General features: G+C 44.5%; 7 protein-coding genes across 12 annotated transcripts; 4 read left to right on the forward strand and 3 right to left on the reverse strand.

Annotated features, from left to right (window-relative positions):
• Positions 1–14,784: 14,784 nt before the first annotated feature.
• LOC108920704 (coiled-coil domain-containing protein 173-like) lies at positions 14,785–20,505 on the reverse strand. Of its 2 annotated transcripts, none has more exons than XM_018729660.1 (8): positions 20,293–20,505; positions 19,988–20,184; positions 18,252–18,457; positions 17,720–17,876; positions 17,468–17,607; positions 16,968–17,172; positions 15,973–16,137; positions 14,785–15,738 (listed from the first exon to the last, which is right to left on the reverse strand). In XM_018729660.1, the coding sequence occupies exons 1-8, from the start codon at positions 20,369–20,371 to the stop codon at positions 15,496–15,498; spliced, it is 1,392 nt and encodes a 463-aa protein (XP_018585176.1). In that variant the 5' UTR covers positions 20,372–20,505; the 3' UTR covers positions 14,785–15,495. The 2 variants fall into 2 exon arrangements, with proteins under 2 accessions (XP_018585176.1, XP_018585175.1); XM_018729659.1 differs by having other exon boundaries at positions 19,988–20,187.
• A 3,191-nt stretch (positions 20,506–23,696) lies between these two features.
• Positions 23,697–27,265, reverse strand: LOC108920644 (coiled-coil domain-containing protein 173-like). Its single transcript, XM_018729547.1, has 9 exons — positions 27,168–27,265; positions 26,873–27,072; positions 26,405–26,578; positions 26,053–26,258; positions 25,534–25,690; positions 25,273–25,412; positions 24,808–25,012; positions 24,143–24,307; positions 23,697–23,939 (listed from the first exon to the last, which is right to left on the reverse strand). Exons 1-9 carry the CDS (start codon positions 27,250–27,252, stop codon positions 23,697–23,699), a joined length of 1,575 nt encoding a protein of 524 aa, XP_018585063.1. The 5' UTR covers positions 27,253–27,265.
• A 3,798-nt stretch (positions 27,266–31,063) lies between these two features.
• Positions 31,064–37,663, reverse strand: LOC108920703 (coiled-coil domain-containing protein 173-like). Its single transcript, XM_018729658.2, has 9 exons — positions 37,418–37,663; positions 35,768–35,967; positions 35,217–35,390; positions 34,047–34,252; positions 33,292–33,448; positions 33,051–33,190; positions 32,539–32,731; positions 31,836–32,000; positions 31,064–31,620 (listed from the first exon to the last, which is right to left on the reverse strand). Exons 1-9 carry the CDS (start codon positions 37,488–37,490, stop codon positions 31,249–31,251), a joined length of 1,680 nt encoding a protein of 559 aa, XP_018585174.2. The 5' UTR covers positions 37,491–37,663; the 3' UTR covers positions 31,064–31,248.
• A 73-nt stretch (positions 37,664–37,736) lies between these two features.
• phospho2 (phosphatase, orphan 2) lies at positions 37,737–39,744 on the forward strand. Its single transcript, XM_018729661.2, has 2 exons — positions 37,737–37,807; positions 37,954–39,744. The coding sequence occupies exon 2, from the start codon at positions 38,005–38,007 to the stop codon at positions 38,728–38,730; it is 726 nt and encodes a 241-aa protein (XP_018585177.1). The 5' UTR covers positions 37,737–37,807; positions 37,954–38,004; the 3' UTR covers positions 38,731–39,744.
• Positions 39,745–39,892: 148 nt separating this feature from the next.
• On the forward strand, positions 39,893–46,830 carry phgdh (phosphoglycerate dehydrogenase). Its single transcript, XM_018729657.2, has 12 exons — positions 39,893–40,438; positions 41,111–41,262; positions 41,476–41,541; positions 41,677–41,731; positions 41,922–42,020; positions 42,149–42,281; positions 42,428–42,576; positions 42,791–42,943; positions 43,463–43,601; positions 44,990–45,117; positions 45,302–45,527; positions 46,093–46,830. Exons 1-12 carry the CDS (start codon positions 40,043–40,045, stop codon positions 46,245–46,247), a joined length of 1,851 nt encoding a protein of 616 aa, XP_018585173.1. The 5' UTR covers positions 39,893–40,042; the 3' UTR covers positions 46,248–46,830.
• Positions 46,831–48,299: 1,469 nt separating this feature from the next.
• On the forward strand, positions 48,300–52,621 carry klhl23 (kelch-like family member 23). The gene is made up of 4 exons (XM_018729633.2): positions 48,300–48,536; positions 49,071–50,491; positions 51,013–51,165; positions 51,838–52,621. The coding sequence occupies exons 2-4, from the start codon at positions 49,267–49,269 to the stop codon at positions 52,146–52,148; spliced, it is 1,689 nt and encodes a 562-aa protein (XP_018585149.1). The 5' UTR covers positions 48,300–48,536; positions 49,071–49,266; the 3' UTR covers positions 52,149–52,621.
• A 2,365-nt stretch (positions 52,622–54,986) lies between these two features.
• On the forward strand, positions 54,987–103,585 carry ubr3 (ubiquitin protein ligase E3 component n-recognin 3). 5 transcript variants are annotated; one of them, XM_018729626.2, is made up of 40 exons: positions 54,987–55,578; positions 57,772–57,911; positions 58,213–58,365; positions 58,969–59,124; positions 59,492–59,529; positions 59,794–59,860; positions 59,958–60,088; positions 60,618–60,846; positions 61,756–61,935; positions 62,474–62,607; positions 62,785–62,871; positions 62,958–63,023; positions 63,355–63,444; positions 64,514–64,642; positions 64,737–64,789; positions 65,064–65,197; positions 66,096–66,181; positions 67,463–67,604; positions 68,290–68,386; positions 69,798–69,939; positions 70,337–70,441; positions 71,450–71,620; positions 72,394–72,423; positions 73,378–73,814; positions 76,004–76,092; positions 80,496–80,645; positions 81,514–81,647; positions 82,939–83,049; positions 84,246–84,458; positions 84,738–84,874; positions 86,775–86,860; positions 91,032–91,137; positions 93,025–93,128; positions 95,921–96,045; positions 97,645–97,752; positions 97,968–98,093; positions 98,350–98,529; positions 100,030–100,239; positions 101,221–101,360; positions 102,653–103,585. In XM_018729626.2, the coding sequence occupies exons 1-40, from the start codon at positions 55,145–55,147 to the stop codon at positions 102,768–102,770; spliced, it is 5,568 nt and encodes a 1,855-aa protein (XP_018585142.1). In that variant the 5' UTR covers positions 54,987–55,144; the 3' UTR covers positions 102,771–103,585. The 5 variants fall into 5 exon arrangements, with proteins under 5 accessions (XP_018585142.1, XP_018585145.1, XP_018585146.1 ...); XM_018729629.2 differs by having other exon boundaries at positions 93,028–93,128; XM_018729630.2 differs by having other exon boundaries at positions 84,246–84,446; positions 93,028–93,128.
• The last annotated feature ends 232 nt before the right edge of the window (positions 103,586–103,817 follow it).

A 103,817-nucleotide genomic window follows, 5' to 3' on the forward strand; every position in this document is an offset into this window, starting at 1 on the left:
GGTTCAGCTTTTTGCGGGGCCGGCGCTGTGGTGTGCACAGCAGCCAGAGTTCAGCTGGGAGCTAGGGTTAGGGCTGGAGATAGGGTCAAGGCTGGAGCCTGGGCTATGGCCTGAGACAGCATTAAGGCTGGAGCTAGGGTTAGGGTTCGGGCAAGGGCAAGTGCTGGAGCCCGGCTAATGGTTTCAGCTTTTTGCGGGGCCGGCGCTGTGGTGTGCACAGCAGCCAGAGTTCAGCTGGGAGCTAGGGTTAGGGCTGGAGATAGGGTCAAGGCTGGAGCCTGGGCTATGGCCTGAGACAGCATTAAGGCTGGAGCTAGGGTTAGGGTTCGGGCAAGGGCAAGTGCTGGAGCCCGGCTAATGGTTTCAGCTTTTTGCGGGGCCGGCGCTGTGGTGTGCACAGCAGCCAGAGTTCAGCTGGGAGCTAGGGTTAGGGCTGGAGATAGGGTCAAGGCTGGAGCCTGGGCTATGGCCTGAGACAGCATTAAGGCTGGAGCTAGGGTTAGGGTTCGGGCAAGGGCAAGTGCTGGAGCCCGGCTAATGGTTTCAGCTTTTTGCGGGGCCGGCGCTGTGGTGTGCACAGCAGCCAGAGTTCAGCTGGGAGCTAGGGTTAGGGCTGGAGATAGGGTCAAGGCTGGAGCCTGGGCTATGGCCTGAGACAGCGTTAAGGCTGGAGCTAGGGTTAGGGTTCGGGCAAGGGCAAGTGCTGGAGCCCGGCTAATGGTTTCAGCTTTTTGCGGGGCCGGCGCTGTGGTGTGCACAGCAGCCAGAGTTCAGCTGGGAGCTAGGGTTAGGGCTGGAGATAGGGTCAAGGCTGGAGCCTGGGCTATGGCCTGAGACAGCATTAAGGCTGGAGCTAGGGTTAGGGTTCGGGCAAGGGCAAGTGCTGGAGCCCGGCTAATGGTTTCAGCTTTTTGCGGGGCCGGCGCTGTGGTGTGCACAGCAGCCAGAGTTCAGCTGGGAGCTAGGGTTAGGGCTGGAGATAGGGTCAAGGCTGGAGCCTGGGCTATGGCCTGAGACAGCAGTTAAGGCTGGAGCTAGGGTTAGGGTTCGGGCAAGGGCAAGTGCTGGAGCCCGGCTAATGGTTTCAGCTTTTTGCGGGGCCGGCGCTGTGGTGTGCACAGCAGCCAGAGTTCAGCTGGGAGCTAGGGTTAGGGCTGGAGATAGGGTCAAGGCTGGAGCCTGGGCTATGGCCTGAGACAGCATTAAGGCTGGAGCTAGGGTTAGGGTTCGGGCAAGGGCAAGTGCTGGAGCCCGGCTAATGGTTTCAGCTTTTTGCGGGGCCGGCGCTGTGGTGTGCACAGCAGCCAGAGTTCAGCTGGGAGCTAGGGTTAGGGCTGGAGATAGGGTCAAGGCTGGAGCCTGGGCTATGGCCTGAGACAGCATTAAGGCTGGAGCTAGGGTTAGGGTTCGGGCAAGGGCAAGTGCTGGAGCCCGGCTAATGGTTTCAGCTTTTTGCGGGGCCGGCGCTGTGGTGTGCACAGCAGCCAGAGTTCAGCTGGGAGCTAGGGTTAGGGCTGGAGATAGGGTCAAGGCTGGAGCCTGGGCTATGGCCTGAGACAGCATTAAGGCTGGAGCTAGGGTTAGGGTTCGGGCAAGGGCAAGTGCTGGAGCCCGGCTAATGGTTTCAGCTTTTTGCGGGGCCGGCGCTGTGGTGTGCACAGCAGCCAGAGTTCAGCTGGGAGCTAGGGTTAGGGCTGGAGATAGGGTCAAGGCTGGAGCCTGGGCTATGGCCTGAGACAGCAGTTAAGGCTGGAGCTAGGGTTAGGGTTCGGGCAAGGGCAAGTGCTGGAGCCCGGCTAATGGTTTCAGCTTTTTGCGGGGCCGGCGCTGTGGTGTGCACAGCAGCCAGAGTTCAGCTGGGAGCTAGGGTTAGGGCTGGAGATAGGGTCAAGGCTGGAGCCTGGGCTATGGCCTGAGACAGCATTAAGGCTGGAGCTAGGGTTAGGGTTCGGGCAAGGGCAAGTGCTGGAGCCCGGCTAATGGTTTCAGCTTTTTGCGGGGCCGGCGCTGTGGTGTGCACAGCAGCCAGAGTTCAGCTGGGAGCTAGGGTTAGGGCTGGAGATAGGGTCAAGGCTGGAGCCTGGGCTATGGCCTGAGACAGCATTAAGGCTGGAGCTAGGGTTAGGGTTCGGGCAAGGGCAAGTGCTGGAGCCCGGCTAATGGTTTCAGCTTTTTGCGGGGCCGGCGCTGTGGTGTGCACAGCAGCCAGAGTTCAGCTGGGAGCTAGGGTTAGGGCTGGAGATAGGGTCAAGGCTGGAGCCTGGGCTATGGCCTGAGACAGCAGTTAAGGCTGGAGCTAGGGTTAGGGTTCGGGCAAGGGCAAGTGCTGGAGCCCGGCTAATGGTTTCAGCTTTTTGCGGGGCCGGCGCTGTGGTGTGCACAGCAGCCAGAGTTCAGCTGGGAGCTAGGGTTAGGGCTGGAGATAGGGTCAAGGCTGGAGCCTGGGCTATGGCCTGAGACAGCATTAAGGCTGGAGCTAGGGTTAGGGTTCGGGCAAGGGCAAGTGCTGGAGCCCGGCTAATGGTTTCAGCTTTTTGCGGGGCCGGCGCTGTGGTGTGCACAGCAGCCAGAGTTCAGCTGGGAGCTAGGGTTAGGGCTGGAGATAGGGTCAAGGCTGGAGCCTGGGCTATGGCCTGAGACAGCATTAAGGCTGGAGCTAGGGTTAGGGTTCGGGCAAGGGCAAGTGCTGGAGCCCGGCTAATGGTTTCAGCTTTTTGCGGGGCCGGCGCTGTGGTGTGCACAGCAGCCAGAGTTCAGCTGGGAGCTAGGGTTAGGGCTGGAGATAGGGTCAAGGCTGGAGCCTGGGCTATGGCCTGAGACAGCATTAAGGCTGGAGCTAGGGTTAGGGTTCGGGCAAGGGCAAGTGCTGGAGCCCGGCTAATGGTTTCAGCTTTTTGCGGGGCCGGCGCTGTGGTGTGCACAGCAGCCAGAGTTCAGCTGGGAGCTAGGGTTAGGGCTGGAGATAGGGTCAAGGCTGGAGCCTGGGCTATGGCCTGAGACAGCATTAAGGCTGGAGCTAGGGTTAGGGTTCGGGCAAGGGCAAGTGCTGGAGCCCGGCTAATGGTTTCAGCTTTTTGCGGGGCCGGCGCTGTGGTGTGCACAGCAGCCAGAGTTCAGCTGGGAGCTAGGGTTAGGGCTGGAGATAGGGTCAAGGCTGGAGCCTGGGCTATGGCCTGAGACAGCATTAAGGCTGGAGCTAGGGTTAGGGTTCGGGCAAGGGCAAGTGCTGGAGCCCGGCTAATGGTTTCAGCTTTTTGCGGGGCCGGCGCTGTGGTGTGCACAGCAGCCAGAGTTCAGCTGGGAGCTAGGGTTAGGGCTGGAGATAGGGTCAAGGCTGGAGCCTGGGCTATGGCCTGAGACAGCATTAAGGCTGGAGCTAGGGTTAGGGTTCGGGCAAGGGCAAGTGCTGGAGCCCGGCTAATGGTTTCAGCTTTTTGCGGGGCCGGCGCTGTGGTGTGCACAGCAGCCAGAGTTCAGCTGGGAGCTAGGGTTAGGGCTGGAGATAGGGTCAAGGCTGGAGCCTGGGCTATGGCCTGAGACAGCATTAAGGCTGGAGCTAGGGTTAGGGTTCGGGCAAGGGCAAGTGCTGGAGCCCGGCTAATGGTTTCAGCTTTTTGCGGGGCCGGCGCTGTGGTGTGCACAGCAGCCAGAGTTCAGCTGGGAGCTAGGGTTAGGGCTGGAGATAGGGTCAAGGCTGGAGCCTGGGCTATGGCCTGAGACAGCATTAAGGCTGGAGCTAGGGTTAGGGTTCGGGCAAGGGCAAGTGCTGGAGCCCGGCTAATGGTTTCAGCTTTTTGCGGGGCCGGCGCTGTGGTGTGCGCAGCAGCCAGAGTTCAGCTGGGAGCTAGGGTTAGGGCTGGAGATAGGGTCAAGGCTGGAGCCTGGGCTATGGCCTGAGACAGCGTTAAGGCTGGAGCTAGGGTTAGGGTTCGGGCAAGGGCAAGTGCTGGAGCCCGGCTAATGGTTTCAGCTTTTTGCGGGGCCGGCGCTGTGGTGTGCACAGCAGCCAGAGTTCAGCTGGGAGCTAGGGTTAGGGCTGGAGATAGGGTCAAGGCTGGAGCCTGGGCTATGGCCTGAGACAGCATTAAGGCTGGAGCTAGGGTTAGGGTTCGGGCAAGGGCAAGTGCTGGAGCCCGGCTAATGGTTTCAGCTTTTTGCGGGGCCGGCGCTGTGGTGTGCACAGCAGCCAGAGTTCAGCTGGGAGCTAGGGTTAGGGCTGGAGATAGGGTCAAGGCTGGAGCCTGGGCTATGGCCTGAGACAGCAGTTAAGGCTGGAGCTAGGGTTAGGGTTCGGGCAAGGGCAAGTGCTGGAGCCCGGCTAATGGTTTCAGCTTTTTGCGGGGCCGGCGCTGTGGTGTGCACAGCAGCCAGAGTTCAGCTGGGAGCTAGGGTTAGGGCTGGAGATAGGGTCAAGGCTGGAGCCTGGGCTATGGCCTGAGACAGCATTAAGGCTGGAGCTAGGGTTAGGGTTCGGGCAAGGGCAAGTGCTGGAGCCCGGCTAATGGTTTCAGCTTTTTGCGGGGCCGGCGCTGTGGTGTGCACAGCAGCCAGAGTTCAGCTGGGAGCTAGGGTTAGGGCTGGAGATAGGGTCAAGGCTGGAGCCTGGGCTATGGCCTGAGACAGCATTAAGGCTGGAGCTAGGGTTAGGGTTCGGGCAAGGGCAAGTGCTGGAGCCCGGCTAATGGTTTCAGCTTTTTGCGGGGCCGGCGCTGTGGTGTGCACAGCAGCCAGAGTTCAGCTGGGAGCTAGGGTTAGGGCTGGAGATAGGGTCAAGGCTGGAGCCTGGGCTATGGCCTGAGACAGCAGTTAAGGCTGGAGCTAGGGTTAGGGTTCGGGCAAGGGCAAGTGCTGGAGCCCGGCTAATGGTTTCAGCTTTTTGCGGGGCCGGCGCTGTGGTGTGCACAGCAGCCAGAGTTCAGCTGGGAGCTAGGGTTAGGGCTGGAGATAGGGTCAAGGCTGGAGCCTGGGCTATGGCCTGAGACAGCATTAAGGCTGGAGCTAGGGTTAGGGTTCGGGCAAGGGCAAGTGCTGGAGCCCGGCTAATGGTTTCAGCTTTTTGCGGGGCCGGCGCTGTGGTGTGCACAGCAGCCAGAGTTCAGCTGGGAGCTAGGGTTAGGGCTGGAGATAGGGTCAAGGCTGGAGCCTGGGCTATGGCCTGAGACAGCATTAAGGCTGGAGCTAGGGTTAGGGTTCGGGCAAGGGCAAGTGCTGGAGCCCGGCTAATGGTTTCAGCTTTTTGCGGGGCCGGCGCTGTGGTGTGCACAGCAGCCAGAGTTCAGCTGGGAGCTAGGGTTAGGGCTGGAGATAGGGTCAAGGCTGGAGCCTGGGCTATGGCCTGAGACAGCATTAAGGCTGGAGCTAGGGTTAGGGTTCGGGCAAGGGCAAGTGCTGGAGCCCGGCTAATGGTTTCAGCTTTTTGCGGGGCCGGCGCTGTGGTGTGCACAGCAGCCAGAGTTCAGCTGGGTGTTATTGTTAGGGCTGGAGATAGGGTCAAGGCTGGAGCCTGGGCTATGGCCTGAGACAGCAGTTAAGGCTGGAGCTAGGGTTAGGGTTCGGGCAAGGGCAAGTGCTGGAGCCCGGCTAATGGTTTCAGCTTTTTGCGGGGCCGGCGCTGTGGTGTGCACAGCAGCCAGAGTTCAGCTGGGAGCTAGGGTTAGGGCTGGAGATAGGGTCAAGGCTGGAGCCTGGGCTATGGCCTGAGACAGCATTAAGGCTGGAGCTAGGGTTAGGGTTCGGGCAAGGGCAAGTGCTGGAGCCCGGCTAATGGTTTCAGCTTTTTGCGGGGCCGGCGCTGTGGTGTGCACAGCAGCCAGAGTTCAGCTGGGAGCTAGGGTTAGGGCTGGAGATAGGGTCAAGGCTGGAGCCTGGGCTATGGCCTGAGACAGCATTAAGGCTGGAGCTAGGGTTAGGGTTCGGGCAAGGGCAAGTGCTGGAGCCCGGCTAATGGTTTCAGCTTTTTGCGGGGCCGGCGCTGTGGTGTGCACAGCAGCCAGAGTTCAGCTGGGAGCTAGGGTTAGGGCTGGAGATAGGGTCAAGGCTGGAGCCTGGGCTATGGCCTGAGACAGCATTAAGGCTGGAGCTAGGGTTAGGGTTCGGGCAAGGGCAAGTGCTGGAGCCCGGCTAATGGTTTCAGCTTTTTGCGGGGCCGGCGCTGTGGTGTGCACAGCAGCCAGAGTTCAGCTGGGAGCTAGGGTTAGGGCTGGAGATAGGGTCAAGGCTGGAGCCTGGGCTATGGCCTGAGACAGCATTAAGGCTGGAGCTAGGGTTAGGGTTCGGGCAAGGGCAAGTGCTGGAGCCCGGCTAATGGTTTCAGCTTTTTGCGGGGCCGGCGCTGTGGTGTGCACAGCAGCCAGAGTTCAGCTGGGAGCTAGGGTTAGGGCTGGAGATAGGGTCAAGGCTGGAGCCTGGGCTATGGCCTGAGACAGCATTAAGGCTGGAGCTAGGGTTAGGGTTCGGGCAAGGGCAAGTGCTGGAGCCCGGCTAATGGTTTCAGCTTTTTGCGGGGCCGGCGCTGTGGTGTGCGCAGCAGCCAGAGTTCAGCTGGGAGCTAGGGTTAGGGCTGGAGATAGGGTCAAGGCTGGAGCCTGGGCTATGGCCTGAGACAGCATTAAGGCTGGAGCTAGGGTTAGGGTTCGGGCAAGGGCAAGTGCTGGAGCCCGGCTAATGGTTTCAGCTTTTTGCGGGGCCGGCGCTGTGGTGTGCACAGCAGCCAGAGTTCAGCTGGGAGCTAGGGTTAGGGCTGGAGATAGGGTCAAGGCTGGAGCCTGGGCTATGGCCTGAGACAGCATTAAGGCTGGAGCTAGGGTTAGGGTTCGGGCAAGGGCAAGTGCTGGAGCCCGGCTAATGGTTTCAGCTTTTTGCGGGGCCGGCGCTGTGGTGTGCACAGCAGCCAGAGTTCAGCTGGGAGCTAGGGTTAGGGCTGGAGATAGGGTCAAGGCTGGAGCCTGGGCTATGGCCTGAGACAGCATTAAGGCTGGAGCTAGGGTTAGGGTTCGGGCAAGGGCAAGTGCTGGAGCCCGGCTAATGGTTTCAGCTTTTTGCGGGGCCGGCGCTGTGGTGTGCACAGCAGCCAGAGTTCAGCTGGGAGCTAGGGTTAGGGCTGGAGATAGGGTCAAGGCTGGAGCCTGGGCTATGGCCTGAGACAGCAGTTAAGGCTGGAGCTAGGGTTAGGGTTCGGGCAAGGGCAAGTGCTGGAGCCCGGCTAATGGTTTCAGCTTTTTGCGGGGCCGGCGCTGTGGTGTGCACAGCAGCCAGAGTTCAGCTGGGTGTTATTGTTAGGGCTGGAGATAGGGTCAAGGCTGGAGCCTGGGCTATGGCCTGAGACAGCATTAAGGCTGGAGCTAGGGTTAGGGTTCGGGCAAGGGCAAGTGCTGGAGCCCGGCTAATGGTTTCAGCTTTTTGCGGGGCCGGCGCTGTGGTGTGCACAGCAGCCAGAGTTCAGCTGGGAGCTAGGGTTAGGGCTGGAGATAGGGTCAAGGCTGGAGCCTGGGCTATGGCCTGAGACAGCATTAAGGCTGGAGCTAGGGTTAGGGTTCGGGCAAGGGCAAGTGCTGGAGCCCGGCTAATGGTTTCAGCTTTTTGCGGGGCCGGCGCTGTGGTGTGCGCAGCAGCCAGAGTTCAGCTGGGAGCTAGGGTTAGGGCTGGAGATAGGGTCAAGGCTGGAGCCTGGGCTATGGCCTGAGACAGCGTTAAGGCTGGAGCTAGGGTTAGGGTTCGGGCAAGGGCAAGTGCTGGAGCCCGGCTAATGGTTTCAGCTTTTTGCGGGGCCGGCGCTGTGGTGTGCACAGCAGCCAGAGTTCAGCTGGGAGCTAGGGTTAGGGCTGGAGATAGGGTCAAGGCTGGAGCCTGGGCTATGGCCTGAGACAGCATTAAGGCTGGAGCTAGGGTTAGGGTTCGGGCAAGGGCAAGTGCTGGAGCCCGGCTAATGGTTTCAGCTTTTTGCGGGGCCGGCGCTGTGGTGTGCACAGCAGCCAGAGTTCAGCTGGGAGCTAGGGTTAGGGCTGGAGATAGGGTCAAGGCTGGAGCCTGGGCTATGGCCTGAGACAGCAGTTAAGGCTGGAGCTAGGGTTAGGGTTCGGGCAAGGGCAAGTGCTGGAGCCCGGCTAATGGTTTCAGCTTTTTGCGGGGCCGGCGCTGTGGTGTGCACAGCAGCCAGAGTTCAGCTGGGAGCTAGGGTTAGGGCTGGAGATAGGGTCAAGGCTGGAGCCTGGGCTATGGCCTGAGACAGCATTAAGGCTGGAGCTAGGGTTAGGGTTCGGGCAAGGGCAAGTGCTGGAGCCCGGCTAATGGTTTCAGCTTTTTGCGGGGCCGGCGCTGTGGTGTGCGCAGCAGCCAGAGTTCAGCTGGGAGCTAGGGTTAGGGCTGGAGATAGGGTCAAGGCTGGAGCCTGGGCTATGGCCTGAGACAGCATTAAGGCTGGAGCTAGGGTTAGGGTTCGGGCAAGGGCAAGTGCTGGAGCCCGGCTAATGGTTTCAGCTTTTTGCGGGGCCGGCGCTGTGGTGTGCACAGCAGCCAGAGTTCAGCTGGGAGCTAGTGTTAGGGCTGGAGATAGGGTCAAGGCTGGAGCCTGGGCTATGGCCTGAGACAGCATTAAGGCTGGAGCTAGGGTTAGGGTTCGGGCAAGGGCAAGTGCTGGAGCCCGGCTAATGGTTTCAGCTTTTTGCGGGGCCGGCGCTGTGGTGTGCACAGCAGCCAGAGTTCAGCTGGGAGCTAGGGTTAGGGCTGGAGATAGGGTCAAGGCTGGAGCCTGGGCTATGGCCTGAGACAGCATTAAGGCTGGAGCTAGGGTTAGGGTTCGGGCAAGGGCAAGTGCTGGAGCCCGGCTAATGGTTTCAGCTTTTTGCGGGGCCGGCGCTGTGGTGTGCACAGCAGCCAGAGTTCAGCTGGGAGCTAGGGTTAGGGCTGGAGATAGGGTCAAGGCTGGAGCCTGGGCTATGGCCTGAGACAGCAGTTAAGGCTGGAGCTAGGGTTAGGGTTCGGGCAAGGGCAAGTGCTGGAGCCCGGCTAATGGTTTCAGCTTTTTGCGGGGCCGGCGCTGTGGTGTGCACAGCAGCCAGAGTTCAGCTGGGAGCTAGGGTTAGGGCTGGAGATAGGGTCAAGGCTGGAGCCTGGGCTATGGCCTGAGACAGCATTAAGGCTGGAGCTAGGGTTAGGGTTCGGGCAAGGGCAAGTGCTGGAGCCCGGCTAATGGTTTCAGCTTTTTGCGGGGCCGGCGCTGTGGTGTGCACAGCAGCCAGAGTTCAGCTGGGAGCTAGGGTTAGGGCTGGAGATAGGGTCAAGGCTGGAGCCTGGGCTATGGCCTGAGACAGCAGTTAAGGCTGGAGCTAGGGTTAGGGTTCGGGCAAGGGCAAGTGCTGGAGCCCGGCTAATGGTTTCAGCTTTTTGCGGGGCCGGCGCTGTGGTGTGCACAGCAGCCAGAGTTCAGCTGGGAGCTAGGGTTAGGGCTGGAGATAGGGTCAAGGCTGGAGCCTGGGCTATGGCCTGAGACAGCATTAAGGCTGGAGCTAGGGTTAGGGTTCGGGCAAGGGCAAGTGCTGGAGCCCGGCTAATGGTTTCAGCTTTTTGCGGGGCCGGCGCTGTGGTGTGCACAGCAGCCAGAGTTCAGCTGGGAGCTAGGGTTAGGGCTGGAGATAGGGTCAAGGCTGGAGCCTGGGCTATGGCCTGAGACAGCGTTAAGGCTGGAGCTAGGGTTAGGGTTCGGGCAAGGGCAAGTGCTGGAGCCCGGCTAATGGTTTCAGCTTTTTGCGGGGCCGGCGCTGTGGTGTGCACAGCAGCCAGAGTTCAGCTGGGAGCTAGGGTTAGGGCTGGAGATAGGGTCAAGGCTGGAGCCTGGGCTATGGCCTGAGACAGCAGTTAAGGCTGGAGCTAGGGTTAGGGTTCGGGCAAGGGCAAGTGCTGGAGCCCGGCTAATGGTTTCAGCTTTTTGCGGGGCCGGCGCTGTGGTGTGCACAGCAGCCAGAGTTCAGCTGGGAGCTAGGGTTAGGGCTGGAGATAGGGTCAAGGCTGGAGCCTGGGCTATGGCCTGAGACAGCGTTAAGGCTGGAGCTAGGGTTAGGGTTCGGGCAAGGGCAAGTGCTGGAGCCCGGCTAATGGTTTCAGCTTTTTGCGGGGCCGGCGCTGTGGTGTGCACAGCAGCCAGAGTTCAGCTGGGAGCTAGGGTTAGGGCTGGAGATAGGGTCAAGGCTGGAGCCTGGGCTATGGCCTGAGACAGCGTTAAGGCTGGAGCTAGGGTTAGGGTTCGGGCAAGGGCAAGTGCTGGAGCCCGGCTAATGGTTTCAGCTTTTTGCGGGGCCGGCGCTGTGGTGTGCACAGCAGCCAGAGTTCAGCTGGGAGCTAGGGTTAGGGCTGGAGATAGGGTCAAGGCTGGAGCCTGGGCTATGGCCTGAGACAGCATTAAGGCTGGAGCTAGGGTTAGGGTTCGGGCAAGGGCAAGTGCTGGAGCCCGGCTAATGGTTTCAGCTTTTTGCGGGGCCGGCGCTGTGGTGTGCACAGCAGCCAGAGTTCAGCTGGGAGCTAGGGTTAGGGCTGGAGATAGGGTCAAGGCTGGAGCCTGGGCTATGGCCTGAGACAGCATTAAGGCTGGAGCTAGGGTTAGGGTTCGGGCAAGGGCAAGTGCTGGAGCCCGGCTAATGGTTTCAGCTTTTTGCGGGGCCGGCGCTGTGGTGTGCACAGCAGCCAGAGTTCAGCTGGGAGCTAGGGTTAGGGCTGGAGATAGGGTCAAGGCTGGAGCCTGGGCTATGGCCTGAGACAGCATTAAGGCTGGAGCTAGGGTTAGGGTTCGGGCAAGGGCAAGTGCTGGAGCCCGGCTAATGGTTTCAGCTTTTTGCGGGGCCGGCGCTGTGGTGTGCGCAGCAGCCAGAGTTCAGCTGGGAGCTAGGGTTAGGGCTGGAGATAGGGTCAAGGCTGGAGCCTGGGCTATGGCCTGAGACAGCATTAAGGCTGGAGCTAGGGTTAGGGTTCGGGCAAGGGCAAGTGCTGGAGCCCGGCTAATGGTTTCAGCTTTTTGCGGGGCCGGCGCTGTGGTGTGCACAGCAGCCAGAGTTCAGCTGGGAGCTAGGGTTAGGGCTGGAGATAGGGTCAAGGCTGGAGCCTGGGCTATGGCCTGAGACAGCAGTTAAGGCTGGAGCTAGGGTTAGGGTTCGGGCAAGGGCAAGTGCTGGAGCCCGGCTAATGGTTTCAGCTTTTTGCGGGGCCGGCGCTGTGGTGTGCACAGCAGCCAGAGTTCAGCTGGGAGCTAGGGTTAGGGCTGGAGATAGGGTCAAGGCTGGAGCCTGGGCTATGGCCTGAGACAGCATTAAGGCTGGAGCTAGGGTTAGGGTTCGGGCAAGGGCAAGTGCTGGAGCCCGGCTAATGGTTTCAGCTTTTTGCGGGGCCGGCGCTGTGGTGTGCACAGCAGCCAGAGTTCAGCTGGGAGCTAGGGTTAGGGCTGGAGATAGGGTCAAGGCTGGAGCCTGGGCTATGGCCTGAGACAGCATTAAGGCTGGAGCTAGGGTTAGGGTTCGGGCAAGGGCAAGTGCTGGAGCCCGGCTAATGGTTTCAGCTTTTTGCGGGGCCGGCGCTGTGGTGTGCACAGCAGCCAGAGTTCAGCTGGGAGCTAGGGTTAGGGCTGGAGATAGGGTCAAGGCTGGAGCCTGGGCTATGGCCTGAGACAGCATTAAGGCTGGAGCTAGGGTTAGGGTTCGGGCAAGGGCAAGTGCTGGAGCCCGGCTAATGGTTTCAGCTTTTTGCGGGGCCGGCGCTGTGGTGTGCACAGCAGCCAGAGTTCAGCTGGGAGCTAGGGTTAGGGCTGGAGATAGGGTCAAGGCTGGAGCCTGGGCTATGGCCTGAGACAGCGTTAAGGCTGGAGCTAGGGTTAGGGTTCGGGCAAGGGCAAGTGCTGGAGCCCGGCTAATGGTTTCAGCTTTTTGCGGGGCCGGCGCTGTGGTGTGCACAGCAGCCAGAGTTCAGCTGGGAGCTAGGGTTAGGGCTGGAGATAGGGTCAAGGCTGGAGCCTGGGCTATGGCCTGAGACAGCATTAAGGCTGGAGCTAGGGTTAGGGTTCGGGCAAGGGCAAGTGCTGGAGCCCGGCTAATGGTTTCAGCTTTTTGCGGGGCCGGCGCTGTGGTGTGCACAGCAGCCAGAGTTCAGCTGGGAGCTAGGGTTAGGGCTGGAGATAGGGTCAAGGCTGGAGCCTGGGCTATGGCCTGAGACAGCGTTAAGGCTGGAGCTAGGGTTAGGGTTCGGGCAAGGGCAAGTGCTGGAGCCCGGCTAATGGTTTCAGCTTTTTGCGGGGCCGGCGCTGTGGTGTGCACAGCAGCCAGAGTTCAGCTGGGAGCTAGGGTTAGGGCTGGAGATAGGGTCAAGGCTGGAGCCTGGGCTATGGCCTGAGACAGCATTAAGGCTGGAGCTAGGGTTAGGGTTCGGGCAAGGGCAAGTGCTGGAGCCCGGCTAATGGTTTCAGCTTTTTGCGGGGCCGGCGCTGTGGTGTGCACAGCAGCCAGAGTTCAGCTGGGAGCTAGGGTTAGGGCTGGAGATAGGGTCAAGGCTGGAGCCTGGGCTATGGCCTGAGACAGCATTAAGGCTGGAGCTAGGGTTAGGGTTCGGGCAAGGGCAAGTGCTGGAGCCCGGCTAATGGTTTCAGCTTTTTGCGGGGCCGGCGCTGTGGTGTGCACAGCAGCCAGAGTTCAGCTGGGAGCTAGGGTTAGGGCTGGAGATAGGGTCAAGGCTGGAGCCTGGGCTATGGCTGGAGGTAGGGTTAAGGCTGGAGCTAGGGTTAGGGTTCGGGCAAGGGCAAGTGCTGGAGCCCGGCTAATGGTTTCAGCTTTTTGCGGGGCCGGCGCTGTGGTGTGCGCAGCAGCCAGAGTTCAGCTGGGTGTTATTGTTAGGGCTGGAGATAGGGTCAAGGCTGGGGCCTGGGCTATGGCTGGAGGTAGGGTTAAGGCTGGAGCTAGGGTTAGGGTTCGGGCAAGGGCAAGTGTTGGAGCCCGGCTAAGGGTTTCGGCTTTTTCGGGGCCGGCGCTGTGGCTTGAAATTTCCTTTTTTATTAATTTGGGGTGAGTTGGCACACACGGGAACGCGTTCACTCTCAGTTACAATGGACGCACCCGTTCAAGCCCAGGTTAAGGACAAAATATTCTGAGGCGCTTAGCTTTGACATCTGCTCAGCAGCACGTAACAACAATGCAGACGTTTTAAACGATTCTTACTCTTTTCACGAAAGTTCCATAAACATAGTCAAGGGTTTGTTGATGTGTCAGACCTCTTTTTTTACCAGCTTGGCAAGACTGAAGTGAACAAACATAACTCTTCGTGACTTGAATAAGCTTGTTGTACAGCACATGCCAATTATACAATTCATACATTGGGGTCATTGCATGTGCTTAAGTTCCATCTACCTCAGCGAACTTATCTAAACCTTTCCACTTCCCTCTCCTTGGACCTTAGTGTCACCCATTGTATGCTCAGTATGCAGACTGCCTTTCTTCGGAGTATGGGTTTTGGTGGCTTGTCTGATTTATCTTCCCAAGCCACAAGTGTGTGCTCTAGAGAGCAATCTGTTACAAGAGTAGCCATGTCATAGCTAGCAGGGTGGAAGAGCTCACACAGCCACTCAGCTTTCTACTGTGTGAGAAACTGTTGTCCTCTGTAACGAAGTTCTCAGCTATGCAATAGCAGTCCTTTGTAATCAAAGTTAAGGGCTCTAAGGAAAAAAACCTCTGAAGTCTTCTGATATTGTCTGGTTCAAGGTTCTAGTGATGGTGCTGGTTTTCTTAGCTTTTTCTTGTAGACTATTTTTGTTTTTCTAAAAAAAAAAAAAAACAAGTGCTGGGTACTACTATTTTCGGTGTTACAATATGTACATGGATTTTTTTTTTTCTTTGCCCAAGTGCAGTGGGCAGCCACTGGAACTTGGACTCCTTGAGTTTTTTTCTCCCTTACCTTCGGCTGGAAGTTTTTGTTCCTTTCCTCTGTGGCCAGTAGGCATATTTACAGCTTTAATAACTGCATGAATATCATTGTAATTTAATATATTGCCAAGTATGTTTGTCTTGTGGGGGTGCAGTGGCGCAGTGGGTTGGGCCACAGTCCTGCTTTCCGGTGGGTCTGGGGTTCGAGTCCCGCTTGGGGTGCCTTGCGATGGACTGGTGTCCCGTCCTGGGTATGTCCCCTCCCCCTCCGGCCTTACGCCCTGTGTCACCGGGTAGGCTCCGTTTCCCCGTGACCCCGTATGGGACAAGCGGTTCTGAAAGTGTGTGTGTGTGTGTGTGTGTGTGTGTGTGTGTGTTTGTCTTGTGCCTTTGTTCAGCGCTCTGTCATTATGTGAGACGAGTGCTGTGTAAAAATGACTGAATCATTACAATATTATCCAGCAGAGAAACATTCCAAGATATTAATGGCTTATTTTTCAAAATACATATTGTGACAACAAATGTCTTGGAAGTACTTTATTTGTTTTATTAACGTTTTATTTGCAGATAACATGTACTTGCACTCATCTCTGTCTTTACAGAGCAGGTAGTCACTTGTAGCACCAAATAGCTACTGGAGAACCAATGGGAAACATGGATTCCAAAGGCAGGCACTCATCACTTTGCACAACAGCAGCATTTGTATTTATTTATTTAGCAGACACTTTTCTCCAAAGCGACTTACAATGGATACTATGTAGTGTTACCAGCCCGTACACCTTATTCGCCAAGGTGACTTACACTGCTAGATACATTACTTACACTGGGTCACTCATCCATACATCAGTGGAACACACTCTCTGTCACTCACACACTATGGGTGAACCTGAGCCGCATGTCTTTGGACTATGCCTCATTAGTTTCCTCTGATTAAAGAATCAACTGTAGTCTTTCATGACTTTATTGAGGTGTATTTTAGTAGCTACTGGAAACTCTCATAGCAGTAATAATCAAAACCAAATTTCATGTAGGTGCTAAATAGACCTGTGAAACATTTAGGAGATATTTGACCCATTCCTCCTTACAGAAGTTTCAATTCATTGATATTTGTAGTATATTTTCAGTGAACAGCTCACTTCTGGCCATGCCACAGCGTTTCATTACGGTTAAGGTCTCAAGACAATTTATTATTCTAAAATATGAAACATCCTCAATTTAAGCCATTCTGCTGTAAATTTACTTCTTTATTTGGGTCTATTGTAGTGTTGTATGACCCAACTTCTGTTACTGCTGTCTTCAGATTGGAGACCGAACCAGATACATACTCTACTGTAGAATTTCCTGATACAGTGATTACCAGTTGTTCTGACTGGAGGTGTCTTGTCATGAGTTGTATAATTCAGTTGCTGGTGGTTATGTAATACAGTGTAATGGTGGGGTGGGTTGGGAGTATTCCCATGTCCCCTTGCCACTTGGTGTTGTTTTTTATGGATGTTTAATAGCTTTGTTTTTTAGATTATTGTTTACAGTATTGAAGATCCCATGTTAGACTGGTTAAGGAAGGGATTGTCTTGTGCTGTATATAAGACATGCTGTTCAGCTTTTTCTATTACGGCTCAACCAAGTAGCTTGGTCTCACACCTCCAATAACAGGTCCCAAACCACCACCACTGCCCTTTCTGGCAGCCTTGTTGAGTGGGTAGGTGTTTCGCTCAGTCTCTTCAGCTCTGTCAATCACTCCTTTGGCATAGATTCGGAACCATTTCTCCTCATCGGCTATACGGTCTTCATTTGTTGTATTAAAATCCATTTCTTGATTCATCTCAAGCTGCATCTTGGCATGCCTTTCAGCCTGAATGAAATTTGTAACATAAGGAATCCTTTGTTCTCAAAATGTAAAAATGTTAACACATTTTTTCAAAAAACAGATAAAACAGTAAAGCCATAGGCTTTACTGTAATTCAGAATAGTTCAGAATAGGACACAAATCAGTTCAATTGTCAGCTGAGATAATGTCTAACTTTCAATAGTTTGATATTCAAATGTAAAAAAACACATCACAACACAGCTCAGCAAAAAAGCCTACCATTTGACGGATATGGGCATCTTGTAGGGTTTTCCGGTCTTCTTTTATCTTTTGAACCTTTAGCAGTTCATCTTCAAAGAAGAATCTGTCAGCTTTTTTCGATCCATGAAGTATATCCAGATCCTTATGTTTTTCTTCCCTCTCATTTTCCTCTTCTTCTTGGCGCTAAAACAAGGCATGACATTCATTTCAGAATGCAAAGCACCTTGAAACAAAAATTTATTTCTGACTGGTCTGAATTACCCAGTGGTTTACTTCTTATTTGGTCTACCATTTACTTTGATTTATCAGATGCTTTTCTCCAAACTGATGTACTGTAGCTACAATGTTGTATTTAGCTGACAGCTTTATCCAAGGCAACTTAAAATGGTGCCAGCTGGCGGTGTAGCTGTTAGAACTGCTACCTTTCAGTCTAAAGGTTGCAGGTTTGATTCCCCCCTCTGGCTCTAAGGTACTTATCCCTTAAAAAAAATTGTTCCAATAAAAATTACCTGGCTGTATAAAGGGGTAAGTAATTGTAAGTATGTTCAGGTTGCTTTGAAAAAAGCATCAGCTGAATTGATGAATGCACTTGCTGTACACTGAAGTACATAGTAGTTCATCCCTGTATACACCAGTTCAATGTAACACAATCAAACACACTTGCAATACACAACTAAGAATCACCAATCTCTTGACATGTCATGCATGTCCCTGGACTGCAGGAAGAAACTTGAACACACTACAGAAAACCACAATAACACAGCCCATCCAAACTCCACAGAGACTGAGCAAGGACAAAACCCATGTTCAACCACATCACTCAAAGTTCCACCCACTGTGCCACCCCACACTACCATCTTATCGCAGTTGACATTCCTGCAGAAATGAACATTGTATTCTGGCAGCAACAGTACCTGTGGCCTATCTTCAAAAATCTGATTTGCATCCTTCTACAAATGCACTGGTTCATGGAGGAAAAATGTCAACATGTACTCTACTGAAGTTAGCTGTACCTTGGTGTCTCGGTGCAAAGCAATGGCACTAAGCATGGCCATCTTCTTTTCATCCCTCTCCTTCTGCTCCTGTGCCAACCTGGCCTCCCTCTCGGCAACAGCATTAGCAAACATCGTCTCTTCGTTGGTGGCCTCTTCCTGCTGTCTCTGCCTCTCCAGCTCTGCGACACTCTCTAGCAGGGCCTCGTTGCGCCTCTGCACATCTCTAAATGAGAGGGAGTTCCTTCACAAACAATCTTTGCTCTTAAAATGCTTATACCAGTCTGTATCACTTAAGTTTCAAATAATTATTACTTCTCAAAATTTTTCCAGCATTCTTTGTTTATAGAAAGGGAGGTCAGACCAATTTTTCGGAAACCTACCTGAATCAAGGGAAAAGTGTGTGAAACATGACATTAACAAGCTTGTTATATTATATACAGCAGTCGTTTAGTCAGATAATTTCATCTAACCCAAAAGTTGCATCTACATTACAGTTGCATCACCATTATAGAATTTACCGCAGCATCTCTGTTTCTTTCTCCCTCCTCAACTGCAGCATTTTCTCTCTTCCAGCAACAATGAGTTTCCTGCGTTCCTCTTCCAACTCCTCCTTCTTTGCATCTAATGCCCTCAGAAGATCCCTTGTGGCCATATGCTCCTTAAATCCATAAATGCAAAGGCAATTACACACCACAAAGTAAAGCTCTAAGGCCAACAAAAACAAGACTGTGACATGGGACAGTAAGCTCGGCAGCGCTGCAGTGCCTCACCTTGTATGCATTCATGTTGCGCCTTTTCTGCTCTTTTTGCATCTGCTCAAATCTGTGCCTCTCCCTGTTGTACAGCTCTTGAAGCTGCAGGAGCTCCTCTGCCTCCTTCTGGATGCGCAGCTTCTCCAAGTTTTCATTATGCTCATGCTCCTTCATCCTACAGATCCAACGACCTTTTCATTGAGTCAATCCTTACATAGAGTATTTGCACATTTTCATTAAACAGTGGATTTTGTAATGTGCCGTTTCGTTTAATTAATGTTAACTTGTATGGTTTAATTATTACAGCAGTTTAATTATTCTAAATACAAAGACAATGGAAAAATGAACTTTATGCATAGGGACGAGATCCCAGGAGGGGCTTTGCTGCAGGGCCCTTTAGGATAACTCAACCTGAATTGCTGTACTTTAAATGTTTTACAAAACTGCAAGCTGCTTTGGATAATGGTGTAGGCTTAGTGAAACCTTGTCCCCCCTTTACTATAATCAGACTGTTTTTGCTCTTTGGCTGTTTGATAATGTTCCCTCTTACTGTTGCTTCAGATCTTCAGCCGTGGCCTTATTTTTCAGCCTCCTTTGCTTTGCACTTTCCTCCTCTTGCTGCATGGCTTCCTCATCCTTTCTTTCGAGTGCAGCTATAATATCTCTGTCCAGGTTCCTACAGGCATTTTGTGTCTTCTGTTTCAGCTGTAGCTGGGCCTCCCGTTCCTTCAACACTTCTGTCAGCAGCAGCCCACTCTATTCACAAAAGTTCACCACTGACTTTCAAGTTGTAGATGTTCTAGATCACAATACATGTTTCCTCCACTTAACGGGCCTGAATTCTGCACTGTAGTACTGACTGACATTTACACAAGTACTGAGGGGACACATTAGGCTTCCTTAATCACTGGGGTGGATTTTTGTGATAATTATTGCACTTATTTCCTTCTTTACATCCATTCATCCATAGATTCATCCATCAATTAATCTGTCTATCCATCTACCCATTTACTTACAGTAGCCTTGAGTGTATCCAGCAAGCCTAGGATATGAGACAGGGTGCACACTTGACAGGATGCCAGCCCATTGCAGTACCCATTCATTTGTAATCAAAATTGTGCAACTAATGTACAGTACATAAAGGCTTGAGCCTAATTGATAGAATAGATTCAGTCCAATCTAATTGTCTCTGACACATCAGTATATTTGTCAAAATTACCCATATAAGTAAAAAAAAAATCCCACTGTATAGAGCCTAAAGGTGCCTATTTCCATATACTGCTAAACTGAATTGTCACTCTGCAGGGACACATTCTGTGGGGGGATGAACGTATACCAAGATTTACTTTTTCACAAGAGCCCTTTAAGTCCCTTGGTCTTAACCCTGGCCCTCACATACCCTTGTGTAGGACATTTTTTATTGAGCCCTTCAACTATAGCAATTAATAACAATGTTTAGCCCTTCTGTCACTCACTACCAATCAACTCAAGTCTGTCCATGGATTTCAAGAAAAATCAAGAAAATGAAACATTTTTTGGTGCACCATAGTATTACATAACTTCAACTTACATAGCCCTTAGTTAATGTATAGAAAAAATGCTTTTTAAATAACCAATTTCAGTCTACAGCTCTACCAAGCATGCCAAGATGCTCCGCTGTGTTTAATACCAAAACACAAAGGGGTGCACAAGGACCAGGGTTGCGAATCATGGGCATTGCTGCTGAACCTGCAAAAGAAGTGATAAAGCATTTATAGAAAAGAGAGTAACACAAACATGAAACCCTCTAACGCGATCTGTGTGGTACAACAGTTGAGTTTTGGCTTTGTCAATAGCCTCTTTCCTCTTTCGTTGCTGATATTTGGCCTCCTCTATATCAATCAGTATCCTTTCCTTCTCTTTATTCTCCTCTCTGATTTGTTTTGCTTCCAACTTCTTTTGCCTTTGTCCCTATAAAAATATACACGATAACGGTAAAGATGATTTATGTCACTTGATCACACTAGACAGGTGCTATGTGGATTTATTTAATTTAAAACTGTGAGGTTTAGACCTCATTATTTGTTCGTTTGCTAATCATATAACTATTTATAAAATATATGATCAGATGTAAAATACAGTTTCATTTTCTTGAAACTTACATATTGTACATCTTTCATATTTTAACATACTAAAATTTTGGTGATTTGCTTCCCTTTATCACTTGTACCACAGACCTCTATCATCACAAAATGGTAACATTCATGGTACTAACACTTGTTGGCTTGTTCATCAAAAAACACGTACAGTAATAGTGTTGGACCATAATTTAACCACTTCTTTGGAACGCAGGTGCAGAGCTTCTCGTTCCTTTGATATTTCCTGAAGGACATTGTTGTGTTTGTTGACATGGTTCAAATTGTCTTGAATTCGGAGCCACTCGGCCTTTGGCAACACTGCAACTTGGCAGAGATCTGGGGCCTGGATCGGAGTAATTGTCTCTTCTACTATTTAGATTCAACAGAAAAAGGCCAATACAGACGCAAAGTTATAAAGAGAAACGTTGAATAAAAATACTAGTTTAAATGCATAGAAATATGCTTAAAACTTACCAACACCATTGCTAGGGGCTACCCTTAGTCTGTTCTGTGCATCCCTATTCCTACACCGTGCAAAAAGTGCTGATGCCATTTGCCATCAGTTTTCAAGTTATATTAACTTTAAAAAAATGAAAATGGCTTAAAATGCACACTTTAATACCTTTAGGCTAAGAATTAAACTGGCAAACTACTTTACATATAACATACCTCAGTAACTGAGGTGCCTCATGGTTTCTTAGCAATGACAAACATCTGTTTACCAGCGTATCCATGGGCAACTTATCAAAGAACCAATGAAAACTAACATAACTGAAAACATAATCTCACCAGAAAGATAAGCAGCTGTGACTGTGAAAAAGTTTATTGTGGTCATTATCATGGTAATTTGCTACCTCGGAGAGCAATCAAACTCGGTTTTTCTGTCATACAGATTTCCTTAATAAAGAAAAAATAGAGCGCAGAACTTGGGATATACAAGAATTTAACATATGAAATAACATTCCTTGCATACTCAGTGGAGACAACATAGGCTATTGTAACGACCCGCGTTATTGGGAGTTTGACCAGGAAAATGGGTTTATTGTAAAAAGTTGAATTGTGGATAAAATGGAATTGTGTTCAACTGCCATGGGAGCTCACGGGGAAAATAAAGGGGTGACTGTTGGCCAGTGTGAAAAGTAAAGTCTGTGGGGTGCTAAACAGGGGCTTGAGGTATAACTCCTTAGATTTTAGATTTTATTATTGGCATGACAGTTTTTAGGATTGATTTATTTATTTATTAGATAAAGATTTTAATCATCGGAAATGATGAATGGGGAAATCCCCCATTTTAACATGGGTTTGAGTCTTAAAAACCTCAGAAACAGCCAGAGTGAATGACAAAAAATTGCTATTTGACTTTTATCTACTTATTCAACTTACACAATACAATGAGTGGGTGAGTTGTGTAATAGGATCATTTGAAAAGGACATTAAGAAGTGTTTTACCTTAAATACTGATTGCATATCACTTAGTAAGGCAACAAAACTGGCCAGGAGAAAGACACTGTTGCATCACACAAATGTTAAAGTAATTTGTTCGAGTAAAAAAAAATTGTAACAGTAGAGAAATTTTAAACAACAGAATGGTGAAGAACATGCAGTTAAAAATAAGTACCATAAATTGGGGAGATTGTGTCCTCTAAATTGCATACCTCAGATGTTCCTAATGCGAGATATATATATGTTGATTGAAGCACCAACAGGAACTTGTTCCTATCACGACTTACAGTGCATTGTGCATTAAGTTGCTCTGTCCATCCAATTTCAATAACCGCTTGTTTTGAGCAGGGTCGTGGTGATCCAGAGCCTATCTCGGGAGCATTGCTCGCAAGGCAGCTTGGGGGCGGAACATCACAACCATTATTGTTTTTAAATGTTAGCAGAGTATGTTATTTTGTGTTCTACATTGAATGTCTTGGTGTGAAAACTATTCATGAGATTTTCACTCCTGCTGATTATCTTTGCTGGTTCATAAAACAGAAAATCAGGCAGAATTTGAGGCATGAAAGGCCTGCTTGGTGAGATACTTTGCTCTGTATATAAATACAAACCAAAAAGAATTAAGACTGGAGGAAAGTAAAGTAAATGAGTCAGTATATGGTATAATGAGATTTAAAAGTTGTAAATGACACAAATCTGAAATTTCTAAAAGTGCACAAATGGTATTATATATACGCACACACACACACATTTTCAGAACCGCTTGTCCCATACGGGGTCACAGGGAACCGGAGCCTACCCAGTAACACAGGGCGTAAGGCCGGAGGGGGAAGGGGACACACCCAGGACGGGACGCCAGTCCGCCGCAAGGCACCCCAAGCAGGACTCGAACCCCAGACCCACCGGAGAGCAGGACTGTGGCCCAACCCACTGCACCACCGCACCCCCTATGTGGTATTATATATTTAATAACAATTTTGTTTCCAACACAGGGAGCTACCGAGTTGTACATAAAAACCACTGAAATACCAGAATAAAGACAAAACAGACAGCAAATTGATCACACCAGCACATTTTATCATATTTGTGACAATAATTATGGCAACATACCCACTTACAGTGCAGACTGCTTTATAGACGGTGGTCAGGAGACGAGCAATGTGGACTGCATTTTAAATAGGCTGCATTCAAAGCAGATCATGCTGAAATGGTGTTAAACGGAATCCATACAACACACAGCATGGAACACCCCAACACCCTGATTTCATCTTTTTTAACCAAATAAAACATGTTTTCTTTATGTCTGATTATACAAGACATACAAAATTTCCACCCAATCTCTCTGTCCTGGGTATTTCGTGGTCAGACCTGTCACAGGCAACAAAAGCATTTCCAGAGATTTAGGCTTCTATCCTTTCAGTTTGAATCTGCACAAATGAAAGAAATCCTGTGCTATTGCTACTCGAAGCAGGACAGCTGGTAGTGTAGTAGTTAGAGCTACAGCCGTAGATCACAGGTTTGATTCCCACCTCCATCTGTAGTACCCTTGAGCAATGTACTTACCCTCAAATTGCTCCAGTAAAACTACCCAGCTGTATAAACGGATAAATTATTGTAAATACCTTCAAACTGTAAGTCGTTTTGGAGAAAAGCATCAGCTAAAATTAGTAAATGTAAAAGTAGACCTCTTGCAAAGACTACTGCAAGAGTATGGCATACAAAGAGGAAACAGCCAAGGAGCTGCATCACTTGCTAAAGTCTGTATTCATGAGTAAATATTAAGAAAGGGTTCATGGCAGGATATGTGAACACTCTTGCTGTCAAAAAATTGCTGCCTGTCTCACGACTGCAAAACTATCTGAATATTCCATTATATTATTGGAGCAATTCTTTTGACAGATGAAACAAAAGAAGATTTTTTTTGCATACCAGTGCCAAAACCTCATCCCAACTGCAAAGCACGTTGGAGGGAGCACCACGGTTCAGGGTTGCTTTACTGCCACATGGCCTGGAAAGCCTGTAATCAATGAGGGAACCATGAATTCCAGATTCTGTTAGGAAATTCTGCAGGAGGATTTTGGGGTATTGGTCCATGATCTGAAGTTAATAGCTTTGTCGTACAAAATGACAGTAATCCTAAACACAAAAGTAAATGTACAATGGAATTAAAAAGGAAAATTTTTGCATTTTGGAATAACTAGAGTTGGAGTCCTGACCTTAGCCCGACTGAAATGCTGCTGCATGATCTGAAGTTTATGCAAGACATACCAAAAATGTCAATGAAGTGAAAATGGAATGGATCAAAGTACCTCCTAAATGTTGTGTACATCTGATCTGCAGCTACAGGAAACATTTGGTTGACATTATTACTTCTAAAGGAGGTTCCACCACTGTTATTTTCTTAATCGGAAGAAAGGGGCAGTCAGCTTCTTCTGTCAAAGCTGAACCAAGTAGCTTGGTCTCATGCCTCCAATGATAGGCCCTAAACCTCCTCCAATGCCCATTCTGGCAGCCTTGCGGAGTGGGTAGATGTTTCGTCCCGCCTGTGCAGCTCTGTTGATTACTCCTTGGGCATAGATTTGGAACCATTTCTCCTCATCAGCAAAAAGGTCTGCATTTTTTGTGTTAAAGCCCATTTCTCGATTCTTCTCAAAACTCTTCTTGGTGCGTTTTTCAGCCTAAAAGAAAGTTGAAACATATGAGGAAACTTATGGGCAAAGCTGGGAAAATAGGGAACATGTTTGAACAAAGTGACAGATTTACTACAATCAGATGTGTTTAAAACTGTGATGAGACACAGAATAGTTAATTCTTTATCAGCATAGGTTAAAAAAAATGTTTAACTTGTGTAATATTCAAATGTAAAAAAGAAAAATCCTACCATTTGATGGATATGGGCATCTTGTAGGGTTTTACGGTCATGTTTCATTTTTTGTGCCTTTAGCAGTTGCTCTTCAAAGAAGAGTCTATCAGCTTCTTTTGCTGCATAAAGTATATCCAGATCCTTCTGCTTTTCGTCCCTATCCCTCTCCTCCTCTTCTTGCTGCTAAATTTGTAAATGACATTCATGACAGGATGCACACTTTTTTTTTTAATTAATTTTTTTAAAAAACTGGTTTCAGTTTCTTGGCAGTTGGTTTACTACTGTTTTAGTGAATCACGGTTCAACATATCAGAGTGTGCAATGGACAGAATGTCTCATGTTACAATTTAATCATATTTTTGGACTTTTAAAACACCTTAATGTTAAATTAGGAAATCCTTACAGATACACATAAAATATAATCAAAATCAGAAAAGCAGCATTTAAACAAATTATTAATTTTCATTAGCTTTCCCTCTGTGAAGGGTCACATCAGAATTTAGTTTCTGAAACAGATTATACTCTGGCATTGATAATTCCTGTGAGTTATTTTCCTAAATCTGATCTGTGTTTTATTTTCCCAAATCTGACTTGTGTTTCTCATGGCTAGTGTATTGTTTCTTCGACCCTGGTTGAAGAAACAATAAAGTACCCATGAAAAATTTTGTTGAAGTTGAAGATACCTTGGTTTCTCGATGTAAAGCAATTGCTCCAAGCATGGCCATTTTCTTCTCGTCTTTCTCATTTTGCTCCTGTGCCAACCTGGCCTCTCTCTGGGCAACAGCCTTGGAAAAGAGTTCCTGCTCATTGTTGAACACCTCCTGCTGTCTCAGCCTCTCTAGCTCTGTGACGCTCTCCAGCAGTGCCTCATTGCGCCTCTGCACTCCTCTAAATGAGAGGAGAGATCCTTTGTAGAAAACACTTGCTCTTGAAACGCTTATATGATATGTTTAAACTTTGGATGCTTTATTTCACAGCACATAAAAAGGTCAGAAGTCAACTTGCCAAAATCCAAACTGAATAAAGTGGACAAAGATGAATGAAATATGACATCAATAAGTCTATGATACAACACAGACTAATCATACTACAGATGAAAATACTATCATTATTAAATCCTAAAGTCACATCAGCATCATAGAACTTACCTAAACCTCTCTGCTTCCTTCTCCTTCCTCAGCTTCATCATTTTCTCTTTTGCAGTGATAATCATCCTCCTGCGCTCCTCTTCCATGTCCTCCCTCTGTGCATCCAGTGCTTTCAGAAGATCCCTTGTGGCCATATGCTCCTTTAACACATAAATGCGAAGGCAATCACACTCAACAAAGTGAAGCTATGTTAAGGCCAGCGAAAAACAAGTGCATGTAACATCGGGGCAGTTTTGCTTGACAGCACTTCAGGGACATAACCTTGTAAGCATTCATGATGCGCTGTTTCTGCTCTTTCTCCTCCTGCTCAAGTCTGTTGTTCTCCCTGTTATACAGCTCTTGAAGTTGTAGGAGCTCCTCCGCCTCCTTCTTGATGCGGAGCCTCTCCTGGTTTCTCTTGTACTTGTGCTCTTTCATCCTGCAAAGCCAATGACCTTAAATGACCAGGATCTTGCATGGAACATTTTTGCTGATGTTTCAACAAAAGGATAATAAGGACATTAACCAGTGTGACTGTGCTATTACAGCAATAATTAATATTTGTAAATAAAAGGGGTTTTACATAAGGAAACAAATACTGCAAGGGGTTTATTATAGGACCTATGTGCGAAACATTTAATTTGCTGTAGTTCAATGCTGTGTTAGTAAACCTTTAAGCTGCTTTGAATAAAGATGTAAAATAAGTAAAACATGAAGACCATATCCTGCTTTCTTGATTATTATTCAGACTGTCTTTGCCCTCTTAGGGCCTTTTTTTGTATCTGAAATTTCTTTTCTTACTGTTGCTTCAGGTCTTCAGCTGTGGCTTTATTTTTCAGCCTTCTTTGCTTTGCTCTGTGCTCTTCCCGTTGCATGGCCTCCTCCTCCTTCTTCCTGAGTGCAGCTATGACATCTCTTTCCACATTTCTGGAGGCATTCAGCATCTTCTGTTTCAACTCCAGCTGGGCCTCCCATTCATTCAACACTTCAGACAGCAGCAGTGCACTCTGTAGTTAATCACCAAGTCCAAAACAGCACACATAGGGTTACACCAAGTCCAGCTTTCAGAACTATTCTGCTTTATACTACCGAGGCAGTGAGAACAATGCCTATTAAAAATTATAAAGTAAATGATAAAGAAAGGAATACAAACATGAAACCCTCTAACACGATCCGTCTGGTACAAGAGTTTGGTTTTGGCCTTTTCAATAGCCTCTTTCCTCTTTTGTTGCTGGTATCTAATGTGCTCTACATCAGCCTGTTTCCTTTCCTTCTCCCTGTTCTCTTCTCTGATCTGTTTTGCTTCCAGCTTCTTTTGTCTTTGCCCCTATTAAAAAACACACATAAATACAACGATCATACACAGTTGCTATGCAAATGTATTTAATCTAAAACCAGAAGCTTTGGGAAAGTTTGTTCAGTTACTCATATATAATATAAAATAAATGCCATTTTCTGCAAACATATAGGCATATTGCAAATCTTTCACATTTTAATATATTGAAAATTGTTGTGAATTGTTTGTCTGCATCACTTTATATCAAACTTCTAATGAGTCATTACAAAACGGTAAAATATAAGGCACTAGCACTTGTTGGGCTGTACACCGCAACACACGTACAGCAATTGTGTTGGACCATGATTTCGCCACTTCTTTGGAATGGTGCTGCAGAATTTCCTGTTCCTTTGATAAGTCCATGATGCTCTCACTGTGTTTGTTTACATGGTTCAAGCTGTCTTGAAGCTGGAGCCATTCGGCTTTTGGCAGCTCTGTGAGTTGGTGGAGATTTGGGGCCTGGATCTGAGTGATTGTCTCTTGTACTGTTTAGGTTCAACAGAAAAAAAAACAAAAGCATAGTTACAGGGAGAAACTTTGAATGAAAACACTGAAATATTAATATTTTTTTAAAACTTACCAACACCATTCTTGGTGGGTGTTATGCGTCTGCCATTCTGAGCAGCTCTTCTGTACTGTGAAAAGGATGCTGACGCCACTGCCATTTTCACCAGTTTTATTAAAAATGTTTAAAAAAGAGCTTTGAATACTCCCCTGCATACACAACTAGCTAATAAAAATGTCGAGTTACTTCACATGGAACGTGACATCTCAATAATTGAGGTTCACCAAATGAGTGGTTTCTTAGCAAGGACAAACACCTGTTTACCACTGTATCCTAGGCAACTGATTGACGAGCCAATCAGAATGAAGTAACCGAAGACGTCATTTCAGCAGAAAGTTCAACAACTAGAGTTTTAATGACCTGAAATATCTTATATTTCGTTGGGTATGATCGTTCTTTTTTCAGGTATTGGAGTGAAAGTAAATTAGTTGCTCTTTTTACAGAGAACAAAAATATTAAAAATTAAATATTATTTCTTAAACAGAACCACAAGTGAGGATATAATATATAGCCCACATAAAATGTCATTATCCCTCACTATCGGGGACCGCTTTTGCAAGGAATTTCAGTTTATTTTTAAACTCTTTGGACGATCGGTCAGCGCAACGCGGCGTGGCCATCGGCAGAGGCAGGTGAGGTTTTGAATGAGGCGAGCTGAGCGACGGACTTGACGGTTTTCGGTGAGGGAGATGAGATCTGATGTGGGTCAGAACCTGTCAGTGTCACAAGAAGTCCTCTTTCTCCTCGAAACTTTGAATCTTTTGTTAAACTTCTCGTTAAACATTCTAAGACGTTCTTTGGAATGTAACGCGCAGCTAAAAATGGGTAAGCATATACATTTATTTATTTAGCTGACGCTTTTCTTCAAAGCGACTTTTGATGTTAACCTACTTGTAATTATTTACACAGGTAATTTTTACTAGACCGATTTTGGGTTAGCGTATTACAGCCAAGTGGGGGTGCGGTGGTGCAGTGGGTTGGACCGGGTCCTGCTCTCCAGTGGGTTTGGGGTTCGAGTCCCGCTTGGGGTGCCTTGCGACGGCCTGGCGTCCCGTCCTAGGTGTGTCCCCTCCCCCTCCGGCCTTACGCCCGTGTTGCCGGGTAGGCTCCGGTTCCCCGTGACCCCGTCTGGGACAAGCGGTTCTGAAAGTGTGTGTGTATTACAGCCAGAGGTGAAATTCGAACCTGCACCCTTTGCGTCTAAATGGAGCAGCGCCAATCCCTACGCTATCAGCTCCCCCTATTTAGAGCTTTTAAAAGATTGAGGGTAACAGCAGCGGCATGAAGAGAACAGAAAGGTAGCGCGGACAAGGCAGCATCCATCATGGTCTGCCACAGCTTGTCCCGAGAGGGGTCGCGGCGAGCCGGATCCTAACCTGGCAACACAGGGTGCAGGGGGGAGGGGACACACCCAAGACGGGACGCCAGTCCATCACAAGGCACCCCAAGCAGGAATCGAACCCCAGCTCCACTACACAGCAGCATTAAAAAGAAAAAAACAAACGCTGGATGAAGATGCGCCAGCGCGCTCCGAAATAACTGATGTTTTCCAGGTTGAATCGATGGAGCAGGTGCGCACTTGCGCTCTAGGATATAGCCCGTCGAAAACAAATTTGCTAGTGGTGTATGACAGTGGACATTTGTTCAGTACGCCGGTTTCTTATTTATTTACAAAAATATACTGGTCCCTTTCTTTCTGCTCCTGGTTAATGGTGGCACAGCGACTAACGTCCGGGGCTCGTTCCTCCTTAGGTGCTCTAGTGGGTGTAGGTTCGAATCCTTCTCGCAGTGCCTGAGGTTTCGGTTCTTTCCCCACGTGTGCGATCAAAAGCGCAAGACGCAGGGATAAATCACGTCCATACTCTCTTCCCCATTTTCTGTTTTTGAAACATCCATGTTTCTAAGTAGTTTTTACATTTTCTGTATATGGTTACAAAACGGTAATTTTAAGTGACTGTCGTCACTGAGAAGGGCCAGTGCAATTTGAGACCCGACTTCACTTCATTTCTGTGACGCTCCCTTCCTCTGGTTTGCTTGTTTTCTTTTTCCTTTATTTTTTCTAAAACTCAGAACAACACCGTCAGCGACTTGCCAGCCCTGCTAAAAGTTTCTACACTCTTTCTTAATTTAGGAAAAGCCAGATAAACTGGTACTTCGAGTAGTATTTGTTTTTCACATGTTGACTTTTAACGTATTTCTTTTCAGTTGAGTTTGTCCATCTCTGCCTTTCCAAACGTTCTTGTACATATTATCCCGCGGATATTTGTGATAATATTGTGCTACTGCACGGCCCAAAGCTGCGTTTATATGAGATGGTCTTCATTTGATCGGGAGATTAATGTCATACGATAGTGTGGGTAATATTTACACAAGGTAGTTATTTCTTAGTTATAAACCTACGTATTCCTTTAGCTGATCAAGTGACTCACAGTAAGTTGTTTTTTCGCTGAAGCGAATCACGGTTTATACTTCCCACCAGTACTACAGCCGGTGGTGAGATTCGAACCTACGACTTTCGCTGCGAAAGATACCCGTTTTAACTAGGCTTTCAGGTGCCTGTGCTCGTTTGTGCTCGTTTTCGTAAATCGATTATCAAAGCGACGTACATTCATTTAATATAAATCATAAGGCTATATAACAAATCAAAATGCATGAATGCTACTTTGCATAATATCTGGTATATTTTCTTGAAGAATTCCACACATTACCCATGTTAAAATAACACTAACATAGAGTAAGACTACAGAATAATTGATCATTTCATTCTGCACTAGAAAATAATACAAGATTAATAGAAGGGCTTTTGTAAGTCTGGGTGATTGCAAGTCGCGTGTGTCGTAACTCGAGAAGTGCCTGTAATTGTTTTCAAATGCTGAATAAAATATGTTTCATTTAAGAGAAAGCTACAAAAGCTCTGTCAAGATCACCTTCTAAACAAATAAAACATTTATTGTTAATATACAATTGGATAGATCAAAAATTATGAAATATAATAGCCTCAGTTCAGCCCATATATTTTAAATATAATTTCCTTGTTTTTTATAGTGAGGTACATGAAGTTGTCTTCAAGAGAAGCCTGAACAGTGTACATTAATCAAGATGTAAGCCCCAAAACGCAGCTACTTATGTGATGTACATTGGTTCATATGGTGAAAAGAAACAAATGAACTGCACTTATGAATGACGTGTCTACATCTAAGTCTTTCTGCTAATGTAATGCACACATTGTATTTTCTGAGATGTACATCAAGCGTCTGCTAAATGAATAAATGTAAATGTAAAATCAAAAACTTTAACGTGAGCTATGTACAGTAGCATGGTTCAGTTACATATTTGTTAAAAATGCAATTGATGGAATTAGGTAGCACAGTAAGTAGTGCTGCTGTTTCATTGTGGCTAGGTGGTGTGAGGCTAGGGATTCAGTCCCTGCTGTCTGTGTGGAATTTACATGTTCTCTGGGTGCTCTGATTTTCCCCCCAGTTTAAAGATATGCTGTTCAGGTGGCATAAGGGGGTGCAGTGGTGCAGTGGTGCAGTGGGTTGGACCGCAGTCCTGCTCTGCGGTGGGTCTGGGGTTTGAGTCCTGCTTGGGGTGCCTTGCGACAGACTGGTGTCCCGTCCTGGGTGTGTCCCCTCCCCCTCCGGCCTTACACCATGTGTTACCGGGTTGGCTCCGGTTCCCTGTGACCCCGTATGGGACGGGCGGTTCTGAAAATGTGTGTGTGTGTGTTCAGGTGGAATGGTGATTCTTTTAAAAAGATCCATAGCGCATGTGTGCGACAGATAGAAAGTGTTTCACTAGTAGATGGATGAGAGACTCATTGTAAGTATCTAGCAGTGTAAGTCACCTTGCATGAATAAGGTGTGGGCTGATAACACTACATGGTATTCACTGGAAGCCACTTTGGAGAAAAGCACATGCTAAATAAAGTAAAATAATTGTGAATTTCCATGCAGGGATTTCTAAAATATTATTCTACCCTAAAACAGTTATACAGTTCTGCCACCATCAATTTTCTAACATTTTATTACCGTTCGGACTGTATTTTCTTGTACTGAATTGTCAACATCTGCATATTATTTATACCCATTGCAAATTACCGTGATGGACAGCTGTTTGTTGTAAAGCCTAATCTTTTCTTTGCTTTCTGTATATCGGTTGTTGCGTGACGCTCTTTGATGTTCTGGGTTCTCTTAGAAATATAAGTGGGCAACTCAACCCCAGTGTTATCATGGACCAAATAGCTTGGTCTCACACTTCCAATGATAGGCCCCAAACCTCCCCCAGTGCCCTTTCTGGCAACCTTCTGCAGTGGGTACGTATTTCTTCCTGCTTCCGCAGCTCTGTCAATCACTCCTTGGGTATAGATTTGAAACCATTTCTCCTCATCGGCAAAATGTGCTGCATTTTTTCTGTTAAATTCCATTTCTGCGGTCTTCTCAAGATGCTTCTTGGCTTGCCTTTCAGCCTGAGAGAAAGTTGTAACATGAGGAAACACTTTTATTCTGGAAATGGGTAACTGTTAACACTGTACAAAACCGTAGAATTACTGTACATCCCTAAAGTTTCAGACTATGGTGGGATGCAAATCTGTTCAATCTTCATCAAACCACATTCAAAATTGACTATTTTAATATTGAAATGAAGAAGAATCCCAAATATAGCATAACAAAAAAATCCTACCATTTGGTGGACATGGGTGTCTTGTAGAGTTTTACAGTCATCCTTCTTTTTTTGTGCCTTCAGCTGTTGTTTTTCAGCAAAGATTCTGTCAACTTTTTTCTGTACATGAAGCATATCTAGATTCTTCTGTTTTTCTTCCCTCTCCTTCTCCTCCTGTTCTTTGTACTAAAATGGAAAATTACATTCTTGATGAGCTATACAGCACTTTGAAACACATGTATTTCTGAATGATGTGGAGCTGGGCTTGGACTGCATGGGGTCGGTTTCCTACTACTCCTACTGTCACCATATTACAATGTATAACTGAAAATAAATCATGTTACACTGTAACCATATTTTTGGAGTTTTAAGAAAGTTGTAACTTACGTTTTTAAATAATGTGGTGTAATCCCTACAGATGCAGACATAAAAAGGATTAATTCCATAATAAAGCCCTTTAAAGTATATGTATTAATTTTTATTATTTTTATATTTTTGATTTGTACAAGAGGTCATAGAGCTCAAGTCCCCCCCCATTTCTTTACAGGTTCTATATAACTAACGGAAATTATATTGCTGAGCTTACAATGAAAACACTAACTGAACAAAGATGTGATTGTTTCATTGGTGATAATATATTTGAAAATGTTTACAGAGTTTGAATATTGGCCCTGTCAATTATGTGGTTCAAGAAACTAAAATGTAATTCCGAACTTGGTACCACCTTGGCTTCTCGGTGCAAAGTGATGGCACTGAGCATGGCCATCTTCTTTTCATCCCTCTCCTTCTGCTCCTGTGCCAGCCTGGCCTCCCTCTGGGCAATGGCATTCGCAATAAGCTCCTCTTCATTGCTGACCTCTTCCTTCTGCCTTACAGTGAGGCTCTCCAGCATTGCCTCCTTGTGCTGCTGCACTTCTCTAAACAAGAGAAGAGTTGCTTGCTAGCCCACCTTTGCTCTTGAAATGCTTACTCTGCATGCTCCAACTTTTTAAACATTATCATGGACACATGTCTTAAAGGAGTGTCATAATATTCAAAAATATTCCATAACTGTAACCAGCAGTCTTTGTTTACATGTAAAAAGGTCAGAGACTAACTTGCTAAAAACTAGAAAATCAAGGGGACAAAGGACTGAAATCTGACACAAGCTTGTTATACCACAGAGAGCACTTATACCATGGCACAACTTAGAATCATCTCTTAATTCTACAGTTGCATCTACATTATAGAACTTACCTAAACATCTCTGCTTCCTTCTCCTTCCTCAGCGTCATCATTTTTTCTTTTGCAGCAGCAAAGATTCTCCTGCGCTCCTCTTCCATCTCCTCCCTCTGTGCATCTAATGCTCTTTGAAGGTCTCTTGTGGACATATGCTCCTTAAACGCATAAATATAAAGACAATCTCACTCGCGATAGCGGAGAAGAAAGAAAACAGCTGACCCAAGGCAATTTTCCTGGCAACATTTCGGTGCCTTACTTTGTACGCGTTCATGTTGCGCCTTTTCTGCTCCTTCTGTTCCTGCTCATGGCTACTCCTCTCTTGGTCGTACAGCTCTTTAAGATGTTGGAGCTGCTCTGCCTCTTTCTTGTTTTCAAGCTTTTCTTGGTTTCTCTTGAATTCGCTCTCCTTTATTCTAAAATGTCGATTACCTTTGATTTAACAGACTCTTCTTCAGATCAAGACTCAGTTCTTCACAACTGTTAAATTCTCCTTACCCAGTTTTTACAAAAATTAAGTTCACCCACAATATGGTTTGGGCTGTTTTTACTGCTATTTGTTTCATTCAATTACCAGTGTCACCCATTGTGGTTTCGGATGTTTTTGAATAAAAAGACAACAAAAAAAGACTTTAGACAAATTGCAGAAATTATTAATCACTGTGGAATTTGTGCTGCCTTGGGAGTCGCCTGAAGGACAACGGCATTCCTGTAGTTACATTTAATTATACATCTATATTTATTCATTTAGTAGACACTAAATAGGTGAAGTTGTTGACTGCTTTGGGTTAAGATAATAACTAAGCAAAACACACACACACATTTTCAGAACCGCTTGTCCCATACGGGGTCGCGGGGAACCGGAGGCTACCCGGCAACACAGGGCGTAAGGCTGGAGGGGGAGGGGACACACCCAGGACGGGCTAAGCAAAACATTAAGAGCATATTCCCTATTCTTTATAATAATTGTTTTTATTCTTAGTGCCTGTTGATGTAAATGATGTTTCCTCTTACTGTTGTCTCAGATCTTCGGCCAGCACTTTGTTTTTTAGCCTCCTTTGCTTTGCACTGTGCTGCTCCTGTTGCCTATCCTCCTCATCCTTCCTCCTGAGTGCAACCATGACATCCCTGTCCAGGTCTCTGGATGCATTCAGCTTCTTTTGTTTCAGCTCCAGTTGGGCCTCTCGTTCCTTCAACACCTCCGTCAGCAGCAGCCCACTCTGGAATTTATTCACACAATTTCACCGCTGGTTTTGAAGGAGATAGTTAAACTTACAAATGGAATTATATCATTTGTGAATATTTTTATTACTGACCTGAAAAGTATTCTTTCTCATTAATATGCTTTAAATTTTCAAAACATGCGCGTGTATTTTATTGTATATTTCAAGTATTGAGATCAACCCAGCCCTCATGCAATGGGGTCCCAAGAAAAAAATAACTGCAACAGCTTATCAAAATATATAACCTTTTTTCATACACCAGGTTTATTATTCAGTACAATGATATGCCTCCGTCACTCTGGTGACAAGAGAGCTCTAAAAAATGAACTGAATTAAATTTTCAGTTTGCTTATGTTCTGTACCATGACTTGTATCAGATGCTTAAATCAGTCATGTTGTGGCAGGGATAAAAACTTGGGTGTCCTAAACCCATAAGATTTTTTATTTTTGGTGCTACTCTGGCCATTTTCCTTCAGTTTCAGTCACACTTTTTATACAACAAAACCAAATATTCTCCTGATCAAATGAAGATCTAGTGTCATACGCCAGTGTCTCCATGCTTTGCAGACAGTGTCTTTTGACACAGGCAGTGGTCTTTTTAACATTATGCCATAAACATCTCTCAGCCAAATTATGAAATTATCACAATTTCCCTGTCCAAGAGTGTCATGCACTCTTTTTTATGGTTTTTTTTACTGCAGCCCATTTGTTAACTTTCGTATTCTGATCATATAACTCGCAGCTAATGCTTACATAACAATGTTTCTGATTAATGTATTTCATACTCTTTATAGCTCTATCAAGCAACATGATATGGTGAGCTCCACAAACATCAGCACACACAGGGTTATATGAGGAGCAGGGTTGACAACCAAAGCATTACATTATCAAAGAAAATAGGGGCATTGCTGCGAAAATTATAAAGTTACAAGAAAGTAATAAGAAAGAAAGGAACACAAACATGAAACCGTCTGACACGATCCATCTGGTAGTACTGCTGGGTTTTGGCTTTGTCGATAGCCTCTTTCCTCTTTTGTTCCTTGTATTTTGCCTCTTCTAAATCAATCTGTTTCATTTCCTCCTCTTCAATCTCTTCTTGAATTTTTTTTGCTTCCATCTTCTTTTGCCTTTGTCCCTAAAAAATGTACAAATACATTTTATTCAGAACCTCAGTATGACAACAGACATGACACCTGAAGTGCAGCTTTGTTTGTCAAATATGAAATATAGGCAGTTTTATTGGAATTTGTATGAGTACTGCAGGTCTTTTAAATTTTATACTGAAATAAACATAAGATGTACTCTATAAAAGAGCAAATGAAGAGTTTGGATGCTCAGATCCTCCTGGGGTACACATGCAAATGTAGGTATTACACCAAAATGCGAAAATTAAAAACCCAATTTCTGTAAGCTCTCCCATTTTATTCCTAATTTTAGGCCTTTAAAAATCAAATTTAATTGAATTCAAATTGACATTAGCACTTGTTGGCTTGTACATCATAGTACACATACAGTAACTGTGTTGGACCACAGCTTAACCACTTCTTTGGAACGCAGGTGCAGAACTTCTCGTTCCTTCAACAGTTCCTTGAGGCTGTCTTTTTGTTTGTTGACATGGTTCAAGTTGTCTTGAATCCGGAGCCATTCAGCTTTTGGTAATACTATGACTTGGCGGAGATCTGGGGCTTTGATTGGAGTAATTGTTTCATGTACTGTTTAATGGAAAAGGGTAAACAAATACAAATATGGAGGAAAAAACAGAATAAGCAGTTTATTTAGAAATCTGTTGAAGACAAGACATTTATATGTTATTATCTGAAGCCAAGCATGCCACCACTTTTTGCTGTAAATATATCATTTTAATTCTCTGCTGACATAAATTAGTTAGCTTTTCATTATCACAGTCAGCGCATAGCTGCAACTTCACAGTGTGAAGACTTGGACAGTTTGATTCTTACCTATCAGGTGGTTCTTACCATGTAGTTTGGCACAGCTCCCTTTCTGTCCCTCAGCTTCTCTAAAAACGGTGTCCCACAGGGCTCAGTGCTGAACCCCTTGCTCTTCTCCATCTACACTGCTTTTCTTTTGCTCTGTTATTGCCTTTCAAAGTTTATATCACTTCTCTGTTGAGAATATAGAGGTCTTCATCTCTTTTCATTCAGCTAGCATAGGTGTATCTTCTTGCATTGTAGAGTCCCTCCCTAACGTACCCCGACTCAGTCTAACACTCAGATCCAGCTGGTCCATCCACATGTTGTGGACAATCAGTGAAACTGGATCACTAGCTCATCTCCTTCAACCCCTTCAGTCATGAGGTTGGGAGAAAAACACTGATTTGAATCTCCACTTCGCCAACTACTGAAGTCATAACCCAGTTTTGACACCTTCTTTATAACATTCGGCATGAGTTGTCTTGCCAACGCCTTTCCTTGTATCTCCCCTCCTTGTCACTCTCTACTGGCTTCCTCTGTCTGCCCACATCAAGTTCAAGACAGCCTACAAGACAGTCAAAGGATCAGCACCCCAATACTTACAAGATCTGAGCAGTCTTTTCACCCCAGGAAGAGCACTATTATCTTCCCCCTGTCAGAGGTTCTTAATTTTGGCCTCGATGTGATGGAATGGAATGGAATGGGCTCTCTCAATAACTCATTAACAAAAAACTGCTGACTCTCAGCACTGTCAAGGGTCTCAAAACCTGTTGCTTTCAGACTCATTTCTCTCTTCATTTCCTGATAGCTGCATAAATTTGTATTACACCAAGCAATTCCCTTTGTAATTTATATCTGATTGTCAGTTCTATAAACTGTAGGTATCAGAAAAACAAGCTGTGCTTTCATAATCATGTACATTTCTCAAAGCACTTTTGCATACCCTCCAAATTGAATAAATGTAAAAATGATTTAATTATAATAATTTCAAAAATAATTCAACGTTATTAAAAGTACATACCCACATCCTGTACAGCTTGTTTGTGTACAACTGATATGTTTCTTACTTCTTAATAAATTAGTTAAATAGGAAAATAATCTCTTGAATAATATCCATCTATTTTTTTCACTTTTGACCACTGGTTCACTGAATCTTTTTTCCTACCGCTTTTAAAAAGTTCTTCACAATCATACTTAAGTTTAAAGTTGTTTTTTTTATTTTTTTACTTACCAACATAATTCTTGTCGGATCCTTTCCTTCTCTCATAATGTATAATATTAACAGGAGATGATACAGTTGCCATTTTCACGTAAGCTTAGTTAGCTAACAAGTTCAAAAGCATACCTGGCTAGAAAACTAAGAAAGCTGACAAAGTTCTTTTAGCTACAAAATCTCGCTGAATGAAATATATTCAACCGAAGTTCGGCCCATATTGAGTCTCTTAGCAACCACAAACATTAGTGTACCGATACATCGCGAGACAAACGACACTTCACAGAACCAATGTAAATTAAGGTTGATGGTGACGTAAGCATAGTTCAACATCCGGGGCTTCACTGACAGTGAAACGAGCCGTTCATCTCACCGGCTTTTGGTTTCTTATGTTTCGCGGCAGTGCCGGTAAGATCGGTCTACATGTTTCTTTTACTTGTAATGTATGTAATTGTGAGTGAGACTGTTAAGCCCTCACGACAACATTAGTACGTTTAGTCTCTTGCAGTGACAGTTAGATAAATAAATGCGAAACAAGTGTTTTTTGTTTTCAGTTTCACTAGTCAGTGCACGACCGGCGGCGGCACGTGACCCCGCGGAGCGACATGATGAAGACTCTTGTGGTGTTTGACTTCGACCACACGCTGGTGGATGACAACAGCGACACTTGGGTGGTCAAGTGTGCCCCTGACCAGCGCCTACCGGACTGGCTCAAGAACTCGTACGAGAAAGGACGCTGGACAGAGTACATGGGCCGCGTCATGTCCTACATAGGCGATAGCGCGGTCAGTGGGGACACCGTGCGGACCGTCATGGAAAGCGTGCCCTTTACGGACGGAATGGTGGAGCTGCTCAAGTTCATCGCTACCCACAAAAAGAGCATTGACTGCATAATCATTTCAGATTCGAACACTCTCTTCATCGACTGGATCCTGCAGGCGGCCGACGTCACCAATGCTGTGGACAGGGTGTTCACGAACCCGGCGCGCTTCGACCACCGCGGCTACATCACGGTGGAGCGGCACCATTCCCACGAATGCGCCCAGTGTCCGGTCAATCTATGCAAGAGGAAAGCGCTGCGCGACTTCGTAGAGAGTCAGGTCGAGGCAGGCGTTCGGTACCACAAGACGTGCTATGTCGGTGATGGAGGGAACGACCTGTGTCCCGTCACAAGTCTGGGACAGGGGGACTTGGTGATGCCCCGTAAGGGATACGCTTTAGAAAGGCTGCTCTCCAAGGCTAGAAGAGAGGAGCGTGCGCTAAAACCCCAAGTCGTGGCGTGGTGCAGCGGGCTGGAGATCCTCCATCAGTTGGCTGCGCTCATTGAGTAACTGAGTCTTTGACCGGATGAACTCATGCTCAACTCAGTTGTGTGTCGCGTCAGGAAGGAGAAGCTGCTCGGAACTGGAACGATGTAGAGCCAGTGTCAGCATGTGTGACCTCTTCATTTTTTGATCCTTGATATTTAGCCAAAACAGGATGAAAGATGTCGGCAATTTGCTTCTGATCAAATTTTCTATAGTTTCAAAATGAGGGTGCATATTTGTATGCACCGTGTCTAATTATCTCCTCATGATATGAAAAATCTCATCTGTGAATTGTCTTTTTGTGCTTTATAGTAAGAAGATGCTGTTAAGTTACTCCAGCGTACTATATCATTTAATGTGAAAATGATGGTATTAAAATACAAAGTTTACTGGAGCTATGTTGGCAGGGGGGTGACAGTAGCAGGGGAATGCTGCTGTCAGTAATAAGTCTTTTGTGGTGAGGCAATTTTAAGAGAGATTTAAAACTAGTTTGTGTTGCTACACCCATCATGTTTAGCTAAGCACTTGCTCTTCAGAGGGAGTGTTAAGGAAACATACTTACACATGGTGACACAAAGTATACTCCCTGCTGACTCACCTGTCTAGTAGTAATAATCATCTGGTAACATCATGGCAATGGCTGTCAGTGTATCAGGTCCACCTCAGCTTTTTCAAAAGCCATATACAAAATATTCTGTGATGTCACATACTCCTCAAGCACTGCTCAGAAACTGAAAATTAGAACACTGCTAGCAGATTTTTTACAACGCTAGTCGTTTTGTCCAAGAAATTGTCCAGTCTCGGTGTAAGTAAACACAAAATGATTCTGTCAAATGCAACTACTTGAATTGTTTATACTGATCCTTTTGTTTAGCAGACATCATAACACTGATAAAAGATCTTGCACATTTAATGCTGCAAAAAAGGGAATTAAGTTGTTGGATTGTGCAAATTTTATAATCTTTATGGCAATCACTGTTCTTGAAAGAGTTAATGTGTTTTTTTTTTTAAAGCTGCAAAGGCTCTGTTAAGATCATTTAAACAAACCATTATTGTGTGCATAAAGAGTCACCTATTTATTGCAGACTCAGTCATACTTTGGTTGATCGAAATAGTTTGACGGAGCTGATGAACTAACCTTCCCAACACTGACCTGAACAGCTGGAGTTTCACACACATTCAAAGCAGTTAAACTGCAGACCTGTGGCTTCTGTTAGGACGAGGATCCAGTCACCTAACTCTTACTATTTTAAAGAGAGTAAATAACGAAGGAGGAAGTTTGCCTTCAGTCCTCCATGGACAGGTTCGGAACGGAATTCCACACGTCAGCACAGAGATGGCCCGACACTGGCGTGTCTCCACGAGCACTTTCTCAAGCGCTGCCTCTTCCGAGTGCAGTACTGAATTTGTGGTTCGACAAGTTCGACGACAGGCCTCCACCCCTTCCGCACGAACGAGCGCGCCGGAGAAAAGGTCCTGGAGGCGAAGCGCTGTGGGGGTTGGGGGAGGAGTCAGTGTGCGGCCGGTGCGCTCTTTCTGCGCTCAGACGCTCGCTCCTCGAGCCCATTCATCGGAGCGCCGCGAGAGCCCCAACATGGCCCCTGTGTGCGTGCGGCGCATTTTGATCAGCGAAAGTGTCGATCCTTGCTGTAAAAAGATTCTGCAGGAGAATGGAATCGAGGTAACGGAGAAACAGAACCTGACCAAGGATGAGCTGGTGGCTGAAATAAAGGTAAAAAAAAAAAAATGCTGTTTGAGAATGTCTGCCAACTTGGCACGATCGGGTAGCATCAGCGTCACAGCATCATCGTGTGTTATTTTGCTCCGGCGGTGCTCTTCGCCGTGCTTTTAAAACGATTGCTGCGGTTATTTTACCGAACCTGACGATCAGACGCGCTTGATTCAGAGGCGCTGCGCGAGCGATTTGCGAGCCGCGCGCCCGCGCCGCCTTCACCTCCCGAAGTTCGGTATGATGCAACACCTCAGTGTTGAGCGGTCGAACTGCTCCTAAAGTAGCGTTTCCAAAGTACTAGTGGGCGACAGGGTGAAACGCACGTCGTGCCAAGATTGTAAGGACAGGTCAATATTTTGCTCAGACTTTAAAAAAAAGAAAAGGGAAAAAAAGGGGGGAAAAAAAGCATTCATATGACGGTCCTAATTGCACCAGTTGAGCGCCCAATTATACCAATTAATGCAAAGACAAGGCATTACATTTGCGTGGTGAACGCTGACTGTATGTCCTGTGTGTTCAGGGCTAAATTTTCCTGCTTAAAACACCCAACCACTTATGAGTTTCTGTAGGTTTGCGACAAAGATACACAAATTATTAAAGGAAATTCTCTCAATTCTGCACAAAGCATTACAATTTTTTTTGTTTTGATCATTGCTATACTTCCTGCCCCAGGACTATGAAGGACTGGTGGTACGATCTGCAACGAAGATAACTGCTGAGATCATCAATGCTGCCGATAACCTCAAGATCATCGGCCGTGCTGGTACCGGTGTTGATAATGTGGATGTGGATGCTGCTACCAAGAAGGGCATTATTGTAATGAAGTAAGTTGGTGCAATTCCACAACTTATCTACTGAAGCATAACAAAGCAAAGCTGTCACTTTTGTGTGAGTGCCTGTCATCCACTGGACATTTTTCTTAATCAACCTTTGCCTTCTGTGTGCGTTTTAATGCATCGGTTAACATTGTCTGGTGTGGCGACACTGTAATCCAGTGGTGTGCTATTTTTGTGCTCTTAAGTGTGTTTGTTTTGTAGCACTCCAGGTGGCAATACTGTCAGTGCCGCGGAGCTTACCTGTGCGATGATAATAAGTCTCTCCAGGTAAAACGGGTCTCTTGCCGTTGCTACCATCATCCCAGAATTTCCACTGCTCTTGCATATGTAAAAGTGCAAAAAACCAAATGTACTTGCATAACACCAATAGCATGTGTGAAAGTGAAACTGTTCTGTTCTCAGACATGTGCCACAAGCTGTCATGTCCATGAAGGCAGGAAAGTGGGAGCGCAAGAAGGTAAACATGGGATTTGCAGCTTGCATCAAGTAGGACTGATTGCCTTTTACCACTGGCAAACAAATCACTGCCGCTTGGCCACCCCTGGGGTGTCCATTCATCCATAGCTAATGGGGTCTTGGTGTTGTGATTGCAGCAGTCTGACATGCTGCTCAGCCTCTTTGTCTGTGTTTATTTTAACACCCCACAGTTCATGGGTTCAGAGCTGTATGGCAAAGTTCTTGGGATAATCGGACTGGGAAGAATTGGGAAGGAGGTGGCCACCAGAATGCAGTCCTTTGGAATGAAGGTCAGTGTGCTCGATGTTTGTACTACTTTAAGCCTGGAACTGTGCACCTGTTTTTACCAGATGCTGCTGACATGCCGGTATCCTGTTGAATTGCCTGATTAATAATTCTGGTCGTTTGTTTTTGACAGACTATCGGCTATGACCCCATTACTCCCCCAGAAGTGTCAGCTACATGGGGCGTAGAGCAGATGTCCCTGGAGCAGCTTTGGCCTCAGTGTGATTACATCACTGTACACACCCCACTCATGCCCTCCACCACAGGTGACTTGTGCCTCTCACACTTTGGCAAATAGCAAGGAAGTGGGCTAAAATCACATTAAAAGGCACATTACATAGAAAATGATGTCCTCACATAGTTTCATTCTGGTTGTCTTAGTTAAAACTGTACCTGTTAAATTTTTTTGAAGGGTTATTGAATGATGCTACCTTTGCCGAGTGTAAGAAGGGTGTAAAAGTCGTGAACTGTGCTCGTGGGGGCATCATTGACGAGGACGCCCTTCTCCGGGCCCTGGAGTCTGGTCAGTGTGGGGGCGCTGGCCTCGACGTCTTTGTAGAGGTGAGAATATTTCGCAGTATGTCCTTTGAAATTAAACTACTGCCTGCAATCCGTGAAGTTTGGAATTTTTATCGTGGCCGTTCTGACTGAAATAATTCAGCGGTGTTCTTCTTAGCCTGAAGGCAAGAAAACTGAGTTCTGATTCACCAAAGTGCATTTGCAGTAATTTAGTGGCAAACACAGCATGTCTTCTTTCTTTACTGCACGTGTACAGGAGCCACCAAAGAACCGGGCTCTGGTGGACCACTTCAACGTGATCAGCTGCCCTCATCTGGGCGCCAGCACCAGAGAGGCACAGGCTCGCTGTGGGCAGGAAATAGCCTTGCAGATTGTGGACATGCTGAAGGGCAGGGAACTAGTGGGTGCGGTGAGTCCTCCGCCTCTGCTCTGTGCCGTTTCCAGGAGAGTCTGAATATACCTATATTTGTCACATGCACCTTTTTTTTTTTTTTTTTTTTTTACTGCAGCCTTCTTGCAGTGACTTATAGTCTAAATAGTGCAGCTGCAGGCAGGGAGAAAATTCAGCTGTTTTCTCATAGCTGAGTGTATTTTCCTAGGCCTTTGACAAGGGAGTCTCCTGCTGCAAGCCCAACTTGAGAAATGTAATAGTTTTGAATAGAAACACTTTATTTCCTTTAGCAATATGGAATTCAGAACAAAGAATATGCATTCATATTAATTAAGCAGACACTTTTCTCCAAAGTAATTTGGTAGGCAAAAGCGTATTCTGCAATAGACAAGGCGCTTTAGATACAGACACTTGATTATAAAGTACAGTCCGTTTTTTTTGATACTGCCACTTTGCTGGTACATCGCTTTGGTAGCTGCCTGAAGGAGTGTTTCTGAACATAGTGTGAAAAGGAAAATAAGATATTTGTGTTTACAGGTGAATGCCCAGGTGTTGGCACACTCATTCTCCCCAGAATCTCACCTTTGGATCAGACTGGGCGAAGCCCTAGGGGCAGTGCTGAGGTCCTGCACCACTTCAAAGCAACCTTATGACCAAGTGGATATTACAACCCTAGGTAAAAGTTGACTGGATAGGAAACTGAGGTTTTGGTCATCTTTTTTTTTTTTTTTTTTATTGTTGAGTGTTACTATGCCAACTGTAATCAGATATGATATATTTTGCCAGGAGTTTCCTTTAGGAACCAAAGCCAGTGACATTTCCCTAGTGTACAGTTAAAATTAACAAATTATAAAGGAATTGATGGCACTTGTTTACTTTCTCATTGTGTGAAATGCTTCTCCTGTGGTTTGAATTTCACTACAGAAGGTCCCCGTTATTCAACGTCTCACGATATGTCTCACAGATATATGGAGATATTTACATTTATTCATTTAGCTGATGTTTTTTTTCCAAAGCAACTTAGTGTGTGGGTTACAATTATTTACCCATTTATACAGCTGGGTAATTTTACTAGCTCAATTTAGGGTAAGTACCTTGCTCAAGGGTACTGCAGCCAGATGTGAGGCTCAACCCTGTGACCTTTGGGTCCAAAGGCAGTAGCTCTATCCACTGTGCTACCATTTGTCCAACATGAAATGGTCTCAAATAACAAGCAGCAAAAGACACTTTCGCTGCACGTACCTCAGTAGAACACACCTAAAATGCTAAACGTCACCAGTATCAACTGATAGATAAAAATGGCAGTGACAAAAAATGAAAGGTGCTTTTTAAATATATAAGGTGTTTTTGTGGAGAATGTTATACCAGTATATGTATTTTACTGTACAGTGTTTACAGCATTGAGAAGACACATCTGTTGTTTACTACTCCTAATACTGCATTGTACTTCACTGTGCTATGATACATCCTCAAAGAATTTTCCTGTATGCAGTAACTGTTATTAAATAGCAAAATGGGCAAGAATAAAGATGGAAAGTTATCAAATAATGATTAAGTAATAAATATTGGCAAATAATGAACTCCAAAAATAAAATAAGTGAATTGAAAGACACACCGGGTGCGGTGGCGCAGTGGGTTGGACCGCAGTCCTGCTCTCCGGTGGGTCTGGGGTTCAAGTCCCGCTTGGGGTGCCTTGCGGCGGACTGGCGTCCCGTCCTGGGTGTGTCCCCTTCCCCCTCCGGCCTTACGCCCTGTGTTGCCGGGTAGGCTCCGGTTCCCCGTGACCCCGTATGGGACAAGCGGTTCTGAAAATGTGTGTGTGTGTGTGTGAAAGACACACCCCGCCGTACTACCTACATAAAGAGCAGGGTGCAGACAATGGGCAAATAGCGTTGACTTTAAGGACACATTTAAATAAAAATTGACATGCAGATAACAGCATGATAACTAACAGTGGCTTATGTCTGTAACATTATTTTTGGTAGGATTTGCATGATATTCTTTACTGTTTTTGCTAATAATTTAGCTGTTGAATAATGTTATTTATTGCTGTCTCTAAATCAGGAAGCTCCCTGAAAAGTTCCTGTGAGCTCCTGAGTTCAGCTGCATTGGTGGGATTACTCAAGGATGGGTCAAGAAATGGCCCCAACCTTATCAATGCGCTAACAGCAGCAAAGGAGGCTGGTATCATGGTATGATGATCTCTCTGTTTGGGACAGCAGCTGATGGTAGTAGTTAAGGAACTTGGGAGGGAATAGTTGTGCTATGAGGAACATTCCTCTTTTGAATTGCTTGACTTAATCTTCAGCGTTTGCCAGCTGCTTTAACTAAAGGCGTGTGTGATAAATAATTGCAGTTATTGTGTTCAACATCTAGGTCAACAAGAAACACAACAATGAAGGCTATAGCTTGATCCAGAAAGCATGTGTGATGGAGCTATCTGTCAACGGGATTAAGTACACGGCGACTGGCTCAATTCAAGGGGACGTCCCAGTTCTGTTGGACCTGAATGGGAGTGAATTTCGGCAGCCTGTTCCCCTCACTGGGAACTTGCTCTTCTTCAAGGCGGCGGTGACCCCTCAGCTTCTACCCACTGTCACTGGTGAGACCAGTCTTTCGTCACTTTGGTATGAACTCTGTTTTGGCTCTAGCCGAGCAAGAGACAAACAACCCATTATTGTCCTTAGCTCTTTTGTTCTGGTGGGACAGGGAGGCATGAAAGAGTTGGACCAAACAGACCACTGAGGACCAGGTCTCCAGTATGGCATTTGGCTAGCTCTTAATTTAATCAGAACAACTAGCCATTGTAACAAGTGCTGCCCCCTCCAGCTACAGTTGGCATGCTTTGCTGCTCCAGCCTTTGCATTTTCAAGGCTCGCTTTTTATTTTCCAGGCTTCATTCAAATCAAAATAAACAGCAAAAGGTAGTTTACTGGTTAGAGCATCCACCTTACAATGAGAAGATTTATGTTTGAAACCTACCTCCTGCTGTATTACTCCTAAGCAAGGTATTTTCCCTGAACTGTTCCAGTAAAAATGACGCAGCTATATAAGTAAATATCAAGCAGTTTAGTAAAGCATACTTTCCATTCTAAGTGTAACCCACTCGGATCCTTGACTATCATGCAGGTATAGAACACCTCTGCCTGACCTTCTTTGCCTTCTAGGTGTGCTGGCTACTGCGGGGGCGGAGGTGCAGTCGTTCAGTACATCTGCTACCCGTGGAGGGGACCAGTGGTCCTGCATTGGCCTCTCCACTGCTCTTAGTGACCTTGCTGCCTTGAAGTCCCTGGTGAAGGAAGTGGCTGCCGTCTCAATCTAAAACGACACCAAGGGCTTTACACTATGATGATTTCTAGACAGGTGTTACCACCTAATGATTGGTAGTTACCATTGAAAGACTGCGAGCTAGTATTGTAGAGTACAGTTAACATGTGTCAAATTATTATACAGATATCCAATAGGAGTTACTAAGTTGCATAAACGGTTTGTCTTGTCAAGAATTAAATAAAAACAAATTATTACTCTATAATCAAAATTATCTAAATTTTTGTGTGTCACATTAAGCATCATACACGTAGACCTGGTTGATTGCACTTACATGCATTTTAATGATGTGGTCTAGCAGAGGATCTCTCTAAACATGTGGATGACTGAATTGTTTAAATTTTTAACACCTGAAAAATTTGCTTTATTTGCATGCCAGTTTTAATGAATTCTGTTTTATGAGCACCTTTCTGGCAGTTAAGTGCTACATAATCATACCTGTGATATATTTTAACTTTTTGACCTTAAGCTCTTGCTTTATGTGCATGGTGATATCTGCATTTTCTTGGTGTGCTGTCTCTGTGTGGTGCTGTAACCGTATGCTCTTCATTAAACTAATTTTAAAAAATAAATTACCTAGACTTGGGAATAAAACAATATAAATAACCATGCATCAGACAGCTATACAGTTACTGTATGTAATTTTCACCTTTACATACCAGAGTTACTTTTTCAAAATAAGTTTTTGTGAAGAAATGATTTGTTTTATGGGTGCTGTATAACACAAATCAGTGTTTTCCACATTTGCAGTCCTGCGTGTATTGAAAAGAATTGCATTTTATTTTGTGTTTGTACTTTAAAATGGTTTCATTTTACAAATGCAGTTGTTTTTAAAGCTTGCATATAATATGCATAACTGCCTGGTTAGGTCTTTTATTCTGGCTTAATGAACGTTTGTGGCGCTTTACGGACCGTCAGGTTTGATGTTACTATAAATACACGAAAAGTGTTCAGAGGAGGGGGTGCAGTGGGTTGGACCGGGTCCTGCTCTCGGGTGGGTCTGGGGTTCGAGTCCCACTTGGGGTGCCTTGTGACGGACTGGTGTCCCGTCCTGGGTGTGTCCCCTCCCCCTCTGGCCTTATGCCCTGAGTTGCTGGGTTAGGCTCCGGTTCCCCGTGACCGAATGGGACAAACGGTTTAGAAAGTGTGTGTGTGTGTGTGTGTGTGTGTGTGTGTGTGTGTGTGTGTGTGTGTGTGTGTGTGTGTGTGTGTGTGTGTGTGTGTGTGTGTGTGTGTGTGTGTGTTCAGAGGAGATGTTGTGATGCAATACTGATGGTTTAAAATGTTGTCCAGTCCTACATTAGTTAGCATGAAGTTAGAAAGAGCGTGAAGACCTCTCATCTGGCCATAGAAACAGTAAAGCAGCGCTGAGGAATAGGCTCCCTTCTCGGGTCCCATTATGACCAATAATAATTCAGTTATTAAGCGACGCCATAATTGTAATAATTTTGGCAATAAACAAGCCTACTAAATAACCTGCAGCTGAAAACGTCATGAAAATGTTTTTATTTCTGTTTCTGATACGCGCGTGGTCGGCCTGAACTGAGAGATTGTTGTTGAAATCATGTGGATTATACGACGATTAAAATCCCGATTAGGATTACCGGGGAAATACCATGGCAACGAAAGCGAAAGAGCGGGATACAGCAGAGGGGACGGGGAGGGAGAGTCGTCCCAAAATCTGGCGTTTAACGTAACGGTTTTTTTTTTTTTCTTTCTAAATGTGAATTAATAGATTGTTTCCAGGGAATTGGGTCGTCCAAGTGAGCCCGCACACGTCTCCATTTGCACTATAAACAGTAACACCGGGACAGCGGCGTACATCCAATCCGGGGTAGGTGAGTCTCGGAGCCCGTCAGTCTCTTGTTATGGCCATGAAGCGGGTCCGCACAATGTCCAATCCGCGGTCGGACGCTTTCTCTTGTTATGGCCATAGAATGCGCTCGTGGAGACACGTGAACGCGGATGGTGGTCGCTGACTGCGCTCCCGGTGACGCGTGAACGCGCGCGGTTGCTGGCTGACAGTATTATTATCTGAGCGGCTGCCCGGGGTGACAGCTGAGCTGAGCGCGATTCCAAGTGTACACAGATACCAAAATAGGAGAGCGGCCCCGGCTCCCACAGCAGCTAACGGGAGTCCCATCTGGCAGCCGGAGACCCAGGGAGCGGAATCCGAAAGGCCGAAAGACTCAGACTGCACGTAGACATGCGCTCCTTTCTGGCCGTATTGCGCTCCTGATCGACGCGCCGGCGGCTCTTCAGCGCTCTGCGCTACGCGGAACAGGTAAGACTGGAGCAGAGGGCTATTGTCTGGAGAGCTTCGCCGTGCGGCGCAGAACGGCTATCCATCCCCAATGAATGTATCGTATGCAAAGACAGAGCTGCACAGCGCGCATTCGGAGAGAGAAATGACTGCGGCCATTTAAATGCATTTCAACGTTTTATTTTACAACATGATGATAAACGGCTCAGTCTCAGATGCGGCACCGCGTGCTTAATCTGACTTTAATCGATTTTGAGCGCAGCCATTTGTCACCTGCGCTGGGCTTATTGGATTTGCTTGAACACAGGAGAAGCAGCAATGTGTGTTTTCGTTATGATTTTTGCCCCCAATTATTTATTCACGATTATTGATGTTATAATATACACGGTAATTCATCTCACAGTTTCGTAAACGTGAACGCGAATACCGAGTATCAACCTAAATGAGGTATTCTAAATATAACTACTCAACAGACCTTTGGCTTTGCTTTGTTATAGGGAAGTGGTCCGATTAATATTTTCTTCTCTAATTGCCATTATTTTGTTCACATTTTAGATGACTGACATTTTTCATCACCATCATCACAGGGTCAAGTGGAAAATGGGTAATGAAATCCAGCACCTTGTCAGCTGAGCGTCTGTAATTATACTGCAAGACCACTATGTCTGGAGTAAACATCTTGGGAAGCAATTAAGTCAACTTACCACGTTTCTTTTGGTCGGGAAGTCATTTGCCATCCTGTACTTCTACAATGTCAGTCAAAGGACAAGAAAGCTACATATACGATTTCTGTGATGTGAACCACCCAGCAGAGCTTCTCAATGCCCTCAGAGAGTTCTATGCCAGCAGCCTCTTCACAGACATCACCCTGCAATGTGCCACCGGTCAGGTATTTCACTGCCACAAGGCTGCCTTGTCTGCCCGCAGCTCTTATTTTAAGGTGATGTTCACTGCTGACATGAGAGAACGTTCCAACAGCATCATCAAGCTGACTGGGATTGAGTGTGATGTCCTTACCGCTCTCGTGGACTACGTTTACACCTCCCAGGTGAGTATTACACAGGCAAATGTGCAAAGCCTGCTGGAGGCAGCCGATTTGCTGCAGTTCAGTGCTGTCAAGCGTGCTTGTGAAGACTTTTTGGTCCGCCTCTTGGATGTGGACAACTGTCTGGGCATGCATGCCTTTGCAGAACTCCACCTCTGTCCAGCACTGGAGAGGGAGGCACGTAGAGTGATGCTCAGCAGGTTTGAGGAGCTCACCTGGCAAGATGAGTTCCTGGAGGTTGATGTGGAGAAGCTGAGCTCCATCATCTCCACAGAGAATCTCAATGTGTGGAAGGATGAGGTGCTCCTAGAGGCTGTAGTGCGGTGGGTGGCCCATGATGCATCAGCCCGCATAGACTGTGTCCAGGATCTTCTCCGCTGTATCCAGCTGGATCTGGATGAGGTCTACTTTAAGACTGTACTGGATCTGCAGAGGTCGCATGTACTGGATAGCGAAAGCAAGATCCACTCCCTCATTGTGCATTCTCTGAAGTCCATGTGCAAAGAGTTGCCTGCGAGTTGCAAGAAGCTGACATCGAGCATGTACATCATTGGAGGGTACTATTGGCACCCACTGTCTGAAATCCATGTGTGGGACCCGGTGACTGACACGTGGATGAATGGAAAGGACATGCCTGACCACATGAGGGAGAGCTACAGCGTGACAGTACTGGGGCCCAATATTTACGTGACTGGGGGCTACAGAACAGACACGATTGAAGCCCTCGACACCATGTGGATTTACAACAGTGACTGCGATGAATGGGAAGAGGGGTGCCCCATGATTGATGCCAGATACTACCACTGCTCTGTGGCACTACATGGTTGCATCTACGCCATAGGGGGCTACAGAGGTGGGGCCCCGGCACGGGAAACTGAGTTCTATGACCCTCTGAAAAGAAAGTGGTTTGCTGTGGCCAAGATGGTCCAAGGTATGGGCTCTAACTTGTAATTAATCATAATTTTATACATACTGAATACATTTTTTTTTCATCCTGACAAAGGGGAAGTAGTAATGGTATAGCAGAATGAACAGGTCATTTGAAGCAAGTGCTTTAAATGATTATAAACACATGTTATACTTTATGAGCTCCTGCCTGACATCTATGGCATTTGAGAAATACTGATGTATTTCCTTTCAAAGGGAACCAACCCCAACACTGGAACATGACACTAATCCAGCTCTGTCTGTGCTAGGCAGCCGTAAACATAGTCAGCTAAAATTCACATGGCTATGTGCAAGCAAGACCACTTGTTTGACCAATAGCAAGACTAACATAGTGTGTCTAGAAATGATCTCTTTCTGTGTAATATCTCATAATGCATATATACAGATGAATACACTAAATCAGTATGATTCAGCTCCAAAAATAAGAATGTTCTTTTTATTTGTGTACCTTTGGCATGTCATATTTGGTTTCCCTAGTTGTTTTTCCTGTTTCTTCTCTAAAAGGTGTGGGAAATGCCACCGCTTGTGTGCTGCATGACACAATCTATGTGACGGGAGGTCATTATGGATACCGAGGGAGCTGCACTTATGAAAAGATCCAGACCTACAGGACTGACCTCAACGAGTGGAGCATAGTTACAATAAGCCCTCATCCAGGTATTCTATGACCAGCTAATTGGCTAGAAATTAACAAGTCTATCCTTTAAAGCAAAGGAGACATTCTTGTGCCTGCTTCTAAAGCCATTAGCATGCTTACAGCCCTCTCTCTGGTGTTTTCTGACCAAGGATATGGCTGAAAAAAAACCTCAGGGGTTACGATCAGGCCTTGCTGAACCTTGCTAGGGTGTTGCTGTAAATCCAGGATTTACAGCAAGCCACTCAGAATTAAAAAATGCCAACAGTAGGATCTTGATCTAATGCTGCAGTAGAGGCAGAGGCACAGCTCCCTCAAATTTCTGTAGTGTCGATTCCATGTTGCATCTGCTAACTCTGAATCATGGAAGGAACATTGGAAAACATACTTTGGACATTTTCTTACTGTTCATTTGTAGTAATATTTCTTTGAAGTAACAGCAACAGTTATGTAAAGAAAAAAATATAAAGGCCAAAAATACAGATGTTATGACCCCTATTTTGTCTATGGTGACTGTGACCTTGAAAAAATGCAATATAAAGAGAATATTAACTTTTTTATTTCAGAGGCATTCAATTTATATAAAATACATAAGTTTATAAAAGCAAAACAAGCAAAAAAACAACTTTTCCTTCGAGGTAGGAATAACAAAGAAGCTTATAGCTGTTTTTAACATACGATTGTGACTCTTTCAGAATATGGCCTGTGTTCGGTGTCCCTAAACAACATGCTGTATCTGGTGGGGGGCCAGACCACCATCACAGACTGCTACGACCCAGAGAAGGACGAGTGGAGACAGATGTCCGTCATGAAGGAGAGACGCATGGAGTGTGGTGCTGTGGTGATGAATGGCTGCATTTATGTGACGGGGGGATACTCGTACTCCAAGGGGACTTACTTGCAGAGCATTGAAAAGTATGACCCTGAGCTGGATACCTGGGAGATTGTGGGCAGCCTTCCCAGTGCCACACGTTCCCATGGTTGTGTCTGCGTTTACAGTGTTTAGCACATAGGTGTAGAATGAGGGGCAATCGGGGGATATTTCATCCCCAGAGTCATAATAATGTAATTCCACTCCACTATTTTTAAATCTGGTAAGTGCTTTATGATATGTTTCTTCCCACTTTTAATATAAGACCTAATGTTTTCTGTAAAGCACACATGTGAAAGGGTTGTCATACCAAAGGTCCGGTCAAACAAAACCAGCTAAAGCTCAATGAGGCAAGGGAATCAGGGAGTTTCTCCTCCCGATGACTAAACACATGCATACAACAGCATGTTGAAGATGCTCCTTATGCATGCATCCAAGGGATTTTTTAATGTGCTTTTCCCACACATAGCAGAAATATTTGCCTACAACCTGTAGGGAATCAGTGTTGAATTAACAAAGTTGAACTTTCCTAATCCTTGGGGCATACATCCATCCATTTTCGGAAACTACTTACATTACATTACATTTATTTAGCAGACACTTTTCTCCAAAGCGACTTACAGTGGATAGTATGTAGTGTTACTAGCCCACACCTTATTCACCAAGGTGACTTACACTGCTAGATACACTACTTACAATGAGCCACTGTAAGAAGAAGGGGCCGACACAGTCGCGTGAGTTGCTAGCGAGGGGGGGTCTATTGGTTGCAGGGCTCATGGGAAAATGGGGGAGGGGGAAACGGGGGTGCAGGGAACTGGTGTCTCCTAGGGGTGCTCGGTGGGGAACGTGGAATTCGGGATCGCTGTCGCACTTCCCGAGGTCGTCTCTCCCTTGAAGTCCTCAGACTCACTCCCTTCACTGGTCAAGCCGGGGGAAGAAATAGAAGCGTTGATTACTGTCAGCCGCCGTTGTTCCTTCCCCGGCTCCGCCCCCCCTTCGGACTGCCCCGGCATGCTACAGTCACTCATCCATACATCAGTGCACCACACTCTCTCTGTCACTCACTCACACACCAATATTACTTATCCAGAAAAGGGGTGGTTGAGGTCTAAGAGCCAATCCTATGAAGCCTAAGGCATAAAGTAGGGTACGGCATGAAGGAAAAAGAAGCTATCCCAGGGCACTCGCGCTCAGTCACTCTCCCAAACATACAGTAAGGGCAATGCAGATTCACCAGCTCTCCAGAAACACATTTTTTGACAGCACCTTGAGGAAACCAACAGTAAAACGGGGAGCGCATGCAAACACCACAGAAACTGCCAGGTTCAAACCCGTAGCCCAGGAGCTGTGAGGCACCAGCATGATTGCTGTGTTACTGTGTGGCTCCTTGCAGCATCAGCTTCTATCAGCAGAATGTGGAAAGACATGGATATGAAGGAAGACGTGACTGGTGTTTACTATAATTTGGAACAAAATCATTCTTGATGTAAAACTTGTTCAAGTACAAATCTACCCCCTGCCCAGATGGGTATTATACTTTAACAATTATATTTAGACCTACATGGTATCTTCTGTGAATCGTAATCTGAAAACACTAATATTTTCACCACAAGTTTTAATTTGTTGTATCTCAAAGAATACTATGTAAGTTTTGTATACAAGCATAGTATTTGCATTTAATTATTAAGTGAAATGTGACAACAGCTATAAAAAAATGTAATATTATAATTTGGTTAGTATATAAAATGTTTTTTTAACTCAAGCTTTTTACTGACAAAGCTCCAAAGAAAGCACAAGGTAAACTCAGTGTGTTTTTATAAAACACCACATAACTTCTTCAGTTGCACAAAATTACTTTTGATAAGAGTGATCATACAGGCCATGATTTCAGTACTTATGATAAAAGTATTACTTGCCATACATATTACTGTCAGTTTCACATTTCATTTCCATGTTTTGAGAAAACTAATCAGAGCATTTCATTTCCCAGTGTTGATACCAAATATATTATTTGATTGTTTGCCCAGCAAACTTTGTATTTGTAATGTATTTGTAGCTGAAGTAAAACCAGAACTAATGTCCTGTCTTAAGTATTACAGGAGTAGTGTCTGTTCCTGCTTTGATACAAAGAAGTTTCAACTTTCAAGTACACAATATTTAATACGGAAATTGAGGTTAACTTCAAGTGTGTTTTGCTTCAAGAATTTTCTAAAGGAAACCGTTTCAATGTGAGAAATTATCAAGTCACAAGTGTTTTTAATCACTTTTCCTCTAAGTTTCTTTTAAAATAAACGGGACTTTTTTCGTGTTTATTGTCCTGTTGACAGTATTGTACACTGACAGTCATCTTGGAAATTGCTACAATGAAAGTGTTTAAGACCACAGTCATTGAACATGTACTACGATGTAGGCTGACTGAGTTTCAACATTTCCAGTGTTAGAGAGAGTGATTTTGAGACTTATTTAATATTTTGATCAGTGACTGTACATGATGAACACACCACCATTCTCATTCACAACCGGTTTGCAGACAACAAAAATCGATGTAAAAGGAAACTATTATTGTATCTTATTGCAAAACACAGAACAGCTATTCTGACTACTTCAGTCGTTCTTTCTAGCTTTATATATATAAATACGTCAGCGTACTGTGACTGACTTGCAAGCGGTTCACGTATCTGAGAGGGATAATTTCATTTCTGCATCGAAATACCTTGTTCCGTTTGGCAAGTAGTAGTTAATTAAAAGGAAATATTCGGTTATATACTTCTCCAGTCCAGTCCCACTCACTCAGCAGCAGGCGGGCCGGCAGAATCAGCGGCTGACTGACAGCTTCACACTCCGTTTATCAGCCACGGCCACGCGCATCGGACGGACATGTCGAGGGAGGAGCGCGAGCTCACCGGCTCTGGCGGCCTCAGTGGCCATTCTAAAAATAAAGCCGTCCCGTCCACGAGACGCAGTCGCTCACCTAAGAGAAGCGACGCGACCTAGCGAGCACGTGTCCTCCCCGCGACTCCTCGGGACAGGGGCGTCCCAGCCGTCGACCTCGCAGTCGAGGCATCGCGAGAAAACGCGAGAACACGGCAACAAGACAACAAAAATAAATTTCGGACAACAGTCCTCGGTACATGATGGCGGCGTCGCTGCTGCGCCGGGACAAGAGAGCTACAGCCGCCCAGCTGAAGGCCGACCTCAGCCGGACTGACAACAGCTCGGGCGTGCGTCAGCTTCAGGAGCTGCTGGATGGCGTTCTGGATCCGGAGAGACCAGCGGGGGACGCCGAGGCCCTGGACTGGTGCAGATGCCTGGTGGCCGGAGGGGACGGCTTCGAGGAGTTCTGCAGAACCGTGCGCTCCTACGATAACGCCACCCTGTGCGGGCTCGTGTGGACCGCCAACTTCGTGGCGTACCGCTGTCGCACCTGCGGCATTTCGCCGTGCATGTCGCTGTGCGCCGAGTGCTTCAACAGCGGAGACCACACGGGCCACGACTTCAACATGTTCCGGAGCCAGGCCGGCGGGGCCTGCGACTGCGGGGACGGTAATGTGATGCGGGAAAGCGGGTAGGTACTGCGAGCTCCGTCTCTGTGTCAGTCGGTCCGCGTCAGTCCGCGCCAGTCCGCGCCCCTAGGCTACTGTGTCCGACTGTGTGTGTGAGCGCCTCGGAGGAGAGACTCATCGTCAGCCGCCTCAGCGCTCGTCGCCAATATTGCCGCCGGTGTGTCAGTGACAAGAAGACCAAGACGGCCCCTGCACTGACTGACTGCGCTCAGAACGTCGAGTCGAGTGTCGTGTCATAGACGAGCACAAGTCAGTGCAGTTCAAAGCCTGTTTTCTCCTCTCCTTACCTTACTTTAGTCTTTAGTATTGCTATTGTTGGACATGAGTGGAAATTACCTTCTCCTTGCGCTGGGTGGTACCAGATCCAATACTACAGTCACTTCACATTTGTTACAACAATGACTGTCTGCAGTGCCATACATGTCAGTTATGATTAGTGGTGATTCATCTTGCCTCTCTCTCTCAAGGGAACTTTGAACTGTGTTCAGAGCTTAGGTATTATTCATTCAAGCGTTACATTTACATTTATTCACCTAACAGATGCTTTTCTCCAAAGCACTTCCAGTGATCACTATGTAGTGTTACCAGCCCACACACCTTATTCCCCAAGGTGATTTACACTGCTAGATACACTACTTGCGCTGGGTCACTCATCCATACATCAGTGGACACGCTCTCTCTCTCTCTCTCACTCGCACACCATGGATGAACCTGAACAGCATGTCTTTGGAGTGTGGGAGGAAACCAGAGCACCAGGAGGAAACCCACGCAGACATGGGGAGAACATGCAAAGTCCACACAAACTGAGCAGGGATCGAACCCACGTTCTCTCCTCACACCACTCAGGCGTTGTGAGACGGCAGCGCTGCTCGCCGTGCCGCCCAAGCCTACCTGATGCTTTATCCAAAAGGCCCATTTATAGAGTAGGGTGTATAAGTGGAGTAATTTAGGGTCAGTGCCTTGATCGAGGTTACTAATGCAAGAACAGGAAGCGGGACTTGAACTGGCAACCTTCACGCTTCCAGTCAATGTCCTGTAACGCTACCTGTTACCCCTAAATGTAAAAGAGGAGGTCCAACTGTGCCCAGTTCGCTGTGTAGCCATGAGGCACCAGGAGCAGCGAACTTCAGGTGGTTCCATTTTTATTTTCCCCAGATGCTCACTGTAATTTTGGCACACTAGTTAGTCAAAGCTGTTCTTGTGTTATTGACAGGATAACAAACTCGTTATTAATACTCCTTATTAAATAGGATTATTTGTTTCGACGGCACCTTTTTTTTTTTTTTTAAATAAAGATACCTGTTTTCAGGCACATGGCATGGTCTCATACTTCAGTTCAGGGAGGAGACCTCTGTGACCACTGTGGAAAAGTGTCTATATATAGTGTGTGAATAGTGGTGAAATGATGGCCAGTATAAATGATTCAGTTAATGCCTTTGTTAATGTTGACGGCCTTTTAAAGTCTGTTGCTGGCTGCAGTGTGTCATGTTGTACCCACGTGCTCCCGTGATGGGGGGGGGGGATTTGGAAAGTGATTATTTCCATATTGGAAAACTATGGCTCATATCTGACTTACGGCAAAGCTTTGCCTGAGTTTGCTTATCAGGTGACTGATTTATGATTAATTCCCCCCCACGTACTTTGTACAGAGTGCAGACACAGTGTAGTAAGTTGAATTAGTTTTATTTTTCTTCTGTTCTCATTATTATTGTTAGAGACATTTTCTTTGCTTCTTTGGCAATGCATTATTATTCCCCTTTCTTTGCTTAATGGATGCAGTGATCCAAAGTGACATACACATATATACAGGGCTCGATATTTTACCAGAGTAATTCAGTACCTTGTATAAGCAGGGATCCTACTGGGGTTTTCAGTTGACAAACTTAAAGTTAAAAGTAAATGCCTTTAGCTGCAATAACCCACTGTCCTGTTCTCAGAGCAGTGTACACCTTGCACTATGTTTATAATACCAAAAAAGCATGAGCTAAATGAATATAAATGTAAATTACTGACCAAGCATTGTGGGGCAAAATGGATATGAATTTCATTGGGCTAATCACACCCAACATTCACAAATTCTGCAAGCAGGAGAAAATTAAAACTCTCACTTACTTTACTGAATCTCTCTTTTGGATAATGAAAATGGACCAGAGCATTTGACTCGTGGATTGATGACATTTTGTTTTGTTTCTCAGGTTTTGCAGACGGCATCGATTAAAAACAGGAGAAAATATTCCCTCGGTCCCCAGAGACTTGCTGCTGATGTCAGAAGTGGTTCTTCCACGTTTCATTATTAATATCGTTCAGTACTTAAGAGATGGCTACACTGAACCAGGTGAGACGGGGGGGAAATGACTGTCACATTCTGGAGCTGTTGACTTGGGATGTTTGGACTACACTATTTTTAGTAGCTTTGCGGTGTTTCAAATAACAGCAATAACAACATTCAAACATGGCTATCTGTACAGTGTTTGTTTTGCTTATCTGTTGTTGTTGTCTTACCTGATTTGCACCTTCCATCGTACTCCCCTTTTGTGTTTAAACCAGAACATTGGCAGATTTCGCCCTGCACTATAATAATAAGGAATCCTTGGATTGATTGCTTCACTCATCATTACCTTTGCTGTCCCTCACAGACACAGCAACAGAGAGAGACCTCCAGAAGGTTCTGCAGCAGCTCGAGCCTCAGATCTCCTTTCTGGAAGACCTAACTAAGATGGGCGGGGCTATGAGAAATGTCCTGACGAAGATCTTAACAAATCCACAGACATTCAAAGAGCTGAGCATGGGTACTTTCGCGTCTTCTTGCGATCATTCGTCTGTCATCATGTGCGCAGAATTTGTGCGAGGCCTGGTGTTCCCGCTACAATCAAGTGACTGCTATAGTTGTGCTCCTTTTTTGTAATAATCACAAACAGGATTGTGTTAGTTTCCTGTTAGAGGTCTGATTGTTGTAATCAGGCTGCAGTCTTTCCTCTTCACACTTGTTCTTGAGAGTACATTATGGCTTCCAGTATGAATGATGGGATAACAAAATGAACAGGAAATAAAAAGTACACAGAATCACTGTGAAATGGACCCAGAATTTTTCTAACTCTCATTTCCTTGTAATGTTGAATGCCTCTTTTTGTCTCACTTAAAAATCGTAATAAATAAAATCAGTAGATCCATTTTCAAAAGAATTGGAGAGAAAAACACATTTCATTTTTTGATTGTTTTTATTAAAATCTTATTACATTTATGTAGGTGATGCTTGAATTTTTTCATAACATGTCATGTATGGTTTATATATATATTTGTCCAATTGCTTTCCTTTGTGTTTACATGCAGAGTTGTTCTGTATTAATGGAGCCCCCCTGCAAGTGTTGACAGTGTTTCCTTTTTCTTTCTAGGCCAAGAGGAGAATCTTTATGCAAAGAAGAACTACGAGAAGTATCTGGCAGCACTGAAGAGCTCTGGGCTGGTTTCCATGGAAGAGAAACTCAGACATGGACCAGGAGCTGTGGAGCCTGTTCCTGGAGCAGGGGTGGGGGCCTTTGGACTGCAGGGTGAGATCCCATGCTGGACCCCTCCCTACCTCAGTGACGTTTTGTCTTACTTTCTCATTTTCCTGATGACTTTTCATCTGCATTCTGGGCAAACTTGTGAATCGCTAACTTCTAGTACCTGTCCGTGGCAACGTGAAGCATATTAAATTAACAGCATATTAAAAACCTGGAAAATTCTGCTAATTATTTCGATTTTGTTCTTCATCAAACGGGGTTCTGTGAGTATACATTTTTAATAATGTAAAATAGTAATACACTTTTCTATTCTCAGTTTCCTTGGCAGGGTGCTTCTAAGGGGCAAAATGTGCTGCATTATTACACTTAGTACTGCTTTAATTTTTTTTTTTTCCCTACCCGCATCCCATAGGAGCAACTGCTGCAGTTAGCTCAGAGTCTGCTAAAGAGGTGAGTGTGTGTGTGTGTGTGTGTGTGTGTGTGTGTGTTCCTCGTAATCTTACTGTTTGTCTGGCAGCATGGTAACACGTGAAGGAGGAACATGATGCTGAAGTAAAAGCACATCTCCACATTTGACTTCTGTTGAAGGCATCTGCAGAAAGATAACCTGTGCAGTGTAATCCCAGCTATCATATTGAATTTTGTTCTTTTACTCAGTTTGTAAAATGCCATTTGTTGCTGTGGGTGATATATCTCCTGTGTTCTCCCACTCAGGAGGATCAGGATGGAGGCCAAAATGTTGGGCAGAGAAAGAGAGTGAAGCTAAGTAGCAGTACCAAAGGTAGTTAATCCAAACACATTGGCGTCTGGCTCTCTTCTCTGACATCTGCCCGGTCTCTCTGTGCATCTCATAGGGTTTTTTTATTTTTGTTTCTTAGACCCATCCATAATGGATACTCTGAAACATAAGTGTTTTTTAGAAGAGTTGCTCTTTTGGACAGTAAAGTATGAGTTCCCGCAGAAGATGGTGACATTTTTACTGAACATGTTGCCAGATCAAGACTATAAGGTATGTTGTTGTTCTGCGATTTGAAGATATACGTGTATGTCCGTGGAGTGTTAAAAAAAAAAAAAAAACGGATCAGAGCAGTTAGGCGTGTTACTTCAAATTGAATTAATTTTTTAAAATTCTGCTTGAATTTAGATATTGGTATATCATGAATGATTGCTAGTGATGTATACCTGAGTGCCAGAAGCCCTACGGGTTTAGAATTTGGTAGTCAGCAAACAATATCTGATTATTACATCTAATTATTTAGGCGACGCTTTTCTCCAGAGTGACTTACAACATTAAGCTACCGACAGTTATTGACCTGTGAAAGCTATGATCATTGGAGATGAAGGCAAGAATTCTGACCTTTAACCTATCAGATGAGTTCAGTTTTGTACTGTTGCTATTAGTTTGGTACGTGTATATGGGCTCCATAGCAGGCATTCATTGTGTGTCTGCGTATAACGTGCCCATAAAATCGTAGGCTTTAAATCTCCAAAAATGTTGAGTTCTCATATTCCTTTCCTTATTGACAATTGCCTTTCAGATCGCCTTCACTAAAACATTTGTTCAACATTATGCATTTATCATGAAGACACTGATGAAAAGCCATGAGTCGGACACCATGTCCAACCGTATTGTGCATATCAGCGTCCAGCTGTTCAGCAACGAGGAGCTGGCGCGTCACATGACCGAGGAGTGCCAGCTTCTGGACATCATGGTCACTGTCCTTCTATACATGATGGAAAGTTGCCTTATCAAATGTGAACTCCAAGGTGTGCAACTTCTTGAAGCATAATTTGTTTCAACAGAAAAGACATGCTAATATATTAACACATTAGTGAGTAAAATGAAAGAATTCATTAATGCATCTATTGATGCATGTTTAATAGTTGCAGGTTGTGCTGTAATTTAAACTTCTGCTGTTAATTTCCTTAACATAAATAAGAAGTTTGTGTTAGCCTTCACCTGTGTGTGGTGCTTGGAGTCTCCGCGTTGTAACTGGCTGGAAGTCAGATAGTCTTAAAGTTAGTAAACCCGCAGCATGGTGGCAGAGCAGCTGGTGCTGGTGCTTCATAGCTCCTGGGCCAAGGATTTGAACATGGGTTTGCATTTAGCTCAGTTTGTGGAGTTTGCATGTTCTTCGAGTTGCTTGTGATGTGTCAGTGAATTGGGGGTGCGGTGGCGCAGTGGGTTGGACCACGGTCCTGCTTTCCAGTGGGTCTGGGGTTCGAGTCCCGCTTGGGGTGCCTTGCGACGGACTGGCGTCCCGTCCTAGGTGTGTCCCCTCCCCCTCCGGCCTTACGCCCTGTGTTACCGGGTGGGCTCCGGTTCCCCGCGACCCTGTATGGGACAAGCGGTTCTGAAAGTGTGTGTGTGTGTGTGTGTGTGTGTGTGTGTGTGTGTGTGTCAGTGAATTGATACGTGTGATTGCTCTGTGATGGATTAGCATACTGTCCATTATGTGCTCTCTCACTCTGTGGTTCAGACCACTGCAGCCCTGCATTAGAAATGCAGTTAATGATCATGAATAACCTAAACTCAGTAATGTGCCACACCAGTGTCACCAGAAGGTCACAGCTTAATATTCTAGTGTAGATGCATTTTGCTCATTTCATACCTTGACAACACTGTATATCTTCCTTTATATAAAAGATTAATTTTTTTTTTTTTCTTTCCTGCAGATGAGGAGAACAGTCGCCATGTAGTGGTGAACTGTGGGGAAGCTCTACTGAAGAACAACACCTACTGGCCTTTAGTTAGCGATTTTATTAATATTCTTTCACACCAAAGTGTAGCAAAAAGGTTCTTGGAAGACCACTCTTTGCTCATACTGTGGATGAGCTTTGTGTCCTCCTTTCAAGGTGAAGCTCTTTTCTGCCCCTATACATAAGTAACACCACGTGGATCTTTTTTTATTGGTTTATTTATATATTGATATTTGCTTTATTCCATACTTGCGCACACAGTGGTTTCTGTAAATGTGTATCGTTTCACTGCCAAAATGTGTAGGTGACGTAGTAGTTAGAGCAGCTGCCTTCAGGCTTGGAGGTTGCAGGTTCACATTCAACCTCCATCTGTAGTACCCTTGAGCACGGCATTTACCCTTAATTGCTCCGGTAAAAATTACCCAGATGTATCAATGGGTAAATAATTGCAGGTAGCTTAACATTGTAGAAGCATATGGAGAAAAGTGTCAGCTAAATGAATAAATGAAAATGTTCTAAGTATGAAGATTTGATGATGTGAAGCAGGCATGCAAATAAATGGGGCAGGTATAATCTGCTTTGTATGCTTGATTATAAATGCAGAGTGTTTATTTTGTAAATATTTTTAAATTCCCTCCCTAGGCATATTGAGTGTTTCCAACTGTCAGATGCTGTTTTTCTCTGGGTTGTTTAGGTATGAACTTGAACAAGCGGGAGATGAACGAACACGTGGAGTTCGAGTCCCAGACTTACTATGCAGCATTTGCAGCCGAGCTGGAAGCCTGTGCCCAGCCCATGTGGGGTCTCTTAACACACTGCAAAGTCAAAGTAAGACATTTTCTTCCTTTGTGGCGCGTTTCTGTCATGCTTTTTATATAGCTTGTTTTTATATATTGATTGATGGCACTTATTTATGCTGATGCTACTGATGTGATATTGTCGTTTAATAGTGCGGTACTTTTTGAACTGAGATTTTATTTCTGAACCACTTTTTTTTGTTTGTAGGAGACGCAAGAGTACACAAAAACAGTGGTGAGATACTGCTTAGAGGCCTTGGAGGTCTGGTTTGACGCAATTGGCTTTGTGGATGAGGTAGGTGTTTGCTGTACTAATGGTGTTTTCATGCATCAGACGGGTGTCTTGTGGTTGTGACAACTTGGACTTATCTTTCTTTTCAGCCCACTCCCAATCAGCTGACATTTCACCTTCCCCTTCACCGCTACTATGCCATGTTCCTGAGTAAGGTAAATGAGAGTGGCCTTCACATCTGCTCTGTGTTCACCGATGAGATGGTAGCTATGGATGTGGGCTTCTTGATGTAAAAATGCTGTGAATATTTTCAAGGGCAACTTAAACTCTTGAGCAGTGGCCTAAGTGATTATCCATCTTTACCTTCAGATTCACTCAGTGCCTGTAAATTTGCAAACCTATATGTATAAATGGGGTTCTGGGTTGAGTCGATGTAGTTCCCTCAGTCCCGAAGCAGACAACAGTACTTTACTTGTGACTCAGCTGAAGAAGCATTGGAGGAGCACTATGTTCTTTAAAGTTCTCATCAGTTTTGATGTCTCACAGGCAGTGAAGTGTCAGGGCCTGGAGTTGGACAGTCTGCTTCCAGATCAGGAGATGCTCATGAAGATCATGGTCCATCCTCTACAGATCCAGGTATCCTGTTATATTTCTTATCTGGGATTATATGGAAAAGATTAACTTTCCTGATGGATTAAAGCACAAATGCTATCCTTAAAGCTACATTTTTTTGGAAGTTTAATGAACTTTGTTTTCCCATATTTTGCCTCTTTTGCCCCCCCCCAACCCATATCAGGATGGACTGTCGATTCATAGTTTAATTTTTCAATCCTGGTTCAGTAGTGCTGTAATCTGTGCCTGTTTTTCCCCCCCTCCTTTCTTTCCTGGGCACTTGAATACTTGACTGGACTAATTTTTTCCCTTATTGAACAAATTAGCAGTGTTTCCTTGTACAAAGAGCTGCATTCAAGGCAAATCCTGCCAAACCAGGAGTGAAGCGCGTTTGCCAAATGAATAAGTATAAATGTAGGAGTTTGGTGTTTTAGTTTTACACTCAAAGCCAAAAGTTATGTGGTACATGCAGAACAGATATATTGCGGGTGATTGGGCTGGTATATCGCTCAGTATTGGCAAACATCACCTAGGAGGCTCCGGACATGCCCTGGCTCAGTCATGGATTCTTTAACACCACCATGGTTTACCAGACCAGTGCCAGTCATAAGTGACGGTACGATTTCCTCTTTAACCTGCTCTTGGAATAACTACGTGATACAGCACAGTGACATGGGTAGCTACGCCCAAACTGTGTAATGATTACAGCAGATTGATAGTGAACCCAGTGTTTGCCTATTCATTAAAACTCTTAAATGGTTAGATTCAGTAGTCCTCGTGTGGAATAAGTAACCTTTCTAATTGAAATGAAATTCAGCAGTTAAATTCAAGGAATCACTTTAAAAATAACTGATAGAAGAATACTTAATATGGCCAATAATCTGTTAGTCATGTTTACATTTATTATTGTATTATCTATTATTTTCTGTCTAGTATTCTGTCACCTGTTGCTTCATTTAGTCTATTCACTGATGTAACTTATGTGGTAACTTTTTCATTATTTGATGTTTAACCATTTCTTCATTTGCGGACTGGTCGTATAAGCGTGCTGCTTTTCTTTTTTTTTTTTTTTTTTTTTTTTTCTTTCCCCCAGGCATGCTTGTCGGAAATCCACAGTAACATGTGGGTGAGGAATGGGCTGCAGATCAAAGGACAGGCCATGACCTACGTGCAGTCCCACTTTTGCAACTCCATGATCGACCCAGACATCTACCTGCTCCAGGTTGGGCACTCATGTGACCTTCCACTGTTGGAGGTTGGAGGTGCATTTTCATTTGTTTAAAGCTGTTTACTCCCATTTTTCTGGCAATTCCCAGGTTTGTGCATCGCGGCTAGACCCCGACTACTTCATCTCATCAGTCTTCGAAAGGTACCTCCTCACATGCATCAGCCAGGAGATAACTGAAGTCTTTATGTCCTCAACCAGTGTCAGTGCAAAGGCAAAAGTATTTCTTATGCCTTTGGATCACTTGCACAAACCCAAAGTTCAAACAAGGTACCCCATAGCAATTGTACATTTATTGTGAGGGAGTCTCTTGAAGGTGTACATATTTTATTTTTTCAGTGTAGTGCCCTTTGATGTGGACAGAAAATGGCAAACATTTCCATAGAGATCTCAAGGGTCAGCTGGCTTTCTCCTGCAGGTTCAAAGTTGTGGACTTGTTGACCATGGCATCCCAGCACCAGAACGCAGTGCTGGAGCCTGAGCAGGAGAGGCCAATGCTGGAGGGAGCCTTAACCTTCCTCGTCATACTGCTGAGCCTGCGCATACACCTGGGTGAGGACAGACACGCAGAGCTGCTTTCTGCCTCATGTACAGTGTACAGCCTTGCAAGCGTGCAGGAATACAGTATCTAAGCCAACTCATTTTGTCTTGTCTTTTCATTCGTTTGGCTGAAACTTATCCTAAATCAGACTAAATTTCCTCCCCTTGTAATAAAGAGTGATACTTTCATTGAAGCAGAACAAAGTACCTTATTAAAAGGTTCAGTAGTAGAGTTCCTTCTTGAAATGGAACTGGCAATAGTAAGCTTACAAATAAAATGGTACAGTTGTCTTCACCTGTTTTGTTTTTAAACTGTACATTATTTTAAACAGAAATAAGCGTTTTCTACAATGTATACCCTGGCTCATCATTTTGCAAACACAACTTAGATGTTTGACTTTTGAGTTTGTTCCTTTAAGTCCCATAGAAACCCCAGATGCAGCTATAATAAATATAAATATACTGAGACCTTTTTCTATGATTAACTTCAAGCAGCATTAGAACTGATTTAAAATTGCTGAAAATATAAAGTGTCATCTCCATAACCTTTGTATTCATCGTTGGTATATGGCTGGTTTACCCTATAAATATGTGCAGTGTTTCTCATCTTATTCTTGACCACCAACATTCAAGAACACCAGACAGGAGCTGCAAACACTGTGGAGGCGAGCTCAATCAAAGCAGTCTCTCACCCCTGTTCCACATTGTTTTTAACTGCCCACTCTTGGCTGCATGCATAAGTGCGGGTTGCTTTCATTATTTGAAAATGGATAAGTGAAGAAAATGTTACAAATTTTCAGATACATTTTTAACTCAGAAGCTCATAACATGAGGAGTTGGCGTATGATGAATATTTACAGTAAGAAGCAGATGCGGTCTGATGTCAGGCTCTGCTGTCTATCTTTGACAGGCATGGCGGATGATGAGATCCTCCGAGCAGAGATGGTCGCCCAGCTGTGTATGAATGATCGCACCCACAGCACCCTGCTGGACCTCATATCCTTTACTGCACCACTGTGTTCCCTTGCATGCCGTCATTATCAGTGTTAGGGACGAGTAAAAGTGGTCTGCGGGACTGAGAAACTCTCAGAAACAAGGTTTTACATTATCTTCTACAGTTTGGTTTCCAGTGCCGACTCTTGCCAAGTGTCTGAGGATGCATTAATTTAACAGATTAACCATTTTAAATAATCAAAATCAAAGAAACACTGCATGTTCTTCTCTATTTCAAGCTTTTAACAATTAGCTCTGAAGATTTGATTAATCCTCTTGATTAAAATTGATTTGCAAGTTTCTATATATCACGCAATTCTTTTTTAAAAAAAGTAGTTACACTGTAAGCTGAGTTTAAATCACATTGTTTTAGTTGCAATGCAGTGATGGGATACAATCAAAGGACAGTGGAAGTGTAAAACATTTGTTGTTGTTAAGCAATTTTTCATCAGCCTACATTTACATTTATTCATTTAGGAGACACTTTTGTTTAAATTGACAGGAGAAAAAACCTACCAGTTTTTCTGAGTTAAAGCAGTTCTGCAGGGGAAAATGGGCTAGAATTCCTCCACACCAGTGTGAAGGACTGATATTGAATTATACGAAACACTTGGTTGCAGTCATTACAGCTAAAGGTGGCAAAACCTGTTGCCATGTGTTAGGGGGTATTACTTTTTTCACACCATGCCTCTTGGTGTTCATTAAATAAATGAAATATGTAAAAGGGGGGGAAAAAAAGAATTTGTTTACTTAGATGCCATTTAGCTAATATCAGATTTTGGCTGAACATCTGAAAACATTCAGTATCAAAAAAATTGTAATATAGAGGAGAATGAAGGAGGGGAAAATAATTTTTCCACATCACTGAATGTAGTGCTCTAGTAGCTTTTATGGGCACATTTCTCACAGCTGGACACTAGCACATTTAGTCTATGGGCAGCACTGAAGCAACACCCTAAACCATAAATCTCCTGCATCTAGTAGGCTTGACCACAGCTGCTGATTTGACTTGAACTGTAGTTGCAGCTGTAAGACTCTTCTTATAAGTTTCCACCTTACCAGCTAAGCCACTCTAGGGCCCATTTAAAGTAGTGTTCTATTTTTAGTTTGTTCTGTACATTTGCTAGTGCTGATAGATATTGATCTTTGTGTCAGCATGTTTTTACACTTGTCCTTGAAATAGTTCTTGGAATATCTGAAATTTCTTTTGCCCAGGTTTGCTTTTACAGTTTGTAATTATATTGCACCGAGAAGAATGCGTTTTTAACTTAACAGGCCAGTCACATCCCAGAGAACCCAAATCCCAAGAGTGGCATCGTGCCCGGAAGTTGCAGCTTTGAGGCCATGCTATCAGCCGTGGCAGACTTCAAAGCGCCTGTGTTCGAGCCTGGAGGTTCCATGCAGCAGGGCATGTACACCCCCAAAGGTAGGGTGCACTCTATAACCCTACCTTCTGCCCTGGTGCCCAGTTGAAAGCCCCTGTTCTGCATTGGCACAGAGCGTGTATGTTTAGACTTGCAGTAAACCCACCTGCCACTAGATGGTGCCGGTGGCCCACAGCCTGCGTGCCTGGAGAGCAGAGGCAGATGGAGAAACGTTTCAAAACCATGTACCCAGAGAATAAGGCGCAAATATGGAAGTGCATAGATTTGTTACTCTGTGGGGGCGTGCAGAGTAAATACTGTGAACTGCTAAAAGTTAACTCAAAGCACTTCCAGCATTTTTCCACTCATTTTCATAGATCACAATTAGTTGTTTTTAATGGATGGACCCCATAACAGTTTAGTTTTGGATCCTTGCTTCTGATGAATTGGTCCTTAATACATGATATTTTCCCTCTAAGAGCTTCGGTGCAGTCTAGCGTCACACTGTGTGTAGTAATGTGATAAGAGTTGGATAGATGTGTAAATGAGGTGATGCTGTGGTATGTGTACCGTTTCCCTTTTCTGACACACTGAGCTGCTGCTGCATTCCCACCACAAGGGGGCAGTCTGCTGCTATATTCCAGAACTGTGTTCCCGCCCTTGACAGACAAATTTGTTGCATTTCATTGTACCGTGCTGGCCATTGTTTGCTTAAATGTAGTAATTTCTTTTCCTTTCAATTTCCAGCCGAAGTGTGGGAGAAAGAGTTTGACCCCATCATGGTCGTCCTGCGGACCGTTTATCGACGGGATGTACAGTCTGCGATGGACCGATATTCAGCATTGTGAGCCTCGGGCCTCATTGTCATTCCCTGCGTGCTGCAGTACATTTGCATCCGGATGACAAGCCCCCGTTCCCCTCTCGTTTTGCACTGCCTTCAAAGTCAGCCCAATCGCTGCTCTGTTATTGGCGCACTTGTTTCCTATTCGCCGTGTCCTCATGAAAGCAACGTGAGAACCCTGTTTATCTTAAGCAGCAATCTACGTTGCATGACTCCCGTCAAATCTGATTGTTCTTGGCCACTTTTTTTCTCGTGTTTTGAAAGCCTTTGTTTATTTGGGGGGGTGGAGGGGCACGTTTGGGGTGGGATCTTGCATGTCCCTGTCACTGCTACTTCAGCGTTTTTACAGGGGGTGTCTGCAGGCAATCGATGGCGACACCTCGCTCTGGGAGCGTTCAGGCAAGGGGTGAGATGGCAACACGGTTACATCCAGTTAGCTCCAGTATGAAGCACAATCGCAGCCCCTGATCAACTCGGCGGGGAAACCTTTCCCATATTAATCGGAAGGCATCTAAAGACAAATTTGGAGGAAGGGCTGAGGAAGCTGGCGTGAGGTTAATTTCCCATGGTTGTCTGTGCGAGGCAAGCTGGTTAAATGCGCTGGAAACATCTCCCTCCAGGCAGTTGGTTTACTTGATAAAGCATTTGAAGGAAAAAAGAACATTGCTGCTGTTATTATCTGTGTTCTTATTGTTGAAGCACCCCTTTTTATCTATAGGAATAATGAACTACTCTACTTCACAAGCAAATGGAAATCAGAAGTCATTTTATCCGTAATATCTCGGAGAGAAGTATTGTGCCCTTTTTCCATAGTTTTGTTTTTGATGTAGTGAGCATCTCTGAGTCAGTTCACTGCTTCTAATGAACATTGTTGTTAAGGCTCCAGCAGCTAGAGTTCATGAGAAAATTTGTTTGAAAATTTTGCCAAAGATGTACTTTTTTGTTAATTTAACGCATATCTTTAATTTAGTATTAAGATATTTTCTGTTGTTTACCCATTGATATAGCGGGGTAATTTTATTACAGCAATTTAAAGCAACTACTTTGCTCAAGGGTCATACAGCTGGAGGTGGGATTCGAACATGGGACCTTTGAGTCCAAAGTGCCTGTCCATTACCCAGGCCATGCAATCAGATTTTGAAGCCTTTGTTTTTAATTTCCACCTGTCAAACTCTACAGAACATCAAAACTATAACTTCTGTATTGCAGAAGCTGCCACTGAGCTCATTTTGATATTTTCCCCTGTATTTTGGTGCTCAGTGATTTAAAGATTGAACTTGTTAACGTTGCAAAAGTTCTAGCGTATTCTGTAAATAGTAATGAATTTTATACCTCTTGATCAACCAAGGGTCAGGATTGTGAAAAGAATGATTACAGTTCAGTAAAATTTTGCTCTTTTTTGTTTGGCTCCCAGTTTGAAGCAGTCTGGAATTCATTCTGGAAATCCATGGCCCCCCTACAAAGAAAGGACTCCTCTGCACCCATGTTACAAAGGCCTTGTCAGACTTCTGCACTGCAAAACGTTGCACATTGTGATTTTCACACTCCTCTACAAGGTAAATAATGTCTCGCATGTGCTTTGTCTTCCTTTGAGATACAAATGTTATGGGTTTTAGTGACAAATGCTGTAGATGGTTGTGACACTGCTGGACAAGAAGTTAGTAGTGGAGGGATGGTGTCGTCTTTCTTTATTCCTATCGCCAAAAGAATCCTGCAGTGACACATATTGACATATATTGCTAAATAATGCCTTGAATCGATGAATCCCTAAAGAGACTCTATCTGTTTGCTGTTGTAGAACTTAGTGCATTCGTTGGGTCTCAAGCACATTGTTTGTTTGGCAGACGGGCTTTTTTGAAGTGATGTCTGTACATACTGAAAGGTGCACAACATCACATGCTGAGGGAAAGAGGTGCACCTGTATTTCGGCTGAACTGCAGTGCTGCGTTGCAGATCTCCATGGACCACCAGAACATGTCAGAGCATGTGTTGTGCATGGTGCTGTACCTCATCGAGCTCGGCTTGGACAACCTGGTGCAGGAGGACCAGGAGCAGGAGGTAGGACCGGCCGAGAGCAGTGTCTGCAAGCCTGCGCGTCTTGCTGCATCTCTTAGGCTTCATTTCGAGGTGGTGCACGGTATCTACCCCGGTGAATGTTTTTATACTTTTTTTTTTATTATTATTTTAATGTGACAGTCGACAATGTGAGGAACTTATTATGAAATAACTTTAGTCAGGATCTATAGATAGGACATGGACATTTTCTTAGGCTCAAATGCAGCTGAGTGATATTTCGTACTTTTTTAAAAGCTTATTTTTGCAGCTTCTCGAATAAAAGCTCGTGGGAGAGGTCTATCAGACCCAGTCTATTAAACTCATGATTTCCAGAGTGCATCACGAATCGTTTAGATGGGTCCAATTAACTCCATAATGGTGCTTGAGAGTCAGCTGCTGCCTGCGGCCCCCTCTGAGGAGCAAAGTGTGCTTTCTGTGTGGGAGACTGAGAGATGAGTGGGTGGACTTTGTTAAAGCTGCCTGCCTGCCCCCTTGCCCCCCTGCCTCCCGTCCCCTGGCTGCTTGTCTCACAGCTCCTCGATGTCTGTGGTGATAGCCTTGGTTCTGAATGACCTCTGCGCAGATGTTCACGCTTTGTCACAGAGCGTGGTCTTCACTGGTGCTGTCTCCATGTTTGTTTCTTTTAAAATTGGTTTTGACTGCAAAGCAGATGTTACCCAAACTGACTTGTGTTGTGCTTTTTTTTTTTTTTTTTAAAACATTTTATTGTAATATTCCTCCTTATAAACATTCACTCACTTTCGCTAATCGCCGTTCCTGGTCAGTGGTCCTTAGCCTATTCCAGAATCATTGAGTCCACAGCTCAGGGAATACACCTTGGATAGGACACCGGTACATTACATTCCTATAAGTGTTGATTTAGAAAATATAGGGATTTTAAATTGGTTGGTTGAGGCAAAATGTGGAATGTGTGGTAGGTTGTGTGTTTGTAGCTGTCCTGTCCCCCCCCCCCCCCCCCCCCCACTTCACATACTCTCCACTCCCTCCCAGGAGCCCTCAACGGAAGAGCACTGCCACGACAGCTGGTTCCCCAGCACCAGCCTGCTTTCCAACCTGCACCACGTCATCAACTTTGTGCGGGTGAGAGTCCCGGAGAGCGCTCCCGAGGTGAAGAAGGAGCCCCCGCCCAGCACCAGTGCCGAGGCCCCCGCTTTGGGACAGGTGTGTGAAAGCATGTGCTTACCAACATGATTACGATGGCTTTTGCCCTTTCTTCTGTGGTGCCCATCATTCTGTTGAGGGAGCCTGCAGCCTAACGTTTTGAGACACCTAAAAATCTTTCTTTAAAGAGGAATACATTACCAATTATGCTGGGGCCTCTTGGCTGCCACTGTCTTCTAAGACCAGGTTCGATAATACTGTATATCCACTGGGTGATGTGTCTGCCTGCCCACAGAATGCTCTTGGTACCATGTGCTGTGTGGCTGGAGGCCTCATACCTTACTGCAGTAGTGTATTAGTGATTCTCTTAAATTAATGAACTCGCTGCCAAATCTTATGCAAAAAAAGCAACATACTATCATGGCTTACACAACATGAGTACTTCTAAGTAAAACAATTTAGTAAAAAAAAAAAAAAAAGTGTTTTTTCCAAATGAGCTGTGCAGTGTTTTTTTTTTTTAAAACTATCCTTTGCAAAAAGGAATCTGTCATATGTTTGTTTAATGTTTGTTTTTAAAATGTATTATTTATGGAGGGATCATCGGATAAAGAGGATCCAGTGAACATAGTTCTTGCTAAATTAAAGGCACTCTTGCCATGCATTGCCCAGCAGTGTGTTTTAAGGGGGCTGCTCATGCACAACCAAATAATCAAGTTTGGTCTTATTTCACTCTGTTTAATATAGTAAGAGTTGTTGCTTGTATGGGGCCAAAGAAAGGATGGTCTCTGTTGTTGAAGTGCCTGTGTTTGTCACATGACCCTTGTGCTCCTCAGGGCTCCAGACTCACTGGAAACTGGCGAGAGGTATTGTTCTCATTGTGGCCGATGACGACTCGCTCCCCTCTACGTTACTCAATGGATGGCTCTGCTCTGTTACGAGTGTCAATAACTGGATGCTAAAAACCTGGTTGTTTCTCATAGATATGGCATTGAAGCAAGATTTCCTTTAACACTTTGTTTTGTGGCATGCTAGGTTGATGGTGTATTTGTATGTTCTGTCTGAATGATGATTTGAGTATCCCTGGATTAGAATAAGAGTTAAAATTAATGTAAATATTGTTTTCAAATATGATTCTGCCCTGGCAGGTAATTGTGTGCTGTGTCTGTCTTGTGATGAGTTGGTGTCATTTAAAAAAAATGCATCTCCCATGCTGGATAGGGTTGTGAGCTTACACTTCCGTGAAAACGAGGACTTTTAATGTAATTTTAATCTCATGAATGGATCAGACAAATGAGAATTTCTTACAAGGGACAGATTGATGAGTGACCGTTCCATATCTAAGTGCACCTTGCTCAGTGAATAACTGTAGCCAAAAATTCCCTCTGTGTCAGTGTGACTAATATCTATCATTTGAAGTTCACTCCTTCACAGCAGTAAACTGAAAGATGAGACAACTTCTCATGCATGAATTGCATGTTGAATTTATAGCTGCTCCCTCATGCAGGATTCATCACAGCCAGTGCCAGTGGGCATGCCATGGGCTGTGATCCCAACCCTGAGCTGATGTGTGCAGTCCAGAAAGGCGTTTTTACTGCGGCCTGTATTGTCCACATTTGTGACCGGCATCTGTCTTGTATCTTTCGCATGTTGGAATGTTTGAGCTTAGAACCTGTTTTAGTCCAAAACCAATTCTGCTTGCTTTCCTGTTGAAATTAGCACCAATTACATTATTTATTGGAGTGCTTTTTAAACCACATAACAATATTAGTTTCAGGCGACAAGTCTTATGTTTTATGTGTTTTGTGTGCTTGCCAAAGAACCTGCGGGAGGCACAGGTGTTCAGCCTGGTGGCAGAGCGCAGGAGGAGGTTCCAGGAAATCATCAATCGCAGCAGCAGGGAGGCTGACCAGGCGGCACGGCCCAAATCGTCAAGCCGCTGGGCTCCACCCGGCACACCCCCACCACTTGTCACAGAGATCCTGGAGGTGCGGGAGAGCATGCTGTCCCTGCTCCTCAAGCTGCACCGCAAGCTATCGGGGCACCAAGGATCCTTCAATCCTGAACAGCTGGACGAGCCACCCACAGGCATCCATGGAGATGGTGTTACAGCTATTGAGCGCATTCTCACTAAGGCAGCTGCCCGCAGTCACCAGAACCACCGCTGCATCTTGGAACTGTGTGCCCGGAGTGCCCCACCCGCACCCCCTAAGAGGAGTAGCTCAGCTGACAAGAAGATCATGGACAAGGAAGAGAGGTGAGCGGTACTCCCCGGAGCCTGACCTTTTGCTTATGTTCATCTCTCCATTGTCCACTTCAGAGGTTCAGAGGTTCAAAGGTTCAAAGCCTGTCCTGGAGGCAAAGGGTGCAAGACAGGGTGCCTGGTTGGGTCACCAGTCCTTTGCAGTTAATGCAGTATGTATTACAACATGGATAGACAGACTAATCTTGAGGATCTGAAAAAGTGACTCTTCTTTCTTGGTTCACTTTTACCATAGTTGTAACAACAGACTGAACAGATCTTGTCTGTGTTTAAATAAAACCATAGACATATTAAATTGCCATTAGATAAGCATTATTATTTTAAGTAATGCTGATAATTGCAGAGGGGAAAAACCAATCCTGCTATTTCAATTATGAAATATTCTTCAGTGTCTTGAGCAACACCATTTCCTCCAGCATGCTTGACTGACTTCTGTCGGCACAGTACAACCTGATGGACCTTAACAGAAATATTTTTGTTTTCTGAAATATTCTGTGTATGTCTCCATGTTTATTGTCTTAATGGGTAAAGCTAATAGCCTTAAAGGTGCATATTACTCATTTTATGTCAAGCAGAGGTCCTGTGCTGGAGCCAGGCCCAATATGAGCACTGGCATTTTATATTCATTAACTGCATTGGCTGGCACCAGGATCCCTGACAGAGTTTGAAATGAAGATGAATCCAGTCCGACGCGCTGATCTTTCCAGCCTTGCCTCCTCCTTCCGCCCTTGCTGTCTCTGAAGCCAGTGCATGGTGCTAATGAAGACAGAGCAGGCTGTAAGCATCCAATGATGATAAGAGGCAATGTCTCTGCCACGTCTGGCACATTGCCGCGGTGAACGGCCGGTCCAGTTGACACCGTGGGGACTGAGAGCACGACCTTGCACCTTGTGGCTCTTTGAGCACCCCAGGAGCTGGCTGTGAATCACTGAACTGCGGCTCCACTGTCACCCTTTATTTTTGTACTCCTGTTGAGGATCTCTATTTACACCTGTTGTGCGCTTGCCTGCCAGTGGGAGGCATTGCAGGGATGGGGTGACACAGAGTACAGCAGAGGCCAAACAGTCCAGGCAGAGGTCTGAAAACCTGTAATTTGCCTGTAATCCATCATCTGAATAGGTGACTCTAAGCATCATGAATGATATCCAGTGTATGATATATTCAGTAGCTTCATAGACCATTAAAACATTTTTATATTGTAACAAATGTGGAAAGCTTTTCTATTTGGAAAGATTTCGATTTGTCATAAAATTGGCATGATCAGATTTATTGTAATGTGTAATCATACTGAAAAAATAATCTTTTTAAAGAAAATAGGTTTCACAGATCTGATTGACTTTCATGCCCAATATGGAGACAGTAAAAAAAACATGTAGATGTAATTAAAGACAAAGATCATTATGTAGCACTGGGGCGGCAGACGTTGACGGTGAGTGCTTTGGAGGGATGGTGGTCTGGAGAGGAGCATGCTGTTTTAACACCTCTCCATGATCACCTCGGGGAGCTCGGTGTCCGGTGCTCCGAAGCAGCCTTACTTTTGCTTCAGTGGTTTCTCATCTGTTGCCATGGGGATGTCAGATGAGTTAACCCTTTTCTCTGTGTGCAAGGGAAGAACTGTGATGCAAAATTCATTCTGTAGGATGACAAGATGTGGTGCATTTTACTTATTATTGCTTTACAAAACTTAAAATAGCACTCCACTTTACACCTTACATGTCAGTTGCTGTTAATTTACAGCTATGCATTTGATGCTTTTCTCCAAAGTGACGTATAACTGAGAATAAACAAAAATGCACGTTGCAACAGAGAGCTTAGGCACAGACACACGACTCCTGGAGCACAGCTTGTTTGTTTGATACAGCCATGGTCATAGCACATACATTCTAGCAGCTGTGTGTAGAAGTGATGCGTGAATAGGGGAATTGGCACATAAAAAGTAGGAGGTGGTGAAGGGCTCCAGAAGGAAATGGGTCTGAAAGAGTCCCTTCTTAAATTCTGGAAGCGATTCCACAGTTCTGAGACCAGGAAGTAAATCTTAACGCCATGAGGATTCTGCCCCGTGAGGACCGTGGTTGAATACCTCATTATGTCATAGCATTGGTTTATTTTTAGAAGTTCCACGTTTAAGATGAGCATGGTCTCAGTCACTCCTAATTGATCTGCTTCCTGATGCTGTTTTCTAGGCGCCAGCGAGCCAGAGAGCGGCAACAGAAGTTATTGGCAGAGTTTGCATCCCGACAGAAGAGCTTCATGGAAACTGCCATGGATGTGGGTGGGTGCAGTCACACTCATTTACAGCATATTTTTTTCCTCTCTTCTCTTCATCCTAAAGTAATTAACTTTCTACAGTGGTTACTTTTTTCTTGACTCATGTTCTGATCTCATGCATTCGAACATTATGGCACGCTTTGTATGTGCATGTAGTGTCATAAACAGTCAGAATGATGAAGATGGTAATCGACTGGATGGCTGAGTGGAGATTTACCTGGTCTGTTACACAGCGCACACACTCTGGGTTGAAGGGGTCTGTCTCATTTCCACCTAGCCCAAAGGATCATCATATATGTGATGCTTCCACATGGATCAGTTGTTGATTTCCTTCACTCTTCCCCATCCATGAATGTTACGAGTAAGGAACAGCATGGAAATTTAAAGCAGTACTGATTCCCTCCTCCTCACTCCACTGGCTGAATGCTTTGTGGAATTACTGTAGGAATACAACACAACACAATCTTTATCTGCTCCTCCTAGCTGCAGAGGTGGTGCACATAGTACATGTAGCACGGTAAGATGTTCCTTAATGAACAACCTGTACCTCTACCAGTGAGGACACAGCCAACTCACAGAGGTCCTTGAAGGAGGACAGCTGCAGGCAAAAAAAAAAAAAAAAAAAAAAGAGTTGTGAGGGATTTCTATGCCAAGGTGACCCATACTTTCTCCTGTTTCTACCTCATCTCCCAAGCCCAGTTAGCTGAAGAAATTACTCTGAAGTAGTCCTCTGGGGTGTCTCATGCTGGGCTCGGGGCACAGCAAATATGACCCATAATTGGGGGGTGAACTCTCTGGGACCACCTTGACGCATGCTGGTTAGCGAATGAAAAATGTTGTCCATGATTAGAAGGACGCATTTCCGCCTAGGGGTGCAGCACTCCAGCTGAGCAGAAAGCCCTTGACGTTCTTAAGCTTACGATAAGGGAGATCTGCTGAGGTTTGGATGAGTCAGAGAGGCATTCAGTAAGAAGTGCTGAGTTGTGTCAGCATCATCTAATTGCGCTGGATTGAAAGGAAGAAACTTTTGTTTAAAGAAATGTCGATTTAATATAACTTGGAAACTTGGTCTTTTTTCATGTTTGTCTCCTGAAAACAGTACAGTAATAAGTGATGCATCATGTAGTAGGTTATTTATTGTATAGCACAGAATGTATCAAAAAGGCAGTTTTTTTTTTTTTTTTTTTGTGTTCACATAAGTGGGGAAAGTAGAGATGTTTCCACTGAAAAGCACTGTACCCTTTATCAGACATACATATGAATGGAAATGCACCGACATCAGACATGCCCATTCTTGTGCTTTCATTAAGCAGTGAGTCAATGAGTAACGTGTTTCTTATGATAGGTGAAGCAGAACAGCTTTATTGAGATTTACTGAAGAAATATAGAAAACTGTCAAGTTGAAATATTGGTTCAGGAGGATCCTCTTGTTTTGTAAGACCGTAATGAGCCTTTTCCAGCAGGGTGTACCGCAGTTATCAATACTCAAATGATGTGCTCAGTGCCAGCTAATCGGTTATTGACTTGCTATCACAGGGCAAAACTGCTTCTTTCATGGTTTGAAGATGACAGTAGAGTAGAAAAAAGTAATTATGTGTCAAAGCTGTATTAACCAGCGACTGTACTGCTGATCTGAAAGTGCAGCAATTGGTAGCCTTCTAGAAATCTATATCCAGGTTTAAAAAGAGATGGTATTTGTTAAGTGAGTGGGAATTCAGTTGCTGAACTCTAAATAGAGTGGCTCCCTATGCTGTCTTCTTTCAGAAGCTCAAGAAGCCTGGTCCTTTTGCAGGGTGAAAACAGTACGCAATAAATGGAGTTGTTAAAGAGGAACGTGCCCCCATTGATGAGAGCTCAGCACGTCAGGGATGGTGTGTAGTATATGCACATTAAAAGGTAATACTTGGTGCGGTAATGAAGAAATGAGAAGAGGATCCTAATGCACAGATGGGAGTGTAACTGCAGAGCTTAACTCTTCCCCCCCCCCCCCCCCCCCCCCCCTTTTGTTTGACCATTTTTCTTGTTGCCATGTTTATGCTCATACAGTGAAATATGTTAGTGTTTTTCTAGTTAATTTTGCTGCTCTTTTGGAGCCATGTGAGTCAGGGCATCATTAACATCTCCAAGTTAATGGAGTAGAGTTAATCTGTGATGCATTTCTAAACACCCGCTAGTCATTATGTTGTTCATGGCCCCCCACCCCCAAAACATATGTGCGATAAGATATGTTCATTCAGTCCCAGCGGGTTATATGGTAGTTAAGGACTGTGGTTTGTGGACTGGAGATTGCAGGCTGAAGTCCTGGATGGTGCTTTGTTGTCTCCTTAAGCAAGGAAATGAAATAGAACCAGCACTACCTTTCTGTAGTGCTCTAGATAAATATATTCTGCTCTACATACAAGATGAAGTCATTTTGGATAAAAGGGTAAATTTAACATTTTTTGGGTTGTTGGCTGGTTATGGAAAAAGATGCTATAACTGTGCTTGTAATTATTGCTGCTGTTTTGTTGGCTTCCTTGTGGCTGCTGCAAATGCTTGTGGGTAACGCACTCCAGCTCTGCTACATGCAGAAGGGAAATGGCAGCATGGTCTGATGTTGTTTACTCCATGCCTGGGGCCAGTGTCATTGCATTGTCTCTCCTGTGGAAGGGTCGCTCCCCCCAAGATCACGAGTGACCTAAAGCAATAAATTAAGTCCTGTGCCAGTTGACATTTAGCTTCGATATTTACTCTTTAAATTAAACAGTCTTTAACATTTAGAACTTATTTCACAAGAGTAAGTATTTTCTGGTGCCTTGTTAGTTGCAGAAATGGAGTAAGAATGCAGGGTTCAAGGTGTTGGGGTGTTTTTTTTTTTTTTTTTTTTTCCTCTCTCTCTCCCCCCCTTGTTCACCCCATACACCCCAAATACCCCTGTGAGCTTCAGTACCAGATGATTGACTCCCTAGTACTCTTTGTTGGTCTAGTGGATGGAAAACTGGAAATCTGTGCTTTTCTCCATAGTAAGTGGTACACAAAGATTGAGGTACATTTCCAGTGAAGGTTCTGCTTCTCAATCCTGTCATAAGTGACTGTTAAGAGAAAGAACAGCTTTCAGTGGGTCAGTGTTAGACCTGTCATCTGAAGGGCGTTGCTCAAAAGACATGTCAAGGAGAAATGTTGCATGTCTTAGAGAAAGGATGGATGTTCCTGTTCTAGTTCTTTGGTAAATGTCTATTTTTAGCCATGGAGATTCTATTGTTGTTGGGCACTAATGGAGTGGATGGAGTGGTAAATGGCTTCACTTGGAGGGACAATTGAACTGCTGCTGCTGCACAGGCCATTGGTAAAAAGTTTGGTTTCCATGGAGATTTCTAAGAGTTTTGCAGGTGTCTGTGGGGAATATAGAGGTGGATCTTTTGAATAGTTCCTGCACATGTCTGTTTACAGTGTGTTATCAGGATGGTGCTTCAACAGCCAGTTTACCAACATAATAACTCTGTCTTTTACCATTTTTACATGTATTTGAAAATTTAGTAAAGGTCAACGGTGGTAGGCAAATTGGAGATGGTGTGTGCAGCTGTTCCATGGCTCTCTTCTCATCTGTAACTTTTCACATTTTCACATCTGACATCTGTTCATCTTGTAGAGTCACAGGTCTGTGTTTTTCCTTTCTTAGCAGACTTTTTTTTTTTTTTTTTTCTTTTCCCACTTTAAAAAAAAGGCAAATGTGTGATCACTTGACTCGGTTACAGTTATGCCAGGATCAACTGGAGACCATTTTGTGTGTTTCCTTCTTTCTAAGTCTTGTTGGATTTCTCTTTCTTTTGCATTTTATGAATAATTGTGAAAACAAAAGAGTTCAGGGGGCTATTGATGGGGTGTGGAAGTTGTTTGGAGAGAAACCTTAAAATGCCATCTCCAGCTAAAAAGTCTTTAGAAAAGTCCTTTTCTTTTGTTTCGTTTCACATCGGTGAGGGGATTGTCAGATTTCACTGATGCCAGGAAGGTCGCTGAGCTGCAACTCTCAGCACATCCAGCCAGACAACTGCTGAGTCCGTAGCAATGCAATTTTTTTTTCTTCTTTTTTCCAGGGATTAGAACTGTATTGCCAGCAGTAATCTTACGCATCAAGGAGACATAGATTGTTATACTCCAAATAGATTTTTAGGCAGAGGTAGGATCTGCAAGGTATTTTGCTATACCTCTTTGTCAAATGGGTATATTAGAGGCCCTCACAAAGTTCAGTTTTAAAAAGTGCTGTGAAAGTATTGCAATTCTGTATTGGAATTCTGTATTGATTTGTACTGGTCTGACTTGTGTGTTTGACTCTCAGCTGGTAGCCATTTCATTCTTTGGAAGCTCACTCTTCAGATTAGACCTTCTGGCATAGTGATGTTGACCTGCAGCGTGACTACTTCTTGGCAGAGTCCCCTGAAGCAGACACGGCCATGGACCTGGACGCCTCTGAGCAGCAGGAGGCGGAGGCGCTTTATGACTGTGTCATCTGCGGCCAGAGTGGACCCTCCACCGATGAGCGACCTGCTGGCCTTGTCGTCCTGCTGCAGGCCACCTCAGGTAGAACGAGCCTTAATCGCGGAGGGCCTGTGCACTGCCTCCCCCCAAACCCCTTATTTCACCCCTGTAATGGGAACAGTTTTGTGATTTGTAGCAGAAATGTATAACACACACCACTCGTACCTCATCTCCCTATTCTCCTGCCTGCTGAACAAAGCCATTAATGTAATAGCACTTGCCCTCCACCTTATTGAAATACTACTTTCCAGTGAGCAGGTGTGCTGTTATAATTGGCTTATTTTTCATTTGTGCTTTATTACTGTTTTCAGTTCTTTACCATGTGTGTGTGTTTGTGTGTGTTTGAGTGAGAGAGAAAATCTGTTTTAATTGGCTCTGATTTATTCACTACAGTTAAAGTAAATTTTATAGTTAATCCAATGCAACAAAGTCTGCTATTAATTCAGCGGCAAAGTATTACAATATAAACATCCTTTTCAATATGATTGCCTTTTGAAATATTAATGTATTTGTTTATGAGTACAGAGGACTTGCAGCCAGCATTTTAAAGTATGATGGATTGTGAAATTATTGTTCAAGAGGAGTTTTAATAGTTTGTTCATTATCTTTGACCTTTCCTTTGATAAATGAGGGGAAATTTAAAGAGGCCGTTTTTTTCAGTGCTAATTGATCTGATTGCAAAGATGGAGGACAGATAAGCGGTCATTTTATTTCCAGTTTATCAGTCATCTGTCCTCTCCCTGATGGAAGGAGAGGAGAGAAACAGCTGCGCATTGACTTGAGAGCATAAACATGATGTAAACCCCCGCTATTACCGTGAGTGGCAATAATGTGCTGGGCTGCGGGCTGCAGGCTGCAGGTGGCGCGCTCCCTCACACCACCTGATGTTTCTCCCCTTGCTGCGATGCAGTGCTGGGCCACCGGAGTCGGAGTGCAGAGCCCAAGAAACTGCCTACCAGCGATGAGGAGCACATTTACCCTGCCGACACGTGCGGGGCCACCCACGATGTCCGGCTTGCACTCTTGCAGCGCTTCTTCAAGGATGTAGGTGTCCCTGGCAGCTTTTTCCACTTTCATGTAACATTTTTTTCTGCTCCTTACATATTCTCCTTACAGAAAAATACTAATTAAATCATAACCATGAAAGTGATTTAAAAATGAGTGTTCTCACATTATTGTATTAAAATAAGGATACAATATAAGTGAAAGAAACAGCACTTTATTCTCCTTTTCCTTTTGTATCCTTTGTACCTCTGTGTTTAGTGTCTGTAAGATGCCTTTTATGTATAAAATTTTAAAAAAAAAAAAAAAACTTCTTTTTCCTAATTCATTCATCGCTGGAAATGACCTTACTTGTTTAGTTGTAATAGTTTTTGACCTGTATGTGATATGATACAGCTTAATTTACATTAACTCATTTAGTAGATGCTTTTCCCCAAACAATGTACAGTTCATAGTTAACTAAAGTACCATTCACAGAATATCTGTCACTTGACATCAGCATCTCCTGTAGCTGCCCTGTGCTCACCGTGTCAGTCTGCTAGAAAGAGAATTTGGATTACCCCCCCACCACCACCGTGTGGAAGGGCTTCCAGAATGCAGAGCGGCCCTGGTGTAGTGTGACGGCACACTGCCACTACGGTTTACCATCAGAAGCAAGCCTGACGGCTTCTTTCTGATTTCCGGGAGCACAGATCTGTTTTTTGCATAATATGACCAGTTATGCAGTTTAATTTACACACATTATTATTATTATTATTATTATTATTATTATTATTATTATTATCCTTCATTTAGATGACACCCAAATCACAATGTTTTACCCATTTATTTACCTTTACATTTATTCATTTAGCTGACACTTTTCACCAAAATGACTTAAAATGTTAAGCTTCTTTGAGTGATTTACCTATTGATATAGCTAGGTAATTTTATTGGAACAATTTAGGATACCTGAAATTTGTAATTAAAGTGTCTTCCTCAAGGGTAGTACAGCTGTGCTTTGAACCTGCAATCTTGTGTTCCAAAGGCAGCATCTCTAACCACTACGCCCCCGTTTATACACCAGTCTGTATTTACTTAGCCGTGTCTTTCTTCATCGTATATTTTTACATGTTCATGCTGGGTGTCCTTGAGTTACCTCTGTGCCCCAAACAAAGAGAACCTATCCAGTTATGTAATCTCCAGTAATGTTCTATTTTATTTATTTATTTATTTATTTATTTATTTATTTTTGCCTGATTCGGGTATGAAACACTTATCATTGGTTTATTCACAGCTGTCTTTTGCTGGACTTTGGAATTGTGCGCTCATGATATTGCTGGTTCTTCTTCAGAGCTCCTGCCTCCAGTCTGTCTCTATTGGCTGGGATGGAGGTGTGTATGTGCAGACCTGTGGCCACACCCTGCACATAGACTGCCACAAGTCCTACATGGAGTCTTTGCGGGTGAGATGAAAAGCATTAATGGCATGATCACATTCAGATGCCCTTGTCTGTGCTTGATGTACCATGTGTACATCTCCTGTCAGCTCTTTTCATATTCACTGGAGGTTTCTGCTATTTTTGAAACTTCATTTATAGAACAGCTCTCCGCTTCCCAGCCCTGGACGTAACACACCGACTTTAACACTTCTATATAAATGTCCGTTTAAAACTCCAGCCATTTCAGTCCTAGGTGGTTTTCAGGTCAGCTCTGGAAGCTTTGTTTTGAAACATTGGTATAAAGCATCACAGATTTCTGTGAATTGAACTTCAGAAGCCAGTTCCAAGGCTTGATGAGGAGAAGATGTGCTGGACCATCATATCAATGTCAGTTTGTCATAATGCTTTGACTTTAAACCACCCAGCTGCCTGCGGGGCTGTGTCTTGTGTAGCTTGATGTTTAGCCAGCAGTTCCACGTGACAGTTATTCACTGCGAGAGAGAATTACATAGACTGCCACTTAAGACACACTGTTCTTTGGACTTAAAAATGTTCATATGAGCATTTTTAAAGCTTCAAATATGGTCAAATTTCATTAACTTAAAAGGAGCCTGAAAATACCCTGATTTTAGACAATAACTTTATTTAGGGATTGGTTTATTTAGTCATAATTGCAAATGTGTTTTGGAAGTAAGTGTTGTCTTGGTTATGATTTAAGTTTGGCATACATAATGTTTGTTTATTGCCTTGATTACCTTGTCTGTGTGTTATGAAGGGATCATCTATAAGTGAATGAGGCATAACCGTATCAAAATTCCCATTTGACAAGATGGCTTGTCATCAAAATACTTCAGAAAACTTAATTTCCAAAAATGTACTGATTATGAATGTAAAAAAAAAAAAAATATATCTTTGGAAGAGAATGGGGGTTAATTTTGCACATATAAAGATTTATGATTTCAACAGTTAATTTAATGCCTTGAACCAAGCAGTTGAGAAGCTCCAAGGTCACCCCTTGTTTCCAGAGATCAGGTTTAGATCCTACTAAGCAATTAAAAGTTCTCCATGCAAGGTTTAAAGCTATTAAAAGTACATAAGGTCAGCAGCTTGGTGTAAGGGCTGTGTTTACCTGAGATTACCCGTATCCCTTACCCTGACCACTGCTTGTAGCACGATGTCATTTCTGTATTCTTCATCCGCTTTCTTTACTCTGTCCTCAGAATGACCAGGTTCTTCAGGGCTTCTCTGTGGACAAGGGCGAGTTCACGTGTCCCCTCTGCAGGCAGTTTGCCAACAGTGTACTGCCTTGTCGTCCAGGCCAGGGCACGGAGATAAGTGCATGGCATGGGCACAGCGGAAAGAGCTTGTCGGTGCTCATCAAAGAGGTGGAGGACCTCCAGGATCAGCTGGGGGCCTTCCCAGTAAGCATCAGTGTAAGGCGGAAAGATCTTCCCCATTATCCCATTTTGCTCTCTCTGCTAAATAAGGAACAAGACCTTAATTGAAAAACAAATAATACCAATAGTTTTGAGTTCACTGAAATAATGATTTGCTGTCTGTCTCCTGCCCCGTGTATGTTGTGTCCTTTAGGTGTCATTAGCCTACATGTTGAAAATAGGAGTTTTTCAATATACCATGTGTTCAAAATGCCATTAAGTTATCAAAACCTTTAATTTATCAAGAGCTCTCTGATATTGATGTTCCCCTTTCAGACCGAATCCAATCTGACGAAGGAGATGGAATCGGTCATAAAGGACATCAAGAACACGACCCAGAAGAAGTACATGGACTATGGCAAGAATCCGGGCTCTCCTGACAACGATTTCCTCTTTATGTATTCTGTGGCTAGGTGAGCTCAGCCAAGCCAACCCTGAGCCCTTTGTGGTGGTGGGCAGATCAGGGGCATGAGGAATGGCCCAGTTTGAGCAGGTTATCTCAGAGCAAGGGTGATGTATATTCCTGAACAACCCAGGTTTTCGTTTTGTTCAGCAGCAACCCTTCTGTTGGGGGTACTTAGGGTGTGTCAAAGGCCTTAAAGATGTGTTTTATACATTCTTCTGCTGTGCATAAAGCCCCACATTGGCCTCAAGAGTCTGCTCTATGTGGTGGTTCTTCAGAACAAGTTCCTACTTTGCACCTGGGTTGTGTGCAAGGAAATCCCCCTATTTCTTCAACAGATCTTACTGTTGACTTATCAATAGCTGGTTAGGTGTGATGTTGACATTGGTCTTTTTGCTGCTTCTATGGTGTTTACAGTTTCACTGAACACTAAAGATGTCTCTTACCAGATGGTTCTGATTGCATACCCTTCTAGTCATTTTCTACCCACTTTGAAGGTGTTCGCTAAATGGCTGTATTCCCACTTCATATTACAATACTATGTTGGTTTTGTAGATATTTTCAAAGTGACAGAGCCTCATGCAAACAGGAGTGCAGTAAAGCCATATTGACTTGTTCCAGTGCAGTGTGCTGGGTATTTATCAGCAGATTCTTTATGGATTTGCTCTCCTTGGTCTTTCAATCTTAGTGTTTCATTGACTTCAGTGGTTTTGCTCAGAAATGCCCTTTCTTGGCATTTCTTCCACAAATATGCAAAATGTGGTGCTCTTGAAAAGCATATTGCTAAAATTAGCCCTGCACTTTTAAGCATCCCTAGTAATAATTTTGAAGGGCTATGTGTCTGACACTGGGGGCACTGGTCTACCAGCAGTCCTGCATCTGGGATTACTGGGAGCCTTGGCAAGCCCCTGAAGCCAATATCTTCCTGAATGGGAGCACAAAGACTGATATTAACACATCATGCAGAATCCATACACGTATGTGTGTACTTGCAGCTACTAAGGCAAGAGGTGAATATTAGGTTGCAACAGGTGGTGTAGTGGTGAAGGATGTGGACTTGACGCCAAGAGTTGGCAGATTCACAGCCCACTACTCCCTGTTGCTGCTGTGAACTGCTCCAGTAAAAAATATCCTGCTTTATAAATGGGTCAAATATGTTGCTTTGGATCAAAGTGTCTATTAAGCAATGAATTAACAATGACAGTAAAACAAGAGGTGTGAACAAGGCGTCCAGTTTTCTTCTGCAGCACTTGGGGGTTGTCCCTTAGCCTCTCTCAACACCCTTCTGCGGTGTATAGCGCTAGCTCCCTTTCTCTTTACCCGTTTGGTTTCCAGTGCTCATCGAGCAGCTCAAATTGCCTGAGGAGCGGAAAATTCCTCCGTCACGCACAGCTCTTATCAGTGGCAGCCAGATGGAGCTCGGCGCGGCAGCATTATCAGTGTGAAATTGCTTTTTCCTCCCAGGAAGAGGGGATTAGCCTGGGCTTCGCTAGCCCAACTGAATAAGCCTATAACTTCAGTATAATAACCACTCCCAATTTAGCCTTATTTTAGTAACGTGCAGAATGCGTAAATATCTTTTCAGTCATGTGAGATGTGGTGAAAAACTGTTATTTGAAAAATGGTTCTACAAGGTTCACATTGAATTGCGATAGGAAATTTTGGCAGTAGGGGATTCATTAGATAAGTCTATTTTTCCTTTTACTTATTCTGAACCTACGTGGACAGTCATTGCACATGAACTTTTTTGAAGAAGGTAAAGGGTGGCCACCAGTAAATCCAGTCGGTTGCTGTGTTTTGCCTGGGTTCTTGATGTAATGTTTTTAAACGTTGGATCGTGTTGGTCTCTAACCCCGCCTCTTCAGATGACTTAACATTTTGTGATTGTCCCCACGTGCTCTCCCCCGCAGGACGAACCTGGAGTTGGAACTGGTGCACCGTGGGGGGGACCTGTGCTTCGGGGGAGCCAGCGCTGCCGTTAAGCGCTCCTGCCTCAGTGAGTTCCCAACACCGGCCCACCCACCAGTCACGTCGTCACTGTTGTCTACTGCTCAGAGCGTTTTTGTGACTAGCCCTATCCAAAGGTCTGGCTGGAGCACGGTGACTCAACCGTTGCCCTAACTCTGCCCCAAGCACAGCTGGCTGGGAGGGACATGTTTTGGTTTCTTTTCTTCCGCTCATTAGCATCACTGTTCTCTGTGGATGTCACTTTAAATCTCCGCAATACACTGTTACAATAGTGCTATACAAGTACAATCCTGGGAGCCTCTGTCTTACATGTTCAACATCCCTTGTGTTTACCAAGGTCTTCCACATCCATGACTTTTTTTCCATACAATAAACACTGAGAAAGTTACTACTACTCTATTTTTTTAGTTCTTTATTTTTTCCAGCAAAAACTGTAATAACCCAGAGAGTAATCTGTAAAAAAAAAAAAAAAAAAAAAAGAACATTTAGTTAAGAACTTAACATAGGTTTAAAGTGGGAGATCTTTCTCTGCTCTGCCTGCATGCAGCTTTATCTTGATCTGAATGGTAGTGGAAGAGTTCAGGTTGGAGGGTCACTGTGGTGAATGGGTTTGGTCCCGAGGTGGCTGTCGTCAGAGCAAATGGCACCACACTGTGCACTTACAACACCTGCTGTCATTGGGCTGGGGTGGAGACTTGGTACTACAAATGGGCTTTCTGTGCACGTTCCCTGAGAGACAGTGGAAAGGAATGGCTAGGGCCTGTCGAGTGATCAATAGATGCGTTGCCACTGCTGACTTGGTCTCCATGACCAAACACAGACTGGATGCTTTAGCAAGTTTTAGCACTTGAGCAGGTATTTTCGTTAAGGGAGAAACGGTTGATCTGCATTCAATTCGAACATTTGTACAATTGCGTGCAAACTTTCTGACTCTACAGAACATATATAGTATTTTGCACTATGAAATGTGAAGGGATACGTGACTGAATGTAACATAAATGGATTATGTTAACACAGTTGTGGAATTCACGGCTATCATTAATGAATTAGTCCAGTTGTACCTGATCACAGAAACGGAAAAAATGCAAGTCTAGGTGGCATCCTGGTCACTGAGAGGGTAACAGATTTTTCGATGGAAGGATGCCATATGTTTGAGTATGCTCGTTGCATGCCTCAAAACCAGAAGTGTGCAGCTGTAGTAGTGGAAATTGTGGAGTATCACACAACGGGTTGTACGGTTTGCAAGGTTATTACCCAGTAGGCATTGTACTTATGTTCTCAGTTATGTTGTGAGCTGAACCAGGATGCTCAAAGCCATATCACCTGGTTATTAAAAACCCACATGTATTGCCTCAGGTTTACATGCATTCTTATGATGTGGAATGTATTAAATGATTATAGCTGTCATATTGTAAAAATATTTTGATGTACTAGTCTGGGTAATAAGACTAGAAATTAATTTGGTAGGATTCCTCCAGACACAAGAGGTCTGTCTCAGACACACAGAAAGGTTTACAGTGGTAAGTCAACAGCTTAGATGGTGTATCAGCAGTCAGAGGACATCTCCATTTCTCCCCATGTCTAGCATGAACAGAGCAGCACTCTGCTGGATACCCATGTTTCTCAACTTTAGTTTTTCCACTTGGCTTTACTTGGTTTGGTTTACTTGACTTGTGCTTTCAGGAAGCGATGACATTCTAGTAGCACGACTTAAGAAGGCAAGCAGCTTTCTTTACCCTGACCTGATTTCCAGATGACTCATCCAGTTTGGGAACCTATAGTTGCTTTATTTCTCGCCCCCCCCCCCCTTGTGCATGGTGCAGAGGGGGTTGTGATGGCTTACGCAAGGATGATGACGGCATAGTCAGTGACGCACAGCCAAGAGAATGGCCTGTTGGTGGATCATGGAGGAGTCAGTTCTGTAGGGGAAATCTCAGCTGTACTTTCTGTCTCCACCTTCATGCTCAGCATCCCTGACATGTATTCTCCTGCTGATGGAGAAGTGGACTGAATTCGTCAGGTCTACACTCTAGCAAGACTAAGAACCACACCATTCTCCCCACTGTCTTTACTCAACCCCTTTTATTCTTTTTCCTCTGCTCTTAGTACTAGTTCTCCAGATGCAGAGCCTGTTAGGCTAAGTTGCACTGTCAAAAGGGATTCTCCGTTTAAAACGATTTGTACCTTAGGTCTAGCCTTAACGACTGGCCACAAACTGTCCCTTAATGGTGGGAGGAAAGCTGTAAAGATTTCTGGATTTGGTCCCTCAGCACGGTAGCTGAATAGACCTGTCCTGGTACTACCACTGTTGCCAGGCAACCATGAAGCATATTCTAACCATGAGCTATTCCTCTTCAAAGTCACCCGGTCGCCAAGGGCCGGTGGCCAGAGGGAACATGGGAGCTTTCCATTTGGATGCATCACTGGCTCTGATCACAACAAGCTCAGAATTTTCATGAGTTCCTGCTCATTGTAACCAGCTATCTCCAGAGGGCAGTGTTGCTCTAGTTTTCACAGCTCAACGAGCTCCTTGGAATCTCAAATATAAGGGTCTCTCTCAAGACAGCGTTTTGTTTCGATTCACTTGTAGTACCGTTAAACATAACAGTAGGGGTAGTCAAATGTGACTGCTGCTGCATTCAACAAAACCTCATAGTTTCTCCTAATATCTTTGTGTAACATTTGAGTGTTGAGTGTTGTGTAATATTTGAGTGTTAATGTGAATATTTTCGATCTTCCCAGTAGCTGGCAGGTTTTTGCAACTACGTTAAATTATATAACCACGATTACCCAGAAAAAACATGGAAGCTGAAAGGATACACTGAAAAATGTTGAATCAGCGCTCTATCGGTATTGAGGTTGTGTTATTGGGTGTTGCTAGGTTGGTTATTGGGTGTAGCTCACTGCTGTGAGCTGTGCAGACATGGCAGACATGGCTGTGTCAGAATAAGAAATTCTGGTGCCTTGGTCCTCCTACCTGCGTTTCATTCTAAGCATTGTTCATTACGAAATCAACAGTACGTGAAGGGTCTTTTCACAGCATTAGACGTGGTTGCTCAGCACACTATTCTAATGTTCATATTAGACCTACTTTCAAAATCTAATTTAGAATTTTAGCACTTATAGATGGTGTTGAAGCTAAAATTAGCCCTGTAGGAAAAATAGGTTAATGACTTCTGCAATTTAAAATAATGAAGTTAAAGTGCCCCAGAATGGGATAAAAGGACATTTTTGTGTGAGAATATCAGATAAGTTTCTGAGGTCCTTTGCAGTGGGGGTGGGGGATGCCAACAGACTCAGCACCAAAACACTGTGTTTTTGCTCTAGATTTCAACCATGTCTGTTCATCGTGCTTCCCATTTTTTTTTTTTTTTACAGTTCCGCAGTAATGAAGTCCTATCAAAGTCCACTACAGCAACAGTCACTGTCCATGTTGCAATGACAGCCGCTACCTGCCTTTGATTTAATACGGGTTTGATGTCATTGAGAATACTTCTGATTAAACAGTTCTTGTACATTTGTTTGAGGTATATCAATATTGCCTTGTGCTGCTTATTATAAGCTTCTGGTTCTTAATTGTGTTACTACTTTAATTTTAATGCTGTTATTTCTGCCTGGTATTCTCAGACAAAATTAATGCAAAGTTATTATTTATGGGTCCAAAAAAACTGGCTCCATGAAATGTTTTGAATACCAAATGATTTCAGCAGCATGTGCAATGAAATGCATTTATTATTGATATGACTTGTTTATTGAGTGTGACCCAGTAAATTGTTCTGACTCGGATATGCATTTTCAGGGTTTTTGAGGTTTGCTTTGCTGTACAGATGAATGATTTTTGTTGTCACTTGCTGGATTGGATGAAAATGTGTTCCTATCTGCTGGAAGTCTGTTGAGTTCAACAGCTGTTTGGGACCGCAGAATAACATCTGAGTGCTTAACAGAGTATCGAGAGTGCTGCAAGGCAGCCTGGCAAATGACAAATTACCTTTGCGTTCTGCAACAAAGCTGAACCAGAGGTGGTGAGTGCTTCGATCTTATGTCATTTTCTTTAGCCACCCAACAGCCCACACCGGTGTGACAAGTGGTCCAACACCTGTGGTCCAGCACATGCTGTAGTGTAGTGGTTTGCTGCTGTGTTATACGCAGAAAGAGCTGCCGAGGTTAATGGCTTTCTATGTTTCTTTTGTGTCATTCAGATCAGCTCTTCCACGTGCTGGCCATGCACATGCGTCTATATAGCATAGATTCGGCCTACAACCCCTGGACTAGGCTGACACGGAGTGCTCCGAACAGACCGCCCAAGTGAGTCTCGACTGCCTTATGCCCTCCTTATCATCTTTACTCCTGTCTTCTAACCCCATTCCCTCTGTCGTGCCTCCCACTGAACCCACTTCACACTCCACACCCCAGGGTCACTCTCACGTTCCTCACATTATACCCTGTTACTGTCAAACATCTCCCTCCATCCTGTTCTCCTCCTGTCTCCTGCAGCTCCTCATTTCTAACAGTGAATGGTGCAGAGAGGAGTACAGAAACCTCAACATGGTCACCATAGATACAGATGATTGCTGCATCTGGCAAATTACATGGCACTACGCTGAAAGCTGAATGTCGCCCCTCCCCCTCCAACCCTACACATCTCCCTGAAAAGAAAAATATTTGCGGCAGACATTTGCACGCCTCCCATCTCTCTCCGGGGCTGCAATCAGTGATTCGTGCAGATGCAGAAAATTAAGTCCTTGCCCCCTCAGGCACTACAAATTCACGCATTGTTAAAAATGGCTTTTCTCTCTCATTACAGGTACCTTGAAACCAGCATTTAGTCTTTTTTGTTTTAAAATATTCTGTAAGTTTTCCTTTCAGTGCATTTGTTCCAGTTATAAAGCACTTAATGCTGCTGAGGAGCAGTTGAGGAGCTCTCTCCTTCTTTTTGGCTGTGTAAAGCAGACAGTTGATTCCTGGGTCTGACTCAGCCCTCGGCGGATGGGAAGCGAGGGGAGAGGATATTCTCGTTAGGGATTCCAAAGAAGTGTCCTGTAGCGCCTCCATGGAGCCTAGCGTTCGTTCAGGCCTGCTCTCTGCAGCCCAGGTTTTCATGAGCTCCAGGGCTCCATTCTGAGGCTCTTCACGGTTTTACAGACTGAGCTGAGCACTTTGGCACAGCCGTGAGGTCTGGACCTGGAACTCTGGAAATCTGAGCCTCAGGGCCAAAGTCACAATTTGAGAAGTCCATTTCCATAATTTGGTAGTTAAAGGAGGTCATAGCAACCTTTTCAGTGAAGGGATGTGATCGGTAAACGATACTATATTTCTTAACATCCTAGGCTCTGTACATGCTACCACTGAGTCGGTGGTAAACCCATGACAAACCCACTATATTTACATTTACACTTATTCATTTAGCAGATGCTTTCCTCCAAAGCAATGTACATCTCAGCAAAAGTACAATTTATGCATTACATTAAGAGAAAGACATGGCTGCAGACATGTGGCTCTCAAGTAAACCTAGTTTGTTACCTTCCACTTGATGCACCGATGTTTGTCGTTCAAGTAGGTGCACTAATTGAAGTAATGCAGGATGTGTTACAATGTTGCCTGTCAGTTCTTACTGAAATATTGTAACCCCAAAGCGTATAGATGTTTCGCTTTTTCAGGGTGCGTCTTAGATGAAGAATCTACTAGATGCTTCATTTCTACCCATTAAATGTTCATTCTGAGGCTTTAGCACTCATTACACTCTCTTTTTGCTGTGTGCAAATGTGAAGAAGGTTCTGGTTTAAACACAGGCATCCAGGGTTAATCATTTAAACCCAGGTGAGCCAGAGCTGCTTTAGGTGTTTGGCTTTGCTTTGCAACCGAATTAATAAGGTGGCAGCTTTTAGAAGAGAATACATTATACAGTAATTGTCTCTGTGAAATCCTCTTCAGTTTTGTCCTTGTGTTTAGGGGATGCGTTAAAAGGTCACCTGTAGCTGTTACTGCAAGGAATGGAAAAGTGTCTTTCTAAATATCATTCTGTTAAGAATGGGCTGTGGGGCTGTCATTTTGAAATGGAAAAATGCCGATTTTAATTTTGCATGGAAATTATTGCAACCTTCTGGCTTTCAGTTTGACGATGTGCTTGTATCTGTGGTGGTGGAGGGTGTGACAGCTTTGTGGTAACAAAAGGGTATCGCTGTTTTCTTCCAGCAGCCTCTGCGATGATGATGCTCCCGAGGTGCCTATGTTGTTCAGAGACGTGCCCTCACTGCTGATCATCTTTGTACTGACCATGCCACAGCCTCTGCGCAAAGGTATGACCGCATGGGCCTGTCGTGAGTCTTTGTTCATCTACTTCCGCTCTTCTTGCTGGGATTTGGCACATGGGGAACAAGTGCCGTAACAGGAACAGAGCTGTGCCCCATGAGCCTCAGGTGTCAGCCCCACCACTGACCATCCTGTACAGTGAGTGTACAGCCTAGAAACAGCCCGCTTTACTGGTAGCCTGCAAACTGGGCAGGTGGTGTTTCCTTGTCCAGCTGAGCACTCTGGGCGGGTAGTGGGGGTGGGTGTTTGTTCGCCTGCCAGCCTTCTTTCAATCCCTGAGGATCCAAAATTGCTGTAATTACTGTATGCCTGATGGGGGTGTGGGTCTTTCACAAAGATGGTAATTGCAGAAGTGCTTGACACTAGCAAAGGATGCTGGACAATTGCTCAGGGATGAGGAGAAAAGAGTTTATTCAGCCTTTTTGAGCCTTTTTTCCTTTGGTTTAAGAAGGATGGTTCTAGAAAAAAAAGTGCATTCAGCTTTCTAACTGTACCTCTCCGTTTTATAAATCTCCAATCACTAGTTCACTTCCCTTTACATTTTACTGCACTGGAGAGAGAAAAATCTTTATAGATGTCAATATTTGTTATCTCAGGTCTTGTATTTCCTTAAAGGAGAAAAACAGCTGCTTGAGCACAGGTGAAAAAAGGTCATTAGAGTGTTTTCCTGCAATGCAGTACATGGTAACATGTAAATCAGTTTGTATTTTTCAGTTTTTATACCTGTTGCCTGTGTGTAAATTTTACAGTACCATTGAAATGGTACAGTAGTATACTTAAAGTAGAATCCATTGCCATCAAGCCTATTCAACAGGCAGGTATATTTGCATACAGCATCCATCCTTCCATCAATCTATCCATCTATCAATAACCACTTGTCCAATTCAAGGTTGCAGTGGTCCATAGCCTATCCTGGAACCATAGGCCATGAAGCAGGGTACGCCATGTATAGGATGTCAGTCCAATCATGGATTAACCCACTGGTTTGTTGCGGGATTGCACTGTGGTGAAATGCATAGCTTTAAGATCTGCTCCCACCTCTGGAACAGTACTGCCTCCTCCCGCTGCCCTTCAGCGTTCATAGCGTTCACAGGGCACCCTGCTTCTTATTATAATGGACTTTATCTTTTCCGGTTTCACATTGATTAAGCCAAAAAAAAACCAAATGTCATTACAGCGCTCATTGTGAGATGGAGAATTGATTTTAACACATCACAGGGAGAAGGGGCCTAAATGAAGTCTTTTATTATAGCTGGGGTGTTGGAATTGGGGTCAGAAATGCAGACCCGGCTCTGCGGCCCACGAGCAGGCGGGGTTGACCGAGCGGGTCGTTAAACAGGGTGGGGGGGCTGCGGTGCTTTCATGTGACGTGAGGCCTCTCAGTGTAACAGCTCATTGTGTTTCACTGAGACACACCGGACTGCTATAAATATGATCTCACACCTGACTGCCGACAGCTATTTACTGCCCTCCTTGATGAGCCATTGCAAATGGAGAAGTCCTTGTTAGAAATTGCAGGAGCAGATGGGGAGCGTGTTGGTTTCTGCCATCTAATAAAATGGTTACAAGGTTGTTGAAGGGTTAATTTTTTGGTACCGTTCTTCATGTCACGGGAAAAGCAATGATATCAAGTTATAGTTTCTACGTATGCAGTACTGGGATATTTGGTGAATTTTGCTTCTAAAAGCTGACATGTATTACATTTGTTGAGAAGCAAAATGATGGATTGATGAGTGCTTTAAAGAAAAATGCACTTAGAATTTCAGAATGATGAATGGTCACATCTGTGATAGAAGGCCTATGATTGATCATATCCTCAGTGTGGAAGTGTCCTCACTGTGGATTCTCAGTTTGTCAACAGTGTTTAGGGGATTTTTGGTTATTAGTTTATTTACATACATACGTAGTCCTCAACTTACAACAGAGTTAGGTTCTGACGACCTTGTCGTTGGTTTCAAATCCCCTAATAACTATTTTATAAACCATAAATCATGTAAATATGCATGAATGCTCAGTTGTATAATGGCAATTGCAAAGATTTCACTAATTCTACACATTATTCATGTTAAAATAAACTAACTAACATAAAATTATAGGTATTGTGTTATAATTAAATTTCATACAGCACTATAATTTTCACTTTCATTTCTCTTTTTTTTTTAAATTATTGTAACTAAAGTGCAGTCAGTGATGGACATACTGAGTTAATGTGCCTAAAAAAAAATACATTTACATTACATTTATTCACTTAGCAGATGCTTTTCTCCAAATAAATGCCGTAACTTGAGAACTACCTGTACTCATTGTTGAATATAACTGAAATACTGATATCTGAGTCAGCTGTACATGCAGAGGCAGGGCATGGAAAGTGACAAATCAAGAGGTTTCTTAAAGCTTTAATTGTGAACATAGATTCAGAAAGAAACTGAGCCAAACTCAGTTCTTTACATTTTTCTCCTTTTCATTTTCCAAAATAATTAACATTTGCCATTATTTCCCACTGGTCTGTATTTATAACTGGCACATTTACATTTTCTTCGTTAAGTATGTAGTGGGGAAACCAAGTGTTACTTTATTCCATTGAGTCCACCAACAAAGGATAAACATTATTCCAACTCTGTCCAGGGAATTTATTATAGTGTTAACTGAAAAACCTACAAACCAAAAATATAACATGGCATGTTCTGTGTGTTTGCAATATATAGAATGTATTCAGGGGGTATATAGGAGTGTGTGTATTTGTGTCTGCGAGTGCACACGTTATGTTTTTACCTTGCAGAACACTTCACTTGTGTGGCGAAGGTGCTTTACACCCTGCAGTTCACCCAGGCCATCGCTGCACTGTCAGCCAAGCTCAGTCCAGAGGAGAGGCTTGCCTGGAGCACATCTGGAGCTCTGAAGAAGGTAAATGGGCTGGTGGAAATCGCATCACTGCAGAGTGGAATCCAAAACACCTCAGTCAATAGCTTACGTCTATCAGTTCGTCTTCTGTGCTGTAGTGCATTTCAGTGCATGGCATCCATTCAGGTTGAGTAGAAATCCATATGTCCCTCTGACTACTTAATGTGTGAGGATTTTGCCATATATGACTTGAAAATATAAAATTGATGTGACTTCCAGATTTGTAGGAGTAATCCAGCATTGCTCTAGATACACCCACCTCTGTGTAATCTGTATGTGTGTGTAAGAGTTTAGTCTGATTTCCTTTTGAGAGGTTTTAATTGCACACCTTTGAAATGGCAAGCACAAAGTTATATTACAAGTAATTAATACATTGTTGATTTATTTCTTCTCTCTCCTCTTTCAAAGAGTGGAACATGTTGGTCAATCACTGTCTGCTTAGACAAGCATGATTTTCAGGATCGTCTTTGTTTGTGCTTTAACTCCACTGTCCAATATGCAGTGCAGAGCCTTTGTGCTTGTACTGCTGAGAATATAAAGACCTGAAGTTGTAACAAAGATGAGTGCAGCCTGAAAGAAAGAGATCCAGACATGTGAAATTCCTCCTCTATAAATCTATGACAGACAATGGTGAGGTAGATAAGAGGACTGACATTTTATATTCTTCTTCTGTCAACTTGATAAATGCTACTTGCTTTACACCACATGAAGTATTAGTCAAACCAGCAGGATTTCATCGTAACACACATCAGGTAATGTTTTACTCCTTATCAACACTATAAAAAAAAAAAAAAAAGTCATGGCAACACCAACTATTTGTATCTGAATTATGTGGCACATCATCCTGTGAGGCTGAGCTTAAGAATTGCAAGGAGGGTAAAGTTACACTGGTGAAGATACCTCTAGCTGGTTTCATACTGTTGGGTGGTTTCAGTGATGAGTTACCACTACTTCATATGTTTATTTCATAGTGGTACTTTGATAAACACGAGGTCATAGAATGTAGCCTCGAGTCATACAGAAGGTGACTGGGCCATAGAATATTGCAGTGAATTCTTATATCCATAACATTACACCGTGGTGTCATTTCAGCAAGCTGTGCCGATCACCCAGGTGACACCTAGTTGTACCGTCTTCATGTGTATAATAAAAATGAAAATCAAAAACCAAAATTTCTGACCCGTTTTTGTGTAGTCATTTGTTTTTCGGAAGATGAATGGAATCTCGGGCGTAGAGTTCACTATGTCAATACTGAAGTATTATATTATAGTATATTTACTACTGTTAAATCTTTTTAGTGTGCTGCTTTCCTCCAAAGCGACTTCAATGTTAGCCTTGTATCCTAGGCTGCTTAGTTTATTTACCCCCTTTATACAGCTGGATTAATGTGTACTGGAGCTATTCAGAGCAAGTACTTGGTTCAAAGGTACAGTAGTAGGAGCAGTGGCTCAAACCCGGGTCCTTTAATTACAAGGCAACAGCTTTGACTGCTACTCCACCTGCTGCCCAGATTCTGAGAACTTGTTGAACTCATGTGGAACTGAGAGACTCGCCCTTTACGGCCTGGGCATTGTTGATAACTCCACAACCTTTGGCCTACAGAATGAAAGCAATGCCCAGAGATGCTGGGAAGCCCTGCTGAGCCATGTCATTGGTGAGCTGTCCAAGGGCAAGAGTGTGTACGACGTGGACTCGGAAGAAATGCCTATGGTGAGACTGCTACATTTAATTTCCACTGTGTAGACTGAGAAATGCCGGAAGTTGCATTGGTTCTGTCTGATCCAAGATGCATGATGCCACCAGTTAGTGTAGCTCTTACCATCTGGTTTGATTGTGTGTTGTGACTTAGCTCCATCACTTGTTGGAGATTGCATGTGAGGTGTGTAATTTTTGTTGCTCTGTGTTTTATTCCCCAATGTCCCCAGTTGAGCTCCAGCATCTGCTCCCCACAGTCCATAGAGTACAGTCTCCAGCAGTTCTGCCTGCCTTTCCTGCGCCTCTCCTGTCTGCTGCAGCACCACCTCTATGGGGATGACCTGCCCGGTTGCTCGGTACCACACCTCTCAGCTACTGTACATTTCATATCGCCGCCACACTTATTCATCTTGGTGCGGAAATTTACATCTCAATTTTCAAACTCTGTCATTTTCATTTTTATTTCTTTTTGGATTTTAAATTTGGTTTCATTTCACCTTAACTTTCCACTTCAGTTTCCCTAAACATGAATAGTAAAACAGGCAAGAAAAAGGACAGTGTAAGTAGCATTAGTAACTGAAATGGCTTGTATCTCCTGCCACTTTTCTCCAGAGGGAGGAGGAGTTCTCAGTCCTGGCCCACTGCTTGGGGCTGCTGCCGTCAACTGTAAACCTGTCCAGTCCACTGACCAGTGCCAGCTGTCTGGAGTGGCCAATCTGTGCCTTTGACCTCATGTCTCAGTGGTGTGCTGAGGTCACTGGGCTAACAGAAATGCAGACCGACCAGACCGTTGTAAGTTCTCTGCAGCTCGAAACTATGGTAATTTGGCACTTGGCGTTATAATGTACACTGTAAAATCCTGATTAGCGAATTCCAAGTGACAAAACATGTAGATGGAAACAGGCTCTCTTATTCCTGCGGTTGCACCACAGAGCTCTCCCAGGATCTTTGCTCCGAGTGTCGTTCCAGCTGAAAGGTAAACGTGCTACGAACCTTTTCGGCTCTTAGCAAGAGAGAACTGAGCTCCGGGCTCTTACTCTTCATGGCTCATTTTGAAAGCCGTAGATCAGACTGCCAGCACATATAAAAACACTGTCAACCTCATATTGTTACCAAATCCCCCCCCCCCCCCCCCCCAAATTGAAACGTCACGAATCAACAGTATGTGTTACCTATCTGTAATGTGAACAGACTGAGATCTCGTGCAGTCAGAAGTCAGGCCCCTCCGTACATTGTTTCTTAGCATAAAACTATTTTCAGTCATTTCCTTTACAAAAGATATCCATCAAAGATATTCCATCTTTGAGGGGACAGCTGGTAGTGTAGTGTAGTGTAGTGGTTAGATCTGCAGCCTTTGGAGCCAAAGGTCACCGGTTCGAGTCACAGGTTCGAATCTCAGTTTTAGTACCCTTGAGCAGTGTACTTACCTTAAATTGCTCCAGTAAAATTACTTAGCTGCATAAATGGGTAAATAATTGTAAGTAACTTAACAGTGTAAGTCGCTTGGAGAGAAGTTTCATATAAGAGTAGGGGAATTTGACTGGTATCAGCAGTTGGTTTTAAGGATTTTTTGCTAGTGCTCTTTTGTCAGATTGGACAGAGAGGGAATGAATTAAAATCGGTTTTCACCTGGCACTTTTCTGAGATAACGAGAGAGTCGCGTCTTGTCGGGGCCTCCATGAAGCCAGGGGATTCGCACCCTCCGTTTTTTTTTTTTTTTTTTTGGAAATCCGTAGATTGAGAGCGAGCGAGTGAGCGAAGGGGATGAATGGAACCACTGCGTGACTGAGTGCTCGGCGGATTAGCCCAGCTCTTGGCCAGATAGGCTTGGGCTCAAGGGAGAGTGTGTCGCAGGCTCCGCGCTAAACGAAAGATCTTAACAGTGGGGCGGAGCGATTTGTGGATGTGCTGGAAGGTACTGTTTACCCTGCACAATGAAAGTGCGGTAACAGCCATTCTTTTCTTTACCATCTGAAGTGTTTGGTTTTCTGCGCCAGGTGCCTCTAAACAAGAAATACTTGCTTCACATAAATGCTTCTTTATTCTCCATTGCATTGTTTAGTAAATTGAAGTTATACTTAAACTAATTTATAGTTTCATTTTACATATTGAAAATGGGAAGCTTTGGTAAAATAATTATGTAGAAATAATACAATTAATATGCTTAACAATATGAAAACCTATGTAACTGCAAAGCATGTCTAATGGAATAAAATTTTCGTTAATTCCATTTTCGATGACGTATGGACTACGACTCTTATAACTCTGTCATCCCCGACCCGCCTCTTCCAGAGTCTTCTCGTTCAGGACCCTCAGTGGGCCGCACCCAGCCTCCTCCAGCTGCCTGAGAACTACAACACCATCTTCCAGTACTACCACAGAAAGGCATGCTCTTCCTGCAAGAGGGTGCCCAAGGACCCAGCGCTCTGCTTGGTCTGCGGCACCTTTGTGTGCCTCAAGGGCACGTGCTGCAAACAGCAAAGCTGCTGCGAGTGTGTTCAGGTGAGGGTTCTCGATATGGTCACTATTAATACTGTAATCTCATGGTACCTTGCTATCTGTTGGCCACAACGCAGTTTAAATGGTGAGGTTACCTCAACACAAGGGTGAGCATTCACAAGGCTCATGAGGTCTCTGGGTTTTTGTTTACACACAGTTGGTTGGTAGAAGTTAGATAAAATTAACTTAATTCTCTGCTGCCTGTTTTATAAACAGGGAAGTTCCAGCTTTTTTAAACACATTTTTTGCCCTTTTTTTTTTTTCCTTCTTCTTCTTTATTCAATTTACTTATCTGCTTCTGAAAATTTCTGTCTGTTGTGGAGCTCAAGTCGCTTGTTTATCTGCCTGACCAATAGAGGGCAGTATAGCACACTCAATAAGAAAAGACCTATCGGACCACCTTAATTCAGCTTGCCTCCACAGTGTTTACAGCTGGTGTCTGGGTTGTATTAGGGTTGGTCATCAATGGGGAAAAAATGACAAATGTTACACATTGTTATGAATTGTAATCAGCATTTTTATTTTGCCATTTTTATATTAATTTTAATTATAATGTCGCTTAAAAATTTGACATGGACTTCCTACCTATTTTACATTTATTATAGCAGTATATGAGGTTTTGCAGAGCAAAACCTGAGAAATAAATCAAGCTACATCTGTGCTTTTAAGATTTTGTTGTCACTTTGTGGTAAAGCAACTTTGAATTTACAAACAAATCGGTTTACAAACAGAATTTACAAAATGTGGTCCCATTTGGGTTCATAAACTGTGGAGCCAGTGAAATTAATTATGGAATTAAGCCCTGATACAAAAATAAGCAGACTGTGCAGTTTTCATAAGACTTTCCTCCCCACCTCTACATTTTCTGCACTGATCTTTGATTATGCTGTGATTATGCTGTGCTTTGGACAGGACCGGTAGGAGACATGGCCCAGCAGTGGGCAGTGTTTTTACAGGACAGTCTTGTGTGGTTTTCTCTTCCAGCACTCACAGGTTTGTGGCGCAGGAACAGGCATCTTTCTCCTCATCAACGCCTCCGTCATCATCATCATCCGAGGCCACCGATTTTGTCTGTGGGGTTCTGTGTACCTAGATGCTCATGGAGAGGAGGACCGAGACCTCCGGTAAAACTTGCCTACCCCAGCACACGGCATTACACGTTTGCAATTTTACACTGCTATTACCATAGTAACCCACAGTAACATTAACTGCCTCAATCTTGCATTGCAAGGAATGTGATTGTGTATAGCCTCAAAATATTTATTTCTAGTACAAATACAATATATAAGGCTGACTTTAGCCCCTCTATCCAATGTAGGTTAGGATTAAAACAGTAGAAAGGCAAGTAAGATACTACGCCATTGCTCCCAGCAACAAAACTGTAACATTTAATTCACTCCAAAAATATCATAATGAATGTTCCTTTCCCAGTGGATTTTTATTAGATCAGTTTTTTGGCTACATTATAGTGCATAAAGCAGTGTTAAATTTTAGTTTTTAGCCAGCATTCAATTATTTTTTTTTTTGTCTGTCCTTCATTCTTCTCTTCTCTATAATCTAGTCTATTGTGGCCAAGAAAGAAAAAATGGACAAAAAATAGCCTGTGATGCGTGTAGCTTCTCATTTCTACTAGTCCATCATTTTGGGTTGACTTGAGGTGTTCGTTTTGGGGGGAGGGGAGAAAATGTCACTGTCCTGTGTCTGCTGTTATGGAATACAATGTGTGCACACAAGCAGGAGTAACAGAAAAGAGACAATTACATGGACCTGAAAGACTCTCTGAACCATAGAGTAGCTCTGACCCCCTGCCCAACCCCACCTATATGAGGAAAGGGGATTCACTGTCACGACTGAAAGGTTTGATATCTCATGCTTTAATGGTGAACAATGCATAAAAGCCCTCTATCCAGGATTTTAGGGTGATTAGATTGCATATATAGTTTTTGTATGACGATGATGCATAAGGATGACATTGACCAAACTTCCTTCTCACACACATCGTCTGAAACCGCTTGTCCCACGTGGGGTCGCGGGGAGCTGGAGCCTAACCTGGCAACACGGGGCATAAGGCTGGAGGGGGAGTGGACACACCCAGGACGGGACACCAGTCCGTCACAAGGCACCTCAAGTGGGACTCAAACCCCAGACCCACCCGAGAGCAGGACCCAGTCAAACCCACTGCGCCACCGTGCCCCCAACTTTCTTGGCCGACTATATTAGCAATTACCCATCCACCCATTGTTAAAAACAGCTGGTCTAGTGCAACATCCTGGTGATCTGGGTCGCTAGTTCTCTCTATTTCAGACACATATCTGCCAATAACATGTGATCTCTTTCATATTCATTAAAAGGCATACCAACTTGGCACTGTCGCAGGCTCATTTTGTGACTCCTCTCTTTGCTATCTTCCACACAGCCGTGGCAAACCTCTGTTCCTGTGTGAGGAGAGGTACCGCGTCCTGGAGCAGCAGTGGGTGTCCCACACCTTTGACCACATCAACAAGCGATGGGGACCCCACTACAACGGACTGTAGCGCAAAACACCGGCTTCCCTGGGGGAGATGATAACACGATTGTGTCGGCTCCTTTGTTAGGCCTCTGGGAATCCTTTGGCCATCTATCATGCAAAATAAACAGCCACGTGCTGGAGGCGCTGTCACCATAGAGCTGGGGTTGCGTGACGTTTGGTGTACAATCATGGCTAAAAGTGTGTTTGTCATTTAAATACAGATTTCAGAGGGGATAAGATAAAGTTTGAGAAATGTGAAAGCACAACTTTACCCACAGGGTAACCTGTTAGAAAAATTTTTTTTTTGTTTTTTTTTTTCCTTTTTTTGAGATGAAGCTACATTCTCATGCTCAGAAATGCATGAATTGTGGCAAATCTGAAGCAAACAGAACTTTGCCAGATGTTCCAGAAAGAATGTCTACGAGCTGAAATTACAAGACAGCATTTTCAAGTGCTTGGGCCAGCCAGTACTAGCTTGACAGCAGTACTGGGCCTAAAATAATCGTTGTTATTAGAAGTAAAAGTAATAATGACTCATCCCACCGACGCGTATGCTCAAAGCAGTGATGTGTTGTCACTTTGTGTGAGTCCATACGCATACTACCCATTCATAGTTTACAATCCGGTGTCATCTCCAGCAGCCCTGCCCCATAGCCCTTACATGGGTTTCAAGCTCCTGTAGAGAATATAGTGCTGTATCTGTGAAGTGTTTGTTGACATGTAATGGTAGATAATACAGACCTGCAAGTGAGTCCTCTTCTATTGTAGTTGCAGTTCATCCTCAGGAATTTTATTTTTTTTTTCTGTAGCTTAAAATACAAAATTGTTTATATCTGAAGAAATGCTGCTATTCATTGTTAAACAATAAAATAGTTTTAGCTTTGTAAAGATGATTTTTTTTTTTTTTTTTTTTTTCGTATGATAAAAGACATGATTTGTCGAAAGACTTTGTCTTGGTCATAGACAGCTGTAGAGATGTGTGGTGTCAGTCTCCGAAGGGCTGCCTCTTTGAGAACCCTTTGTTTCTGAAATGAACTTGGGTGGCTTTTGGCTTTTCAGTCCAGGCCACCCC

Source organism: Scleropages formosus, chromosome 12 (assembly GCF_900964775.1).
Source record: "Scleropages formosus chromosome 12, fSclFor1.1, whole genome shotgun sequence".
Lineage (NCBI taxonomy): Eukaryota > Metazoa > Chordata > Actinopteri > Osteoglossiformes > Osteoglossidae > Scleropages > Scleropages formosus.

Bases quoted from the DNA above. Each gene is read 5' to 3' on its own strand.
- LOC108920704 (XM_018729659.1), bottom strand. From the start codon at position 20,371: ATGGCATCAGCACTTTTTGCACGGTGTAGGAATAGGGATGCACAGAAC. The intron at 20,188-20,292 runs GTAAGTTTTAAG...GAATCTAAATAG, and splicing joins AGCCCCTAGCAATGGTGTTG to TAGAAGAGACAATTACTCCG. The intron at 17,173-17,467 runs GTAAATTCTATA...CCTCTCATTTAG, and splicing joins AAAGAAACAGAGATGCTGCG to AGATGTGCAGAGGCGCAACG.
- LOC108920644 (XM_018729547.1), bottom strand. From the start codon at position 27,252: ATGGCAGTGGCGTCAGCATCCTTTTCACAGTACAGAAGAGCTGCTCAG. The intron at 26,259-26,404 runs GTTTGTATTCCT...GATTAACTACAG, and splicing joins ATCGTGTTAGAGGGTTTCAT to AGTGCACTGCTGCTGTCTGA. The intron at 25,413-25,533 runs GTTATGTCCCTG...TATGTGTTAAAG, and splicing joins GCATCATGAATGCTTACAAG to GAGCATATGGCCACAAGGGA.
- LOC108920703 (XM_018729658.2), bottom strand. From the start codon at position 37,490: ATGGCAACTGTATCATCTCCTGTTAATATTATACATTATGAGAGAAGG. The intron at 32,732-33,050 runs GTAAGTTCTATA...TCTCTTGTTTAG, and splicing joins AAGGAAGCAGAGATGTTTAG to AGAAGTGCAGCAGCACAAGG. The intron at 31,621-31,835 runs GTAGGATTTTTT...ACTTTCTCTCAG, and splicing joins ACACCCATGTCCACCAAATG to GCTGAAAGGCAAGCCAAGAA.
- phospho2 (XM_018729661.2), top strand. From the start codon at position 38,005: ATGATGAAGACTCTTGTGGTGTTTGACTTCGACCACACGCTGGTGGAT.
- phgdh (XM_018729657.2), top strand. From the start codon at position 40,043: ATGGCCCGACACTGGCGTGTCTCCACGAGCACTTTCTCAAGCGCTGCC. The intron at 41,542-41,676 runs GTAAAACGGGTC...TTCTGTTCTCAG, and splicing joins ATGATAATAAGTCTCTCCAG to ACATGTGCCACAAGCTGTCA. The intron at 42,944-43,462 runs GTGAGTCCTCCG...TTGTGTTTACAG, and splicing joins GCAGGGAACTAGTGGGTGCG to GTGAATGCCCAGGTGTTGGC.
- klhl23 (XM_018729633.2), top strand. From the start codon at position 49,267: ATGTCAGTCAAAGGACAAGAAAGCTACATATACGATTTCTGTGATGTG. The intron at 50,492-51,012 runs GTATGGGCTCTA...CTTCTCTAAAAG, and splicing joins TGTGGCCAAGATGGTCCAAG to GTGTGGGAAATGCCACCGCT. The intron at 51,166-51,837 runs GTATTCTATGAC...TGACTCTTTCAG, and splicing joins TACAATAAGCCCTCATCCAG to AATATGGCCTGTGTTCGGTG.
- ubr3 (XM_018729626.2), top strand. From the start codon at position 55,145: ATGATGGCGGCGTCGCTGCTGCGCCGGGACAAGAGAGCTACAGCCGCC. The intron at 58,366-58,968 runs GTACTTTCGCGT...TTTTCTTTCTAG, and splicing joins ATTCAAAGAGCTGAGCATGG to GCCAAGAGGAGAATCTTTAT. The intron at 96,046-97,644 runs GTAAATGGGCTG...TTTGGCCTACAG, and splicing joins CATCTGGAGCTCTGAAGAAG to AATGAAAGCAATGCCCAGAG.